Source organism: Dendrobates tinctorius, unplaced genomic scaffold, assembly GCF_039654945.1.
Source record: "Dendrobates tinctorius isolate UK_male_01 unplaced genomic scaffold, ASM3965494v1 ptg000057l, whole genome shotgun sequence".
Lineage (NCBI taxonomy): Eukaryota > Metazoa > Chordata > Amphibia > Anura > Dendrobatidae > Dendrobates > Dendrobates tinctorius.
Genome location: NW_027361725.1, coordinates 24,688,907 through 24,833,085, shown reverse-complemented (window position 1 = coordinate 24,833,085; position 144,179 = coordinate 24,688,907). Strand labels below are relative to the sequence as shown.

General features: G+C 44.3%; 2 protein-coding genes across 8 annotated transcripts; one reads left to right on the top strand and one right to left on the bottom strand.

Annotated features, from left to right (window-relative positions):
• Positions 1-48,420: 48,420 nt before the first annotated feature.
• NUBPL (NUBP iron-sulfur cluster assembly factor, mitochondrial) lies at positions 48,421-103,221 on the bottom strand. 7 transcript variants are annotated; one of them, XM_073577830.1, is made up of 11 exons: positions 102,992-103,221; positions 82,867-83,014; positions 79,438-79,472; positions 67,837-67,927; positions 66,821-66,860; positions 65,734-65,824; positions 65,542-65,635; positions 62,638-62,723; positions 61,328-61,448; positions 49,405-49,487; positions 48,421-49,057 (listed from the first exon to the last, which is right to left on the bottom strand). In XM_073577830.1, the coding sequence occupies exons 1-11, from the start codon at positions 103,097-103,099 to the stop codon at positions 49,004-49,006; spliced, it is 951 nt and encodes a 316-aa protein (XP_073433931.1). In that variant the 5' UTR covers positions 103,100-103,221; the 3' UTR covers positions 48,421-49,003. The 7 variants fall into 7 exon arrangements, with proteins under 7 accessions (XP_073433931.1, XP_073433930.1, XP_073433935.1 ...); XM_073577829.1 differs by lacking the exon at positions 79,438-79,472 and adding an exon at positions 70,257-70,309; XM_073577834.1 differs by lacking the exon at positions 79,438-79,472 and adding an exon at positions 70,257-70,309 and having other exon boundaries at positions 82,867-83,010; positions 102,992-103,112.
• Positions 103,093-139,110, top strand: DTD2 (D-aminoacyl-tRNA deacylase 2). Its single transcript, XM_073577837.1, has 4 exons — positions 103,093-103,231; positions 120,125-120,235; positions 121,766-121,835; positions 135,878-139,110. Exons 2-4 carry the CDS (start codon positions 120,125-120,127, stop codon positions 136,201-136,203), a joined length of 507 nt encoding a protein of 168 aa, XP_073433938.1. The 5' UTR covers positions 103,093-103,231; the 3' UTR covers positions 136,204-139,110.
• The last annotated feature ends 5,069 nt before the right edge of the window (positions 139,111-144,179 follow it).

Sequence of the window (144,179 nt, the reverse complement as noted above, 5' to 3'; positions counted from 1 at the left end):
AAACATTAATATAAATCACGATGAAATTGGCCTGAAAAAGATCTGGAAGAGGCTAGATGAGTGTTACGGCTCAGCAGAGGTAATAAAGAGAGCCTTGTTCAAAAGAATCGGTGACTTTCCTAAAATATATAACAAAGGTCTCCAGAAACTTAGAGAACTAGGTGACCTGCTAAAGGAAGTCTTAGTTGACAAATGTGAAGGTGACCTACAAGGACTTGCATTCCTTCACACAGCCAAAGGTGTTAATCCTATAGTCCAAAAGTTGCCCTACAATCTACAGGAGAGATGGCTCACACATGGTTCCACGTACAAATACAAACACAGTGTTCCATTCCCTCCCTTCTCCGTTTTTGTAGACTTTATACACAAACAAGCGACAAACAGAAATGATCCCAGCTTTGATTTTGCAATTTCATATGCCACACCGTCACCAGCTGCAAACCCACGTAGAACATCTGTGGCAGTGCACAAGACTTATATTTCCTCTCCAAGTTCCAATTACAGGTCTGCTGGCTGCTCCCAATCAGAGACAAAGGTACAAGAACCTGACAAGTAGTGCCCGCTCCATCAGAAGCCTCATCCTCCTGAAATGCAGAGCTTTCAGGGGAAAATCTATGCCAGATAGCAGAAGCTTCCTGAAAGAGAATGGTATCTGCTACAAGTGCTGCTCATCCACCACTCATCTTGCCAAGGATTGTAAGGTCAGTATAAAATGCACAGAGTGTGGCACCACAGATCATAACACTGCTCTACACCCTGGCCCAGCTCCATGGAGCGCACAAAACATGCCAGCTGACAGTGAGCATGGCGGGGAGGAAAGGAACACTGATGCAGCTATGCCAGAGATCACTTCACTGTACAGAAATCTGTAAAGGGACAATAGACAGTAGGTCCTGTTCAAAAATATGCCTTGTCAGAGTGTACCCAAAGGGTCATAGAGACAAAGCTGTGAGACTGTATGCTATCTTGGATGATCAAAGTAATCGATCCTTGGCTAGATCAACATTTTTTGACCTATTCAACATCAAAGGGCCAAGCACCCCCTACTCATTAAAGACATGTGCAGGTACTGTGACAACAGCAGGTAGGAAAGCTACTGACTAGCAAATTGAGTCCTTAGACGGACGATTCTGCCTACCACTACTTACAATCATCGAGTGTAATCAGATCCCAGACAACAGATCTGAAATACCTATGCCGGATGTGGCAATCCATCACACTCACTTAAAATGCATAGCACACCTTATACCGGAACTCGACCATCAGGCTCAGATAATACTGCTTTTGGGAAGAGATATCCTACAGGTTCATAAAGTGAGAAGTCATATCAATGGACTCCACAATGCTCCCTATGCCCAAAAGCTAGACCTAGGATGGGTCATAATATGTATAACGTATACTTGGGACATAACGTATGCTTGGGACATATGCACGCCCCATCTTCTGTGACAAGTATGCTAACAAATACATTGTAGAAAGGACGCCCATCTCTGTTTCAACCTTGCAATGAGTTCCATGTCAAGGAAGTACCACACAGCATCCAACTACCCAATAATTTAATAGACTTTATTCATGACAGCAGTATGGTGTCAGGAAGCTATGAGGATCAGTTGGGGTGCACAGTCTTCCAGAGAACTAAGCAATACAACCAAGTAGCAATGTTAGTAGAGGACAAGTTGTTCTTAGAGGTAATGGACAAGGGACTTGTAAAAAATAAGACCAAGAGCTGGGTCGCACCTCTTCCCTTCAGAACCCACAGACTACGTCTACCAAACAACAGAAATCAGGCATTAAAACGTTTCTCCTCTCTCCTCTCTCAAACATAATCTACAAAGGAAACCAAAGATGAGAGATCACTTTTTCTCCTTCATGTCAAAGATTTTTGAGAACTGCCAGCAGAACTAGCTCCCACTCTCAAAGACTCTGAAGAATGCTGGTTCCTACCCATGTTTGGAGTTTACCACCCTAAGAAACCAGGCCAGATCAGAGTGGTTTGACTCCAGTGCCAAGTTTGATGATGTCTCCCTGAATGATGTTCTACTGACAGGACCGGACCTCAATAACAAACTGCTGGGAGTACTTATGCGCTTCCGTAAGGATTCCATTGCTTTCATCGCTGACTTGTGAGAGAGAGAGACAGGAACTTCCTAAGATTCTTCTGGTAGAGACAGTGATCCTACTAAAGAGGTCACAGAGTATCGCATGAGACTGCACATCTTTGGCAATAGTCCTTCACCTGCAGTCACCATTTATGGACTCAAAAGGTCGGCTCAAGAAGGAGAAACAGAATATGGATCAGATGTCAGACAATTCATAGAAAAAGACTTATGTTGACGACTGTCTGAAACCCATGCCTTCAAATGAGACTGCCATCAGTCTTCTCAGGAGAGCCCAAGAGATGCTTGCTTGCTCCAACCTCAGGCTTCACACAATATCCTCAAACAGCCAAGAACTCATGGAAGCATACCCTTCACAAGACTTATGCAACAGTCTCAGAGACTTGGACCTGGGGTTAGACCCCACACCAATGCAACGCAGCCTCGGAATCTACAGTCAGACGCTTTCACCTTTCAGGTCAGCCAGGAAAAAAAGCCTTTCACACGCAGAGGTGTCCTGTCTACCATCAACAGCCTGTATGATCCCTTGGGTTTTGCAGCTCCTGTTACTATACAAGGCAAAGCCTTACTGAGAGATTTAACTAAGGAAACATCTGACTGGGATGCACCTCTACCACATAATATAATAATAAATTTCATTTCTATAGCGCCGACATATTCCGCAGCACTTTACATTTCAGAGGGGATTTGTACAGACAATAGACATTACAGCATAACAATAATCACATAGATTGTAACAAATACCAAGAGGAATGAGGACCCTGCTCGCAAGCTTACAGTCTATGAGGAAAGAGGTAGACACGAAAGGTGGGTGGTAACAGTTGCCCTGATTGTATGGACCAGCCATAATGTTAAGTGTGTAACAGTACAGACACAGAGGGCTAATGGATGCATAAAGCATGTGGGAACATGATGCGGGGAACCTGGTTATGGTAAAACTTTTGGCTGTGCCACACAGGGATAGATTAGGTTAATGTGTTGAAGCGATAGGCCAGTCTGAATAAATGCGTTTTCAGGGAACGCTTAAAATTGTGGGGATTGGGGACTAATCGTATTGACCTGGGAAGTGTATTCCAAAGAATTGGCACAGGACGTGTAAAGTCTTGGAGACAGGAGTGTGAGGTTCTGATTATTGAGGATGCTAACCTCAGGTCATCAGCAGAATGGAGGGCACGGGTAGGGTGGTATACTGAAACAAGGGAGGAGATGTAGGGTGGTGCTGAGCCATGGAGGGCTTTGTGGGTGAGGGTAATAAGTTTATACTGAATTCTGGAGTGGATGGGTAGCCAGTGTAATGACTGGCACAAGGTAGAGGCATCGGTGTAACGATTGGTGAAGAATATGATCCTGGCTGCAGCATTTAAGACAGATTGGAGAGGGGAGAGTTGGCTAAGGGGGAGACCGATTAGAAGAGAGTTACAATAGTCGAGACGAGAATGAATAAGAGAAACAGTAAGAGTTTTTGCAGAGTCAAAAGTAAGAAAAGGTCGAATTCTAGAAATGTTTTTGAGGTGCAGATGACAAGAGCGAGCCAGTGTTCGAATGTGGGGGGCAAAGGAAAGCTCGGAGTCAAGTATGACCCCAAGACAGTGGGCATGTTGCTGGGGAGTAATAGTGGAACCACACACAGAAATGGCAATGTCGGGTATAGGTACATTAGTAGAGGGAGGAAACACAAGGAGTTCAGTCTTTGATAGATTCAGTTTCAGATATAGTGAGGACATGATGTTAGACACAGCGTTTAGACAATCGCCGGTGTTTTATAGAAAGGCTAGAAACCACAAAAGAGACTCCACTGGGAAATATGAAAGAACGCTTTAGCAACCCTCTCCAACCTGAATGTGCCAAGACCATACACCCCTGTGCCGTCTACAGAAATACAAAGCCAAAGACTGTAAGTATTTGCAGATGCTTCTATCAAAGCAATTGCTGCTGTTGCCTATCTCAAAACTGTAGACTCCAAATGTCAGAGCCACATCGGATTCGTCATGTGGAAGGCCAAACTTGCTCCACAACCAAAGCACACTATACCAAGGTTAGAGCTTTGTGCTACAGTCTTAGCCGTTGAGTTAGCAGAGTTCATCGCATCCGAGATGGACATCGACCTTACCCAAGCCAAGTTCTACTTAGACAGCAAAGTAGTCCTGGAATACATCCACAATGAAACCAGACGATTCTATGTTTATGTCAACAACAGAGTGCTACGAATTAGGAGATCAGTTCATCCAAAACAGTGGCATTACATTCCCACGGACCAAAATCCTGCAGATCACTCAACTATTTATTATTATTTATTATTATTATTTATTTATAACGCGCCATTGGTTCCATGGTGCTGTACATAAGGGGTTACATACAAATTACAGATATCACTTACAGTAAACAAAGTAACAATTATAGACTGATATAGAGGGGAGAGAGGACCCTGCCCTTTCGGGCTTACATGCTACAGGATGGTGGGGAAGGAGACAGTAGGTTGGGGGGTTGCAGCTGCTCCAGTGATGGTGAGGCGGTAGCTCCAGTAGTGGTGAGGAGGCAGCGGGGATCATTGCAGGCTGTAGGCTTTCATGAAGAGGTGGGTTTTCAGGTTCCGTCTGAAGGATCCGAGTGTGGTTGAGAGCCGGACGTGTTGGAGCAGGGAATTCCAGAGGATGGAGGCTATTCGGGAGAAGTCTTGGAGGCGTTTGGGTGAGGAGCAAATAAGTGTGGAGGAGAGGAGAGTCTTGGGAGGACCGGAGATTACGTGAGGGAAGGTATCGGGAGATTAGTTCAGAGATGTATGGAGGAGACAGGTTGTAGATGGCCTTGTAGATCAGTATTAATAATTTGAATTGGATACGCTGAGGGAATGGGAGCCAGTGAAGAGATCTGCAGAGGGGAGAAGCGGAGGAGTAGTGAGGAGAGAGATGAATTAGTCGGGCGGCAGAGTTGAGGATGGACTGGAGAGGTGCAAGGGTGTTAGCAGGGAGGCCACAGAAAAGGATGTTGCAGTAGTCGAGGCGGGAGATGATGAGGGCATGCACAAGTAGTTTAGTAGATTGAGGGTTCAGGAAGGGACAGATTCTGGAAATATTTTTGAGCTGGAGGCGACAGGAGGTGGAGAGAGATTGGATGTGCGATTTGAAGGACAGGGCAGAGTCAAGGGTTACTCCGAGGCAGTGGACCTCCGGTACGGGGGAAAGCGTGATGTCGTCAATTGTTATAGAAAGGTCGGGTAAGGAAGATCTGTGAGATAGGGGAAAGATGATTAGTTCAGATTTGTCCACATTGAGCTAGAGGAGGCGAGAGGAGAAGAAGGAGGATATGGCTGATAGACATTCTGGGAGAGCAGAGAGGTGATGTCTGGGCCAGAGAGGTAGATCTGAGTATCATCGGCATAAAGGTGGTACTGGAATCCGTGGGACTTTATGAGTTGCCCCAGTCCAAGTGTGTAGATTGAGAAGAGTAGGGGTCCTAGAACAGAGCCTTGGGGGACTCCAACAGAGAGAGTGTGGGATGAGGAGGTAGTGTGGGAGTGGGAGCTGCTGAATGTGCGAGCAGTTGACGCAAGTCGAATAGGAAGCACAACATGGCTCTCATGACCAAAACTATTATACACGTTGTCCAGACACCTTTGAACTATTAGGAGAGGACTCAGATGCTGAAATCCGCCCTCAGGTGTCTAAATTTCATGCAATGTCTCCAGCTACTCTCCTCACCCAGAAAACAGGACTATCCAGTGCCCTTCCAGGAGGATTCGACACTAAGGACCTCTACAAGCGCCAATGGAGACAGGTACAAAGTCTTGCAAATACATTCTGGGACAGGTGGCGCAAACAGTCCTTGTTTACCCTGCAGCCACGGACAAAGTGGCAATCTACCAGGCCTAATCTAAGGATTGGTGACCTCGTCCATGTGAAAGACTGTCAAGTCCACCAAAACCAGTGGCCACTTGGTCTAGTGACCGCAACATTCCCGAGTAAGGATGGCAATGTCTGCAAAGTCGAACTGAGGATGGCCAAAGGGAATGAACTTAAGACATTCTCCAGACCAGTAACTGAGCTGGTCCTATTGTTTTCTTCTGAGAAAAAGGACAGTGACATCCGCTTAATGTCAGACGGGAAGTGTTCTGTCTCCAACATCTAATTCATAATCCTCAATTATCTGCTTGTTAATGTTTTCAGTGTTTTTGGCTCCATCTAGTGACCAGAGTCATAACCGCAGTGTTATTGTGTTTTACTTTCACTTTGCTTTACTTTTCCCTCCGCTGCAGTGCATTCTGGTAAGGTTGCAATGCATCCTGGTAGCCTTTTGCAAAGGATTATGATATTTCCCTCCAGTCCACCATTTCCCTTCTGCCTGCATTCAGGAAGCATCTCATTTTCTCTTCTCCCCTTGTGATAGCATCGCTGGTATGTATTTATGTTTCCTGTATCTAATTCCTGTCTCATACTAGCCTGCTTAGTTAGTTCTCTCCTGGTTAGCTATTAGTGCAGATGTTGATTCATAATGTATTATGTACAATATGTATCCCTGATGTACCCTGTATTGACTCAGTGTATATATATGTTTTACTTGAAGTTTCACCGTGTCAATATACCATCACGCTCAATAAAGCATAGATTCAAGTGCAGTCTCCTTATTGAACCCCGGTATAGCGGTTTAGCTGCCTGTATAAGCTACATGAATTCTGCTTCATTTAGTGAGGACAGAACAGACTGGTCTCATGACCTGAGCGTGACAGTTGTATAGAAATACATGAAGCAGTTATGCTCAGGTAGGGAGAGCCGCCGGCCAGTCTGTGCACTTCGTTACGATCTCGGTCTGATTTATATGGCCTATATGTTGTATAAAAAGGTGTTGGGTGCACCAAACAATCAATGGGTTCTATATATGAGGGTGCAAAAGCCTTGCATGGAGAGAACCATGAAATGTAAGAGAAAAAAGACCAAGCAAAGAATGGCCTGCACACCAATTAAATCTGATAACACATAATAACCGTAGAAAAATGCTTTATTGGAAAACTCAACACACGTGTTAAAAACAATTAAAAAGGACAAAGGAAGTCCATGTAACACCCCTGCATGTAATCAGCGTCGGACTGGAACACCTTGGGCCCACCAGAGAAAATCATTCTTGGGGCCCACTATGTAGCTGCATAGAGTTAAATACCAGACCACCAATTGTGCGGTAAAACACACTAATATCCGGGTATAATATAAGGTTGTACATGTCTTAATTATGTAGCAGGAGTTGGTGTAGCCCCCTCATAGAATATAAAGCAGCCCCCTCATAGAATATAATGTAGACCCCTCATAGAATATAATGCAGCCATCTCATAGAATATAATGCAGCCATCTCATAGAATATAATACTGCCCCCCTCATAGGGTATAATGATAGGGTATAATGCACCCCCTCATAGGGTATAATGCACCCCCTCATAGGGTATAATACTGCCCCCCTCATAGGGTATAATACTGCCCCCCTCATAGGGTATAATGATAGGGTATAATGCACCCCCTCATAGGGTATAATGCACCCCCTCATAGGGTATAATACTGCCCCCCTCATAGGGTATAATGATAGGGTATAATGCACCCCCTCATAGGGTATAATGCACCCCCTCATAGGGTATAATACTGCCCCCCTCATAGGGTATAATACTGCCCCCCTCATAGGGAATAATGCACCCCCTCATAGGGTATAATGCACCCCCTCATAGGGTATAATGCTGCCCCCCTCATAGGGTATAATACTGCCCCCCTCATAGGGTATAATGCACCCCCTCATAGGGTATAATGCACCCCCTCATAGGGTATAATACTGCCCCCCTCATAGGGTATAATACTGCCCCCCTCATAGGGTATAATAATGCACCCCCTCATAGGGTATAATGCACCCCCTCATAGGGTATAATGCACCCCCTCATAGGGTATAATACTGCCCCCCTCATAGGGTATAATACTGCCCCCCTCATAGGGTATAATGCACCCCCTCATAGGGTATAATGCACCCCCTCATAGGGTATAATACTGCCCCCCTCATAGGGTATAATACTGCCCCCCTCATAGGGTATAATACTGCCCCCCTCATAGGGAATAATGCACCCCCTCATAGGGTATAATGCACCCCCTCATAGGGAATAATGCACCCCCTCATAGGGTATAATGCACCCCCTCATAGGGTATAATGCACCCCCTCATAGGGTATAATACTGCCCCCCTCATAGGGTATAATACTGCCCCCCTCATAGGGAATAATGCACCCCCTCATAGGGAATAATGCACCCCCTCATAGGGTATAATGCTGCCCCCTCATAGGGTATAATACTGCCCCCCTCATAGGGTATAATACACCCCCCTCATAGGGAATAATGCACCCCGTCATAGGGAATAATGCTGCCCTCCTCATAGGGTATAATGCTGCCTCCTCATAGGGTATAATGCTGCCTCCTCATAGGGTATAATGCTGCCTCCTCATAGGGTATAATGCTGCCCCCTCATAGGGTATAATACTGCCCCCCTCATAGGGTATAATACTGCCTCCCTCATAGGGTATAATGCTATATAGATATATAGAGTTAGATAGATATAGATAGAAAGATAGATGTAGAAATAGATAGATATAGAGATAGATAGTAGATAATGGATAGAAAGAAGATAATGGATAGATATAGATAGAAAGATTCATAGAGATAGAGATAGATATAAAGATAGATATAGAAAGAAATATAGATAGATCGATAGGTAGATAGATATAGAGATAGATAGAAAATAGATAATGGATAGATAGATAGATAGATAGATAGCTATAGATAGAAATATATAGAGATATATAGATAGAGATAGATAATAGATAGAGATAGATAATAGACAGAGATATACAGATATAATAATAATAATATAGACATATATAGATAGATATAGAGATAACTATATATAGATAGATGGCTATAAATAAAAATAGATATAGAGATATATATAGAGATAGATAGATATAGAGATAATAGATATAGAGATAGATAGATATAGAGACAGATAGATATAGAAAGATAGATATAGAGATATATATAGAGATAATAGCTAGATATAGAGATATGTATAGAGATAGATAGATATAGAGTTAGAAAGATAGATATAGAGAGATATAGAGATAGATAGAGATAGCTAGATAGATAGATGGATAGATAGATATAGATAATAGATATAATAGATAGATATAGAGATAGATATACAGATAGATATAGAGATAGATGGATAGATCAATAGATAGATAGATAAAGAGAGAGAGAGAGAGATAGAGATAGATAGATAATGAGATATAGAGATAGATATAGAGATATGGTGTTAGATAGAAAGATAGATATAGAGATAGATATGGATATAGAGATAGATATGGATATAGAGATAACAGATAGATATAGAGATAGATAGATATAGAGATAATATATAGATAGCTATAGAGAGAGAGATATAGAGATAGATATAGAGAGAAACAGATATAGAGATAGATATAGAGATAGATAGGTAGATAGATATAGAGATAATAGATAGATATAGAGATAGATAGATATAGATATAAAGATAGATAGAGATAGAGAGAGCGGTAGATATAGAGAGAGATAGATATAGAGAGAGATAGATACAGAGATCGATAAATAGATAGAGAGATAGATATGGATATAGATAATAGATAGAGATAGATAGATAAAGATAGATAATAAATATAGAGATAACAGATAGATATAGAGATAGAGTAAGACAGAAAGATATAGAGATAGGTAGATATAGATAATAGAGATAGCTAGATAGATAGACATAATAGATAGATATAGATATAGAGATAGATAGAAAGACAGATATAGAGATAGATGTAGAGATAGAAAGACAGATATAGAGATAGAGCGATAGATAGATAGATATAGATATAGATAATAGATAGAGATAAATAGATAGATAGATAGAGAAAGATAGATATAGAGATAGAAAGATAGATAGATATACAGAGAGATAGATATAGAGATAGAGATAAATAGATAGATAGATATAGAGAGAGATATAGAGAGAAATAGATATAGAGATAATAGATATATATAGAGATAGATAGATATAGATATAGAGAGAGATAGATACAGAATAAAGATATAGAGATAAATAGATAGAGAAAGATAGATAGATATATAGATATAGAGATAGAAAGATAGAGATAGAGCGATAGATAGATATACAGAGAGATAGATATAGAGATAGATAGAGATATATAGATAGATAGCTATAGAGAGAGATATAGAGATAGATATAGAGAGAAATAGATATAGAGATAGATAAAGATAGATATATAGATATAGATATAGATATAAAGATAGATATAGAGATAGAGCGATAGATAGCGAGAGAAATAGATATAGAGATAGATAGATACAGAGAAAAGATATAGAGATAGATAACGGATAGATAAATAGATAGATAGGTATAGAGATAGATAGATAGATATAGATATTAGATAGAGATATATATAGATAAAGATAGATAGATATAGATGGTAGCTAGATAGATAATAAATATAGAGATAATAGATATAGAGATAGATAGAGTAAGATAGATAGATAGATAGATAGATAGATAGATAGATAGATATAGAGATAGATGTAGAGATAGAAAGATAGATATAAAGATAGAGCGATAGATAGAGATAAATATAGAAATAGATAGATATAGATAATAGATATAGATATAGAGATAGATAGATATAGATAATAGATAGAGATAGAAAGATAGATATAAGAGAGAGAGAGATATATATAGAGAAATAGAGATAGATAGATAGATAGATAGATAGATAGATAGATAGAGAGAGCGAGAGAGATATAAAAAACAAAACAAAACACAATACTCACCTCTCCTCCTCGCTCCCACGCTGATTCCGGGTCCAGTGTCAGGAGCTGCCCCCTCTGCCAGACACACAGCGGGTGCGCGAAGTAGTGACGTCATCGCGCACTGGCTGTGAGCCAGGAGCAGAGAAGACTGAGGGCGGCACCGGCCCTGATTTACATCTGTAGTCTGCAGAGCGGCTTACTGGGCTGGGGGCGGGGCCTCTGGGGGTGGAGACCTGAAATGATATTCACTGCTTCGCAGTGAATATTCATTTCTCTTTAGCAGCGGGGACAGGGACTCCTGCCTCCTGACACCCGCTGCTGCTCCGCTGGCAGGGGCCCCCATAGCAGCTGCATGGTGTGCGACACACCACTGGCTGGGGGCCCCTGGAGCAGCGGGGGCCCTAGGCAACTGCTGGCCCTGCATGCCAGCAGGTGCCAGGGCCCACCAGATGCCAGGGCCCACCGGAGAATCCACCGGTTCTCCGGTGGGCCAGTCCGACGCTGCATATAATAATCACATACAGCCATAATAGGTATAGAGCCCTTTTTGTATCATTAAGAGTACAGACAATGAAAAGCCATCACAATACACCATGTGTGCAGAGTTTTTTCTGAGACATATGGAGTCTCCAAATTGATTCCTATATACCAGCCCAATGTACAAACTTTCCAGGACCACAACTCAGGAGCCTGCAAATAAATAAGGCTGTTAAAATGTAAGAGAAGTTGTAGCTACATACTCACTGAACCACCTAATGAGCAAAAACCCTGAAAGCCAGCTCAATATTGCCAGATGATGTGCTGGTGGATGGCCAGGCACCCATGAAGTCTGTGGATAGCCAAGGGAATAATGCCCATAGGCATCCAAAATAAAGCTAACACAGGGCTGAAGACATGGAGCAGGGGTGTGAGGAGCAAACCCACGCGTATCACTTGCTTAAAGCAGCTTCATCAGGGGTAGTGTGCTTGCTGGCCCAAACTCAGCATTTAAATAGCATGTAGATAATACCTTAAACGTCATCTGGTGTGTGAAAACTCCCCAGCGGTCATGGCCCTGCAGATGTCTCGTGCAGCCCGGTGTTCACACCAAAATCTCGCGAGAGGACCGCTGGATTGTCCCATCTCGCTGAAATCTCGCACTTATTGGTTGGAGCGCATAAAAATACATTTTGGCTGATTTGCTCTATTTTTTTTTTTTCTCTTTAGATGTGGGAGGTACTGTGTTTTTGCATGATTTTGCTGGATTATATACATTTTTTCCTACCATGTGATGCATAGACAGTGCCAGGTTAGTGATTATACGAAGGCAAAGGATACTTTTCATTTGTGCTGAAGGCTTTGCAGCCTCTGGTTTGCATCCCTTTATACACAGCAACACTAGTCGCTGTATCAGACCGGTCTGAATAAACTGAATACACTGCGCAGGCGCAAACAAACCAATACAGCGGTATATGGATTGATCTCGCGGTCTTCCCGCGAGATTTCGGCGAGATGGGGCAATCCAGCGGTCCTCTCGCGAGATTTTGGTGTGAACACCGGGCTGCACGAGACATCTGCAGGGCCATGACCGCTGGGGAGTTTTCACACACCAGATGACGTTTAAGGTATTATCTACATGCTATTTAAATGCTGAGTTTGGGCCAGCAAGCACACTACCCCTGATGAAGCTGCTTTAAGTAAGTGATACGCGTGGGGTTGCGCCTCACACCCCTGCTCCATGTCTTCAGCCCTGTGTTAGCTTTATTTTGGATGCCTATGGGCATTATTCCCTTGGCTATCCACAAACTTCATGGGTGCCTGGCCATCCACCAGCACATCATCTGGCAATATTGAGCTGGCTTTCAGGGTCTTTGCTCATTAGGTGGTTCAGTGAGTATGTAGCTACAACTTCTCTTACATTTTAACAGCCTTATTTGTTTGCAGGCTCCTGAATTGTGGTCCTGGAAAGTTTGTACATTGGGCTGGTATATAGGAATCAATTTGGAGACTACATATGTCTCAGAAAAAACTCTGCACACATGGTGTATTGTGATGGCTTTCCATTGTCTGTACTCTTAATGATACAAAAAGGGCTCTATACCTATTATGGCTGCATGTGATTATTACATGCAGGGGTGTTACATGGACTTCCTTTGTCCTTTTTAATTGTTTTTAACACGCGTGTTGTGTTCCCAATAAAGCATTTTTCTACGGTTATTATGTGTTATCAGATTTAATTGGTGTGCAGGCCATTCTTTGCTTGGTCTTTTTTCTCTTACATTTCATGATTTATACGGCCGTCTGACTGCACCCTAAAAATTAAATTGCAAGGGCAAAAAAAAAGAAAGAATTAAAATAATTTTACATGGTTGGAGGTTTATGAGGTTCACCTTCATAAGCCAAGCGGTGTATTTACCATGGGTGTATTTTACTGCAGTGCCCAGATATGTGATAGCGAAGACATTTTTCTTAAATAAACATAATATTCTTCCCTTCTAAAATCCGCTCCAATGGAGCTCTTTTCAAGTTATTGAAAGTATATAACTATTTATGTTGTAAGAGAATTTTTAAGTTTTCATTTTTCTACCAAACTTTATCTTTCTAAGTAACACTAATGTAATGCAATGTTTCCTGTAGCTTTATGGCTGTCAGTAATATTCTACATTGCATACACTTGTATAAGTACATTTAACAAGGTAACAGAATCCGACAATCTGCAGGGCTCCACAGTCTTCCAACTCTCCAGACTGTAAGTGAAACTTTCTGGAGAATCTTTTCTTGTTGGGACTTGAAGCAAGGCGTGGACTGACGAGCAATAGAAGCTTTGGATGGAATTCCAGGAATGCTTCTCTGGGTTCTATGTGGGAGCACGGTAAGGTCAGGAACAGTTTCACTCCCTTCTTTCTTTCTCCAGTCTTTTTGTGTCAAGTTCTTGTGAAATACTCAGTATGCTCCAGATTTGTCCTCGCTTTATAGATTTCATTGTGGTTTTCATTTTTTTTATTCACCCAAAAAGTTAAGGAAGAAGGAAACACCATCAAAGAAAATGTTAAGCTATTTACATAATCTCAGATTAATGAAATCTTTTTAACATCAAACTACCCATTTCCATTCTGGGGAAACAACTTAATCTAAAAAGAAAAAGTTGTAGATGTGTTATGCAAAACAGGGCATTTTGGGAGGGTTTAATTGTACAAATACTGAACGCCCCAAAAAAATGTGTCACAAAAAGAGATATAATCTGTTACAGGGAATCCAGCAGCAAAACTTGCCTTGTCATAAAACAACCAGACCATGGATACGCCCAGGATCAAAACTAGGGGGGGGGCAAGCCATAGTCGTTCAGGTTGTCAAATTTTAGAACGAAAAAGGCGAAAATGAACAAATGACCGCCATACACAACACAATCCCCTATACCAAGATCAATAATACCACATACAGGGGAGAAATACCACCACACCATGAACAGATCACATAGTGACTGAATAATACGACATACTAGGGACAAATACCGCCACACCGTTACCAGACCACAAATTACCACCACAAAGTGATTGAATGCTACAATACTGATCATGAATACAAACCACAATACTAACAACACTGTTATTACCACCAGTGCCAATATACACAGAAACTCCGCATATAGTGTATAGGTAATACAGTGAGCACCAGTGACATTATACATGGGAGCTCTGTATAAAGTGTATAGTGTACAGGTAATGCAGGAATCACCAGTGACATTATGCACAGGAGCTCTGTTTATAATGTACAGGTTAATACAGTGATCATCGGTGACATTACATACAGGAGCTCTGTATATAGTGTCAGTGATTAGGTAATACAGTGATCACCAATGACATTATACACAGAAGCTTTGTGCATACCGTCAGTGTACAGGTAATACAGTGAACACCAATGACATTATACACAGGAACTCTGCATATAATGTAAAGAGTACAGGTAATACAGGGATCACCAGTGACATTGTACACAGGAGCTCTATATATACACTACCATTCAAAAGTTTAGGGTCACTTAGAAATTTCCTTATTTTTTAAAGAAAAGAACAGTTTTTTTAAATGATTCAGAAATACACTCTATACATTGTTAATGTGGTAAATGACTATTCTAGCTGCAAACGTCTGGTTTGTAATGCAATATCTTCATAGGTGTATAGAGGCCCATTTCCAACAACCATCACTCCAGTGTTCTTATGGTACTTTGTGTTTGCTAACTGTGTAGGAAGGCTAATAGATGGTTAGAATACCCTTGAAAACCCTTGTGCAAGTATGTTAGCACAGCTGAAAACAGTTTGGCTGATTAGACAAGCTATAAACCTGACCTTCCTTTGAGCTAGTTGAGAATCTGGAGCATTACATTTGTTGAGTCCACTAAACTCTCAAAATGGCCAGGAACAAAAAGAACTTTCATGTAAAACTCAACAGTCTATTCTTGTTCTTAGAAATTAAGGCTATTCCATGCGAGAAATTGCCAAGAAACTGAAGATTTCCTACAACGATATGTACTACTCCCTTCAGTGGAGAGCACAAACAGGCTCTAACCAGAGTAGAAAAAAAAGTGGGAGGCCTCGCTGCACAACTGAGCAACATGACAAGTACATTAGAGTCTGTAATTTGAGAAATCGACGCCTCACAGGTCCTCAATTGGCAGCTTCATTAAATAGTACACGCAAAATGCCAGTGTCAACGTCTACAGTGAAGAGGCGACTCCGGGATGCTGGCCTTCAGAGCAGAGTGGCAAAGAAAAAGCCATATCTGGGACTGGCTAATAAAAGGAAAAGATTAATATGGGGAAAAGAACACAGACATTGGACAGAGGAAGTGTTATGGACAGACAAATCCAAGTTTGAGGTGTTTGGATCACACAGAACATTTGTGAGACGCAGAATGCATGGTGTCAAGCATGGTGGAGGTAATGTGATGGTCTGGGGTTGCTTTGGTGCTGGTAAAGTGGGAGATTTGTACAAGGTAAAAGGGATTTTGAATAAGGAGGGCTATCACTCCATTTTGCAATGCCATGCCATACCCTGTGGACAGCGATTGATTGGAGCGAATTTCATCCTACAACAGGACAATGACCCAAATCACACCTCCAAATTCTGAAAGAACTATTTAGGGAAGAAGCAGGCAGCTGGTATTTTATCTGTAATGGAGTGGCCAGCGCAGTCACCAGATCTCAACCCCATTGAGCTGTTGTGGGAGCAGCTTGACCATATGGTACGCAAAAAGTGCCCATCAAGCCAAACCAACTTGTGGGAGGGTCTTCTGGAAGCATGGAGTGAAATTTCTCCAGATTACCTCAGCAAATTAACTGCTAGAATGCCAAAGGTCTGCAATGCTGCAATTGCTGCAAAGGGAGCATTCTGTGACGAAAGCAAACTTTGAAGGAGAAAATTATTATTTCAAATAAAAATCTTTTTTCGAACCTTGTCAATGTCTGGACTAGATTTTAAATTAATTTGGCAACTCATTTGATTAATAAAAGTATAAGTTTTCATGGAAAACATAAAATTGTCTGGGTGACCCAACTTTTGAACGGTAGTGTAGTGTATAGTGTGCGTGTACATGTAATACACTGAACTCACCAGTGACATCTGTAGTTGAAGTCCTTCGTCTTCGCTTTTCTTCATCCAGCACAGACCATCACTTCTTGCAGCCAGGGCTAGTCTCTGCAAAATATAGCACAGTCGTCAATAGCTGATCACTTCCATTGCACTTTCCCCATTTTTTTCCTGACTTCAGCACTATTTCAGATGGAAAAAAAAGCAACAGTACCACACTGTATAGTAACAGAACCCCCATTTTGCTCCCTCTATGGAAAACAGTTTCCTAAAAAGTAAATTATATGATAGTAGTAATAATATCCCTAATTGGATCCTAAAGAAATTATGTTCTCCACTTGTCACCATAAACTAATACAGCACGTTCTTCATTCTGGCCCCCAAAAAGTAATTAAGTCCCTCTTTATTTAATAATCTTGCCCAGCCTGGCACCCTTTATTTTACTGTATAATATGCCCCATCCTGGCCCCCCATGTCCCTTGTCTAGCCTGGCCCAATATCTGCAGCATGGACCCCAGATATCCATCCTACCCCCCCAGCTATCCATACAGGCCCCCCATATATGTCTATTGTCCTCTCCTCCCCCCATATATCCGTCCCTTGTGCTTCTCCCCCCATATATCAATCATGGAGTCATGTGCTGCTCTCCTTATATATCCATCCTTGTACTTTGTGGTGCTTCCCCCGTTTACAATCATGGGCCCATGTGCTGCTGCCCCCATATATCCATCCTCGTCCTTTGTGCTGCCATGCCCCCATATAGCTATCCTGGCCTGTTGTGATGTTACCCACATATATCCATCCTGGCCCCTTTTGCTGCTCCCCTCATATATTCATCCTGACCCCTTGTGCTGCTCCCCCCTTATATCCATTCTGGTCCCTTCTGCTGCTCCCCTCCATATATCCATCCTGGTCACTTATGCTGCCACCCTCCCATATATATCCATCTTGGTCCCTTGTGCTGCCACCCTCCCATATATATCCATCTTGGTCCCTTGTGCTGCCACCCCCATATATCCTAGTCCCATGTGCTGCTCCCCCCATTTATCCATCCTGGCCCCTTGTGCTGCTCCCCTCCATATATCATCCTGGCCCCTTATGCTGCTCCCCCTATATATCCATTCTGGCCCCTTGTGCTGCTCCCCCCATATATCATCCTGGCCCTTTGTGCTGCTCCACCCATATATTCATCCTGGCCCCTTGTGCTGCTCCCCCCATATATCCTTTCTGGTTCTTTGTGCTGCTCCCCTCCATATATCCATCCTGGTCTCTTATGCTGCCACTCTCACAAATATATCCATCTTGGTCCCTTGTGCTGCCACCCCCATATAACCATCCTGGCCTTTTGTGCTGCCACCCCCATATATCCATCCTAGTCCAATGTGCTGCTCCCCATATATCCATCCTGGTCCCTTGTGAAGCTCCCCTCCATATATCCATCCTTATCTCTTGTGCTACCACCACCCCAAATATCCATCCTGGTCCCTTGTGCTGCCACCCCCATATATCCATCCTGGCCTTTTGTGCTGTTCCACCCCATATATCCATCCTGGTGCCATGTGCTGCTCCCCCCCATAAATCCCCCAAGTGTCTCCAGCCTGGTCCCCCCCCACCAATTTTCTCCAGCCTCTTCCCCCCATGTGTCCCCAGCCTCGTCCCCCCCCATGTGTCCCCAGCCTCGTCCGCCTCCATGTGTCTCCAGCCTGGTCCCCCTATGTGTCTTCAGCCTGGTCCCCCTATGTGTCTTCAGCCTGGTCCCCCCATGCAAACATGCACGCACACACAAGCAAAAAAAAATTCCTCTTACCTTCCTGTGCTCCCAGCACTGGGCGGTGTCCTCCTCTCTGCAGGTCCAGTGAGCATAAGGTAAAATGGCCGCCGGCTTAGCAGAGGCCAGTGGTGAATGTGTGCATCGGTCGCATGATACTGACATACCCCAGGTGCACACTTGCCAAAATACATCAGGACGCATGACGCGGCAGTTCAGGTAATGAACGCTGCGTGTGCGCGCCCCTGCACATACGCGGCCTGCGCTTTTAAAGGGCCTGCGCCCCTTAAAACCGCAGACTTTTTTTTCCTTTTTCTCCTCCTGTTCTCATTCCCTCAGCCATCGGCCAGCAACCCACTGGGTGAATCCTCGGTACCTTGCCAGGCCAGACCGACCCTGGCCGCGGCCAGGAGGTGTTCTTTCATTGTGTGCTCCTGCTTCTAGCTGCCCCCCCTGCCCCTCGGTGGGTATGCCCATGAACCAGAAGACAAAAAAAAGCATGGATCTCGGGTGCCAGAACAAACAAATACTGTGGAATGTGAAATATGTGGCACTCACCTTTCATTAAAAGCTTCCCTTATTCGTAAGGTTAAAGGTTGTGTTGAAGCACAGAGGAGAGCAAAAAGGCCATCATCCTTACTGAGTTACACTCTCAGCCTGCCACCATGTTTTAACCTTTACGAATAAAGGAAGCTTTTAATGGACGGTGAGTGCCAGTTTTTTATTTTCTCACATTCCACAAAAAGAGATACATCTGCATAAGAATGTTCACACAAGGGTATACCAAATAAGAGCACCACTTTCTGTGATTCTAACTCCAATGACTCTCACCACAATCCATCTGATTAATTTTCAACTTTGTTGGATAATAGGTTCACTCGAAATTTAACAGTAAAGAGACATTTTTGGACACAGCAACAATCTTCACATGATGTGGATTCACATGATATTGTTAATGAATTCCGCAATTTAGATTTTCATGAGCAACAATCCATAGATTATTTACAGCAGCTACAAAATTAAGGTTCTTCTATTAAGACATTTGTCAATAAGGTTATCATCTTTAAAACAAAAAATCTGCACTTTTACCCAATACAATCCAGAGTGGAATGTATGAATAAATTTCCGAAAACGGTTGAAAGAGAATTGAAAACTTTACAAACAACTATTCATTCTAGTTCTGTCATGGACGTGGAACCACTGTGCCACGGACTGCAGAGAGCCTGGAGAGGCGTGACTAAGCGATCACCTGAGTGTTCACTAGAGCCTCTGATGGTGAGGTTAGACTTGGCTCCTGATGAACCAGCTTGCATCATCAGAGTGCAGCTGACCAAGTTCGTATTCGAGCGCAGCAGGCAGGATTTGCATCAGAGAGCAGCAAGCAGGATTTGCACTAGAGTGCAGCAAACAGGACTTGCACTGGTATGCGACCTTACACAACATAGACTGTAAACAGGAAGGTTGCTCAGGCACCTCCCCAGTGGGGAGGAAGCAATATACATAATGTCCCACAACCATTTGCTGGGGAGGAAATAACAAGTGCACGCACTGACCCTTTAAGAGGGCAACAGCGCATGCGCGTGTGCCCTAAGGAAATGGCTAGAGAACCGTCTGGAAGCATGCAGAGCATGGGGAAGGGAAGAACTGCCTGCAACATGGGTAAGTGAAGAGAAATGCCGGAGACCCTGCCTGTCAGATCAGGGATCCGGCGTGGTGCTAACAAGTTCTAACCATATGAATCTTCCTCTTTCACAATCCCGATCACTACAATTGACAAATATGAAGAATATCACTATAAAAATGTCGGACAAGAATGTAGTGGTTGTTATGGACACCGAAATGTATAAATTCTATATTATGGAATTGTTAAGTGACACTTTTACTTATTTTAAATTATCCCACAATCCAACCTCAACTTTTCAAAGTGAAACCAACAAACTCTTCTGTGACAGTTTCACCTTGGGGGTCCTTAGTGACAAGCAGATGGACTACCTCATGGTGGAACATCCTGTTTTACCCATTCTACATGCTTTCCCCAAAGTGCACAAAGCCACTGGCCCACCGGATCAGCCACAGAACATCTTAGTGAATGGTTGGACTTAGTTCTCCAACCATTGGCTCAGAGAACACCAGGTTTCCTGAAAGATTCCTGTGATATTTTGGAACATTTTTCTACCATCATTTGGTCTAGGGATTTACCTTGGCTTAGTTGCCACGTCGTTTATATTTCACTTGAATTTCTTATATCACACCACAGCGTTTTTTCTACTGATCTTCAGGTGAAAAAAAACAAAGTGAGCATATACCCTGTAGTAAGTAAATAAGTAATCACTCAGAAACAGTACATATAAATAACATAGGGTACTTAATTAACACTGTTTTTAGAGAAAAAGCATAAAATCCATCCCACCGCGACAAGGTGAACCCAATCGGACAATCCTATCTCTATTAAAATCTTACCTTGTGTCAGCCGACCTCAATATAGTAAAGAGCAGAACAAGACAGAGGTCAGACACCTGCCAGGTATTTAATGCTATGACTTTATCTACATTAAGGTCAGCTGACTCAAGGTGAGGCTTTAATACTAGACTGTCCCAATTGGGTACACCTCGTAATGGTCAGATGGCTATTTTTTATCAAAATTGTGTTAACTAAGTTCCCTACATTTTTTACATAAACTATTGCTTTTTATTTACTTACTTTTTACAGGGTATATGCTCATTTTGTTTATTTCTTGGGTTTTGTCTGTGAAATGGCCACAGTGTGAACGTGCGCCAACACATTGCAAGAATACCAACTTGTGCTCCAGCCTATTTCTTTGTTTTTTTCTGTATAAATACTGTGTCTAAATTATACAATGCTTATCACATGTATTCAGAGGGAGTAAAGAGTTTAACTCCCAGTAACAAGAACATGGCAGAGGTAAAAGTGTGTCATACTATTATATCAACGATTAAGAAAAACATCGGGGATAGAGGTTTTCGATACAGATTCTTTTAAATATGTTCCACTCCTCAATGAAATGTAAAAGGAAAGAAAACATCTCGTGTGAGGTTTGGAAGTTTAGTAGAGAAGAGGAACAAATATGTAAAATAGGATAGTAAGAAGAGAAAACAAAAATACAAATGGGCGACGGGTGCAGAGGATGGATCACAATATAGAATAGGTATTAGAAAGATGTCCTGAAGATGAAGATGGAAATTCATGAGAAGATGCAATGTGTACAAAGTAGGTTTCAGGGGTTGACCTTCATTATGGTCATAGTTGTAATGATCCAGGTTGGATATGACAGTTTAAATGCACAAAGTAACTTTTTTTCTTTGGCTGGTTGCCAAAGGTGGTTTTTGCCCCCGGTGGCCATTAGGGTCATTGCACTGTGGTGATTTAAGTTGTAGTTCCCCCCCGGTGGCCATTACGGTCATTGCACTCTGGTTACCTTAGTTTGTGCACGTGATTAAGTAACAGGTGTGAATGATCTATAAAAGAGTGTCAGGTGTATCACTCACTGTTGGTGATAGGTCTTCATTTGCAAGCAAGCCTGGGTGAAGGATGGAGCTAAAGGAGAGTCACAGGCAGCTCAGGGAGATTCCTGGAGTGTCAACTATGGTTTCTGCAAGGAGTGCTGGCATGGCGTGGTGGAGTCATAGCTATGGTGTCAGCAAGGAGTTCTTACATGGATTGGTGGAGTGGCAGCTATGGTGTAGAGAGCTGGACTCAAGCATGCTGGACTTTTTGGCAGAAAAGCTGGACTCATTGGTGGGACTCTGTCTCTGGACAGCTGCACTCAGGTGGTGGACTCTGTTTGCTCCAAGGCTGCACTATGGTGATGGATCCGGTTGGAGGAAAAGATGCACGCAGGTGGTGGGCTCTGTTGCTGGGAGCGTAAGCAACAGAGCAAAGCTAAGTGATGTTCCCCTGTTTTGTCATTTTCTCTTATGTGTGTTTAGTGCAGTGGTGGGATTAGTTTCCGCACCGACCAATTCCCTAGTGAGGGTTTAGGTGCAGGGCGAGCTTGGGATATCAGGTATCCTGATCGGCGCCCTGTGCGGAACCGGCCTAGGGAATGTTAGGAGTGTAGAGACAGTGACTCAGGGGAGTGCAGGAGGTCTCCACTTCCCCGTTCCCTATCACAGGGCCACCATTGTTATTGTTACCCAGGTTTTCCCTTATTGTTTAAATTCACCTTACTGGAGGCGGGGCTTCCAGATTTACGTGTTATGTGTATTACCTAAATTCGCCTGTTGGAGGCGGCGTATCCAGCTGCACGTTTTATTATTTAAATTCACCCCACTGGAGGTGGTGTATCCAGGGTCACGCGTCATCTAAATCCGCCCTGCTCGGGGCGCTGTGTCCAGCCATGCGTGACACATGACATTATCACCAACCCTACATTTTTTTCTGGTGAGCCCTGGCCATGTGGAGACCTGTGAGCAATTGCCGCTGGGCCTCACTGAGGTGAGTGAGGAGCTGCATGGTGCTGAAGCAGTTGCAGCGGCAGTTATCTGGGTCTGGGGCCTTCCCTCTGGCTCAACCGGAAAAATCAAATTGCGGCTCTGGCGATGAAGCCCCCTAGAGTCGCTGCTGGGGAGCGGGACTTGCTCATGCACGCGGAGGAACCCAGGCAAGTGGGAGGAGTTGGTGCCCCACTGAGCTGCCTGGTATTCCCCAAGGTGAAGGGGTACGTCCCTGTGGTGAGCAGACTGGTGTGATAGTCCGCAGGGTTTACGCCAAATCTTCCATTTCACCGAAGAAGCCGCCCCCTCCTGGTCGTGTGGAGGAAGGCGACCAGGGAGTGTATTTTTTCTTCATATCCCAGGCCCCTCCCTCAACGGTGTGAGCAGCAGGTGTGCTGCGGGGGAGTAGGGGCAAATCTCAACCCTCGCCATTAGCTAACCCTGGGAGGCGCAGACCTCGTGGTGCAAGGGGTTGGAGGGTGGTGTTCCCGTGGTGAATAGCGGGGGTGTGAGTGTGGTGACACAGGGGGACGCCTCTGTTGTCGATCCAAGAGTGAGTTCACCGAAATATGACAAACGAATGTGTGGCAATAAACGTTCAGGTCCGGACCTGTGTTTGAACGAGCATGTATGGGTGGCCACCAAAAAGCATCATGTGGAAGTGTGTTGCGGAGTCTTACCGGCTCATGCCGAACATACACATACATAACTCGTTCCCCAGGTCGGCGCTTTGGAGATGAGTGGTGCCTCCAGAACATACCTTGCCAATACCAGCGGTGCGTTTGTCAAAAACCTGAGGTGCAGGTAGTTGCAGGGGTGAACTCTGGATCTAGGCGTCTCTGCTGTAGGTGGTGCCCTGATGAGGAGTGGTGTTGAGGGTCCAGAGGCCCCTCATTAAGGGGAGGGTACTGTCATGATCCAGGTTGGATCTGACAGTTTAAATGCACAAAGTAACTTTTTTTCCTTTGGCTGTTGGCGGCTTTTGTCCCCGGTGGCCATTAGGGTCATTGCACTGTGGTGATTTCAGTTGTAGTTTTCCACCCGGTGGCCATTAGGGTCATTGCACTCTGGTTACCTTAGTTTGTGCACGTGATTAAGTAACAGGTGTGAATGCTCTATAAAAGAGTGTCAGGTGTATCAATCAGTGTTGGTGATAGGTCTTCATTTGCAAGCAAGCCTGGGTGAAGGATGGCGCTAAAGGAGAGTCACAGGCAGCTCAGGGAGATTCCTGGAGTGTCAGCTATGGTGTCTGCAAGGAGTGCTGGCATGGCGTGGTGGAGTCATAGCTATGGTGTCAGCAAGGAGTTCTTGCATGGATTGGTGGAGTGGCAGCTATGGTGTAGAGCTGCACTCAAAATGCTGGACATTGTTGCTGACAGCTGGACTCAAGCATGCTGGACTTTTTAGCAGAAAAGCTGGACTCATTGGTGGGACTCTGTCTCTGGACAGCTGCACTCAGGTGGTGGACTCTGTTTGCTCCAAAGCTGCACTATGGTGATGGATCCGGTTGGAGGAAAAGATGCACGCAGGTGGTGGGCTCTGTTGCTGGGAGCGTAAGCAACAGAGCAAAGCTAAGTGGTATTCCCCTGTTTTGTCATTTTCCCTTATGTGTGTTTAGTGCAGTGGTGGGATTAGTTTCCGCACCGACCAATTCCCTAGTGAGGGTTTAGGTGCAGGGAGAGCTAGGGATATCAGGTATCCTGATCGGCGCCCGGTGCGGAACCGGCCTAGGGTACGTTAGGAGTGTAGAGACACTGACTCAGGGGAGTTCAGGAGGTCTCCACTTCCCCGATCCCTATCGCAGGGCCACCATTGTTATTGTTACCCAGGTTTTCCCTTATTGTTTAAATTCGCCTTACTGGAGGCGGGGTTTCCAGATTTACGTGTATTACCTAAATTCGCCTGTTGGAGGCGGCGTATCCAGCTGCATGTTTTATTATTTAAATTCGCCCCACTGGAGGCGGTGTATCCAGGGTCACGCGTGTCATCTAAATCCACCCTGCTGGGGGCGCTGTGTCCAGCCACGCGTGACACGTGACAATAGTATAAAAAGAGTCACTTAATACACCTTATGTGAACAAGGTCTGAAAGTTAGTTGGTATTTGAGCCTTATCATTGCTGAATCAGGTTATATAGGAAGGAAACCATGTGCCTATAGGAAAAGTCTCTTGAAGAGAGAATGAGATGATGAGAGAAGCTCTGTCCATCAGAAGAGTCAAAGAGATTTCAGCTGAGTTCTTCCACCATGATAAATTCCAAGCTTTCAGGAAAACTGCAACCTGATAAGATATGGTGAAAGCAAGGAAAGTCTTAACTGCTCTTCATCTGAGAACACTGTTCCCTGACCCAACCTGAAGGTAACGTTGGATAGGAAAATATCAGTGTAAGCAGAATATGTCCCCTAGATTGCACGTTTTTCTGTTTTAGTGCATTACATACTTTAAGAGGGGTTGTATCACCAGAGAATGGTCTATTGTTTAAACCAGATTTCTATGTTAAATTAATTATTTTTGACCATTTTATTTTTTATATACACATATATCACTAGTCATATTGAATAAAATCAGAAATCTTGCAATTTTGACACTGGTTTCTAGGCCTTATGATAGACTTGCGCTTCCGGTTCTGCATAGAGGACTTGTCAGCAGTCACATTATCATGACAGTGTGCAGTGCGTGAAAACTGAAAGGTTTTTTTTTACAAATAGATAGTGATATAAAAAATAAACAAATTATCAAAAATCAAATATATATATATATACAGTGTGTGTATATATATATAATATATATATATATATACACACACACACACACACACACACACACACACAGTGTGTGTGTGTGTGTGTATATATATATATATATATATATATATATATCACAAAAATATTATTTAAACAATAGGTTATTGACCTATGACACAATCCCTTTAAGGGGGCCTTTAATAGCAATGCACATGGGTCAATTTGTATTTTGTCACAAGGTTGTATGCGGAGGACATATTTCAGAAGTGGGAGAAAGTATTTTTACTTCATTTTTACCCAGGATTAGCATAAACGTGCCAGTCAACTCGGCATATGAGTGTTCAGGCCTGACAATAGAGCTCTGTGTATAGAACACTCAACCTCCTGAAACCTCAGGACGCATTAAAGCTTGTATATTTATTCTTGGTGGAGACCGACCCCAGATACATTTAAATTATTGCTGAATAGAGCTTTGTAAAGAATACAGGTAGAAGCTTAAGCATGGCTGCCTGTAATAAGTAGGGACACCTAGCAAGAGATCCATTTTAGCCCCTTCCCAACATGGCCGGGGCGTGCTGGGCTTCCTACAGGTGTCTCCTGTTCTGAATGAATCCCAGGCTATTTAACTGGCTGTCTGCCTCTTATCTCTGCTGCCAGTTGTAGCTCTAAGTCTGTTGTGTGTTTTCTCTGTGTTTTGAGTTCTGTATTTTCATCTTTGTTGACAGACCTTGGATTTGCCTTTGACCATCCGTTTGTCTAGCCCTCTGTCTTGAAGCACTACCTTCTTGGAAGTCTGACCACGGACAGTGTCCTGTCTACTCTTTTGCTTCACCTCTTGGTTTATGTACCCTCCTGGCTTTTGACCTCAGACTCCTTGACTCTTCCCCACCTCATGGCGTGTCCATAAGTAGTGACTAATGCCACAGCCTGGTATTTCAGCTCAGCCCATCTTTTGCTAAGGGCTTGTGCAGACAAATGTATTTTTGGTCCGAATGCAATTCAACAAAACACTGGATTGCACTCAGACTAACGTTAGTGTATTGGGCCGTGCACATGTACAATTTTTTCCTCGCACCGACTCGCAGCATGCTCGAGTTGGATCCGGATTATTGGATCACACTCGGCCATGCAAGTCAATGAGTCTGTAGAAAACATCTGAGTGCAGTCCAAATAGAGAAGATGGAGACTTTTTTTTACAATTTTATCTTTTGAGAAAATCAGATCACACTCTGATAAAACTCTGATCACAGTGTGATCAGCATAATCGCGCAGATTCTCTCTGATGAGAGAATATACGCTGAAGGAACCCTAGCCTTAAGCCAATGTATCGGTAGCTCAAAGACACCAATATCTACCATACAAATACCCCAAAATCTAAGAAATAATTAGCTTACAAATGTCATATTATTAATCCACAAGTCACTGCTTAGCACCTCAGGGTGCATTGCGCCCCTTGTCAGGTTGTGCCGGGCCTTGTAACATAGGCGCATTGGGCTGTGTCCAATATTTTTGTTTTGGTGACACTTTTTAATGATATTTTAGATGATTAACATTTCATCTGCAGTTGTATCAGGTAACAGAATGCCACAGCTAGCAATGTTGTCTGCAGCACCGACTATAGGCTGAAATAGACCAGTGCAACATCTGCATAGTCAGTGACAGTATGTAACCTCTTCACAACACCTTGGAACATACATACTCTATAATATTTCCTACAATCCTTTAGAGTCAACACTCCGGGGAATTGTAATAGTAAGCAGTAATGCATAATGCCACCCTCTCTTTATGGTTAAATTATTAATAGAGTAAAAATATCTAAAACCAACAACACTGAAGAAACATGAACAAAAAATAATGTCCCCTAATCAATCAATTTTGCCTCAAGCAGTTGAAAGTCGTTTGTGAGGGCTCACTTTGGCTCAGAATCACACACTGCTTTCTTCAACACAAAGGTGTTTTACATTAGTTGTTTTTTTCCATCTACATTTAAATATCTGTCTTGCCTATAATGTAGCCCATTGGGTTTCAGTCGCAATGTCCTTTGTTTTATCAAACGAGAAAAAACAACTGCAATTGCTAAAATGCTCTGCTATTTCTTCCAGTAAAAACGGCAGAATCTGCAATGGTGCCTTCAGCACAGATATGTACGCTAAGGCTCTGTCCACACTGGCATCTTGAGTTCCATTTTTACAGGAGTCATTGATTGATGTGACCAGTTGCGATCAGTCATGATAAGTTATTAGCAGTTTGACAAATTAGTTTTTTTTTGCAGTGCTGGATCAGTCATAATACTGACACCAGCGGTGCCTAATGTGACCAAGGAACTCTCATTGTAAAAAAAAAAATGTTGACGGGCTGCATTAACGCTATAGCATGACGCGATCGAGTTATGCTATACCCGTTAGCGCAGATGATTCATCTGCGCTAGCGGTGACGGAGCCTTGGACGCTGCAGCCCGCGTCCGAGGCTCCGTCACAGAATGACGGCACACCGCTAGCGCATGCCGATTATGGCATACGTTAGCGATGCGCCCGATAATGGGGGTTAATGGCTGCGTTAACAGAGCAAATAACTTTTTATTTTTTTGGCCAACATAGCCATACGAGGGCTTGTTTTTTTGCATGAGGAGTTGAATTTTTCAATAACATCAATCATTTTACCATATACTGTACCGATACTTACAAAATAAGGAATGACTTCCAGGTGCTGTGACATGCTATAGAATATACTTTAATACTACAGCACAGTTTTGCATTGAATTTTGAAATTGATGATCACGCTGATCTGGCCTTCTAAAATGCTAGAAACGAGGACCTTCGTCAGGCTCCCAGATGCAATGGTAGCAAACTGGCACTACGTGATCACGTTGCGTGGGAAAGTTATGGCCATAAGAACTGATGGAAGCAATTTTGAAGCCTTTTAAATGCCGGTGTCATGCATGCTGTGATAAGAGCTAGCGCTGATCGGATCAGTTATTCTTGGGTTCCGGCTGTGCAACGCAGCCAGCATATGTGCCATTTGGAGCATGCTGTGCCTATAAAATAAGGAAGGGGATGTGGCAGTGCCAGTAGTCAGACCCTCACCAATCTGATATTGATAGTTAATAGTCCTGAATAATCCTTTGATTGTGACATAGTGTAAAAGTTAAATCTAGCTGATATTTTTCTGCAAGTCCCAGGTAGGACAGAAACAGGTAAATCTGATCTGGAGTAAAAACAGATGCAACTTGTTTTAGTTTAGTCCCACTTTATTACACATGGGTGACTTGATAGTGCAGGTGTTAATAAGATGAAATGGAAAATGCAATCATATTACAAGTCATCATTACTAAGATACAATGTAGATTAGAAACAAAGACTTAGCATCAATAGAATCAATAGCATCTATTTTAATTCCTTCCTGGATGAGACGTACAAAGCTGGCACAGAATACATATCTCAAATCCAAATTAATAAATCTGGCTCTGCTTCCACACCTCCAGTTACTGGCTAGACAGATAAGAGGTTTGCGATTGCAATCTGGCTATTTGGCAAAGCAAACAAGCTATAGAAACAACACAATAAAACCAGAGATGGGGAAGGATGGATTGTAAATTATTTACTCTAAATACAAACCATAAGACTGCTGGAAATATACAGCTAAGATTTACAAGACTGTATTTGTTAAACTGTTACAACCTTGTTAGGCTGGTTTCACATTAGCGCTTTTGTGCGCAGCACATCGTGCGCACCCGTGCGCATGCGCACTGCGCACCTACTGTATGTTTAACATGACGTGCGCATGGTGCTGCGCACACTTGTGTTTTCGTGCGCATGCGTTTTTTTGTCTTTTGCGCCAGGCGCAACATGTTGCATTTTTTGGTCCGCCCTGTCTCGTAAAAAAAAACGCATGCGCAAAAACAACACATTGAAGTCTATGGGAACGCATGCGTGCGCATAGTCTTGCGCACGCTTGCGTTTTTTTGCATATGCGTTTTTGAGGTAAACAAGTCTGGAATGTGGTCTAGACAATGGAAAAAATGTCACACCTAAAAACGCATGCGCATAAAAAACGCAAACGCATACAAAAACGCATGTAAAACGCAAGCAACGCTGCGTTTTTTGGACGCATCAGCGTACGCATGACGCTAAAAAACACACGTTTGTTTTGCGTTTTTCTTTGCGTTTTTATGCGCACGATGCGCTGCGCAAAAAAAACGCTAATGTGAAACTAGCCTTATATATTCAAACCATAACATCCTTTTTCACTTTTGCACAACAAGCTGTTCTCACACTGGTAGACACAGGGCCCCTGTGTAAGAACAATACAGGGCTCCTTTGCTGCCCAAGAGCTCTTAAAAATGCTAAATTGCACCTGCTTAGGAGGTAGAAATGGCCCCCTGGCTTCTTAGGCCCCTGTGCGGCCGTGCAGGTTGCACCAATGATATGTCGGCCCCTGTGTTAGCAGGTACTACAATCCTGCAACAATTACACAGGAGAATCACTGTCAATGAGCAAGGCTAAGAAAGCTTGTTTCCCGAGAATCTGGCAGTGTAAATAGGCCGATAACTCTTTGACAAACAATAGAAACACTCGTTTGTATATTGAAATGATTTTTCAGGAAGCTTAAAAATAAATATTTTCAACAGCACTTACAGTATAAGACGTGCTACCAAGAACAATGATATTGTTCGGTTCACATGAAGAGCAGCCGGCCTGTCTACACATGCTACCTTACAAGTAGCCAATAGGTGGCCATTAGTGATGAGTGAATGTGCTGGGATAAGGTGTTATATGAGTATGCTCAGGTGCTAACGGAGTGTCTTCTGCATGCTCGAATAATATGTTCGAGTCCTCATGGCTGCATGTCTCGCGGCTGTTCGACAGCAGCAACATGGGTAGGGATGGCCCAACAAACAGGCAATCATTCACTGCAAGTGTTGCGCCTATAAAACAGCCGTAGTAAAAGACTGCTGTGCAAGAAGGGGGTTTATGGACCTTTTAACAATTTATCTAGATTTTTCAAGAAATCCATAAAGCAATACAGGCCAGTAAGCTCTTCCCCACAGGAGCGTTAGTTGACAGATTTAATTATATATTGCAGTTTAAAATAAGTGAAAAGAGCAAAGTGAAGATTCCAATGGCCGTCACTTACCATAAATCATTTCAGGACATCAATAACTAATCAAGTAGTCCAGTCAAAATACGAAAAAAAAAATCCTTTACCCTGAACAAATTCCAAGAAAGCGTTTTATTGTTTTTTTTGGTAGTATTACATGTAGGGAAAAACATACTAAAAGTTTACCAAGATAGGGTTACCACAAAGGGTTCAAATGTGACGTCAAAGAATATGGCCGCCAAAGCTGTAAAATGTTAAATGTGACTCGCCTTTCAGTGTCTATCATATTGCTTTTACAATTACTACTATTATTATATTTATTATTTAACGATTTATCTTCTTTTACAAAGCTGAGAATGATGGAAAGTCAAGAAACTTGCCTCTTATGCAGCCATGAAGTAGAAGATGACAGAGAAAGAGTGGTGATTGGTGCAAAAGGAGCTGAAGGGATCAATAAAGCCAGTATAGAGAGGGGCGTTAGCACTGTGGTAGCTGCTGGAGCAGTGGTGCACAAGAGATGTCATATGAACTACATAAACAAGAAGCAAATAGACTTGCATAAGAAAGCTTCTTCCGTTCATCGTTCACCTGCCAAGAGAGGTACACGGGTGTCTACTGGATCCTATGATAGCACGACGCAGTGTTTGTTCTGTGGACATGAAGTGGTGAAGACAAGATCTAGTAGTGATTTCGATGACTATAGCTTTGTTAAAACAGATGGATTTGTAAGGTCCATCTTGTCACATTGCAAACAGCGTAATTATGACTGGGCAATCACCATTCAAGAAAGAATCGCGTACTTTGGGAAGGACTTACATGCTGCAGACTGTCTGTATCATCGTTCATGTGACATTAACTTTCGGACAAATTACGGAATTCCTATGCGTCATGGTGGTGGATCTACTACAAAGAAACCGCGGAAGGTAGGGAGGCCGATGAACATGGACCAAGAGCAAGCGTTCTTGAGAATGTGTGCATTTCTCGAGGACAACGATGAAGAGCAACTGACTGTCACAGATCTTGCAAAGAAAATGACGGAGTATCTTGTAGAAGGAGACAGTGCTGCCTATAGTAATAAATGGCTGAGGTATATACTAGAGAAGAGGTATGGCGATTTGGTATTCATAGCAGAGTGTGAAGGGTTGCCTAACATTGTAACGTTCCGTGAAAAGACCAGAATAATCCTGAGGGACTATTTCCGTAGTCAGGAAACGGATGAAGATGCCCAGAAGAGAGCCATCATAGAGACTGCGGCCAAACTAATCAAGAGCGATATCAAGTCTAAGATCCCATCTTCAACCGATGAATATCCGAAGACGACTTCGCTTGAATGTCAGTCTGCCTTAGATTATCTCCCCCTGAGTTTGCTTTGCTTGCTTGAAACCCTCTTTGTTGGAAAGGACATTCACAGGAAGGTCACAAGCATTGGACAATCAGTTGTTCAGGCTGTACGTCCCAGGGCTGTAGTAGCTCCATTGCAGCTTGGGTTAGCAGTCCAGCTCCATCATCATTTCAGGTCTCGATTTCTTGTAGACAGTCTCTCAGCCATGGGATATTGTTCATCATATTCGGAAGTTCAGCGATTCGAGGAAAACGCTGCCGCTTCTGTTGGCCAGGATGTACTCGGTGGTACCATAGACAGACTGGATACGGCACTGCTGTTCGCTGCGGACAACGTCGATCATAATATCATCACGTTAGATGGGAAGGGGACTTTCCACGGCATGGGGATGGTAGCTACTGTGACTCCAGGAAGGAAGGTCAGTTGCACTGTTCTCAGACGGAAGACTGCGGACTTGGAGATAGTTGAACAAAGCAGAGTTGATGTAAGGGAATACCGTTTTGCAAAACACACTCGCCGAAACATAAAATTCAAGCCCTTGCCATTTCTCGACACCATTGACCATCGTGTTGATGTATTGTGGGAGATGTCTTTACGCTTCAAACAGCCTGCACCGAGCTGGAATGGAATGATGCACATGCTACATAAAGACTGTGATCATCCGGGGTCATCTTCGGTAATCTTCCTGCCCATCATTGACATGTATTCCAGAGACAAGTCATGCATCTTCTCTACTCTTAAGTATCTGTGCAACCTAGCTGATAAACACCGATCCGCTGCAGTTGTTACATTCGATCAGCCACTCTACTGGAAAGCATCAGAAATCAAACAGGAGGTGCCTGAAGACAGCCCGGTTCGAGATGTTGTCCTGATGCTCGGGAGCTTCCACACATTGATGAATCTTATGGGTGCCATAGGAACATTGATGGATGGGAGTGGAATCAAAGAGATCTTGAACAATTTACGGTGACAATGCTGTGCAACACATCATGACTGGAAAGGCAGTTCAGCGTGCAGTTCGTGGCCATCTCCTCCTTGATCAGTGTCTTACTCAGCAAGTTGCAGACAAAGTACTTTGCGACCATCCCGGTTTTGCAGACCTGTTGCAAGAACTTGAGCAGTTGTATGCTCGGACACTGACAGGGGAGAGTGACTTGAATTCGGTCATCACTTCTACCTGCCTTAGTGAAATTGTCCACCTCTTGTCCACCAAAAGAAATGGATTATCCGCTCACTCTCGCACCAGTAAACTATGGCTGAATTACCAACAGATGATTGGAATTGCAAAGGAGCTTATCGAGGCCGATCGTACAGGATCCTGGCTGATGCACCTTCATACTGTAGCCGAATGTTTGCCCATTCTTGCAGCTGCTGGGCATGGGAACTATGTGAAGGCCGCCTACCTTTACCTCCAGTCTATGTCCACTCTGGAAGATGATTTGCCATCAGTCTTCCATAGATTTATGAAAGGCTTGCATGTTGTAAGGCGGACTGATCAGTACTGGGCAGGCCTGGGTTGCGTCCTAATCATCAAGCAAGCTCTGATGCACTCCCTAAAAACTGCAAGAGGACTCACCAGAGGAAGTGGAATGTCCAAACATCAGAGGGCCTTGTGGACTGTGCCAGTGTCCTCTTCCTACAGTGATGCAATGCAGGGTTTCACTAGTCGCCAGAGCTTTGTCACCAGTGAACAACACAAGGAGGCAAGAACGTCAAGGACAAGAAGAGATCATGAAGACCTGGAGAAAATTGCAGATAAACTCGAGACCTTTTCACCTTTCTCTGATGAAGTGTCTCTTCGCAACATTATCACCGGTGTCAATGCAAATAAGGATGTGAATGTCCATAACCTGTTCACCATTGGCAGAGAAATAGTGGCAACAATGGAGGGTCAATCACTGTTTTCAGTTAAGTACAAGCGGTCAATGAAAGCCAAGACCCTGGCATCCAGTGAGGCTATTGACGTTGCTAAGAACAAAACAATAGACCCCGCTTTTTTGTTCCAAAGGTTTCTTGTGTTGTCTAAAACTGCTGATCTTTCCCTTGATGAGGTGATGGCCTATGAACTTTCACCATACCCACCATCCCTCTGAGGCAAAACATCTTACGCAAACCAAACAAAGCACAACTGATGGCTGCTATAAAAGAACAGAGTTCAGATGACGCAGTACTCAAGGATGTACCAGAAGTGGAACATTATGTTCTTGATGGAGGTTCTCTTCTCCATCGACTGAAGTGGTCAGAAGGAAAGACATATTGTTCAATCGCTGAAGACTATGCATCTTTCACACTAAAGCACTATGGTAAGGCTACGATAGTATTTGATGGTTACATTGGAGGACCAAACACTAAGGACATTACCCATCAGCGACAGCTCAAAAAACGAACAAGTAACAGTGAACACTGCTGAAGGAACGAAATTTGTCGGGAAAAAAGGAGGACTTCCTTTCGAATGTGGAGAACAGTCTCTTATCAATCTCCTTTCACAGCGCATGAATGACAGAAGTTGCCACGTAACACAATCAGAGGGGGATGCAGATGTGGAGATTGTTAAGGCAGCAGTGTCAATGTCATCCAACAAAAGTACTAGTCTCATTGGCGAAGATACAGATCTTCTGGTGTTGTTACTTCATCAAGCGTCAACCAGCGATGGCAACAAGCTTTATTTCTACTCGGATAAAGGGAGTCCTGCAACAGTATACGACATTAAGGTTATGAAGAAGTTCCTGGGAAACCATGTCTGCAGCAGTCTTCTGTTTCTTCATGCATTCACAGGTTGCAATACCTCTTCCGCGGTTTTTGGAATCGGGAAAAAAACTCAGTCTGCACAAGGTTTTGAAGGGAGACTCGGTCTTAAATAGCTGTGCTAAAATCTTTTCCACACCTAACAAAAACAGAGCTGAGATTGAAGACACTGGGTGTAAAGCGATGGTGGCATTGTTCGGGGGCAAACCTGGAGACAATCTGTCTGCAATGAGGTATTCTACTCTCTGCAAAAAAGTTGGTTCAGCCAAAATCTTTGTTACACCTGAACGACTGCTACCGACCTCCTCTGCAACGAAGTATCATGCCCTTCGGAGTTACCTCCAAGTGATGTTTTGGATGGACAATGGTGAGGCCATGGACACTACTGAATGGGGATGGGAATTGCAGAACAACAGTCTAGTTCCAGTGATGATGGATACTTCACCCGCGCCAGAAACACTTCTGAAAATAATTCACTGCAATAGTTCTCGTGGTTGTAGTACACTTCGGTGCACTTGCAAAAGACACGGACTTACCTGTTCACGGGTATGCGGACCATGTCAAGAAGGGCATTGTGACAATGAGTGAGGAAGCAGTGTCTGATGATGAAAATAGTGACTATTGACCTGACACGCTTATTCAGTGATGAAGTAGGTCTTAAAATGCACTGTGTATTAATTCTATAATTTCTAGACATGTACATATATGTCATGAAGTAATTGATGACATCATGACCTCGCCTGTCCATGTAGTTAGTATAAAACTTTGTATAAAAATTGTTATATGAAAATATATAGTATACAAAATGCAAACTCTTCTGTAACCTAAAGCTACAGCTTTGAAATAGGGAAATATTCGTTATTTTTAGTGCGATGGCTGTCATCGTCTTATGACGTCATAGTTAGGACCTTTGTGGTGATCAATTTTTGGAAAACTTTTAATATGTTGTTCCCCACATATAATAGTAATAAAAAAAATCATAAAACGCTTTCTTGGAATTTGATCCGGGTCAAACCATATTTTGACTGGACTAAAGTAATTATCCTGAATCAGCAAGTGTCAGAAAAATATATCTCCATTGCAATCTATGTTAAGTGTAAAAAATAAAAACAGCAGAATAAGGTAATGTTCCAGAAATGTATTGGTAACAGTTACAATGTTATTGCGCTATCTGCCAGAAATAATTTTTCTATACCAAGAAAGTACCATCTTAAGGCTGTGTACCACGTAAGCCTTTATTTTTGCATTTTTTAAGCATTTTTCCCACTTTAAAAAGGTTTACAAGAAGCATCCCATTCCTTTTAATGAATTCTGCAATTTTTGTGCACATGATGCGTTTTTTTCCACAAAAACAACACACTGCGGGAAAAAAACGCAGCACGTTCATTAATTTCACGGAAAAAAAACGCATTTCTAACTATTCTATGAGCATGTAGATGCTGCTGTAAAAAACGCAAAAAAAAGGCGCAAAAGTCGCACCAAAAAAACGCATAAAAAAGCGCGTTTTTCCTGGGAAGGAGTCTGTTTTTTTCTGCATACGTGGGTACATAAAAAACAAATAAAAAACAAATCTGAACTGAGAAAAGTAAGTTAATGTGTATGCACAATGTAAGTGCATATTAACACATGACCATTAACCAGAGAAAACAAAAAGCAAAAAACACAAATATCCTGAACTAAAAAGTAAAAAATATACTGCAAATAATGCATAAAGGTAATAATAATAATAAGGGTATTTAGTAAACATAACTTTGATCAAAATAATGTACAAGCCATCCCGCCACGTCATGGCAACCCTTGTGGGACAGTCCCTACTTTAGTATTTAAAACCTTTTCACTTACCAAGTGACGTGAATGTGAATAAGGATCGAGCGGCTGAACCACTAGTAACAGCTTAGGCCATCCAGTCTGGCCTAAGCTGTTACTAGTGGTTCAGCCGCTCGATCCTTATTCACATTCACGTCACTTGGCAAGTGAAAAGGTTTTAAATACTAGAGTAGGGACTGTCCCACAAGGGTTGCCGTGACGTGGCAGGATGGCTTGTACATTATTTTGATCAAAATTATGCTTACTAAATACCCTTATTATTATTATTACCTTTATGCATTATTTGCAGTACATTTTTTACTTTTTAGTTCAGGATATTTGTGTTTTATGCTTTTTGTTTTCTCTGGTTAATGGTCATACGTGGGTACATAGCCTAAAAAGCTGTAGGATAAGTTTTTTTATTTTTGTTTTTTTTAAATCAGATTTCTTTTGTATTGTTATTCAAATATAAAACAGTACAAAATATAAGATAACAACCCCAATACTAAACTCCCGTACCCAGACCATAATTTACATGTCCTATGCATTTTGTGCACCACAGTACAGAAAAAGATGCTAATCCATTTAAATCAAGATCAATAAAAAGAAAGTCATTTATACAATTTGTCAACCACCCTCATCTCAATCTAAGCCATTTCTCATATGATACAAAACATTGCATTGCAAACCAGCAAAAGCCCATCTAGAACGTTGCAATGCTTGCACCTACAGCTACCCCAAGTGGTGTCTAATAAATTCTCTTGAGGCCACACCTGATTCATTAATCCTAAGTGCCCACCATTTCTCAAAATTTGGAACTGCATCTCTCTTGAAAAAAGTAATGTTTTGCTCACTAAAAAACTTGAAAAATTCTATTTGAGGAAGCGCAATCTCTACCTGCAATTGAGAGTACTCTTGATTACATCCCGAAACAGAATGTGACACAAATCAATGAATTTCCCTCTGCTCCCAATCTTCAAAGCCTTCTAAAGCGAACAGAATGGCCACCAGGGAGTTTCCAATTTTGTTGAAAATTGTGCAAATCTCAAGTTTCTGTAAATCTCTCACTTTTACCTTTTTATTTTATATTAAAGTGGGAGGCCCTGCATGAAATTTATGGGCCTCTAGTACATCATATAGCCGATATAGCCGAGGTATGCCAAGGTGCTGTTGAAATATACCGTAATACACTGCATCCTTCCCTTCAGGATCATCAACGCCACATATGTGCTGAAGCTGGAACGCCATATAATAAACCCATCGGGTTCAGACTGCCATCTGTTTCTTTTCAGGCTACGTTCTCATGTTGAGCTTTTGATGTTGAAGATTTTCTTCACCCATTTAGCAAAATAGGCTACTTGAATTTTTTTTTTCAAAAATCTGCAACATCAAAAACTCACCCAATACTCACTGTGGGAACGTAGCCTTAAGGTTTCTAGTTGAATGAGTGCAAACTGGATCAGACAAATCAGTTTCAGAAAGGGGCCATTGGTTTTAAAGAAGTATCACAGGATTATCTATGTAGGTGAATTTTTTTACATCAAATATCATTTGCGGGTCCAAACCATTTTAACCAAGTTTGTATGCCCAACTGCCAACAAAGGCTATGAAGTTCATGATTCCAGCTTGTGTTTGAGCTTTCTAAGGTTCAGTCTCTCATAGCCTTCTACCTTCATGGTTACATTTACCACCAGATATTTAAATTGGGAGAATACTAGCAGTCTTGACCAGGCATTATTATGTGGTATATTATCTCTAATTTCCACTCGGAACGAGACTAATTTAGTCCAGTTAATGACTAACCCACAGTGTTGACCAAACTTTTCAACTTTTACACAGGGTTTTCAAAGCGTTTGCTAAGAAAAACAAAGTATCATCAGCATAAATTGCTTCGACTCTCTCCTTGACTTCCCCGGCTAAACAATTCAATTCCACGGTGGTTCCTAATAATTGCCACCAGAACTGTATGGCCAATGAGAAAAGCAAAGGAACCACTGTTGTGTGCCCCTACTCAGCATGAAGATAAACAATTTAACCTTTAGGCTATGTGCACACGTAGCATTTTAAAACGCTCACTAAAAACCGGACTCCTTCCCAGAAATCGCGCGGTTTTTTCCGCACGATTTCACCGCTATTATGATCGCGATTTTGCCGCGATTTTCACGTGCGATATTCAAGCACTTTCCAAGCGATTTGAAGCATCGCTTGGAAAGTGATTGACAGGTTGGTCACACTCGTCAAACAGTGTTTGACAAGTGTGACCAGGTTTTTACTATTGAGGCCGCCTATGCGGCATCAATAGTAAAAGATAGGATGTTAAAATGCTAAAAAAAAATCGGTGTATATTTACCTTCCGGCGTCCCGCGCTGCATTCCCGGGCCTCAGCGTTCCCAGTAATGCCTTGCGAGACCTGTGATGACGTAGTCTCGCGTTGCTATAGCAATCTCGCGAGACCGCTAGAGTCACGCGAGACTACGTCATTACAGGGCCTTGCCGCAAGGCATTACTGGGAACGCTAGGCCGGGAATGCAGCGCGGGACACAGGAAGGTAAATATACCCCGATTTTTTATTCTTTTTCTTACAGGGGTATGGTACCCAGGGTCTGGAGGACAGTCTCCTCTCCTCCACACCGTGGTTACCAACCGCACATGAGACGCTTAACTTCCCGCATGGTGGGCATAGCCACATGCGGGAAGTAAGCGATTCTCATGAATTCCTATGGGTGCGGAATAGCGGCAATTCTTTGCGATTCCGCACAAAAGAATGAGCATGCTGCGATTTTTTCCGCGATGCAATTTCGCCGCGGAAAAAAGTGCAGCATTAGCACAGCATGTGCGGAATGCCATAGGAATGCATGGGGGGCGTTCTGTACACGATTTTTAAGCGTTTTCGCGCCAAAAATCGCAGCAAAAACGCTTAAAAATCGCTACGTGGGCACATAGCCTTACTCTAAGTCCTTGGTTTTCCATAGAACAGTTTTATCCAGGCGATAAATTATGAGCACAGACCAAACTTTTGCAGCATCACCCATATGAATACCCATTCAATGCTGTTCAATGCTTTAGTGGCATCCAAAGAGTATTTAACTCTGATAACAAGATTATCTGCTGGTAGCTGCATGTTGAGACACAGTCAGCAGATATTGAGACCTTAGAACCTAGCATGCATAAATCCCAATGGGTCTCTACATATCATAGGGGAGATTAGTTTATCCTAATGGCATGGACTTGGCTTGGCATGGGATGAGCTGGTCCTTCCCATTTAAAAAGGACTACCACTCTTGCTTCTTGCATGGACTTCAGAAACATTCCTCTCTTTGGTGGCTAACTGACAGGTGTGTTATAGATGGGCTAAAATGATGTCCGCAAGCTTCATATATAAACTAGCGCTATTGGGAGTCAGTCTGAACCCAGTGCCTTATTGCTAGCCGTTGAAGTTAGGTGGATGGAATCGCCTAAATATACTTTATCTAATAGATAAAAGGAAAATTAACCTCTCCTATATATGTTCAAATCTACTCCCTAGTAAGAACAATTTGGATATGTACAAGTTTTGGGAGAATTCGAAATGTGTTTAAGATTTGATCTGTCTAACTAAATCTGCCCTCACTATTTCTAATACCACCTAAGAGCCTATTTGTGCTGTTGCAATCAAAGCGAGGATTTTAATACCTCCTCATAGAATTTTTGCTGGGAAAACACCAAGGTTACTTACCGGTAGCCGATTTTTCCGGAGCCCATGTCAGCACACCTGAGAGAGGGGATCCGCCCAGTCAGGACAGGAACCCTACTGAAGATAAAAGGGCAGTACCTCCCCCTAAGTAACCTTGGTGTTTTCCTGTCTCCCATGACGGCACACCTGAGAGACTTTTGTAGAATAAGACACCTTAGGGAGGGACCACTGCTTGTAGCACCCTTCTACCAAAGATTAGGTCAGTAGAGGAAGATAGATCAAGTCGGTTGTACTTAAAAAAGGTCGAAGGTGAGGACCAAGTAGCGGCTTTACAAATCTGCTCAATCGATACCTCAGCCTTCTCTGACCAGGAGGTAGCCACGGCTCTGGTGGAGTGAGCCTTGATGCCTTCTGTAACCGGAGCGCCACTTGCAGAGTAGGATAACATAATGGCCTCCCTCATCCATCTGGTAATGGTACTCTTAGCTACCCCGTACCCTTTTCTACTACCCTGAAAGGCTACAAACAGGGACTGATCTTTCCTCCACTGACTATTGACATATATTGTAATATGGCCCTCCTTACATCCAATGTATGGAACTTTTGCTCCCACGGGTTTCTAGGATTATTACAGAATGATGGCAAGGAGATCTCCTGAGTCCTATGAAACTTTTGGACCACCTTGGGGAGGTAGGCCGGGTCTGGTCTTAGAATCACTCGGTTATCCAAGATCTGCGTATATGGAGGGCATATAGAGCTTGTAGGTCGTTCACTCTACGGGCCGATGTTAAGGCTACCAGTAATACAGTTTTAAGTGTGAGTAGCTTTGGTGACAGCTCTTGCAGTGGTTCAAAAGGATCTTTGGTTAAAGCCTCTAAGACTAGATTCAGGTCCCAGGGTGGTATCTTTGGGATAATGACTGGCCTCGACCTACCACAGGACTTTATGAACCGGGACACCCACCTATCGGATGCTAGGTTGCAGTTATATAGGGCCCCCAGAGCTAAGACTTGGACTTTGAGGGTGTTAGTGGCTAACCCGAGTTGCAGCCTCGACTGTAGGAATTCTAGGATAGGTTCCACTGGAGCTTTATCCCCTAAAGGTTCCCCCAGGAAGTCTAGGAACTTTTTCCACGTTCTACCAAAGATTTGGGAAGTTATAGGTTTCCTACTCTTCAACAGGGTGGAGACTAACCCTGGAGAGAATCCCCAGCGACTCAGTAGCGCCCTCTCAAATTCCAGGCTGCCAGATGGAAGCCCTTCACCTGAGAGTGGACCACTGGTCCCTCGGACAGCAGGTCTGGAACCTCCGGTAAGATCCATGGATCTGTCACTGACATGAGTCTCAGAAGGGAGAACCAAGGCCTCCTCGGTCAAAACGGAGCTGTAAGAATTATTCTCGCTCGATCCTCCCTGATGCGTGAGGTGGCGAACAGGTCTGTTTCCGGTTTGCCCCAAGCTTGACGTATTTGTTTGAAAACTTGGGGGTTTAGGGACCATTCCCCCTGTCTTAGGTGCCTGCGACTCAGGAAGTCTGCTTGTGTATTTTTGACACCCCTTATATGCAGTGCCGTGATGGACAACAGATGTTCTTCTGCTAACTGGAAAAGTAGATTTGATATTTCCATGAGGCCCTGAGATCTCGTCCCCCCCCGGTGGTTGATGTAAGCTACCACTGCACGATTGTCCATCATGACTCGAGTGTGGCGACCCCGAAGCAAGGGGAGAAAATGTTTCACGGCTTTCTCTACTGCCCATAGTTCTTTTACATTTGAACCGTGACCCTTTTCTAGCGAGGACCAGGTTCCCTGTATCGAGTGGGATCTCAGGTGTGCTCCCCACCCTTTGTCACTTATCAGTTGTAATGTCCTTGACTGGTTTCTGCCACGGGACACCGGCTGTTAGATGTTCTTCTACAGTCCACCAGAGTAGGGAATCTCTTACCTCCATGGAGAGACATAGTTCACCCTGTAAACGCCCTTTCAATTGTTTCTGCGCTGACAGAACTTCCCACTGCAGTTGTCTTAAGTGGTACTGTGCACACGCTACCACGGATATGCATGATGTCAACGAGCCTAAAAGGGACATTGCGTTCCTCAGTGTCATAGCTGTCCTTTGTGTTGCTGTGCGAGCTAGGCCCCTTATCTTGGTCACTTTGTTCTCTGGTAGGAGGCAGCGCTGTCGCTCGGAGTCCAGTATTAACCCTAGGAAAGACTGCACCTTTACTGGTGTTAATCTTGACTTTGGGATGTTTACTATCCATCCTAGTCCTATTAAAGTTGATATCACTTCCTTCACTTGGTGTGTGCAAGCTCCTGGAAATCGGCAGAGGGGGGAGGGTGGCGCGGCAGCCACGGAAGAGCCCCTGGACCCCTGACCGTGCTGCGCTGACGCCCACTCGGACGCTAAGCCCCCGGGGGACCAGCGGGCGATGCTTCCACCCCCAACGCCCAGCGTACAGGATCTGCCTGATCTTCCACGCTGGCACGGGGGTGGGAAGGTACTGACATCTTGACACGCCGTCTTCAGCACACGGGTCCCTGTCAGGACAGGAAACCCAACTGAAGCGAGGGAGAGGTACTGCCCTTTTATCTTCAGTAGGGTTCCTGTCCTCACTGGGTGGATCCCCTCTCAGGTGTGCCATCATGGGAGACGGGAAAACATACATTTGGTTTTGGCTACTTCTAACAACTCATAAAGGTATCCGTGTCCTGCACTTGCTTTTTCAAAACCAATAGATCTTGACCCTGATTTATCAAAGTTATTTTGCTCAAAAAGTGGTGTAAAAGCGTCGAAAAGTTGCAAAATTTCATTGCTACTCAAGGGTTTTGACATTTTAAGGCTGGGTTCACACGTAGCGGAACTCTCGCGGAGATTACCGCGAGAGTTCCGTAATTCCATTCCGCGGGAAAATCGCATTTTAAATTCCCGCGACTTTCCCGCAGAAAAACTAGCATTTTGCAAGTGTAATTAGCTTGCAGAATGCTAGCGTTTTCCAAGCGATCTGTAGCATCGCTTGGAGAACTGATTGACAGGTTGGTCACACTCGTCAAACATAGTGTTTGACAAGTGTGACCAACTTTTTACTACTGAGGCCGCCTATGCAGCATCAGCAGTAAAAGATAAAATGTAAAAAATAATAAAAAAAATAAAAAATGGTGTTATTCTTACATTCCGATGTCCCGCGCAGCCTTCCCGCCTCTCTCCATGCTCCCGTTCCCAGTAATCCTTTGCGAAAATGCCCGCGACGACGTCCGTTCTCGCGGGATCGCGACGTCTCGCGGTAAATAGCAATGACATTGCGCGAATGACCACGAGACTTCGCGATCCTGCGAGAACGGACGCCATCGCGGGCATTTTCGCAAAGGATTACTGGGAACGGGAGCATGGAGAGAGGTGGGAAGGCTGCACGGGACGTCGGAAGGTGAGAATAACAATATTTTTTATTTTAAATCCTATTTTTTACAGAGATATGGTACCCAAAGCCTGGAGGACAGTCTCCTCTCCTCTGGACCGTGGGTACCATCCGCAATTGTTATGCTTACTTTTCGCATGGTGTGCACAGCCACATGTGGAAAGTAAGCAGAACAATGCATTCCTATGGGTGCGGGATCGCCGCAATTCCGCAAAATTAAGGAGCATGCTGCGTTTTTTACCGCGAAGCGATTCCGCCGCGGTAAAAACTGCAGCATTAGCACAGCATTGCGGAATCCCATAGGAATGCATGGGATGCTTATTTTTGGTGTTTTCGCGGCAAAATCGCGTGGTTAAAACCGCCGCGGAAACGCGAAAAAACACCACGTGTGAACTCAGCCTAAGACTTTTCGTGTTGTCATGAAAGTTTTCTGTTGGCTCTTCAGAAATAGGAAGAGCTGAGGCGGGATGGCGGCGTGGAGGTGTGATGTCACAGCTCAGCAAATTCAATGACGAGCTGTGGCACTATGTACTCCAGAAATTTCACTCCGGTCTCCAGTTAACACAGGCCAACCCGGCTTTAGATACGAACTGAACAATCAGTAATAGATCACTCAGTGGTGATAAGCGGCCATAGTTCTTGGCAGCACAGGTTCTGTTTACACAAAAGATACTTCCGCCTGAAGAAACAGACGATTTGCTTGCTTGTCAGATGATCAGCAGCCCATATAGACTGAATGATAGTTGTGTGGTGTGAATTTACCTTAAACGTGTACGATCAGTAGGTAGGCATTCTGCAGATTCTATGTCTTGCTGTAGCATCAGTTCTTGATATAGAGAACTCAATGATAAATGTATCTGTTTGACCGCAGAATCAGAGTACACACATTCCTTAAAGTATTCATGCCACGGCCAAACACTGAACAATTTTCAATAACTGTTAATGTCAATGTGAATCTACATTCTTTTCAGCCCTTAATGCTACCTTTGTTAATGCTTTAATGGACTTTGGCTTAACAGTTTTGTGTCACTTTCAATATACTGTACAAAGCTTTTAACAGATTAGTCTTAGAGCCAAATTCTGTGCAAAGCTGCACAGAAGTGTATTCGAGGATATGTGCATGGAAGAAAGACATCCCATCCTCAGTAGAGTTCGGACATTTCACAATGGTAACACATTATTAAAATCACAACTAATTACAACTTGGATTTCATGACTATGCTCTTTTCTCCATTGCTGTTTGAGGGTCAGAGTAATGCAACAAACTGATATCTAATCTAGCCAAAAAAAAAAAAAAACCAGACACCTGTCATATTCCAATTCAATTGAATCTATCACGATCTTTAATAGTTTCTGTAAAAACTGGCACTACATTGATTCAACCTGATGAGTCATGTTCAAGGATACTGTGGACAATGGAACTTTAGAAAAAAGCTAAATATTTATTTTACTCGATTGTTGTATATAGCGCCATTAATTCCACCGCGCTTTACAGACTATCGTCACTGTCCCCATTGGGGCTCACAATCTAAATTCCCTATCAGTTTGTCTTTGGAGTGTGGGAGGAAACCGAAGAACTCTGAGGAAACCCATGCAAACATGGGGTGAACATACAAACTCCTTGCAGATGTTGTCGTTTGTGGGATTTGAACACAAGACATCGGACTATGTACAGTATTGTTCAAAATAACAGAAGTGCGTTCAAAAACATGGAGTTAGTCACTAAATCTTTATACTAGTTTTTATTTACAGCATTGGGAACATTGCACACTGTTTTCTAATTAAAACCATGAAGAGAAATGTATATAATGTTTATCTACCATAATTTTCGGACTATATGACACACTAGACCATAAGACGCACCTAGATTTTAGAGGAAATAAGGAAAAAAAATGTGATCGATTCTGTACTTAATATCTTCTATCCTGGTATATATGGTCCCCTCATCTCCATCCTGATACACATGGCCCCCTCATCCCTACCCTGGTATGCATGGATCCCTCATCCCTATCCTTGTATGCATCACCCCCTCATCTCTATCCTGGTATGCATGGCCCCTTCATCCCTATCCTGGTATACATGGCCCTCTCATCCCTATCCTGGTGTGTATGGCCCCCTCATCCCTATCCTTGTATGCATCACCCCCTCATCCCTATCCTGGTATGCATGGCCTTCTCATCCCTATCCTGGTGTGTATGGCCCCCTCATCCCTATCCTGGTATACATGGCCCTCTCATCCCTATCCTGGTGTGTATGGCCCCCTCATCCCTATCCTTGTATGCATCACCCCCTCATCCCTATCCTGGTATGCATGGCCTTCTCATCCCTATCCTGGTGTGTATGGCCCCCTCATCCCTATCCTGGTATGCATGGCTCCCTTATCCCTATCCTGATGTGCATAGCCCCCTCATCCTTATCCTGGTGAGCATGGCCCCCTCATCCCTATCCTGGAAGGAATGATCGCCCTCATGCCTATACTAGTATGCATGGCCCCATACCTATCCTGGTATGCAGGGCCCCCATCTCGTCCTAGTATGCATGACCCCATCCCTATCCTGGTATGCATGACCCCATTCCTATTCTGTTATGCAGGGCCCCATTCCTATTCTGGTATGGAATCAGCGGAGCATCGGGTCACAGGAGGCTGAAGCGGCTAATTCATGTGCTTGCTGCTAAAGAGAAATGAATGTTCACTGCATTCCACGCCCATGGCCATGTAAGGCAATGAATAATCATTTTTCTTTAATAGTACCTTGGTATGATTGGCCCCCATCCCGGTCCTGGTATAAATGGCCCTATCCTTATAATTGACACCCACCCCCATGCTGGTATGCATGGTCCCATCAGAAAACATAAAAAAAAATTAAAAATTTACACTTGCCTTCCCAGCGCTCCCTTGCAGCGTCCTGCTCAGTTGCCAGCAGCTGCTTTATCCTTTAAGCAGCGCATGGTAGGGACATCATGTGCTGCTCCAAGCAGAGCACAGCTGCCGGAATACTCACCACTCTGCACATCGGGACTGTGTATACAGAGTGCAGGGAGTATTCATTACTCTTCAGTAGCTTGCACAGTGTCAGCCAGAGCCTTCCTGCAGCTGCCAGCGGTCACGTTTGCCACTACTTAAGATAAATCAACATTCCCCTCTTTGGGCGTTGGGAAAGTACTGTAAGTAGAATGTTTTTTTTTTTTTCTTTAATGTTTTCTGATGGGGCCATGCATACCAGGATGAGGTTCATTAGATTAGGTAGCAAAAACCAGGTGGCGAGTGTACTTTAACACCTTGTACCTATGATGGTTATTCACTTGCTATTCTATAGTGCCTGCATTATACCCATCTATAACTTTACTTGGATTACTTAAATAATAAGATAAGATATTGACAAAAATTATGGCATATTATTAGCCACAGTGCAGATTTCCCAAAGGGAAAAAAAAAATCAACATTAGTATTATTTAGCCCCCTTCATTGGTGGTAGGGAGGCTAAAACTCCCACTAGTCCTAAAATGATGGAATAACCTAGTGATACTTTATCACTTCATAATTGCTTACGCCCTTAACAACACACTATATACAGTTACGTCATATGTCGCCTCCCTGACTTTGATACGGGCTTGTAAGCCGAGCCCAATCTTTTTTGGCAGATGATTCCAGTGATATTCAGCCATCATCTGACTCTGACACTGCAACTGTTAACCAGTTAAATGCCGCTGTCAATCTCTGACAGCGGCATTAACAATGAGCCTATGTGGCCATCAATGTGCTTGTGACATGATCGCAGGGGATGGATGGGTTGCTAGGACATCCGGGGTTCTGTTGAAGACGTCCGTGCCTGTCATACGGAGCTCCCTTGACACCCAGCCTGTGGCCGGGCTTCAAATGAGATTGTGATTTTTACCATATGCAGCAATACTGTGGTATTGCTGTGTATAGCAGAAGTGATCAGACAATCGCAGGCTCAAGTCCCTTAAAGGGACTAATAAATACAGTGAAGCATAAAATGAAAAAATGTTTTAAAAGAACTATGAAAAAAAAAAATAAAAGATTAAAAGTTCAAATAACACTCCTTCCCCCATTAAAAATAAAGATTATGAAAAAAACACATGTGGCATTGCTGTGTCCAGAAAAGTCTAATCTATCAAATACTAAAATAATTAAACCAATCGGTTAACAGAAAAAAGCAAAACCAAAATTGTAATTTTTTGGTCACTGAAATACCAACAAAATTAGTGTTCAGAATGTCATAGCCATCACAAAATGTTATCAATAAGTATGCGGTCTCACTCCGCAAAAAATAAGCAGTCACACAGCTCCATTGATCCAAAAAAATGAGAACGTTACTTTTCTCAGAAAATGGCAACACAACAAAAAAAAATATTGTTTTCTCAAAGTTCTGATTTGTTTTTCACCATTAAAATAGTAAAAAAAAAATTGGTACCGAGGAGGAGAATCATATTGCCCTATTCATTTTTGGCACACAGTGTACGCAGTAAAAACAATTCCCAAAAAGAATGTCAGAATTGAGGGTTTTTTTCTGCAATTTCACTGCACTTGGAGTTTTTTTTTCTCCAGTGCACCAATGTGTCAAAGTAACGAATGACGTCATTCAAAAGAACAACTCATCCAGAAAAAAATCAAGGGCTCTTGGAAGAAAGGGAGGAAAAAAAACAAAAATTAAAATAACGAAAATTGGCCACAGCAGGAAGGGGTTAAATATAAACACATAGGTTCTACAGAATGTAAGGAGTTTACATCTACATCAAGATCTAAGAGAAGAACGGGATATAGATTTCCTTTATAGATTTCGAGGTCTCTTCTTATCAGTAAAGATCTATACGCAAGAATAATTGTTCATTTTAATAAAATTTATTATCAGTCATATATAAAACGTCAATCTGTCTCTCTAGACCATGCCCATTTTGCCTGACAAAACCTGAAAAAAAGCAGGCATGGTGCAGAAGCAGGAAAGAATAAAAGAAAAGCAGCGTAAATATGCCAGACAATAAAGAACAGCAGAAAAAGTGCACAACATAAGCCAAAAGGTTGCACTGACATTCATAAATTATTGGCTTCCTTCTACTTTATGTCCACTGACGTCACTACATGGATGAACAGTTGGTATCTGTGGTTTTCCCTTCCCACCTTATCCAATCCTAACATATTTTCTCATTTATTACACATAATTTTCTGAAAATTGAACGTTCTTGGGATGAGTAAGTACATTAGACACTTCGATGTGCCCATTCTTGCCTAGACAAAACCTTACATAGTGTACATGGGAGTGCACTACCCATAAAAGCACAAGGTAGTACATTCAGTTTTTGTCCTGGTCTTCATCCGCTACAGCGTCTTGCCTGTTGGGATCCTGATAAACCTTTATTTTAGCCTTTAAAAAAAACCAACTTCTTTTATGTAGACACTTCACCTTCACTTGGAGACTCTGCTTATTATTTGTTGTGCAATAGCCATATATGCCTTAGCCTGCAATGAATAAAAAAATAAATAAAAAACACAGAATGTTACAAGTAAATAAAAAAAAGTTTTACAAGTAAAGATTGAGGAAAAGATATGAAATATCCTGGGTCCGGTGTGCAGCTTGGTCTTCCGTGGCAGATAATATGGGACCAGTGTTCACCTCTGCACTGGATATCCTCTTCCCATTGCCCTGGCTGTCCGTTGCGTTCACCAGGCCCTAACGCAGAGTATCGTCAGCGCAGTAGTGAACACGGCTTTGTCCGGCTGCCATGGAGAACCAATCTAGATGCCGGATCAGGGTAATTTGTGCATTTTTTCTCTTGTCTGCTTATTAGCTCTACTGCAATATTCACCTCACTGCTCTCTGGATCAGACACGACTACCGGCTTGCCCAAGTCGCAGGTCTCTCTAATGTTAATATGCAGAGGGATATCGCCTGTAGGAACACGGAAAAGTTTATCGAACTGTACATGGTCTTTGTGCACAAGGGAAAAATGGAGCATAAGCAATGGTTCAAGAAGTTTGTATAAAACTACTATGTCAGACATTTTGCAGTACTGAATTGGAAGCCTACAAAAAGAGCATCTAGAGGGTCACAGGTCGGAGAAATGAGGAACGTAGTTACTATGCATACGCTCACATATACAGCAAGGCGATGCTCAGATACATATTTGAAAATCTGAGAAAAATTGACAGATTGACCTCCTGCTCAGTGGCCTCCCCTCGAACACTCTCGCACCCCTCCAATCTATTCTAAACTCTGCTGCACGACTAATCCACCTGTCCCCCCGCTATTCCCCAGCTTCTCCCCTCTGTCAATCCCTGCACTGGCTCCCCATTGCCCAGAGACTCCAGTTCAAAACCCTAACCATGACATACAAAGCCATCCACAACCTGTCTCCTCCATACATCTGTGACCTCGTCTCCCGGTACTTTCCTGCACGCAACCTCTGATCCTCACAAGATCTCCTTCTGTACTCCCCTCTTATCTCCTCTTCCCACAATCGCATACAAGATTTCTCTCGCGCATCACCCCTACTCTGGAACACTCTACCACAACAAATCAGACTCTCACCTACCATCGAAACCTTCAAAAAGAGCCTGAAGACCTACCTCTTCCGACAAGCCTACAACCTGCAGTAACCACCGATCGACCAAACCGCTGCACGACCAGCTCTACCCTCGCCTACTGTATTATCACCCATCCCTTGTAGATTGTGAGCCTTCGCGGGCAGGGTCCTCTCTCCTCCTGTACCAGTTATGACTTGTATTGTTTAACATTATTGTACTTGTTTTTATTATGTATACCCCTCCTCACATGTAAAGCGGCATGGAATAAATGGCGCTATAACAATAAATAATAATAATAATAATAGATGCCCCTGTACAAACTGAGAAATCAGCAGTTCTTGAGCTCCACACCACTGATTTATGTGCTGAAATTAGTACCAGGACAATTAAAGCTGAATTGGTTGCACTGAATGATGCCTCAACTTTTTTCCTCCCTTTATTCCCTGTTCTATTCAAGACAACACCTAGCGGACACACTGTTGGGACACTTCATATATAACATCACCATTAGGGTATTGTACAGTTGTGGCCAAAGGTTTCGAGACACAAAGTATTTCATAAGTTTTTACATGTTTACTGACAAATACATCAAGTTTATAAAAAGATTTAATGTTTACAGTGTTAACCCTTATGTGACAAGATTTCTGCACTTCACACTGGCAGCTATAAGCTTCTGGGCCAAATACTGATTGGCAGCAACCAATTCTTGCCTAATCAGTGCTTGGAGATTTTCACAATTTTTGCTTGTCGTCCTGTTTGAGAACTGACCACATGTTCTCAATGGGGTTGAGTTCTGGGATATGTCCCATCCGTTGTCCCATATTTCATTGTTTAGTTGCTTGAGTCACTTAGGCCGGGTTTACATTAGCGTTTCAGTCCACAGCGTGGTGCTGTGGACTTCTTTCTTAAGTTCTGCCTACATTTGCATGCGTCCTGCGTACCTATATTTAACATTGTGTACACAGGGACATGTGTTGTATGCGGATGCGTCCGCACGCATCGTTTTGAAGTGCCCTCCGAACGCAACATGTTGTGTTTTCTTGCGTTCGGCGGGCACGTCAAAAAGCCGCACACGGACACATCCGCATAAAACGCATGTCCCTGCATACACAATGTTAAATATAGGTACGCAGGACGCATGCGAAAGTAGGCGGAGCTCAAGGAAAGAAGTCCGCAGCACCACGCTATGGACTGAAACGCTAATGTGAACCTAGCCTTAGTCCTCACTTTTGCTGTATGACATGATTTTCCATCACGCTGGGAAAATCATTGTTCATCACCAAACGCCTTCCGAATGGTTGGGAGAAGTTGCTCTTGAGGGATGTTTTGATCCCATTTTCTATTCATGATAGTGTTCTTAGGTAAAATTTTGAGTGATTCCACTCCCACAGAGGAATAGCCCTCACTAGACAAACCTCCAAAAGCCTTCACCTGACGGTAAGTGAAGATGCACAGACGCCTGCCTGCTGCCATTCCCGAGCAAGATCTGCACTGGTGCTGAACCATCTTTAGGAGACAGTCCTGACACTTGCTGGAATTTCTTCACAGCAATGTAACTTCTCTCTTTGAAGTTCTTAATGATCCGATAAATGGCTGATTTAGGAGCAATCTTAGGCTAAGCTCACACGTTGCATTTTTTTAATGCAAAGTTAACGTTTGTTTTACAGTATCAGCAAAGCTATGAGATTTCAGAAATCTCATTGACACACTATGAAGTTTTTTCCTGACTAAATTGGAAAACTGCTGCGTTTTTTAAAACAGCACCATGTAACCTTCAGCGTTTTTCCTCCATTAAAAGCAATAAGTGCAAAAATTTTTTAAAAAACACAGGTATTAGGTTTTTCTGCATTTTAGGGAAAATAAAGCAGGTACCGAAGTTTGTGAAACCCATTTATTTTTGTGATTTTCCCAAGTTTAAACCATAATGTCTTGGTGTTCTCACCGGAGAATGGTAGTTAGGATTAGGGCAGTTTAATTAAATTAGTAATATGTGTCAAGTAAAATTAGCCAACCAAGGTGTGAAACTAAACAATACCTGACCAACTCAATGGCCTACCAAAGTGTGAAAGTAAACCATGTCCTACAAACTCCATGGTCTGCCAATGTCTTTGGTAAACTATGCCAGACCCAATCGAAGCCCCCCAGCTATTACACTGGCAATTGCGTATTTTTTCATGAGCTTGAAAAACTTTGTTGAGAATAGTCACTATTTTTTCAGACATCTTTTTCCACTAAATAATTTGATCAAATAGACCTTTTTTCCCCAAAAATGATTTTATGGTTTCACATATGTCTTGCATTGGTGACATGTGTTCATTCTTCTGCGGTGGAAGCAAAGATAAACTTTGGAATCCAGAAAAATGCAGCAAAAACTGCAGCAAAACCTGCTTTTTGTATGCAGCTTCTTTACTGCCAAGAGAACAGTTTTTTCCTGCAGAAAAAAGCAAAGTGTGAACATAGCATTAAAAGCAGCAATCAAAAGAGCTTTTCAGGAAAGAAATGATCACTGCACATGTTAACAGAAGAGACTTTGCTTTCAAGTGCCAGCCCCCTTTTAAAGTAACCAGTCTGCATAGCAGAGTGTTACCAAGCTGCCTTGTTCTTGGTAACACTTTCAACAATGATGTCAGCAGGTCTTTTTATGGCAGGGGTGAAATTCAGTAGAAATTGTGTTTTATGATTAAGTTAATTTTCATGGTAAGGAATGATAACTCCTCATAACAATCTAAAGTTAATGCAAATTGCCACTTTAAAGCAATAAACTTTGTGACAACCAATATTTGTGTCAGTCTCAAAACCTTTGGCCACGACTGTTACTTTACTATAGTGAATGAATCCCTCGGGGATCTCACGTCATTCAGAGGTTTAGATGGAAATCCCGATGTAAGGGTTCAACGTAGAGCGCAGGATATATGTGATACAAAATGTTATGTAAAATGTCCCCCCCCCCAAAAAAAAACAAAAAAAACTTCACCCCAATCCACAGAAAAATCCACTCAATCCACAGGTTCGTCATCTGTTAATGGAAATATAAGGTGCTTTCACGTTACTACTAATACAAAGGATATGTAAAAGCGCCATGACTCCTCGCCCCCCAAAAGACATTCAAGCAAAATCTACGCTCCCAAATCCTAATGCCCCCGCCCTTCGGAGCTCCAGTGTGCCTAAAATGCAGTTAGTACCCACGTTTGGCATTTCTGCAGTGATGAGAACCCACCTACCCCAGAAGTACAAGTTGGGCACAATGTGTCGGTACTATAGCATACCGGGCACTGCAATAGCAGATTTGCAATTTTCACTCAGCAACATCCACTGCAAATTGTGAGGTTCATTTTTTCCTGTTAGCCCTTATAAAAAATAAAAATTTGGGGCTAAAACAACATTTTAGTGGTAACAATGTAATTATTTTTTTCTTCACCGTCCAATGGTATAAAATTCTGTAAGGCACATGTGATGTCAATATGATTACTGCACTCCTAGATGAATTCAATGAGAGGTGTACTTTGTAAAAAAAAAAAAAAAAAAAAAAGGTCACATATGGGGGGGGGGGGGGGGTGTTCTGCTGTTTTGGCACCTCAGGGGCTCTGCCAATGTGATATGGCGTCCTCAAATCATTCCAACCAAATCTGAACTCCAATATGGCGCTTCTTCCCTTCTGAGCTTTGCACTGTTTATCAAAGGTAGTTTTTGACCACATATGGGGTATCAGCATACTCAGGAGAAATTGTGTAACAAATTGTAACATTCGTTTTCTCATATTACCTCTTCTGAAAATTAAAAACTTGGGGGAAAAGCAACAGTTTGGTGGAAAAAAATGGGAATTTTCCATTTACTCAGTTCAAGGCTATACAATTCTGTGAATCTCCTAAGCTTTAAAAATGCTCACCACACTCCTAGATGAATTTACTGAGAGGCGTAGTTGCCAAATTGGGCCACTTGTGGGGGGTTTCTGATGTTTTGGCATGTCAGGGGCTCTTCAAATGTGGCATGGCGTCAGCAATCTTTTTTTTCTTTGTGTCATCCTGTGACAGTGCTAGGTGCAAAAGATCAAGGAGCAGAGAGCTGCGACAGCCGCACTCCCTGCTCTCTCTTTTCAAATGAACGGTTCCCTCAGTCAGAGGAAGTAGGCGCTCATTGGACTTTCCCTTTTGCTACTAGCCTTGTTACTGCTAACAACTGATTGGACAGTTTGATCAAATCATCTGTGCTGCCTCGCACTAAGCTACAGTGTGGTGCGCAGGTATGAGGAGTCTCTGCACAAACACTAGAATCGCTTCCAGCGCTTGCGCAAAAAAAATCAAGAGGCAGGTCTGGCAGAGAATGGGAGTATTGCCTGTTGTGACATTATGTCCAGTCTCTCCTAGACAGGAAAACTCTAGACAGAGTGTGAGCAGCTCTTCCTAAATCAGGAGGGAGCAGGTCACATGCTGAAGCGTGGTATCTGGGCAATGGTACAGAATGCTGACAGGGAGTATATTGCAGGCTGTCAGCATTCCACAGCCTAGGTACACACATACCATATTAAAACATGGATTTTTGTGAGTACTCACCATAAAATCCCTTTCTCCGAGACGCTCATTGGGGGACACAGATACTGTGGGTGTATGCTTCTGCCGCTAGGAGGCTGACACTAAGTGGAAAAAAGAGGTTAGCTCCTCCTTCGCAGTATAAACCCTCACCCCTATTGCAGGCGGAAATCAGTTTGGCTTCAAAGCAGTAGGAGAACAACAAATCAGCCTTAATACAGGCACAACATGTCCAAAGGAAAACACTACCATTATATCAAATAGGTAAACACATATTCATTTAAACAAAACAAGAGCCAACTGGCTAATAGGGTGGGTGCTGTGTCCCCCAATGAGCGTCTCGGAGAAAGGGATTTTACGGTGAGTACTCACAAAAATCCATGTTTCTCCTTCGTCTCATTGGGGGACACAAATGCAGTGGGATGTCCTAAAGCAGTCCCTGGGTGGGAGATTGACTCACCGCTCCAAGCTACATGCACCTCTTGTTTAAAGGTGCGCCACTGTTGCTTGGAGAATCCTTCTACCCAGGCTCGCATCCGCTGAGGCCTGAGCATGGATATTATAATGTTTGGCAAATGTGTGCAGGCTGGACCAGGTTGCTGACTTGCAAACCTGTTCCGTCGAAGTCTAGTGCCGAAGCGCCCAAAAAGGCGCCCCCTGCCCGGGTAGAGTGCCCTCCGATCCCTGCTGGAGTCGGCGTGCCTCTAATACGGTAGGACTCCTGAGCCGTCCAACGAATCCATCTGGCTATGGTCGATTTTGAAGCAGCGAGTCCCTTCCTGCGCCCTTCGGGGAGCACGAACAGCGTGTCCGTCTGACGAAAGGGTGCCATCTGCGACACGTACCTCTGGAGGGCTCTTACCAGGTCTAACGTGTGAAGAGCCTTTTCCACATGGCGCACTGGTGCTGGACAAAATGAAGGCAAAACAACATCTGCATTAATGTGAAAAGAGGACACGACTTTCGGCAGAAAAGGAGGGGCTGGTCTGAGGACCACCTTATCTTTATGGAGAGTGAGGAACGGAGCTCGACAGGATAGGGCCGCCAGCTCTGAAGCCCGCCTGATGGAAGTGATGGCCACTACGAACACCACTTTTCAGGTAAGGTACCTCAAAGAGATATTCTGAAGCGGTTCAAATGGAGCTTCCTGCAGAACACTTAGGACCATGTTAAGGTCCCAGGCATCCATAGGCACCTTATAGGGAGGTACCAAGTGGGAAACTCCCTGAATGAAAAGTCTTCACCTGCAAATCGGTAGCAATTCTGCGCTGGAACAGGACAGATAAGGCCGACATTTGTCTCCTGAGGGAACCTGGGGCAAAGCCCGAGTCTAATGCTCTACCGACTGAGCTATCCGGGCTCTCTAAGCCCGACTGGAGAAAAGCCAAGATGTCGGGGATCGAGAATCTCAGTGAGAAACACCGCGCCTCGACATCAAGCAAAGAACACCTTCCAGGTGTGGTGGTAAATTCATGCTGAAGCAGGCCTCCGGGCGCTAATCATTGTAGCGACCACCTTGCTCCCGAACCCTGCCTGGGTTAGAATCCAAGATTCAACGGCCCTGCCGTCAAACACAGGATCCCTGAGTTCGGGTGGCACATCGGCCCTCAAGACGGTAGATCTGGGCTCTCTAGCAGGCGCCCAGGAATGTCGGCAAGCAGCTGCATTAGATCTGCGTACCACGCTCAACGGGGCCAGCAGAATCGCCGGCCCCCCCTTCCGTCTTGATCCCTTTGCTGACTCTCGGGAGTAGTGGCAGTGGGGAAAATAGATATGGGAGGCGAAACTGGTTCCATGGCAGAACCAGCGCATCCACCGCGAATGCCTGCGGGTCCCTGGCCCGAGCGACATATGTGGGCACCTTGGCATTTACTCTGGAAGCCATCAGGTCCACATCCGGAGCTCCCCACAGTTGACAAATCTGCTGAAGAACTTCGGGATGTAGAGACCACTCTCCAGATGCAAGACCCTGCCGGCTGAGGAAGTCTGCCGCCCAATTTTCCACGTCAGGGATGTGGACAGCCAAAATCACCGAGTGGTTTGCTTCGGCCCACTGAAAAACGTGCCCCATCTCGGGCATGGCTGCTCTGCTGCGGGTGCCTCCCTGACAAATTATGTAAACCACCGCCGTAGCGCTGTCCGATGGAATCCGGACGGGGCGGCCGGCTAGAAAGTGAAGAAACTTCTGCAGAGCCAGCCGAGATGCTTGTATCTCCAATAAGTTGATCGGGAGGCGTGCCTCCTGTGGCGACCACCGTTCCTGGGTTGCGTGGTGGCTAAACACTGCTCCCCAACCGAGGAGACTGGCGTCGATTGTCATTATCAGCCCATGACCTGGAGGGAAAGGTTTCCCCTAGGCCAGAGAGGGAACTGGTTATCCACCATCCGAGCGACTGCCTGACTTGAGAGGACAGTTGGCACCGCCGATCGAGAGTGAAAGGATTCTTGTCCCAGGCTGACACGAGGCGTGCTGCAGGGGGTGAAGATGGAACTGGACGAAAGGTATCGCTTCCATTGCTGCCATTTTCCCTAGGATCTTCATCCCGGATCGGATGGTATGAAGGACTGGTTGGCGTAGTGTCCGGACTCCCTGCCGGAGACTAGCGCCTTTTCCTGAGGAAGAATTACCAACCATCGGCAAGTGTCTAAGATCATTCCTAGGAAGGAGATCCTCTGAGCTGGCACAAGGGATGATTTCTTTGTATTGACCAACCATCTAAGCAGCAAGAGTATCTAGCGTGATGTTGCCACCTTCCTCACATGCCCGTATTGACGGACCCTTGACCAAGAGGTCGTCCAGATAAGGCAAGACGACTATGCCTTGAGAATGCAGTGTGGCCATGACAATTGCCATAACCTTTGTGAACACTCTGGGAGCTGTGGCTAGCCCGAAGGGTAGCGCTACGAACTGAAAATGTTGAACTGATGGCGAAGCGTAGAAACCTCTGATGAGGAGGAAAATGTCCTGGTTGTCTATTGAGGCCAAGTATTCTCACTGCTCCATGGCCGATATGACTGAACGGAGAGACTCCATCCAGAAATGTCTGATCCTGATGAATTTGATCAGAAGCTTCAGGTCCAAAACAGGCCTGACAGACCCGTCCTTTTTGGGAACCGCAAAACGGTTAGAACAGAACCCCTGAGCTCTTCCGTGTTCCGGCACTGGAACAATGACTCCGTTGTGTAGGCGTGACTTGATGGCTCCCAATAGAGCCCTTACCTGGGTATCCACCCTGGGAAGCCGGGAAAGAAAAACCATCTTGGAGGGTATCTGACAAATTCTATTTTGTAACCTGAGGACATCAATTCTTTTACCCATACGTCGTGAGCGATATTGGCCCAGACGTGGCGAAAACAGAGTAGGCGGCCACCCACCTTGCTGGTGTCGTCTGGTAAAGACCTTGAGTCATTTGGCCGATGATCTTTAGGATCTGGGTCCCTTGATCTGGCCTGTTGAGCACGGTTTCTCCTCAGTGGGTTGGCTCTATATGAGACCTGACGCTCCCTATCCTGGTTGGGGCGGCCTGAGGTGGCGGAATTGGGCCCCATAGTCCACCCGGAGTCTTTTAACCCATGACTCGGGACCAGTCTCCTATTCGGGTCCGGGACCAGGCTCAGGCTGCTTAGCGGCCGCCCCCTGACGAATGCAGTCACGCTCGGCGCAGAATGGCCGGTGGCACTGCGAAAGGCCCGAAAACGTGCCTGAACCGGGTGACGAAAAGCGGTTTAACCTTCTGTTGAGGGAGAAAACTGCTCTTTTCTCCTGTGGAGTTGGAGATAACTTGATCCAACTTTTCTCCAAATAGGCAGCCGCACTGATAAAGCAGGGAAGACAAGGACTTCTTGGAAGTAGAATCGGCCCGCCATGTCCTCAACCATAGGGCTCTTCAGATAGAGATTGCATTAGCGGCAGCAATTGCTGAACAATTGGTCGCATCCAAAGACGCATTCATTACATAATTCAATTCAAAGAAAGCCCAGATGAACGGCACCAAGGCTCTAATCCACCAGCAACAAGTCGAGGATCAATCACAGGCACACAGTGTGTAAAACACTGCTGGGAATAACGGTGCTCAGCATCAGAAAAAACATGCTAAATTTGTAAAAAAAAAAGGGGGAAAAAGATGTGGCACTCACCCAGATTTGCAGTGCAGTGTTTCTTTATTCAACCATTAAAGGTCACACAATAAAGGACAGGCAGATAACATGAGGCATGCGGGGAAAAAGACGGACGTCAGCCGTTTCGCGTACACAGACGCTTCAACAGGTCCAGGTAGATCCTGCTCCTGCGTGACCTTGTTTAATGTTTCTGACTATGATAACATGGCCTTGGCTTCCCAAGTTGCTGCGAACGAGGGAGCGAGTGCAGACCCTGACGCCTCATATACTGAACGAGCTAGGCTCTCAATAAGGCAGTCCGTGGAATCTTTAATCGAGGAAACCCTAGGGACAGATAACAGGGTCTTAGTGGCCAGGCGTGAAACCGGAGGATCCACTATCAGGGATTCCATCCATTGTTTACGGAGGTCCGGAGCAAATGGATACCTCGTTTCGAGTGCCTTTTAAGCCGAGAAAACGCCGGTCTGGACGTTCTCTGTGCCGCTGCACTATGTCCTCAAACTCAGGGTGAGAGGAAAAAATTCTGTGCGGCCGCTTCACTCGTTTAAATGCCACTTTATGCCCCGTAGCCGCTGCGGGATCATCCTCAATCCCCAGGGTCTGATTGACGGCTTCTATGAGGCTGTCCACTGTTTCACCTGACCTTGGAGTGTCCAGGTCAAGGGGCTCGTCTGAGTCGCAATCTGAGGTCTGCTTTCAATACCTAGGGGTGGACAGGGCTAAGTCTGGCATAATGTCCCACGTCGCGGGAAAGGATACGTGGAGGGATACTCGCACGTGCTCGCCTGTTGATGGTTTGGGGAAATCGGATCCTTTCAATAGGATCCGTTGCCCCTGTCTCTTGTTCATAAAATAACAAACAAAAATAGATGTCTGGGGAAAAAAACCCAGATATGCCCCTCGGTGCGGGAAAGGATACGTGGAGGGATACTCGCACATGCTCGCCCGTTGATGGTTTGGGGAAATCGGATCCTTTCAATAGGATGCGTTGCCCCTGTCTTATCTTCATAAAATAACAAATAAAAATAGAAGTCTGGGGAAAAGTCCCAGATATGTCCATCGGTGCGGGAAAGTATACGCGGAGGCGATACGCAACGCGTGCTCGCCCGTTGATGGTTTGGGGAGATCGGACCCTTTCAATAGGGTCCGTCGCCCCTGTCTCATCTTCATAGTAAACTAGAAAAAAATAGTCTGGAGTGATCCAGACTGTGTGTGCCTCCATAGGACACTAAGCAAAAAACTGATTTCCGCGCGCAATAGGGGCGAGGGTGTATACTGTGGAGGAGCTAACCTCTTTTTTTCACTTAGTGTCAGCCTCCTAGCGGCAGAAGCATACACCCACAGTATCTGTGTCCCTCAATGAGACGAAGGAGAAAAAACCATGACAAAATCTTTAATGTACATGGACCTATACATAGTCTAATAAAAATTACAAAGCTACAACAATGTTTTTTTTTCTCATTTCCCCATCTATTAGCTATCAATAATGTTTGTTCAGCATATGCATTAAAATACCGTATATACTCGTGTATAAACCGAGATTTTCAGCACATTTTTTTGTGCTGAAAACGCCCCTCTCAGCTTATACACGAGTCATTGTCCAGAAAGCCGGCATGGGAGGGGAAGAAGCGTCAGGAGCCGGCGACTTCTGTTGTAACTGTGCCGCTGCTAAAGAGGTGTGGAGCGCATATTCATTACCTTAATGAGCGGTGCCACGTGATCGCTCAGCACAGGAAGCGCTGCTGGAAGCCGGAAAGAGGTGCTGCGCCTACGATGGCACCCTGAAGGAGGGTGAGTAGGATGTTTTTGCTTTTTTTTCAAGCATGCATACCAGGAATGGATACAACTATGGACCGGGGGAGCCAAGCATACAACGACGGGACCGGGGGGAGCCATGCCTACAACACAGGACCGGGGGAGCCATGCATACATCGACGGGATGAGGAGAGCCACACATAGCAGGACAGCGATGGGGAGTCATGCATACCAGGACAGGGATGAGGGGACAATGCATACCTGGCTTATACTCAAGTCAATAAGCTTACCCAGTTTTCCGTGGCAAAATTAGGTGAATCGGCTTATACTTGGGTCGGCTTATATTCAAGTATATACGGTAATCACCAGTGGCTGATTTCTACCATTTCCAGTGCTGCACCTTCCTGTGACCATAGCTCTTTCTTGCTCCTTTGTTCCTTAATGTAAGTCTATGAGATCTTCATTCTGAATCTCACAGAACTACACTGAGCAAGTGACTTCTGGTCCACACTGAAACGTTGTGTGAGCCACTCACATGGTGAAGAAGAGTGATTGGAGCAGCGCTGGAAATGGCAGAAGACGACAATTGGTAAGAATTTTAATGCATACACTGAACATACATTACTGATAACTAATGGATGGGGAAGATCATAAACACATCATTTTTCCTCTGCATGGACACATTTAATTAATGAAATTCAGGTCTATGTATATGCGTTACAGTTGCGTTACTACCCCCAAAGCAAGATGACTGGGCAGAGGTTGACAACTGGTGATCACAGGTGAAAACCATACAGCTTTGTACCTAAAATATCAAGTCCCATAGTAGCAGCAAGTTGCTGTGCCCCATCTGCTCCAAAGATATGGGTTTTATGATCACATTTTGGACAACGGAAAACACTCATGTTCTGCACTAAGCCCAGCACCTAACAAACAGAATGAAACATAAGAAGACTGTTAGTTACAGTAATATAGCTTAAACTAAAGGTAGTACACTCTACTGCAAAATTTGAATAAAGAAAAATATACATCAAAATTGATGTGTTGCGGAAATGATGAAGATTTTCTGCCCCTTTTACCCTTTGTATTGTGAGGGATGAAACTGTAGAAGAAATTAAGAAGGTCAATTTACATGTCTCATTTTATCTGAAGTGCATGGATGAACCTGCTTAAAATCTCATTTATATTATTGCTACTTTAGTGAACAATGAAATCTGCTAATAAAATAAGGACAGAAAATCCGCTTGTTATATATTCTGTGTGCACATACTTATAAAGGACTTGTCCGGGACTTCAACACTGATGACCTATTCTTAGGATAGGTCCTCAATATCTGATCGGTGTGGGGCTACACTCGGCACCTCCACCTATCAGCGGCCAGAACTGCTCAGTTGTGAATCTGCACAGCTCCGTCGACAGAATAGTGGCCATGGCTGGGTGCTGCACATCTGCCCCCTATTGATTTGTAGGCGGTGGATGTGCGACCACTATACAGTCGGCGGAGCTGTGCAGCTCCATAACTGAGCGGTTCAGGACGAAACTGGGAACAGCTGATCGGCGGGGGTGTTGGGTGTCGCACCTCCACTGATCAGACATCAATGACCTATTCTAAGAGGCCATCAATGTTAAAAATGCCCAACAACACCTTTAGTGGAAAACTTCGTCTAGACTTTAGGGTGTAGTTTCTAGTTATCGTCAACTGTAAATGCAATTTTCAATTCAGAGGGGCTTCAACTCCCTCCTGGTGGCTGGTCTGCAAGTTGTGTCTGCTTCCTTTTATCGAGGAAACATGCATTTAAGATAAAGACCGACAGTTCTATTTTCCTGTTAAGAGGAAGGATTGGAGGAGCCAAAAGGGTGAGAAAACGCTGGAGTAAGTTAAAATTCCAAGATACATTTTCACCTTTGAGGCAGAATTTCAGTTTATGCCTGAATTGTAATGAACAAAGCATTTTAATAAGGAGACAAACATACATTCATTTGTAAATTGATGGAGTCACTTTCAAGTTACTGTTGCAACATCATGGATGTAAGAAATATTAATGAATGTTATAACAGTTGGAATCAATCATTCTTGATAAGGAGCATGGTTGGCATAACAGAGCTGGAACTTACAGGAACCTTGACTTTCTGAAACATTTCGGCCCCTCTGCGAGCATCCAGCAGTGCAATGTCCTGAGGAGTTGAGACTATCACAGCCCCTGGGAAGATGAATCATTTGGTTAATCTGCTCCCACTCACTGACTGGGACAAGACTCTGCTTCCACTGCCTCCTGCCGAGAACATGTACTGACCAACACGCCAGGCCAGGGCTGGGGAAGACAGTCAACTTTTTAACTCACTATGTACAGTAATGATCCATGAAAATACATAGATGGCAGTGAAATGCCAACGATTATAATACAACATGATATCTATATATCGCATTTATATTGATTACAATATTGTTTGGCTACCTTCAGTTTTTGTTGGACCCTGGAAAAAGACAGTAAACGTGAGCTGATTGACTTGTATTAATGCACCACTCCAGCAGGTTTTTTTTTATTGCCCCGCTGGAGTGGCGCTTTAAAATTACTCTTCCCCGTCTGATACTAATATTTCGGCATTTTCATCTGTTTTCTCAGCAGCTCTCGGCTTAAAATGACTTGCTTGCAGCTCCAGTGTTTCAGAGATCACTTCTCAATACAAGTCTATGACAGCCTCGTTGACTTGCATTGAGAGCTTGTGACGTAGCGTCCGACTTCTGGCCAGAAAGAAGCTACTGTCACAAGATGGTGCCGTGGGACCGGAGCGGTGCCGAAAAACGGTGAAGACACCCGGAGGGTGAGTTTATGGCTTACATACAAAGCGCCACTAGGCGCTGAAAAAACAAAACGCTCGAGTGGTGCTTTCAGTTGATGGATGCTTGTTAACATGTCGAAATGAGACCATCTGAATGCTACTTAAGGCCCCGTCTCACTAAGCGACTTACCAGCGATCCCGACACCGATATCAAGGTGTCAGGATCGCTGGTAAGTCGCTATGTGATCGCTGGTGAGCTGTCACACAGACAGCTTCACCAGCGATCAGCACAGCGATGCCGAGCGCCCGGCATCGCTGGCCATCCTGTAAAAAATAGAATCAAAATAAAAAATATAGTTATTCTCACCTTCCGATGTCCCGCGCAGTCTTCCGGCCTCTCTCCACGCTCCGGTCCCAGTGATCCTTTGCATGAATGACCGCGAGATGTCACGGTCTCGCGGTCATTCGTGCAAAGGATCACTGGGACCGGAGCGTGGAGAGAGGCGGGATGGCTGAACGGGACATCGGAAGGTGAGAATAACTATATTTTTTATTTTTTTTATTATTTTTTACACCTGATCGCTGGTCTCCCGCCTGTCACACACAGCGATGCGCGCTGGCCAGCGGGAGACCAGCGACCAAAGAAATGTCCAGAGATTTCTTGCAGCGATCAGCGATACCGGCAGGGGGGCCGCTCGCTGATCGCTGTCACACACAGCGATCTCGCTGGTGAGATCGCTGTTACGTCACAAAAGTTGTGACTCAGCAGCGATCTCGCTACCGAGATTGCTTAGTGAGACGGGGCCTTTAGATAAAATGTAAAAAAAATGACTAAGACTGATTTCACACTTGCGTTTTTTGCTCTGGATTTTAGCGCTAAAAAACGCATGCGTTTTTTTCCTATATTTTGCATGGGATGCGCTTATGTGCGCATACACATGCGTTTGTATGCGTTTTTTCAGCGCATGCGTTTTTTTGTGGTGTGCGCTCGGGCGCACAAAATGCATCCTGTTGCATTTTTTGGGCGTCTGACTTGCCTCAAAAAAACGCATGCACGCGCAATGCGTTTTTTTACAGCAAGACACCCATTATAAGTCTATGGGTGCGCATATGTGCGCATTGCCATGCTCATGTATGCGTTTTTTTGCGCATGCGTTTTTTTGTTGACCATTAGTTAGACAATGGAATTTAGGGGTTTGGGTTATAGTTAAGGTTAGTTAAGGGGGTTTAGGGTTAGGGTTAGTATGGTTTGGTTAAGGGTTAGGGTTTAGGGTTAGGGTTTGGTTAAGGGTTAGGGTTAGTATGGTTTGGTTAAGGGTTAGGGTATGGTTTGGTTAAGGGATAGGGTTAGTAAAGTCATGGTTTGGGTTAGTGTGAGGGGCCAACTAATGTTGGAAAAAACCGCAAACGCGGTAAAACCGCACTAAAAACGCATACAAACGCATAAAAACGCTGCGTTTTTTTCATGCATGCTCATAAAAATGCTTGAAAAAAACGCAGCATTTGTATGCGTTTTTTCCATGCGTTTTTTGCGGGAAAAACGCGCTGCAAAAAAAAGCTAGTGTGAAAGTAGCCTAAGTAATGCTGTATCTCTGACCAATGTTTCGGCTGCAGTCAGACCACCTGGAAAAGCTATGGTGACCCAGAACTTAAGGAACAACTGGAATTTGCAAGAGATTTACTTTAACTGCAGTTGTAAGTAAATGGCTGCAATACTAATGTAAATAGATCTTAAATGGGTTGTCACCTTTCTCAAAAAAATTTCCTATAAAATGCTTAATAGATAAAACAAAACTATGCGATGTGACAATCGAATAAATTATAATATTAATCTTACATAGTTGTGTGAGGCCGTGCATCCCTCCACCCAACGTACGTTTCGCACTTCTTTGCCAGGAGGCACCTAGAAACTACTGATACTGTCTATATGAATTATTCACTTTGATTTATAATACCTCACTGATTGGCTTCTATGCTGTACCAGACACAAATGACGCAGCAGACAAGACTCAGTACTGGATCCAGGCAGGGTAGGTAAAGAAAAATGTTGTTTTTAGCTACTAGGCATTTTATAGGAAACACTTTTCAGAAAGGAGACAACCCTTTTAAGATCTATTCACATTACTGTAGTATTGCAGCCATGTATAGCATGGCTAATAACAGAACTGATCCACAAGTGAACCAAAACCTTATTTTTCCAGGTCAGACTGTTCATAATAGGGTGTGTTTTGCCAATACCAGAGATCGGGATGTTCTGAGAGATCGACAGCTGCACATCTCCAGTTCCAGGTGGCATGTCTATAACCAGGTAATCCAACTCCCCCCAATCGACCTGCACAAAGACAATGCAATATTACTACAAGACAGAATTTAGAGAAGATCTATTTATCCATAACAATCAATAATGATGACATATTTTCATTAACCCACCTGTCTTAGTAATCTTTCAATTGCAGACATGACCATCAGCCCTCTCCATACTATTGGAGCGGTCTCTTCCACAAGGAAACCCATGGACATGCTGGCGTAAAACACAGAAGAGTCAGCTGAACAAACAGGCATCAGGCTAGTGAGTCAGTCTATGTGTATACAGTCAGAAATCTCTGACTCCGCGTGTGTTTGCTTCTGACAAGATCATATTGAGGGCATCTGTTCCGCAAATGTGTGGCGGTGATACATTGTGTGCATATTGGATACTATGAATCATTGTATTTACTCACAACTAAACGAGTGTCATTTACTGGTTCATGAGAACAATATTAAGTGGGTCCCCCCTGCATATGGGAGGGTTATGTGAGTGGCTTTCTTTTCCAGGTTAGTTGACTTTTACTTTTATAGAAGAAGTCAGGACAAGGAAGGGATAAACATAAGGGCATTAAAGGGCTTGTCCATACAGCTGCATTTGTGATATTTGCTCAAATTGGCTTTCCAAAAAAAAAAAAAAAAAAAAAAAGCAGATAGACAACCGAACTGTGGTGCGCATGCGGGCACTCAGAAGCCACAGTCACAGGAGCCTAGTGGTGGAGCAACTGGCAATGATTACCTAACTTGTATTAATCCCTTTATCCCCTTAACATATGGTAAAGTGAATGGTGCTATTTCAAAATTACACAAAAAAACAACAAGCCTTCATACAGCTATGTAGTCACAAAAAAGTTCCAAAAAACAATTGGATGGGGAGGGAAGGGTTTGACGCATTTTTTATTTGATTTTGGAGCAGAATCCGCACCAATATCCTTGCCATGAAACTTCATATTGAACATACCCTAAGACACATGAGAGGTAATTATCTCGAGAAGAAAACTTGTTCAAATGCTTTACAGGATTTTTTGGGGTTCACTAGGAGTCTCTATGACGAGACAGTCCAAGAACTGCAGCATTGAAAAAAAGGTTTTGGTAATGTCACATAAATGGAACTTGATTACCAATTTGGGCAATATTTTATAATTTCTTTGTGGTGAGTGAAAAAGTTAAAAGTATGCTGATGACAGACTGGCTTTACCCCATTGTGCCTTACCACTGAATGCCATAGTTGACAAGAGGAATCATCAAATTCTCTGTAATAAAGAAAGAAAGAGCGGTAAATTTACCATGAGGGGAATGTTTGAGGTCAGTATTTCTCAACACTGCAGAAGGTTTGATATATTTGGTGCATCTTTAAATATAATACTTCTGTCTAAAGATATTTATTAAGGTTTTACTACCCCCTACTGAAGTCAGAATTTCAACTTAATTTCACATTTTTCATCTGCATAGCTAACTACGACCTTTGTCACATCCACATTCAAAAAGTGGCAAGATGGTAAAATTACAAAGATCTTGATTCATCATGACTGTTATTTTTTCGCGCCAGTGTTGATGAGGAGGCAAGCTGGAGTCAGACGCTCCGGATTAATTAGGAAGCGGATGCCTCTTAATTGAACGGGGGGTGGCTGACAAGTGGTTTGCCCTTCGTCACAAATCTTACTCCAGTCGATGACTGGAGTAAGATTGGAGGCATGATGAACGCTGCAGATGGTCATGAATTTGACTAGTGGGGATTGCCACGTCCTTGTTTCCCCCTTCAACCATGCACAATTTGTCAGACTTGGTTGAAAAAATATGGTTACATTTTAGTGCAGCCTTGTCTCGGGCCAACATTCTTTTATTCGTTAAAGTTTTGACGAATTGGGATCCAAAGAGTCAAAAATTATTCCACAAAAACATGACAACATTTATGAGTTTTTGATGCCAGAAAACTGTCACAAATGCTTAAATAAAATCCTCCCCATTATTGAGAGATGGTTTCTATTGTATAATAGTCCAATGTTTCTCATTGTTCCTAAGCCATCTACCCCCCTAAATACAGTAAATGGCCAGCTGAGTTGTCCACTGTGCTGCCAAATGAAATGCCAACATAAAGACAATGACAGTACCCACTATAAACCTTCTTGGTTTCCAGGTTGACATCCTTGGAACAGTCAATGTGAAAAAATCCCTGCTCTAAAATAGAGTTGTATATATAAAATAAATGGTAGAAAAGACATCACCTACTGTCTGACACCTCTGGATTTCCCTTCAGATTCATCATACGGGGGATAGATGGTCCATACACGTCGGCATCCAGTAGACCCACTGCTTTTACCTGGATTTGTAGATACAATGGTTCTCAAGATTTATACAACACTCATGTAATTAAAATATTACCCATAAATGATTCTTAAGAAAACATGTAAGGGGTTCTGCGTCTACTTCTGGGGAAATCAGCTGGTCTAGTCAGATATCTGGATAATATTAGTTTGTTCTGGGTGGGAACTGAAAACGTTTTGTGTTCCCACCTGAATGACTGTCACAACTTGTTGTGGTTCACATTGGAAAGGAATGTGCATTGCATTTACTTGCCTGATGTGGAACTTAAAAAATATATAAATAAAAAATAGATGGCATCAATAAACAAGATTACAGTGACATGTAAAAGATTGGGCATCTCTGGTCAAAATTACTGTTATTGTGAACAGTTAAGCAAGTTGAAGATGAAATGATCTCTAATAGGCCTAGAGTTACAGATGACACATTTCCTTTGAATTTTATTATTATTTATATATTATTTTAATATTATATATACCCTGTTTCCCCGTAAATAGGGTGCCCCCCGAAAGTAAGGCATGCTAGGGGGAGCACTGTGCCTGCTAATATAAGGCACCCCCCGAAAATAAGGCATACCTTGTTCTGTGCATGGGGCATGCAGTTGTGTCTTGCTCCCGCTGTCCCCGCTGTCCGGTGCCCGCCACTGCAGCCGCGCTGTTCGCAGGAGTTAATCACCGCCTCGGAGCTGTGTGCCGATCTCCACCCATGAGCCCTGCGCCAATCACAGCACAGGAACCATGGGCCAGCTGACGTCATCCATAGCCTCTGATTGTTCCTGGGCTGTTATTGGCCCAGGGCTCCTGCGCTCTGATTGGCCCAGGGCTCCTGCACCACCAAAGCACTGAAAGCAGCACCGCGGAGGAAACCGGTAAGAAAATGAAAGTGTGTGTGTGTGTCTGTGTATGGGTGTGTGTGTCTGGGTGTGTATCTGTGTAAGGGTGTGTGTACGGTACACACATGGGAGGCTGCAGTGGGATACCGGGATGATGGGAGGCTGCAATACTGTACTGTAGAATGATGGGGGCTGCAAAGGAAGGATGGGGGTGCTGTATTGGGGACTGTAAAGGGATGATGAGGGCAGCAAGGAATATTTGGGGCTGCAAAATGATGATGGGGCTGCTACGGTAAAGGAACTGCTGTGGGTGATTGTTACGGTAGCGGTACAGTGTCCAGAAAGTGTGTGGGAGCCATTTTAGAGCCCTTGTGTTTTGTGGCCCTGTGTGGGAGTCAGGCAATTACAGTACCGTACCGTAGTGTGTTACTTTGATTTGTTGTCTGCTTTTCTGCTGAACGGTCTACCGTAAAGTACCGTACTGTAAAAGAAATACCGTAAACAATGGTGATACGGGAAATTCCTATCCCACCCTACCCCCAAATATTTTCCTTTTCTATAGTTTTCCCCTTCTATCTAACTACTATCTTTATATTTAATTGAAAGTTTATACTCTGATGCGACTATTGTCTTGGACTTACGAGTTTAAGCCTTTCATAACCTAGCTATTGTCTGTTCTGTCACATAGCAAAATGCCACAAATAGCAACAAAAGAGATGCTAACAGTTGTTCGAAGCGTCCGGACGAAAATCTATGAACCCAACGATACTTGTTCGTACTTGTCGCATATATTGTTATTCTTGTCTATGTTAAAACAATAAAAAGATGTTTAAAACAATGGTGATTCGGTATATTTTTACCCCTAGACATGAGCGCTAAAAGAAAGAGCTATTCCGTCGAGTACAAAAAAGGAATCGTGGAAGAATCTTGGGGCAAAAATCTTACTGAATTCTGCAAAGAGAAAATGTTGAGTGTCCGATTGGTCCAAAAATGGCGAGCAGATTACGGTAACCTCAGTCAAGAAGTGGACAGCGGAAATGCTAAAAAGCGCAAGGTTGGATCTGGTCGGGAACCATTATATTCCGAGCTGGAAGACCTGATCTGTGAGTGGGTTGCTGACAGGAGAGCAAAGACATTGGTTGTGACTAGGGCTCAGATTCAAGAATTTGCCCTTGCAATGGCACCACAGTTTGAAATTGCCCCTGAAGAATTCAAGGCATCACAACACTGGCTGGGTAACTTCCTTCAACGAAGTGAACTGTCTTTGAGAAGATCCACGACACTCTTTAGGCTGGAAGATGCTGAAATTATTAAACGCACATTTGCATGCAAGACCTTTATTGATGACGCTGACTTCTCTAAATACAATCTTTCCAACATGATTGCCATGGATGAAACTGCAGTGTTTATGGGCCAAGCATCTCAAACAACAATTGAACAACGAGGTGCCTCCTCAGTGTACGTTCCCTCCACTGCTTATGAAAGTGCACGTTACCTGTATTTTGGCGATGCGTCTGGATGGCACTAAAGTCCCACCTTTACTCATTTCTAAGGGCAAGAAAGACAAGATTGAACATGTTTCAGGCATTTATATTCTTGAAACTGAAAAAGCCTGGGCCACACAAGCAGTTATAAGGAAGTGGGTCGATTTAACCCCTTCATGACCAAGCCTATTTTGACCTTAATGACCAGGCCATTTTTTGCAATTCTGACCAGTGTCCCTTTATGAGGTAATAACTCAGGAACGCTTCAACGGATCCTAGCGATTCTGACACTGTTTTTTCATGACATATTGGGCTTCATGTTAGTGGTAAATTTAGGTCGATAATTTTTGCGTTTATTTGTGAAAAAACTCAGAAATTTGGCAAAAATTTAGAAAATTTCGCAATTTTCAAATTTTGAATTTTTTATTCTGTTAAACCAGAGAGTTATGTGACACAAAATAGTGACTAAATAACATTTCCCACATGTCTACTTTACATCAGCACAATTTTGGAAACCAAATATTTTTTTGTTAGGAAGTTATAAGGGTTAAAAGTTGACCAGCGATTTCTCATTTTTACAACAAAATTTACAAAACCATTTTTTTTAGGGACCACCTCACATTTGAAGTAAGTTTGAGGGGTCTATATGGCAGAAAATACCCAAAAGTGACACCATTCTAAAAACTGCACCTCTCAAGCTACTCAAAACTACATTCAAGAAGATTATTAACCCTTCAGATGTTTCACAGGAACTAAAGCAACGTGGAAAGAAAAAATGGACATTTTAATTTTTCCAACAAAAATTTTGTTTTAGCATCAATTTTTTCATTTTCACATGGGCAACAGGATAAAATGGATCCTAAAATTTGTTGGGCAATTTCTCCTGAGTACACCGATACCTCATATGTGGTCATAAACCACTGTTTGGGCGCACGGCAGGGCTCAGACGGGAAGGAGCGCCATTTGACTTTTTGAATGGAAAATATGCTGGAACATTTAGAGGTTGCCATGTCGCATTTGGAGAGCCCCTGTGTGCATAAACATTGGAGCTCCTCCACAAGTGATCCCATTTTGGAAACTAGACCCCCCAAGGAACTTATCTAGATGCATAATGATCACTTTGAAACCCCAGGTGCTTCACAAATTGATCTGTAAAAAAAAAAAAAGTACGTTTTTTTCACAAAAATTTTCTTTTAGCCTCAGTTTTTTCATTCATATGGGCAACAGGATAAAATGGATCCCAAAATTTGTTGAGCAATTTCTCCTGAGTACACCGATACCTCATATGTGGTTATAAACCACTGTTTGGGCGTACGGCAGGGTCCGGAAGGGAAGGAGCACCATTTGACTTTTTGAATGGAAAATTAGCTCCAATCGTTATCGGACACCATGTCGCGTTTGGAGAGCCCCTGTGCACCTAAACATTGGAGCTCCTCCACAAGTGACCCCATTTTGGAAATTAGACCCCTTATGGAAATTATCTAGATGTGTAGTGAGCACTTTGAACCCCCAAGTGCTTCACAAAAGTTTATAACACAGAGCCGTGAAAATAAAAAATCTTTTTTTTTCCTCAAAAAATTATTTTTTAGTGCGCAATTTTTTATTTTCACAAGGGTACCAGGATAAATTGGACCCCAAAAGTTTTTGTCCAGTTTGTCCTGAGTACGCTGGTACCACATATGTGGGTGGGGACCACTGTTTGGGTACAAGTCGGGGATCGGAAGGGAAGTAGTGACATTATGAAATGCTGACTTTGATGGAATGGTCTTGCAGGCATCATGTTACATTTGCAGAGCCCCTGATGTACCTAAACTGTGGAACCCCCCCCCCCCAAGTGACCCAATTTTGGAAAATAGACCCCCACAAGGAACTTATCTAGATGTGTGGTGAGCACCTTGAACCCCCAAGTGCTTCACAGAAGTTTATAACGCAGAGCCGTGAAAATAAAAAAAAAATTTTCCTCAAAAAAATGATTTTTAGCCAGCAATTTTTTTTTCACAAGGGTACCATGATAAATTGGACCCTAAAAGTTGATGTCCAGTTTGTCATGCGTACGCTGGTACCCCATATATGGGGGGGAACCATTGTTTGGGCACACGTAAGGGCTCGGAATGGAAGTAGTGGTGTTTTGAAATGCAGACTTTGATGGAATGGTCTGCGGTCGTCGCTACGTTTGCAGAGCCCCTGATGTGCCTAAACAATAGAAACCCCCCACAAGTGACCCCATTTTGGAAACTAGACCCCCCCAAGGAACTTATCTAGATGCCTGGTCAGCACTTTGAACCCCCAAGTGCTTCACAGAAGTTTATAACGCAGAGACGTGAAAATAAAAAAGAAAACATTTTTCCACAAAAATAATTTTTTAGCCCCCAATTTTTTATTTTCCCAAGGGTACCAGGAGAAATTAGACCCCCAAAGTTGTTGTGCAATTTTTCCTGAGTACGCTCATACCCCATATGTTGGGGTAAACCACTGTTTGGGCACACGTCAGGGCTTGGAAGGGAGGGAGCTCCGTTTGACTTTTTGAACGCAAAATTGGCTGGAATCAATGGTTGCACCATGTCGCGTTTGGAGACCCGCTGATGTGCCTAAACAGTGGAAACCCCTCAATTCTAACTTGAACCCTAACCCCTAACACACCCCTAACCACAGCCCTAACCCCAACACATCCCTAATCCCAACCCTAACCATAACCCTAACCACAAGTCTAACCCTAATTCTAACTCTAATTCCAACCCTAATTCCAACCCTAACCCTAATTCCAACCCTAACCCGAATTCCAACCCTAACCCTAATTTCAACCCTAACCCTAATTCCAACCCTAACCCTAATTCCAATCCTAATCCTAACCCTCTTTCCAACCCTATCCCTCGTTCCAAACCTAACCCTAACCCTCTTTCCAACCCTAACGGAAAAATAAAAATAATTTCTTTATTTTATTAGTTGTTCCTGCCTATGGGGGTGATAAACGGGGGGGGGGGGGTTTATTTACTTTTCATCCTATTTTGATCACTGTGAGAGTTTATCACAGTGATCAAAATGAATGAAAGCAAATTGCAGCCGGCGGGCGCACTGCGCATGCGCCCGCCATTTTCCGATATGGCGGTGCCCATGGTCCGGGCCCGCGGGACACCGGGAACCATAGCGGCACTCGGTGAGTACCGGGGGGTGGGAGGGGGGGCGATCGGAAGGCGGGGGGGCAGATGATGACAGTGGCGGCACATCGCCGCTGTCATTCAGTGGCGGGGGTCGGATCGGTGTCACCAGCCATATCCGATGCTACAGCAGCGTTGGACATAATAATAATAATAATAATCTTTATTTTTATATAGCGCTAACATATTCCGCAGCGCTTTACAGTTTGCACACATTACCATCACTGTCCCCGATGGGGACATGGCTGGATTGTAATATTTCATCAATTTTCATTGATAAAATATTACTATCGCTCTGATTGGCTGTTTCACTTTTAACAGCCAATCAGAGCGATCGTAGCCACGTGGGGGCGATGCCACGCCCCCCCGTGGTGAAGTACAAAGCACCCTGTATCTGCGGGTCGGGTGACTTTTCAGTGACCTAGGTCACCCGACCCGGATGGGGGGCTTTAAAGTCATGACGCCACATAGGCATCACTGGTCAGATTGGTACCAGTTTTTATGACGCCTATGTGGCGTCATTGGTCGTGAAGGGGTTAATGCTGCCGCTTGTTATGCGAGGGAGCCAAAGAGGAATGCTGATCTGGGATGCAGCCAGCACACACCGCGCCAAAGACATGAAGAACTTCCTTCATGAGAGAAAAATAGATCAAATAATGATTCTTGCAGGAATGATGGCTTATCTCCAGTCTCTTGATATCGCCACTAACAAGCCATTTAAGGACAATTTACATGTGGAAATCAATGACTGCATTGAAAAAAAGAATGGAGAGAAATCAACGTGGAAACTTTGTGAAACCTAAACTGCCAGAGATTGTGACTTGGGTGTAGAATTCATGGGAGAAAATCACTGACACTTGCATTGCAAATGCACTACGAGCAGGCTACCTTGACAAGAAGTGCTCATTTAAGGACAGTGCTATTGCTAGACGTGAGAGATATGGGCCAATGATTCTGAAAGAAATGGAGTCACAAGAAATTCCACAGGAACTTCAGAGTTTGGATTGTTATGATGATGTTCCAGAAGATGACATGGTTGTCATTGAATAAATCTTGTTTTGTGTTATTAAATATTGAGATCAGTAAATGAACCATTGTTCGTTGTTTTACATGTTGTACATGGAAATACCGTAATTATACGGTAGTAACAAGAAATTCTTGATACGATTCACAGTTTATTTGAGTCTACGTTTTGTGAGGACTACTGTTCAGCATACACTGGTATGTTAATAAATGTTAATTTTTTTGTTCAAAAAAAGTTTGTCAATTCTTTTTCTTGAGAAAATAAGACACCCCCCCCCCCCCCCCGAAAATAAGACATGGTGCAACTTTCGGAGCAAAAATTAATATAAGACGGTGTCTTATTTTCGGGGAAACAGGGTAGTAATTTTTTTATTTTAAAAATTGCCAAAAGGAAAATGGGCCAATGCAAAAGTTTATGTACACTTGGAGATTTGTGTGGTGAGATAAGTTTGACCAAGTTTTCAGACCTTAATTATCCTGTTAGTGTTATGGCTTGCTCACGATCATCATTAGGAAGGGCCGGGTGATGCACACATCCCAGCTTTATAAAAACCCAGCCTCCCCTTACCTTGTGCCAAAAAAACCGCAGCCATGGGTTCTTCTAAACACCTGCCTAGCACAGAAAATGGTGGAGGCCCACAAAGCAGGAGGAGAAGGATATAAGAAGATGGCAAAGTGCTTTCATGTTGTCCTATCCTCATTTCAAAATATAATTAAGAAATGGCAGTTATCAGGAACAGTGGATTTCAACATGAGGTCTGGAAGACCAAGCAAAATTTCAGTGAGAGCTGCTCGTAGAATTGCTAGAGAGGCAAATCAGAACTACTGCTTGACTACAAAAGACCTTCAGAAACATTTAGCAAACTCTGAAGTTGTGGTACATTGTTCTACTGTTCAGAGACATCTGCACAAATATGGCCTTCATGGAAGAGTCAACAAAAGAAAACCTCTCCTGCGTCCTTCCCATAAAATTCAGTGTCAGAAGTATGCAAAAGTTCTGTGGACCAATGAGGTTAAAATAGAACTCTTTTGCCACAATGATCAAAGGTATGCGTGGAGAAAAAAAAGGGCACAGAATTTCATGAAAAGAACATCTCGCCAATCATTAAAGCAAACCAGTCACCAGGTTAGGCCGATATAAGATGCGGCCGCTGCCTTTCAGGGCTTATCTACAGTATTCTATAATGCTGTAGATAAGCCCCCGATCCGACCTTAAAGATAAGAAAAATACATTTTATTATACTCACCTGCGGGGCGGTCCTGTCGGATGGGTGTTGCGGGTCCAGGTCTGGCGACTACCATCTTCTTGCGATGCCACCCTCCTGCTTGGTTCATGGTTTCCCGGCATTGCGCTTCTGTGCAAGCGTACTTCTCTGCAGCGCGCAGGTGCCAGGACAGGTCAGAGAGGCCCAGCGCTTGCGCACTGCAGTACTTTGCTCTGCCCTCAACATGGCAGATAAGTACGCCTGCACAAGAGCCCGATGCCGGGGAGCCTGTGAAGCAAGCAGGAGGGCGGCATCGCAAGAAGATGGGAGGTGCCGGACCAGGACCCGCGACACCCATCGCACCGGACCGCCGCCCCCCACCCCCGGGTGAGTATAATAAGACTTATTTTTCTTATCTTTCAGGTCGGATCGGGGGCTTATCTACAGCATTATAGAATGCTGTAGAAAAGCCCTGAAAGGCAGTGGCCGTATCTTATATGGGCCAAAAGTGCTGACAGGTTCCCTTTAAGCATGGGGGTGGATCAATCATGCTTTGGGGTTGTGTTGCGGCCAACGGCTTGGGGAAAATTTCATAGGTAGAAGGAAGAATGGATTCAATGAAATTTCAACAAATTCTTGATGCAAACATAACACCATCTGTAAAAAAGCTGAAGTTGAAAAGAGGATGGCTTCTACACATGCATAATGCTCCTAAACACATAACAAAATTCACAATAGACTACCTCAAATGGTGTAAAATTAATGTTTTACAGTGGCCCTAACAGTTCCCTGATCTCAACATCTGTGAACATTGAAAATCTGTGGCTAGACCTCAAAATAGCAGCGCATGCAAGACGACCCAGGAATCTCACAGAACTGGAAGAATGGTTGAAAATCCCTCAAACAAGAATTGAAAGACTCCTGTCTGGCTACAAAAAGCGTTTACAAGCTGTGAGGCTACTTTCACACTTGCTTTTTTTTGCAGCGCGTTTTTCCCGCAAAAAAACGCATTGAAAAAACGCATACAAATGCTGCGTTTTTTTCAAGCATTTTTATGAGCATGCATGAAAAAAACGCAGCGTTTTTATGCGTTTGTATGCGTTTTTAGTGCGTTTTTACCGGTAATGCGTTTTTTTCCAACATTAGGTGGCCCCTCACACTAACCCAAACCATGACTTTACTAACCCTAACCCTGACCCTAACCCTTAACCAAACCATACCCTGATCCTAACCCTAACTCTGACCCTAACCCTTAACCAAACCATACAAACCCTAACCCTACCCCTTAACCAAACCCTACTAACCCTAACCCAAACCCTAACCCTAAACCCTAGCTAACCCTAACCCTAGCCCTAAACCCCCTTAACTAACCCTAACTCTAACCCAAACCCCTAAATTCCATTGTCCAACTAATGGTTAAAATAAAAATGCATGCGCAAAAAACCGCATACATAAGCATGCCAATGCGCACATATGCGCACCCATAGACTTATAATGGGTGTCTTGCTGTAAAAAAACGCATTGCGCGCGCATGCGTTTTTTTGGAGGCAAGTCGGACGCCCAAAAAATGCAACAGGATGCATTTTGTGCGCCCGAGCGCATACCGCAAAAAAACGCATGCGCGGAAAAACGCATACAAACGCATGTGTATGCGCACATAAGCGCATCCCATGCAAAATATAGGGGAAAAAAACGCATGCGTTTTTTCTAGCGCTTAAATCCAGCGCAAAAAAACGCAAGTGTGAAACCAGCCTGATACTTTCAAAAAGGGGGTGCTGCTAGGTAGTATCCCATGCAGGGTACCAAACTTTTGCATTTGCCAATTTTTCTTTTTGTAATTTTTAAAATGTAAAATATGAATACATACACTCACTGGCCACTTTATTAGGTACACCTGTCCAACTGTGTGTTAAGACTTAATTTCTAATCAGCCAATCACATGGCGGCAACTCAGTGCATTTAGGCATGTAGACATGGTCAAGACAATCTCCTGCAGTTCAAACCGAGCATCAGTATGGGGAAGAAAGGTGATTTGAGTGCCTTTGAACGTGGCATGATTGTTGGTGCCAGAAGGGCTGGTCTGAGAATTTCAGAAACTGCTGATCTACTGGGATTTTCACGCACAACCATCTCTAGGGTTTACAGAGAATGGTCCGAAAACGAAAAAAAATCCAGTGAGCGGCAGTTCTGTGGCCGGAAATGCCATGTTGATGCCAGAGGTCAGAGGAGAATGGGCAGACTGGTTCGAGCTGATAGAAAGGCAACAGTGACTCAAATTGCCACCCGTTACAACCAAGGTAGGCAGAAGAGCATCTCTGAACGCACAGTGCGCCGAACTTTGAGGCAGATGGGCTACAGCAGCAGAAGACCACACTGGGTACCACTCCTCTCAGCTAAGAACAGGAAACTGAGGCTACAATTTGCACAAGCTCATCGAAATTGGACAGTAGAAGATTGGAAAAACGTTGCCTGGTCTGATGAGTCTCGATTTCTGCTGCGACATTCGGATGGTAGGGTCAGAATTTGGCGTAAACAACATGAAAGCATGGATCCATCCTGCCTTGTATCAACGGTTCAGGCTGGTGGTGGTGGTGTCATGGTGTGGGGAATTTTTTCTGGGCACTCTTTGGGCCCCTTGGTACCAATTGAGCATCGTTGCAACGCCACAGCCTACCTGAGTATTGTTGCTGACCATGTCCATCCCTTTATGACCACAATGTACCCAACATCTGATGGCTACTTTCAGCAGGATAATGCGCCATGTCATAAAGCTCGAATCATCTCAGATTGGTTTCTTGAACATGACAATGAGTTTACTGTACTCAAATGGCCTCCTCAGTCACCAGATCTCAATCCAATAGAGCATCTTTGGGATGTGGTGGAACGGGAGATTCGCATCAGGGATGTGCAGCCGACAAATCTGCGCCAACTGTGTGATGCCATCATGTCAATATGGTCCAAAATCTCTGAGGAATGCTTCCAGCACCTTGTTGAATCTCTGCCACGAAGAATTGAGGCAGTTCTGAAGGCAAAAGGGGGTCCAACCCCTTACTAGCATGGTGTACCTAATAAAGTGGCCAGTGAGTGTATATATGATTAAAATGCAAAGGACAATGTGTCATCTTTAACTTTAGGCCTTTTAGAGATCATTTCATCTTCAACTTGCTTAACTGTTCACAATAACAGTAATTTTGACCAGGGGTGACCAAACATTTACATGCCACTGTATATTCAAAACCTACAGATCGTAAGAACTTGTTGAGCTGTGAGACAAGCAGACTCGGGGACTCTAACATATTATTCGAGCACGCTGAAGACACTCAGTTACCACCCAAGCATGCTCAGATAGCACCTTATCCGAGCACATTCGTTCACTCATCCCGAGTAAAAAATTAAAATAAATAGAAGAAATCATGCTTGTGAAAGTGAGAATACAAATGCCAGGAGTGGACGTAATCACACAGGGACGTAATACACATATAGATGATGAGTATATAATAGATCATGTGTAACCAACAATGGTCAGCATTAACATATCGGTTTAAGTAAAGAAGATTGCCATATTATTTATTGGGCAATTGCCAAGTAGGAAGAAATGTGAATGTCATTACATAAATCACTCCCATTAGTTGTAACAGATATTAAATGGGTTATACTAGTCCAAAAAAAAAAAAAATCATCATGGTCTGCTGACTAATCCTCACTACAAGCCTCAAAATTTCCTCAGCTGCTTTGCAGCATTTTTGGACCCCATCACAGCTGTCAATGACTTTGCAGACCCTCTATACTTTACGTTGGATATTACTTACATGATCACTTGCTGCCATTCCCAGCGCCAAGTTGACTGTTGGAGGGAAAATGGCAGCAGAAAAAGACATATTAGATACGTTACAGGAACACACACAGAGATCTATACCTACATTTTAAAAAGGCAAAAAGTTGTCATATGAAGTGAATTAAGCGGCGTTTGGCTGACAGGTACGTCCAGTGCGTGTGTGGTCAACTGAAAAAGTTCTGCGCGGTGGAAGGTCAAATGAAGAAGGCTTCTTGCCACCCCTTTGGCTGAACGCACACTCAGAGCTCGAAGTTCCTACTTTCCTTAGCTTAGGCTGGTTTCACATTTGCGTTTTTTTGCGCTGGAAAAAAACGCATACGTGCGCATGCGTTTTTTCCCCTATATTTAACATGGGTGCGCATACCTGCGCGCTGGTAAGCGCACGTATGCGATTTTCATGCGCTGCGTTTTTTTGGGGTGTGCGTTTGTATTTTCCAGACGCAGCATGTTGCATTTTTTGGCCCTGCAAAAAAGCGCATGCGCACGTATGCGCAAAAAATGGCCATTATAGCCTATGGATGCGCATACATGCGCACTGGCATGCTCATGTATGCGTTTTTTTGCACATGCGTTTTTTTTTGTTAACCATGGAATTTAGGGGTTTGGGTTAGAGTTAGGGTTAGTTAAGGGGGTTTAGGGTTAGGGTTAGGGTCAGGGTTAGGGTTGGGGTTAGGGTTAAGTATGGTTTGGTTAAGGGTTAGGGTCAGGGTTAGGGTTAAGTATGGTTTGGTTAAGGGTTAGGGTCAGGGTTAGGGTTAAGGTTAGTTAGGGTTTGGGTTAAGTATGGTTTGGTTAAGGGTTAGGGTTAAGTATGGTTTGGTTTAGGGTCAGGGTTAGGGTTAAGGTTAGTTAGGGTTTGGGTTAGGGTTAAGTATGGTTTGGTTAAGGGTTAGGGTTAGGGTTAAGTATGGTTTGGTTAAGGGTTAGGGTCAGGGTTAGGGTTAAGGTTAGTTAGGGTTTGGGTTATGGTTAAGTATGGTTTGGTTAAGGGTTAGGGTCAGGGTTAGGGTTAGGGTCAGGGTTAAGGTCAGGGTTAGGGTTAGTTAGGGTTTAGGGTTAAGTATGGTTTGGTTAAGGGTTAGGGTCAGGGTTAGGGTCAGGGTTAAGGTCAGGGTTAGGGTTAGTTAGGGTTTAGGGTTTGGGTTAGGGTTAAGTATGGTTTGGTTAAGGGTTAGGGTCAGGGTTAGGGTTAGGGTCAGGGTTAAGGTCAGGGTTAGGGTTAGTTAGGGTTTAGGGTTTGGGTTAGGGTTAAGTATGGTTTGGTTAAGGGTTAGGGTCAGGGTTAGGGTTAGTAAAGTCATGGTTTGGGTTAGTGTGAGGGGCCACCTAATGTTGGAAAAAACGCAAACGCGGTAAAAACGCACTAAAAACGCATACAAACGCATACAAACGCATAAAAACGCTGCGTTTTTTTCATGCATGCTCATAAAAATGCTTGAAAAAAACGCAGCAGTTGTATGCTTTTGTATGCGTTTTTTCAATGCGTTTTTTTGCGGGAAAAACGCGCTGCAAAAAAAAGCAAGTGTGAAACTAGCCTTAGTTGCAAAAAAGTTGGATAACTTTTATGCCAAATAAGACAATACTCTGGGAGTTATTCTTTTACTAGCTAACCGGAAAAATAATATTTGCAAGCCAGCACAGTACAATATCATTTTTTTACTATATATCAAAAGAATGGGATAGAACCCCAGTTTAGGCGAGAGGGGACACAGTCTTACTTTTGGCAATTAAAAATTCGAGGGTTTGTAAAAAAAATGTGATACTGATGACCAAACCTTAGGATTTATCATCAATATCTCACAAGTGGGGTTCAGTCACTATTCACTAGGAGGCTCTGCCAGAACCTGCCCTTCAATGTACTGCAGTGACACCTTGTAGTACTACATTTTCCCAGAAACAGTCTCTGCAAGTGAAATGTACAGCCAACCGATGTTCTCCTCAAACTGCTTTTCACTGCATGGATACACGGTAAGGCCGGTTTCACATTTGCACTTTATAGCGCAGCGACGGCCTGCCAGGGCGGCAGCTAAGCCCCGCCCCCTCCCGGCTCCCTGCCCGCCCCATCCGATCATCGCCGCCTACTAGCGCACATGGACGCTTGCGATCTGCGCACCCTATCTTTAGCATAGGGTGTGCAGATCGTGCGCTGGCCGTGCGCTAGCAGGATTTGGCCGTGCGCTGCGCACTTTTGAAGGTGCGCCCGTGTGCGCCGAATGCAGCATGTTGCATTTCGGCGGGCACGGCGCACCTTCAAAAGTGCGCAGCGCACGGCAAAATCCTGCTAGCAATGCTAAAGATAGGGTGCGCAGATCGCAAGCGTCCATGTGCGCTAGTAGGCGGCGATGACCGGATGGGGCGGGCAGGGAGCCAGGAGGGGGCGGGGCTTAGCGGCGGCCGTGCGCAGGCCGTCGCTGCGCTATAAAGCGCAAATGTGAAACCGGCCTAAGGCTGTGTTCACACGTAGCGGTTTTTTTGCGTTTTCAAACACGCGATTTTGCCGCGAAAACGCAAAAAAAAAAGCATCCCATGCAATCCTATGGGATTCCGCAATGCTGTGCTAATGCTGCCGATTTTTCTGCGGCGGAATCGCATCGCGGAAAAATATACAGCATGCTCATTAATTTAGAGGAATCGCGGCAATTCCGCACACATAGGAATGCATTGCTCTGTTTACTTTCCGCATGTGGCTGTGCCCACCATGCGAAAAGTAAGCAGAACATTTGCGGATGGTACCCACGGTGTGGAGGAGAGGAGACTGTCTTCCAGGCTCTGGGTACCATAATCCTGTAAAAAATAGAATTAAAATAAAAAATCATCATATTCTCACCTTCTGATGTCCCTCGCAGGGTCACCAGGCCTCCGCGATGCTCCCGGAAGGTCCCGTTCCCAGTGATGCATTGCGGCAATGACCTTTGATGACGTCGCGGTCTCGCGAGACGCGACGTCATCAAAGGTCATTGCCGCAATGCATCACTGGGAATGGGATCTGCCGGGAGCATCGCGATGATCAGGAACGCTGCGTGGGACGTCGGAAGGTGAGAAAAAACACAATTTTTTTTTTTTTTTTTATTATTTTAAACTTTATATCTTTTTACTACTGATGCTCAATAGAAGGCCTCAATAGTAAAAAGTTGGTCACACTAGTCAAACACTATGTTTGATAAGTGTGACCAACCTGTCAATCAGTTTTCCAAGCGATGCTACAGATCGCTTGGAAAACGCTAGCATTCTACAAGCTAATTACGCTTGCAAATCGCTAGTTTTTCCACGGGAAATTGGCAGGAATTAAAATGCAGTTTTCTCACATATTTCCAGCGGAATGGAATTACGGAATTCCCGTGGAAATTTCCGCGGCAATTCCGTAACGTGTGCACATTGCCTAATAGGGATGTGTCTGTCATACCTGCAGTGGTTGATTTGCCCACACCTCCTTTGCCAGAAGCTACCACCAAGACATGCTTTACACCAGGAATCGGCTTCAGCTTTGGCAAACCATGTGCCATCATCTCAGCTTGTCTACTCTTCAACTTTTCTTCACGAGATCCAGCTGCCTTAAAGAGAAAATTTACATATAACTCATAAATCTGTAAAGGATTAACTTGTGGCTCATAAAGGATAATACCCTATTTGATTATAAAGTAGAAAACTGTAAGATCGTTGAAGGGGTTTTCGGTTTTCAAGAAATTCCAGTTTGCAGGTGCAGTTTGTTTAAAAAAGTAACCACTTAACACCCTACCCGGGTTCGGAGTTGAGCTCTGCCACTGCTCCCAGTACCCTTTCCAGTCTGCAGTGCTGACGTCACTGCTCCTGGTACCCGTTATGGTCTGCAGTGCTGACGTCACTGTTCCCGGTACTCATAATGGTCTGCAGTGCTGATGTCACTGTTCCCGGTTATCCACAACGGTCTGCGGTGCTGAAGTCACTGCCCCAGTACCTGTTCCAGTCTGCAGTGCTGACGTCACTGCTCCCGGTATCCACAACGGTCTGCAGTGATGACGTCACTTTTCCCGGTATCCACAACGGTCTGCACTGCTCCCAGAACCCGTTCCGGTCTGCAGTGCTTATGTCACTGCTCCCGGTACCCGTTACGGTCTGCACTGCTGACATCACTGCTCCCGGTACCCGTTACGGTCTGCACTGCTGACGTCACTGCTCCTGGTACCCAAAATGGTCTGCAGTGCTGATGTCACTGCTCCCGGTATCCACAACGGTCTCCAGTGCTGACATCACTGCTCCCAGTATCTGCTATGTTCTGAAGTGAAGATGTATTCTGCTATTGGGGGCAACACTGCCAATATTGCCTGACAGCCTGGGGAGCTGCCCAGGATGATGTATCATCATCAGACCTGGTTATATGATTCTTCAGGTCAGTATGATTACAGCGACACCAGGATATTGTTTTTCAATTTACATGTTGAAAAAATAATAACTGTCACTCTTTTGTGAGACCTGGAGCTGTACAAGGGCTTGTTTTTTGGATGTCAAGCTGACCTTTTTATTGGGACCACTTTGAAGTAGATATGACATTTTAAAGATTTTTATTACATTTTTACATTTTTTTTTTAAAGAAAAGGTGTTGCAACAGGATAAATAAATAATTTAATATGTTCATACAACCCCTGGCAAAAATTATGGAATCACCGGCCTTGGAGGATGTTCATTCAGTTGTGTAATTTTGTAGAAAAAAAAGCAGATCACAGACATGGCCCAAACCTAAAGTCATTTCAAATGGCAACTTTCTGGCTTTAAGAAACACTAAAAGAAATCAAGAACTAAAAATGTGGTAGTCAGTAATGGTTACTTTTTTAACCAAGCATAGGGGAAAAATTATGGAATCACTCAATTCTGAGGGAAAAAATATGGAATCACCCTGTAAATTTTCATTCCCAAAACTAACACCTGCATCAAATTAGATTTGCTCGTTAGTCTGCATCTAAAAAGGAGAGAGCGCACCTTGGAGAGCTGTTGCACCAAGTGGACTGACATGAATCATGGCTCCAACACGAGAGATGTCAATTGAAACAAAGGAGAGGATTATCAAACTCTTAAAAGAGGGTAAATCATGACACAATGTTGCAAAAGATGTTGGTTGTTCAGTGTCAGCTGTGTCTAAAATCTGGACAAAATACAAACAACATGGGAAGGTTGTTAAATGCAAACATACTGGTAGACCAAGGAAGACATCAAAGCTTCAAGACCGGAAACTTAAAGCAATATGTCTCCAAAACAGGAAATGCACAACAAAACAAATGAGGAACGAATGGGAGGAAACTGGAGTCAACGTCGGTGACTACACTGTAAGAAACCACCTAAAGGAAATGGGATTTACATACAGAAGAGCTAAACGAAAGCCATCATTAACACCTAAACAGAAAAAAACAAAGGTTACAATGGGCTAAGGAAAAGCAAGCGTGGACTGTGGATGACTGGATGAAAGTCATATTCAGTGATGAATCGCGAATCTGCATTGGGCAAGGTGATGATGCTGGAAATTTTGTTTGGTCATTTGATTGGCCATTCCAATGAGATTTATAAAGATGACTCCCTGAAGAGAACATGCAAATTTCCACAGTCATTGATGATATGGGGCTGCATGTCAGGTAAAGGCACTGGGGAGATGGCTGTCATTACATCTTCAATATATGCCTGTAGACTGTGAGCCCTAGAGGGCAGGGTCCTCTCTCCTGTACTTGTGTGTCCCTTGTCTTGCACCCGTTTATTGTACTTGTCTATATTTCCCCTTTTCACATGTAAAGCACCATGGAATAAATGGCGCTATATAAATGTCTAATAATAATAATAATAATAATAATAATAATAATAATAATAATAATAATAATAAATGCACAAGTTTATGTTGGTATTTTGGACACTTTTCTTATCCCATCTATTGAAAGGATGTTTGGGGATGATGAAATCATTTTTCAAGATGATAATGCATTCTGCCATAGAGTAAAAACTGTGAAAACATTTCTTGAAAAAGACACATAAGGTCAATGTAATGGGCTGCAAATAGTCCGGATCTCAATCCAATTCAAAATCTTTGGTGGAAGTTGGAGAAAATGGTCCATGACAAGGCTCCAACCTGCAAAGCTGAACTGGCAACAGCAATCAGAGAAAGTTGGAGCTAGATTGATGAAGAGTACTGTTTGACACTCATTAAGTCCATGCCTCAGAGACTGCAAGCTGTTATAAAAGCCAGAGGTGGTGCAAGAAAATACTAGTGATGTGTTGGAGTGCTTTTTTGGTTGGTTGTTTTTCATGATTCCATAATTTTTTTCCTCAGAATTGAGTGATTCCATAATTTTTCCCCTCTACTTGGTTTAAAAAAGTATCATATATACTCGTGTATAAGCAAAGCATTTCAGCCCATTTTTTTGGGCTGAAAGTTCCTCTCTCGGCTTATACACGAGTCATATACCAGGGGGGTCAGCCGGGGAGGGGGAGCGGGGGTGCCAGAGATCATACTCCCCCCTCGGCAGCCCCCCTGCTTGCTCCATGTTCTCGGGGCTGCTGTGCTCTTCCTGCTTCAGCGGTCACGTGATACCGCTCATTAAACTCATGAATATGTGCATATTTATGACTTTAATGAGCGGTACCACGTGAACGCTGAGGCAGGAAGAGCACAGCAGCGCTGAGAACATGGAACAAGAGGGGCTGCGCTGCTGAGACTTGCGCCAGAGCTGGCAACGCTGATGAGCAGCAGGAGGTGAGTATACAGTTTTTTTTTGTAACGGAGGCAGCAGCAAGATGATGGGGCCACACACTGTTCAGCATTATCTGGGGCCACTCACTGTGCAGCATTATCTGGGGCCACTCACTGTGCAGCATTATCTGGGGCCACTCACTGTGCAGCATTATCTGGGGGCACTGTTATGAATGGGAAACCGAGGAGGAAAAAAAGACAACAAGCTAAGTCTCAGAAAACCAGAGAAGTTGGTAACTATGCAGATTGCAGATCCCTGATCTTACCCGCACAACTAGCAGCAGTCGTGGAGCGTTCCTACGTTGGTCCTAGATCTTCGTCACAACCGGAGAACTACATAAGCCTAAAGCAGGAAAAGAGGAAAACTAACTGCCCCAGAGCAGACCCCAAAGGAAAGACAGCCCCCCACATGTATTGACGGTAAAACAAGATGAAAATACAAACTAAGGCAGAAAAATAGGCTGAACAAACAATGGGGCCCGGCTAACTAAAAAGGACAGAAAAGGAAAGACACTGTCTGCAATCTGACCAAAAAAACTGCAAAAATATTGTCCAACACTTCTGATAGCAAAATTAACCCTGAAGTCACTAGACTTCTAAACCTATATCAGCACTCTGAAATATTCTGAGACAGAGCAAAAAAGAGGCCAATCTAATAAGGGACAAAAAGCAGATTGGCAAATACTGATTAACAGGAGTGGAATTTCAGCATAGCCCCAGCAGGGGCAGGCTGAATACACAAAAAACTGAATTGACCAACAAGAGCAAGTGTGAACATTAGCAAAAAACAAACTTAACTTGAGAAGACTGGAAGAGAGCTGAAGTCCAGGACCTGAGAAGCAGACTGAATCACCAGCACCCGGATAGGGCGTCGGCTGTCTTATATCCAGTCTAATACTCCAAAGATCCAATCGTTATCTTCCTCATCAGGTGGCAGATCACTACCACTTAAACCAACCGCACTACCTCCTGTCACCACTAGAAGGAGAACGGAAGGGGAACTCTCAACTGGTGGAGCAGAAAATGAGTTCATGACAGTACCCACCCTTGAGGAGGGGTCACTGAACCCTCATCCATGCCACCAGGCCAATCAGGATGGGCCTGGTGAAAAGCACGAACCAATTTATTGGCATGACTATCAGAGGCAGAGACCCAAGAATTATCCTCCTGGCCATAACCCTTCCATTTGACCAAATACTGGAGTCTCCGTCTAACCAAACGAGAATCCAATATTTTCTCTACCTCATATTCCACATTGCCTTTAACCAATACAGGATCAGGAGGTGCCGCCAGAGTAACTACTAGCTCAACAAACCTCTTCAACAGTGACTTGTGAAATACGTTATGGATTTTGAACGTAACTGGAAGAGGCAATCGAAAAGAAACAGGATTAAGAATCTCCACAATCTTATAAGGTCCAATAAATCCTGGCTTAAATTTTGGAGATGCAACCTTCATAGGAATATTCTTAGACGACAGCCAAACCATATCACCCACTTTAAACCGGGGACCAATGGTCCTACGCCGGTTGGAAAAACGCTGGGCCTTTTCCTGAGAGAGTGACAACTTATCCACCACTTGGGTCCCATATTTGCTGCACTCACAACCACAGTGTCCACACCTGGGCAGGACGAAGATTCCACTTGCCCTGAAGAGAATCGAGGATGAAACCCAAAATTATAGAAACGGTGACATCAGAGTGGCAGAACTAGCTCTATTGTTCAGCGCAAATTCGGCCAAAGGCAAAAATGAGACCCAATCATCTTGATCAGCAGATATAAAACATCTTAAATAAGACTCCAGGGTCTGGTTTGTTCTCTCAGTCTGCCCATTGGTCTGGGGATGAAACGCAGAGGTACCAAAAATACCCGGATGACCAGCCAATGCGGAGCAATGGACTTCAGACATCACTCTCTTTCTCCACTGGTCAGGAACATACAATCTTCCCATAGGGCAACGCTCAGGTTTATCCTCCTGAAATTCCTCCAGGGCGCGTCTCAAATCGGGCGAAATGGCAGAAAGAACTACCCCCTCACCTAGGATAATAGTAGGCTCGGTCACATTAAGAGAATCAGCAAAGAAACTCCTAGAAAGGGCGTCTGCCTTAACTTTCTTAGTGCCCGGAAGAAAAGAGACCACAAAATTAAAATGCGTGAAAAACAAGGCCCATGTAGCCTGTCTAGGATTCAAGCGTTTGGCCGACTCCAGATAAATCAGATTCTTGTGATCAGTGAGGACCACAAATTGATGTCTAGCTCCCTCCAACCAATGTCTCCACTCCTCAAATGCCCACTTCATGGCCAACAATTCCCGATTCTACACGTCATAGTTGCGTTCAGATGGGGAGAACTTTCGAGAAAAGAAGGCACAGGGATTCATCTTAGAAGTCACAGGGTCTTTTTGGGACAACACAGCTCCTGCACCAATCTCAGAAGCGTCCACCTCCACTTGAAACGGAAGTGAGACATCAGGTTGACGTAAAACTGGAGCTGAAGTAAATCTCCGCTTAAGCTCCTGAAATGCTGAGACAGCCTCATGAGACCAATTCAGCACATCAGCTCCCTTCTTGGTCAGATAAGTCAGTGGTTTGACAATACTAGAAAAATTACCTATAAATTTACGATAGAAATTAGAAAAACCCAAAAACTTCTGGAGAGCCTTCAAAGAAGTAGGCTAAACCCAATCATAAATGGCCAGTACCTTGGCCGGGTCCATTTCAATAGTCGATGGAGACAAGATAAATCCCAAAAATGAAATCCTCTGTACACCAAAGAGGCACTTCGACCCCTTAACAAACAGGGAATTCTCTCTCAAAATTCGGACATGTTCCACATGGGAATCCCAATCACTAGAAAAGATCAAAATATCATCCAGATAGGTGATCAAAAACTTATCCACAAAGTCTCAGAAAATATCATTCATAAAGGATTGGAAGACAGAAGGGGCATTAGAGAGCCCAAAAGGCATCACCAGGTACTCAAAATGTCCCTCCGGAGTATTAAACGCCATCTTCCATTCATCCCCAGTGCTTGATGCGAATAAGATTATACGCCCCCCTGAGGTCAAGCTTAGTTAACCAGCAGACACTCTTAACTCTGGAGAATAAATCAGACATCAGAGGTAACGGGTACTGATATTTAACCGTCATCTTGTTAAGGGAACGATAATCAATACACGTTTTTAATGAACCATCTTTCTTGGCCACAAAAAAAAACCCAGCGCCTAACGGTGACGAGGATGGTCCAATATGACCCTTCTCCAACGACTCCTTAATATAGGATCGCATAGCATCATGTTCGGGTACAGATAAGTTGAAAAGACGACCCTTGGGAAATTTACACCCAGGCATCAACTCAATTGCACAGTCATAACTCCTATCAGGAGGTGTGATACTTATGTGATATGAATGATGTATGATTGATATTAGAAAAGGTATCCAGATGGTAGGTAGGTGATCACGGGTCTTATTATTCCTTTTCAAAAGTATTCAGTACAACATTACCAGAGACTGGGGATTTGACCGCTGAATGACCTCTTTGAGTACATGATGAGAACATGCAGAAGGAGTGAAAAACAACCATACAGCAGAGCAGAGCAGAGCACGAGTTGGAATGTTCACTGCGCAGCTGTACAGCTTGTGTAAACATTACTTGTAGAAGTTGTAGTGCACAGGACTAGATTCATATCTAGGAACAGTTTGTATATAACCGAGGGAATCTCCACTGGCGAGTAGGGACGTTCCAGGAGACTTATGGACGCATATCTTCTGTGATGGAGTTTTACGGGATATTTCCTCCTCGCCAATCGAGTCTCCCGATAGAGGAGTGATGCTACAATATTCGACAATATATTGATGCTTACTTTCTCTATGAATAGATGATGTATTGATCATGTAATGTTAGACTAGTGCTGCTAAAATTCATGTGCAAATTTATGTTAATTCATTAATATCTCTGATTTTAATAGAATAAAATACTATTGTTTTACTGAGTACAGACTTCTTGTCTCTTGCCTATTTAGTATATTAGTGAGCACTACGTATGTAAGGACCATAAGTCCATCATATTGAGTCAGTAAGACATAAATTGGCATAGTCGGCAGGATTTTTCTTTAAACACAGTTTTGTTATCACAAATATATAGTTGGTACTTTTTTTTTTGCCAATAATAGTGACAATGTTTAGGAAACGAAAAGAAAAACAAGATGATGTTGCAGAGGTGCCTGGCTGGACCACGGCACCCTATGATATACTGGCACATGAATTGAGTAGCTCTGGGCTAGCAGAACAATGGTCGAGTAAGCTCAAAGGTAGTGAACCCACTGATGTTGTTGACGTACTCAGGGGGGTCCCCGCAAAGGCGGGTGATGTAGTGTCACTTGGGCGACAAACCTGGATCCTGCTCAGTGCATAACGCGCGATGCATGAGAGGAATCAACAGATGCAGAGAAAATTTTCTCAGTTGGAACAAAAAGTGATCGAGTTAGGTGGGCAGAAAGTGGTGCTGGATTGTAATACCCGTCTGCTTAAAGATAAGTTGGAACACTATCAGAATGTAGCAGAAAAAGCTGCTATAAAGGTTGCTCAAAATAAATATCGTAAGCGGAAAGGAAAAATCAACAAAGAAAAAGTTTATAAAAGCATAGCCACTGCATCTGTAAATTGGGACCCGGATAAATGGGATGGGGATGTGTGGGATACCTCTTCTTCAGATGACTGGGAGAACCCACCAGCCCCTGTTATTGATCCCCCAAAGGGTTCATCAAAAGTAAAAGCTAATCCAATTCAAAGGCGTATGGAACGCACGGAAAATGAAATAATCCGGGAACAAGCCCGTGATGCAGCTGGCCAGCTTCAATTTGAGGCTGACGGACAACCCCTTATGGTAGACCGAAGTGTTCCCCATACCCGAACCAGAGTCTCCACCGAAGATTATACTCAAAATGAGTTAGACAGCATTCTAACTCAGTTTAAACACAGGCCAGAAGAGTCAGAAATTGCTTGGTTAGTTAGGATGCATGATTTTGGAGGAACAGGGATAAAACTAGATTTTCAGGACATCACTAAATTTGTTACTCTTTCCCGGGATCCTGTGATCCAGAGATATTTCAAAAACTATTTCAAGGAGAATCAAGAACAAAAGCAAAATATTGTAATTATTGTAGCCAGAGCTATAATGGATAAATATCATACGGAGGCTGACATACCAGTCAATGATAAACCATGGTATACTCTCCGTGATGGTATTGAAAGATTGAAAGAAGAAGCTATGCAGAGTGCAGTTTCAGTGTTAGCTGTAGAAGAAGAATATACAGAGTATCCAATGACTGCAAGCATGAGGAGTTGGTTGGTAAAGACTGCTCCTCCTGCATATAAAGCTGTGATATTGACCATAACAGTGGCAATGACAGGAGAACCAGTGAGTAGAGTGATTACTCGAATGAGGGAGTTGCAGGATATGGGTGACTGGAAAGCTGCAGCCCAGGCATCCTATCCTCAAAATCCCTCCCAAACACACCCAGATAATAGTAAACCCTATAATTCAGAATGGAAGAAAGAAGGGAACCCCTCTAATCCGGATCGGGTATCCCGGAGGGAAATGTTCCAGGCATTATTGAAAGCTGGAAGGAGTAAAGAATCTATAGATGGAAAACAGACAGGTGAATTGTGGAGATTATATAAGCAGAAAGTGTAGTCTGCTAAAAAGGTGGATGCTAAAAAAGAAGTTGGTCAAGAGAAGGAGAAAGCTGTTAAAATTCCAACAGCACCTGAGAAAGTGTCATGGGAAGACTTTAAAACAGTCTATCCTTGGGAGGAACTGGCTGCAGCAGTAGCTACTCGGGTAAGTGATGGCTGGGGCAGGAATGCCTATGAGGCAGCCATGGGAAAAAATTCTGATGAAGAGATATCATAGGTAGCCAGCCAAGCCCCCGTATGGATAAAAAGTGATCAACGTCCATACGTAAATTTAAGTATCCATTGGAAAGGGGGCAATGTACAAAGGGTTCCCGCATTAATTGATACTGGGGCGGAGGCTACCTTAATTTATGGAAATCTAAACAAATTCAAAGGTCCGAAAATTAAAATTGCAGGATTAGGAGGACAAGTTATCACTGGGGTCCAAACACAAGTTGCCCTGAAAATACGTAATTTACCAATAAGGAATTATCGAGTTTTAGTAGTACTTATATCAGAATATATTTTGGGAATAGATGTTTTGAAAGGGATGACGCTAAATTAATGCCACCTATACATGTTCCCCCGGCTACAAAAATGGTAGCTATGAAACAATACCGAATTCCGGGAGGACATAAGGAAATTACTGAAACAATCAAAAATTTGGTTGACGCTGGAGTAATGCGTACAACCACCACTGCTTGGAACAATCCTGTCTGGCCAGTGAAAAAGAGTGATGGCTCCTGGCGTACGACTGTGGATTATTGAGAATTGAACAAATATACTCCCCAACTAACAGCTGCAGTACCGGTCACTATTACTATAGTAGAAAATGTGCAAAGTCATAGCGGTACCTGGTATGCAGTGATTGATTTGGCTAATGCGTTCTTTACAATTCCCATAGAGGAAAAAGCTCAAGATCAATTCGCATTTACCTGGTTGGGAAGACAATACACTTTTAACAGGTTGCCACAAGGATGGCTACACAGTCCTACTATTTGTCACCGGACGGTGGCAGAACACCTGGATGAGTTTCCTTTGCCCTCTGAAATGCAATTTTCACATTATATCGATGATATAATGATACAGGGTAATGATGAACAGTCAGTGAAGGAACAGTTGTATAAATTGATATCTCACATGCGAAACAAGGGATGGGAGATTAATGATGCCAAGGTCCAAGGACCGTATCAAGTTGTAAAATTTTTAGGAATTCAGTGGAACAAAGGACATAGGGAAATTTTGCCAAAAGCTAAACAGAAAATCATCAATTTCCCTACTCCTAAATCTAAGCAGGAAACTCAATCATATATTGGATTGTTTGGATTTTGGAGACAACATATACCTCATTTGGGACAGATGCTAGCTCCATTGTATAAAGTGACTAGAAAGAAATATGAATTTCATTGGGGAGAGGAACAACAAACTGCATTTGAAATGGTAAAAGAAGCCATACAACAGGCTGTAGATTTGTGGCCAATGATGACGGGGAGTGTAGAATTACATGTATCAGTGCAGAATTTGTATGCCAATTGGTCACTTTGGCAGAAACAAGGGGGAAAAAAGAGTCCCCTTAGGGTTTTGGAATCGAAAACTCCCCGATGCTGGAGAAAAATATACTCCATTTGAACAACAATTGTTGGCCTGCTATTGGTCATTAGTGGAAACTGAACAATTGACTTTAGGACATGAGGTTCTTTTAAGACCAGCAATACCCATCATGCAATGGGTATTATCTAACCCTAAAACAAATAGGGTAGGACACGCACAAGAACAAAGTATCATAAAATGGAAATGGCACATTTCTGAAAGAGCAAAGAAAGGAAGGCGGGATCGCCTCCCTTCATGATTAAATAGCTGAGAAAGGGGAGGGAGTGAAGTCCCCTTTACAATCTACTATGTTATAGGAATCTCCTGTCAAATGGGGAAAATTGTATGAAGATCTAACTGAGCAGCAACATGCTTGGTTTACAGACGGATCAGCCCGATATGTCAATGGAAAACGACATTGGAAAAGTCTGGCTTATAATCCCAGATTGGAAAAACATCTGGTCATGGAAGGTCATGGTAAAAGTAGTCAATATGCAGAATTGTAAGCTATCTTTTTGGCATTAAGTTTTGAGCAAGGAAGGGAATGCCATCTCTTCACAGACTCATGGTCTGTAGCTAATGGACTTGCAACTTGGATGATGGGATGGAAAAAGTATAATTGGCTCATCCATGGTAAGGAAGTGTGGGGGAAGGAGGTGTGGGAGTTTATAGAAGAAATGGTACAAACCACACCTACTACTGTTTTTCATGTTGATGCACATATGCCTGCTGACTCACTTGACCGTTTGTTTAATTCTGAAGCAGATAAAGCCGCCGCCATTAGGCAAACTTCGGAAGTTGATCAAGATAAAGAAAAATGGCTGCACGGTACAGCTGTTTGGGCGCACAACAAAAGTGGACACCTGGGAGAAAAGGCCACTTAAAGGTGGGCCCAAGAAAGAGGTGTCCCCTTAACCATGGACATAACTAAGCAAGTCATTATACAATGTCCAATATGCCAACATTCACAGAAACGAGAAATACCACACACAGTTATGGGACACATAGCAAGGGGTCAATTACCTGCACAGATTTGGCAGATGGATTTTATTGGTCCACTCAGTGAAAGCAGGGGATGCAAATACATTTGTACAGCTGTAGATACATATTCAGGACTACTGGTTGGTTCCCCTGAAAGCAGCTACACAATGGAGTACACTTAGGACTTTAGAGATTATTACCCAATATTATGGTGTTCCATTACAAATACAAACTGACAATGGGTCACACTTCACTGGCCAACAAGTAAAAGACTATGCTAATGAGCATAATATTCAATGGGTATATCACATGCCATACTATCCACAAGCTGCAGGGTTAGTGGAGAGAATGAATGGGATCTTGAAATTCACATTAAAGAAAGTGCACGGTGTAAAAGGAGAATATGGCCAGTGGAGAGACAATTTAGGTGAGGCATTACAAATCATTAACAACAGGCCTATTACTGATTCCATGACGCCACTAATGAGGATGCTGACACCAAACCTTACAGTACATGAGGCACATGTGGTACATACAATTACCTGGTGGAAGATAACTCAAGACGCCAAAATCCCTGAGAGGGCAACTCCTTTGTCTGCGGGATTGGATCTCAGTGCAATAGAAGCGATTGTTGTACCTCCAGGTAAGACTGTTCCAATCTCAACGGGATTAGGGTGTCAGATACCCAAGGGACATTATGGTCAGTTGGCCACTCGCTCTAGTTTTGCTCTAAAAGGGGCAGTAGTGGTAGGAGGAGTCATTGATGCTGACTATCAAGGTGAAATTAAAGTCCTCATAATAAATTTGGGAATAGAGCCATTGGTTATTGCTAAAGGACAGAAAATGGCTCAAATGTTGGTGATTCCAATTGATCTTGCTCAATCAATTGAAGGACAAGCTCCTCTAGAACTGTCTATGAGGGGGGATAAAGGATTTGGGTCATCTGATGTGACCAATGTTGGAGCAAAAACTTGGGTACAAAATAGGCAAGGACCGCCATCTGCGGCGGACGTTATTGCCATTGGGAAAGACCATACCCTATTGATCATGAGACCAGGGCAGGAAAAGTGATAATACATCCCACAAGAAAAATGTTACTTGTGAGAATAAATCTCTTTATTTAAATTTTAGATGCTTGTACAGTAGTGCCTTGGAATCCTTGGAGGGCTGTGTTGGGTCGTTGATACATGGACCCCCGGAGTTAAGTTGACTACAGAACAGGTGCCTCCCTTGCCAAGGCCTGGAGATTGGAATGTTTATAATGCATCAAATAATGGAACATTGGTATTCAACGTGAACTTGACGCTAATAAACACAACAGCATCGTGGATGTATGGGCCGCTACATGAAGAACCCCCACCCTATGACTATCCAGGACGACGACCATGGCCTTTTACAGTGCTAACGAATGGCACTGGAACTGTACAAGTTGCAGCAGAAGAAAATATTGCTTGCTGGGAGGAAGACATAGACAAACTGTTAATGAAATCTCCAAATGTTGGAATAAATTGGACAGTATTTGCTAATTATTCTGATAAAGGACTAAATGCTACGAATTTTAGTTTTCAGCTAAATAGAACTAAACTAATAGTATGTGCCAATATGACAAATAGGGTAATAGCTATTAACCCTAAGCCAAATAGGACGGATGGTGGTGTATGGGGAGGAGTACCTAGCTTAAGACGGTACTTAAGGATAATTCAAACAAATGCTTCAAAGATTGATCCGGGACATATGAAAAGAATCCCAACATCCTGTATAAAAACTGGTACCCAATCTCGGAAAACCGTTGTTTCAGGTGTAGTTACCTTTCCTCCCACACACCCATGCCCCATTCGAAAGAAGCGAGCATGGTATGATACATTAATGGGAGCATATGGTACAGTAACTGGAACTTTAAATGGTTTTGATATAGAGGCTCTGGCCAATCGAATGGGTAATTCAGGGAAGGATATACAGAATGCTTTGACTTTACAAGGAAAATGGATGCCTACTATATGGCAGCCATGGACTCAAGCCACCGGAGTAGATCAGTTTTTATTAGCTATGCAGAATGCTTCAAATAATTTTAACTTTGAAGCAGGGTCTAATATAAGTAAAGCTTTGAATTGGACCACTTGTACATTGCAGACCATATATCAAATGCAGCACAAAACTACAATGCAAACTCAATTAATGACAGGGAATGAAAAAGTTTGGAGGACCGTATTTAATAATACAATTTCAAAAACTTCATGGTTAAAAATTGAAGTTCCTAAAATGATTTGCAGTGATACAAGTTGTCAAGGTATATTATATATATACAATGTAACAAATCCACAAATAATGTGTAGGTATGTTGTATTACCATTATTATTGGGGCCCCCAGGGTCACAATGGTTTTGGATGCCTACCATGTATGGTATGTATATTGATGTTAACAATAGAACACATGATTTAAGTTTATGTGAGGATACTTTGGACGGAAATATTTGCAGATTACATTCTACAGTATATGAACCTTGTCTATTGCAAAATACCGTTAATATCTGTGAATTTACTGTTTTACCTATAACATTCAAATTGTTAGTAGAAATAGCTTCACAAGAAGTTTGTGTAGCAACAGATACCCCTTATAATACCAGATATGCAAACTCCCTTTGTGGGATGTTTGAAGGATGTATCCACAATACGATGGGAAAATCAGACATTCTTACTAACTCCTGATCAAGTTATACAAGAAACGGTTCAGTGGAACCCTAAACTTTTAGAAGTAAACAATTGGGAATTAAATATGACTAAATTAAGAGATGTTATTACGCATTCAGATGAGGGTATGAAGATGCTTTCTGTTTTAAATAAAACAATACAACAGCATATAATTAGAACTACCATAGTTGTAGGGAAAATTGTAAAAATAGGGTCTATAATAGCTGATGCTACTTCTCATCATTGGTATGATATATTCATGGGTCATTCTCCCTCAGCTCAAAAGATGCTAAATTGGATCATTCACCCTGTGTTGGTACTTGCCATAATAGTAATGCTCCTTTCAATGTGGAATTGCTATATGGCATACAAAATATTCTGTAGGAAACCAAAAGTACTGCTGGTGACCTATGGAAGTGGAAAATAATTCCCGTGCTCAAGGACCGATTGTGATACTTATGTGATATGAATGATGTATGATTGATATTAGAAAAGGTATCCAGATGGTAGGTAAGTGATCACGGGTCTTATTATTCCTTTCCAAAAGTATTCAGTACAACATTACCAGAGACTGGGGATTTGACCGCTGAATGACCTCTTTGAGTACATGATGAGAACATGCATAAGGAATGTGAAAAACAACCATACAGCGCTTGCGTAACACGAGCAGAGCACGAATTGGAATGTTCACCGCGCAGCTGTACAGCTTGTGTAAACATTACTTGTAGAAGTTGTAGTGCGCAGGACTAGATTCATATCTAGGAACAGTTTGTATATAACCGAGGGAATTTCCACTGGCGAGTAGGGACGTTCCAGGAGACTTATGGACACATATCTTCTGTGATGGAGTTTTACGGGATATTTCCTCCTCGCCAATCGAGTCCCCCGATAGAGGAGTGATGCTACAATATCCGGTAATATATTGATGCTTACTTTCTCTATGAATAGATGATGTATTGATCATGTAATGTTAGACTAGTGCTGCTAAAATTCATGTGCAAATTTATATGTTAATTCATTAATATCTCTGATTTTAGTAGATAAAATACTATTGTTTTACTGAGCACAGACTTCTTGTCTCTTGCCTAATTAGTATATTAGTGAGCGCTACGTATGTAAGGACCATATGTCCATCATATTGACTCGGTAAGACACAAAACGTTTTAGACTTTTTCAGGTAAGTTTTGGCAAACTCCAGCCTGGCTTTTTTATGTCTCGGGGTAAGAAGTGGGGTCTTCCTGGGTCTCCTACCATACAGTCCCTTTTCATTCAGATGCCGACGGATAGTACGGGTTGACACTGTTGTACCCTCGGACTGCAGGGCAACTTGAACTTGTTTGGATGTTAGTCGAGGTTCTTTATCCAACATCCGCACAATCTTGCGTTGAAATCTCTTGCCAATTTTTCTTTTCCGTCCACATCTAGGGAGGTTAGCCACAGTGCCATGGGCTTTAAACTTCTTGATGACACTGCGCACGGTAGACACAGAAACATTCAGGTCTTTGGAGATGGACTTGTAGCCTTGAGATTGCTCATGCTTCCTCACAATTTGGTTTCTCAAGTCCTCAGACAGTTCTTTGGTCTTCTTTCTTTTCACCATGCTCAATGTGGTACACACAAGGACACAGGACAGAGGTTGAGTCAACTTTAATCCATGTCAACTGGCTGCAAGTGTGATTTAGTTATTGCCAACACCTGTTAGGTGCCACAGGTAAGTTACAGGTGCTGTTAATTACACAAATTAGAGAAGCATCACATGATTTTTCGAACAGTGCCAATACTTTTGTCCACCCTCTTTATGCTTGGTGTGGAATTATATCCAATTTGGCTTTAGGACAATTATTTTTGTGTTTTTTCATTTAAGACAAATTAAATGAAGATAATAATACCAAAGAATTTGTGTTTGCAATCATTTTCAGGAAGAAACTGAGTATTATCTGACAGAATTGCAGGGGTGTCAATACTTTTGGCCACAACTGTATGCTATGCCCTATTCAGGGTGATTCCCCTGCTCATGGCCTATTTATTTCTCTCATTTTTGTCAAATATATGTACTATTTAGGTCTAGGTTGGATCCCCTTAATTATCCTTTCGGTGGTGCCCCCATTTCTTTGTTTCTCATGGAGTGTCGGGCGACACGTACATACAGTCATGGCCGACACGTACATGTCATCACGGGCGAAGCGTACATACAGTAATGGCGAACGCATACATGGAATGACGGGCACCGCATACATACTGTAATGGCCAATGCGCACATACAGTAATGGCTGATGCGTACATGGCAACACGGGCGAAGCATACATTCTGTAATGGCCGATGCGTACATGGCACCACGGGCGAAGCGTACATACAGTAATGGCTGATGCGTACATGGTGTGATGGGCGACAAATACATACAGTAATGGCCAACGCGTACATGAAATGACGGCCAACGCGTTCATACAGTAATGGCCAACGCGTACATGGCGTGACGGGCGACGCGTACATACAGTAATGGCCGATGCGTACATGGCATCACGGGCAAAGCATACATACAGTAATGGGCGACGCGTACATGGAGTGACGGGCGACGCGTGCATACAGTAATGGCCGACGCGTACATGGAATGACGGGCAACGCATACATACTGTAATGGCCGATACGTACATGGCATCACGGGCGAAGTGTACATACAGTAATGGCCAATGCATATATGGCATCACGGGCGAAGCGTACATACAGTAATGGCCGACGCGTACATGGAATGACGGGTAACGCATACATACTGTAATGGCCGATGCGTACATACAGTAATTGCCGACGCGTACATGGCATCACGGGCGAGGCGTACATTCTGTAATGGCCGATGCGTACATGGTGTGACGGGCGATGAATACATACAGTAATGGCCGATGCGTTCATGGAATGACGGGCGACGTGTACATACAGTAATGGCCGACACGTACATGGCATCACGTGCGAAGCGTACATACAGTAATGACTGATGCGTACATGGCGTGACGGGCGACGCGTACATACAATAATGGCCGACGCGTACATGGCATCACGGGCGACGCGTACATACAATAATGACTGATGCGTACATGGCATCACGGGCGACGCGTACATACAATGACTGACGCGTACATGGCATCACGGGCGACGCGTACATACAGTAATGACTGACGCGTACATGGCATCACGGGCGAAGCGTACATACAATAATGACTGACGCGTACATACAGTAATTGCCGACGCGTACATGGCATCACGGGCGAAGCGTACATTCTGTAATGGCCGATGCGTACATGGTGTGACGGGCGATGAATACATACAGTAATGGACGATGCGTTCATGGAATGACGGGCGACGTGTACATACAGTAATGGCCGACGCGTACATGGCGTGACGGGCGACGCGTACATACAATAATGGCCGACGCGTACATGGCATCACGGGCGACGCGTACATACAATAATGGCCGACGCGTACATGGCATCACGGGCGACGCGTACATACAATAATGACTGATGCGTACATGGCATCACGGGCGACGCGTACATACAATAATGACTGACGCGTACATGGCATCACGGGCGACGCATACATACAGTAATGACTGACGCGTACATGGCATCACGGGCGACGCGTACATACAGTAATGACTGACGCGTACATGGCATCACGGGCGACGCGTACATACAATAATGACTGACGCGTACATGGCATCACGGGCGACGCGTACATACAGTAATGACTGACGCGTACATGGCATCACGGGCGACGCGTACATACAGTAATGACTGACGCGTACATGGCATCACGGGCGACGCGTACATACAATAATGACTGACGCGTACATGGCATCACGGGCGACGCGTACATACAATAATGACTGACGCGTACATGGCATCACGGGCGACGCGTACATACAATAATGACTGACGCGTACATGGCATCACGGGCGACGCGTACATACAATAATGACTGACGCGTACATGGCATCACGGGCGACGCGTACATACAATAATGACTGACGCGTACATGGCATCACGGGCGACGCGTACATACAATAATGACTGACGCGTACATGGCATCACGGGCGACGCGTACATACAATAATGACTGACGCGTACATGGCATCACGGGCGACGCGTACATACAATAATGACTGACGCGTACATGGCATCACGGGCGACGCGTACATACAATAATGACTGACGCGTACATGGCATCACGGGCGACGCGTACATACAATAATGTCTGACGCGTACATGGCATCACGGGCGACGCGTACATACAATAATGACTGACGCGTACATGGCATCACGGGCGACGCGTACATACAATAATGACTGACGCGTACATGGCATCACGGGCGACGCGTACATACAATAATGACTGACGCGTACATGGCATCACGGGCGACGCGTACATACAATAATGACTGACGCGTACATGGCATCACGGGCGACGCGTACATACAATAATGACTGACGCGTACATGGCGTGACGGGCGACGCGTACATACAATAATGACTGACGCGTACATGGCGTGACGGGCGACGCGTACATACAATAATTGCCGACGCGTACATGGCATCACGGGCGACGCGTACATACAATAATTGCCGACGCGTACATGGCATCACGGGCGACGCGTACATACAATAATTGCCGACGCGTACATGGCATCACGGGCGACGCGTACATACAATAATTGCCGACGCGTACATGGCATCACGGGCGACGCGTACATACAATAATTGCCGACGCGTACATGGCGTGACGGGCGACGCGTACATACAATAATTGCCGACGCGTACATGGCGTGACGGGCGATGCGTACATACAATAATTGCCGACGCGTACATGGCGTGACGGGCGACGCGTACATACAATAATTGCCGACGCGTACATGGCGTGACGGGCGACGCGTACATACAATAATTGCCGACGCGTACATGGCGTGACGGGCGACACGTACATACAATAATTGCCGACGCGTACATGGCGTGACGGGCGACACGTACATACAATAATGACTGATGCGTACATGGCGTGACGGGCGACGCGTACATACAATAATTGCCGACGCGTACATGGCGTGACGGGCGACGCGTACATACAATAATTGCCGACGCGTACATGGCGTGACGGGCGACGCGTACATACAATAATTGCCGACGCGTACATGGCGTGACGGGCGACGCGTACATACAATAATTGCCGACGCGTACATGGCGTGACGGGCGACGCGTACATACAATAATTGCCGACGCGTACATGGCGTGACGGGCGACGCGTACATACAATAATTGCCGACGTGTACATGGCGTGACGGGCGACGCGTACATACAATAATTGCCGACGCGTACATGGCATCACGGGCGACGCGTACATGGCGTGACGGGCGACGCGTACATACAATAATTGCCGACGTGTACATGGCGTGACGGGCGACGCGTACATACAATAATTGCCGACGCGTACATGGCGTGACGGGCGACGCGTACATGGCATCACGGGCGACGCGTACATACAATAATTGCCGACACGTACATGGCGTGACGGGCGACGCGTACATACAATAATGACTGATGCGTACATGGAATGACGGCCAAAACATAGAAAAGCATTTCTGGCAACAGGACGCGGCCCACAGCGAGAAAACTGCCACTTATACAAAATAAAGCGTGTCTTTTACTGCCCGTCTCACGGAGGGTCCCATACACGAGCCCACCGTCCTCACACCATGTACAATCACAGGAGTGCACCCATTATATTGGGGGCACACAGCACTTTGGACCTTATTTGTAATGGCGCACATGTTGTACACAGGAGACACACGTGAGTCCTCCCAGGAACATGGTGGTCCCCGCTACAAGGTCACATCCCGAAACTCACCGAGCAGAAGGAGACCGCAGACACAGCATGTCGCCGGCCCTGCAGCAAACGCGTCCTGATCCGCACAGCATTCAGCCCGGACATCACTAGGCCCCTGGCGGCCGCCATCACAGTCACCTAGCAACAGACGATAGCGGAAGTGTGCGTTCCACGCCTCTCTCCTGTCCGGCACTGAGCTGGCACAGCCGCCCGTAGCAGGAAGTGTCACGTGACTGCAGGCTGCTGCTGGAGCAGTGACAGGTACACATGATGGCTATTATCATCAGTACTAGATATTATGTACGATCACTGATTTGCAAGCTTTGGCGGATTGCTGAGAGTTGTAGTGCCACAGGGAGCGCTATGCCAGGAGTGAGATTCTGGCCATTATTTCAGGATCATTGCGCTTGATGGTTATGGTGCCAGCCAGGTAACCTTGCAGCGCAGCTGCCTGAATGCAGATCTTCACTGGCGCTCACATTAAAGGGAATCTGTCACCCATATTTAGTGATACCATGTAATGATATCACTAAATTGTGCGTCCCATAAGCAGGGGCTGGCTGGCACTTTTCAGCCTGGGGGGCAATCACAAGGCAGTGGCCCTCCAGTTGCGGTACTTTTGCCCTGTTTGTCTCTGGCCGCTGCATTAAAGAAGCGGAGATAGTAGGCTTTAAAAACAGGGCGGTACATAGATATGGGAACAGAACGGAGCTAGCTGCATATATATGGGAGCAGAACCAAGCTGGCTGCCTACATAGATACTGTAACAGAAGCAAGCTGACTACATAGACACAAGACCGGAACCAAGATTGTAAAGTAGATAAGGAAACGGACTGGCGCTTGCTACAGAGATATGGGAAAAGAGCGGAGCTTACTACAGAGATATGGGAGCAGAACGGAGCTTACTACAGAGATATGGGAGCAGAACCAAGCTTATTACAGAGATATGGGAGCAGAACAGAGCTTACTACAGAGATAAGGGAGCAGAAACGAGCTTACTACAGCGATATGGGAGCAGAAACAAGCTTACTACAGAGATATGGGAGCAGAATGGAGCTTACTACCGAGATATGGGAGCAGAACAGAGCTTACTACAGAGATATGGGTGCAGAACCGAGCTTACTAGAGAGAAATGGGAGCAGAAAAGAGCTATCTACAGAGATATGGGAAAAGAATGGAGCTTACTACAGCGATATGGGAGCAGAAACAACCTTACTATAGAGATATGGGAAAAGAGCGGAGCTTACTACAGAGATATGGGAGCAGAACAGAGCTTACTACAGAGATAAGGGAGCAGAAACGAGCTTACTACAGCGATATGGGAGCAGAAACAAGCTTACTACAGAGATATGGGAGCAGAATGGAGCTTACTACCGAGATATGGGAGCAGAACAGAGCTTACTACAGAGATATGGGTGCAGAACCGAGCTTACTACAGAGATATGGGAGCAGAACCAAGCTTATTACAGAGATATGGGAACAGAAAGCTTACTCCAGAGATATGGGAGCAGAACCGAGCTTACTCCAGAGATATGGGAGCAGAACAGAGCTTACTACAGAGATAAGGGAGCAGAAACGAGCTTACTACAGCGATATGGGAGCAGAAACAAGCTTACTACAGAGATATGGGAAAAGAATGGAGCTTACTACAGAGATATGGGTGCAGACCCGAGCTTACTACAGAGATATGGGAGCAAAACCAGGCTTACTACAGAGATATGGGTGCAGAACCGAGCTTACTAGAGAGAAATGGGAGCAGAAAAGAGCTATCTACAGAGATATGGGAACAGAAAGGAGCTTATTACAGAGATATGGGAAAAGAATGGAGCTTACTACAGAGATATGGGAGCAAAACCAAGCTTACTACAGAGATATGGGAGCAGAAAAGAGCTATCTACAGAGATATGGGAACAGAAAGGAGCTTACTCCAGAGATATGGGAGCAGAACCGAGCTTACTCCAGAGATATGGGAGCAGAACCGAGCTTACTACAGAGATATGTGAGCACAACAGAGCTTACTACAGAGATATGGGAGCAAAACCGAGCTTACTGCAGAGCTATGGGTGCAGAACCGAGCTTACTAGAGAGAAATGGGAGCAGAAAAGAGCAATCTACAGAGATATGGGAACAGAAAGGAGCTTACTCCAGAGATATGGGAGCAGAACCGAGCTTACTACAGAGATATGGGAGCACAACAGAGCTTACTACAGAGATATGGGAAAAGAATGGAGCTTACTACAGAGATATGGGAGCAGAACCGAGCTTACCAGAGAGATAAGGGATCAGAACGGAGCTTACTACAGAGATTTGGGAGTAGAGCGGAGCTTACTACAGAAATATAGGAGCAAAACGGAGCTTACTACAGAGATATGGGAGCAGAACCGAGCTTACTACAGAGATATGGGAAAAGAATGGAGCTTACTATAGAGATATGGGAACAGAAAGGAGCTTACTACAGAGATATGGGAGCAGAACCGAGCTTACTACAGAGATATGGGAGCAGAACCAAGCTTATTACAGAGATATGGGAACAGAAAGGAGCTTACTCCAGAGATATGGGAGCAGAACCGAGCTTACTCCAGAGATATGGGAGCAGAACCGAGCTTACTACAGAGATATGGGAGCACAACAGAGCTTACTACAGAGATATGGGAAAAGAATGGAGCTTACTACAGAGATATGGGAGCAGAACCGAGCTTACCAGAGAGATAAGGGAGCAGAACGGAGCTTACTACAGAGATTTGGGAGTAGAGCGGAGCTTACTACAGAAATATAGGAGCAAAACGGAGCTTACTACAGAAATATGGGAGCAGAACTAAGCTTACTACAGAGATATGGGAAAAGAATGGAGCTTACTATAGAGATATGGGAACAGAAAGGAGCTTACTACAGAGATATGGGAGCAGAACCGAGCTTACTACAGAGATATGGGAGCAGAACCAAGCTTATTACAGAGATATGGGAACAGAAAGGAGCTTACTCCAGAGATATGGGAGCAGAACCGAGCTTACTCCAGAGATATGGGAGCAGAACCGAGCTTACTACAGAGATATGGGAGCACAACAGAGCTTACTACAGAGATATGGGAAAAGAATGGAGCTTACTACAGAGATATGGGAGCAGAACCGAGCTTACCAGAGAGATATGGGAGCAGAACGGAGCTTACTACAGAGATTTGGGAGTAGAGCGGAGCTTACTACAGAAATATAGGAGCAAAACGGAGCTTACTACAGAGATATGGGAGCAGAACCGAGCTTACTACAGAGATATGGGAGCAAAACGGAGCTTACTACAGAAATATGGGAGCAAAACGGAGCTTACTACAGAAATATGGGAGCAGAACCGAGCTTATTACAGAGCTATGGGAGCAGAACGGAGCTTACTACCGAGATATGGGAGCAGAACCGAGCTTACTACAGAGATATGGGAGCAGAGTGGAGCTTACTATAGAGATATGGGAACAGAAAGGAGCTTACTACAGAGATATTGGAGCAGAACCGAGCTTACTACAGAGATATGGGAGTAGAGCGGAGCTTACTACAGAAATATAGGAGCAAAACGGAGCTTACTACAGAAATATGGGAGCAGAACCGAGCTTACTACAGAGATATGGGAGCAGAACCGAGCTTACTACAGAGATATGGGAGCAGAGCGGAGCTTACTATAGAGATATGGGAACAGAAAGGAGCTTACTACAGAGATATGGGAGCAGAACCGAGCTTACTACAGAGGTATGGGAGTAGAGCGGAGCTTACTACAGAAATATAGGAGCAAAACGGAGCTTGCTACAGAGATATAGGAACAGAAAGGAGCTTACTACAGAGATATGGGAGCAGAACCGAGCTTACTACAGAGATATGGGAAAAGAATGGAGCTTACTATAGAGATATGGGAACAGAAAGGAGCTTACTACAGAGATATGGGAGCAGAGCGGATCTTACTATAGAGATATGGGAACAGAACCGAGCTTACTACAGAGATATGGGAGCAGAACCGAGCTTACTACAGAGATATGGGAGCAGAACCGAGCTTACTACAGAGATATGGGAGCAGAACCGAGCTTACTACAGAGATATGGGAGCAGTACCGAGCTTACTACAGAGATATGGGAGCAGAACCGAGCTTACTACAGAGATATGGGAGCAGAACCGAGCTTGCTACAAAGACATGGCAGCAGAACCGAGCTTACTACAGAGACATGTGAGCAGAACCGAGCTTACTACAAAGATATGGGAGCAGAACCAAGCTTAGTGCGGAGATATAGATCAGAATGGAGAATGCTACAAAGATATGGGAGCAGAAAGGAGCATAATACAGATATATGGGCGCAAAACCGAGCTTACTACAGAGATATAAGAGCAGAACCGAGATTACTACAGCGGTATGGGAGCAGAACCAAGCTTACTACAAAGATAAGGGAGCAGAACCGAGCTATCTACAGAGGTTTGGAGCAGAATCAAGCTTACTACAGAGATATGGGAGCAGAACCAAGCTTACTACAGAGATATAGGAGCAGAACCAAGCTTACTACAGAGATATGGGAGCAGAACCAAGCTTACTACAGAGATATGGGAGCAGAACCAAGCTTACTATAGAGATATGGGAGCAGAAAAGAGCTTACTACAAAGATATGACAGCAGAACCGAGCTCACTACAGAGATATGGGATCAGAACCAAGCTTACTACAGAGATATGGGAACAGATCCGAGCCAACTACAGAGATATGGGAGCAGAACTGAGCTTACTACAGAAATATAGGAGCAAAACGGAGCTTACTACAGAGATATGGGAGCAGAACGGAGCTTACTACAGAGATATGGGAGCAGAACCAAGCTTACTACAGAGATATGGGAGCAGAACCGAGCCCTAAGAAAAAATAATGGAACCTGAATGCCCCTATCACTAACTACGGTAATAATGTCCCCATTTCTAAGAAATAATGTCCTCTCAGTACCCACAAAGCTCTGAATATACAGAATGATGGTCCTACATACCACAAAACACAATACGATGGTCCCCAAAGCCCTTTATTATACATTGAGGACCCCAGATCGCCCTATATATGGTAAAATGGCTACATAGCCCCTATATAAAATAAGTTGTTCTCATTGCCCCTATATATTATGATGGTCCCTACTGCCCCTATATACAGCATGAAGGTCCCCCTGCCCCTATATATAGTATGAAGGTCCCCACGGCTCCCTGTATATAGTATGAAAGTCCCCACTGCCCCCTTTGTATATACAGTTGAAACCAGACGTTTACATCCACTATATACTGTACTAGCTGAAGAGCCCGGCGCTGCCCGGGCATAGTAACTAACTGTGGTTAGTTATAACAAATTATAATTATCCTCCATCCCATAGTCCCATGCCCATATACCCATCATACATATCCACGATCCCATAGGCCCATGCCCATATACCAATCATACATATCCTCCATCCCATAGTCGAGTGCCCATATACCCATCATACATCCTTCATCTCATAGTCCCATGCCCATATACCCATCATACATATCCTCCATCCCATAGTCCCGTGCCTATATACCCATTATACATATCCTCCATCCCATAGTCCCGTGCCCATATACCCATCATACATATTCTCCATCCCATAGTCCCGTGCCCATATACCTGTCATGCATATCCTCCATCCCATAGTCGAGTGTCCATATATCCATCATACATCCTTCATCTCATAGTCCCATGCCCATATACCCATCTTACATATCCTCCATCCCATAGTCCCGTGCCTATATACCCAGCATACATATCCTCCATCCCATAGTCCCGTGCCCATATACCCATTATACATATTCGCCATCCCATAGTCGAATGCCCATATACCCATCACACATCCTTCATCTCATATTCCCGTGCCCATATACCCATCATACATATCCTCCATCCCATAGTTCAATGCCCATATACCCATCACACATCCTCGATCCCATAGTCCCGTGCCCATATACATATCCGCCATCCCATAGTCCGGTGCCCATATACCCGTCAAACATATCCTCCATCCCATAGTCAACCATTATGACATCATAATGAGCGGCAGCGGGGCTTGAGACCTATGATGACATCAGCGTCGCCATGGCAACCGTTGTGACATCATAATGAGGGGCGGGGCTTGATACGCACACACTGCTTCCCCAGTATGCAAATAGGGGCATTGTGACATCACAATGAGGGGCGGGGCTTGACGTGCACACACTTTTCCCCCCAGTATGTAGATAGGGGCAAAATTGTTTGGTGAATTGGAACGCGCAGGGTTAAAATTTCGCCTCACAACATAGCTTAGGACGCTCTCGGGGTCCAGACGTGTGACTGTGCCAAATTTTGTGGCTGTAGCTGTGACGGTGCGGATGCCAATCCCGGACATACACACACATACATACATACATACATACACACTTTGAGCTTTATATATTAGATAAAAACACAAATCTGCATGTTTTTCTCTATCTGACATGAAATCAGAATAAACCTTTCCCGTTTTAGGTCATATGTGTCTTTTTATATAGTGTATGGGAACTTCTGGTTTCAACTGTATAGTATGATGGCCCCACTGCCCTGTATATATAGTATAATGGTCCCCACTGCACCAAATAAATAGTTTGGTGGCCCCAGTTTCCCCATGTATATAGGATGGTCCCAGTTCCCCCATATATATATAAAGTATGATGACCCCAGTTCCCTCATATATAAAGTATGATGATCCCACAGCTCCATATATATAGTGTGAAGGCACCAGTTCTCCCCATATATATAGTAAGATATCCCCAGCTCACCCCATTTATATGATGACCCCAGTTCCCTATATATATATATATATATATATATATATATATATATATAGTAGAATGGCTCCAGTTCCCCCATTTATATAGTAAGATGGCCCCAGTTCTCCCATATATATAGTATGATGACCCCGGTTCCCTCATAGCCATAGTATGATGGCCCCAGTTCCCCCCTTGTATATAGTGAGATGGCCCCAGTTCCCCCACATATATAGTAGGATGGCCCCAGTTCCCCAGCATATATAGTAGGATGGCCCCAGTTCCCCCACATATATAGTAGGATGGCCCCATTTCCCCACGTATATAGTATGATAGCCCCAGACCCCCTGTATATAGTATGATAGCCCCAGACCCTCCCCTGTATATAGTATGATGGCCCCAGTTCCCCCATATATATAGTAGGATGGCCCCATTTCCCTCATATATATATAGTAGGATGACCCCAGTTTCCTTATATATAAAGGATGATAGCCCGTTCACTCATATACATAGTAGGATGGCCCCAGTCCCCATATATACAGTAGGATGGCCGCAGTTTCCCCCCCCATATATACAGTAGGATGGCCGCAGTTTCCCCCCCATATATATAGTAGGATGGCCCCACAGCCCGTTCATATAAAAATAATAAAGTTTATACTCACCTCATCTTGATTCCTGGCACCGCGGTCTCCGTCAGTGTCCTCTTCTGGCCTGCAGAGAACTGGAGCGGCGCGAGACGAGGACATCATCGCGCCGCCTGCGTGCACATCACAGTCTGTCTCATAAGCCGCAGACCGCGGCCAGCAGGAGCTTGTGGCTGACATCAGTGTACCACTCAGAGTATGCTGATGTCTCAGCCGCAACTTGAGAGACAGACTGTGATGTGCACGGCCGACCATGTCACTATCTGCTGCTGGCCGGCGGCCGCATCACATCACAGCACTGCTGAGCAGACACGGCCACACGCAGTTTACTGTGCAGGGCCATCAGGCAGCCGGCCCTGCACAGCTGCTGGGGGAGTGGCCCGGGGGGCATTTGCCTCCCTGCCACCCAGCCCAGCCAGCCCCTGCCTATAAGGATTCTGTTTGGGCTTTTGATCCCCCCGACCCCGCACTTTTGAGGCATAAATACCTTTTTTAGCTTTTTGGTGATGCATGCAAATCGCCACGGTCCGATGGGCGTGGCTTAGTGGTCTCCCCCACCTCCTCAGCTTGCTTCACGTAATCTTCGTCTGTGAATACCACAGACGCCGTTGGTTTCCGCGCTTGCGCAATGTAAAGGCCTCCGGCGCCTGCGCAGTATGCTTTGCCCAACTGTGGGCGAAGCATAAAATCGCTACTGCGCAAGCGTCGGTATTTTCCAGCGCAGTCTATGCCCCGGAAGTCTTCACATGCAGGACACACTTCCGGGGCATAGACCGCGCTGGAAAATACCGGCGCTTACGCAGTAGCGATTTTATGCTTCGCCCACATTTGGGCAAACGGAAAGCATACTGCGCCGGCGCCGGGGGCTTTTACATTGCGCAAGCGCGGAAACCAAAGGCGTCTGTGGTATTCACGGACGAAGATTACGTGAAGCAAGCCGAGGAGGTGGGGGGGAGAAGACCGCTAAGCCACGTCCATCGGACCGTGGTGATTTGCATGCATCACCAAGCTAAAAAAGGTATTTATGCCTCAAAGGTGCGGGGTCGGGGGGAGTCAAAAGCCCTAATAGAATCCTTATGGGACGCACAATTTAGTAATATCGTTACATGATATCACTAGATATGGGTGACAGATTCCCTTTAAGGCCTCCATTTTGCACATACGTGGACTATATGTGATTGTGAGCCCTAATGGGGTCAGAGATGATAGTGTCTATGAAGCGCCGGAGAATTAGTGGCGCTAAATAATAAAACACAAACCCATTATATCCTATGTTGCTGTTCACATGACTGTAAAAAAAAATCAGTCGTATGTTTTTTGATTCGAGTCAGGGATCGAAGCCCCCCATCCAAGTCTATGGGATGGATATTGTTCTGTTTATCACATAAAAAAAATACTGACATCTGAACAAGGCCTAATTAGTAGGACATGTGCAAGAGTCGTGCTGACGCTCATGGTTAAAGGGAATCTGTCAGCAGGTGCTAGCTATATAATCTAACAGCAGCATGATGTAACGGCAGAGACCCTGATTCCAGTGATGGGTCAGTATACTGGGTGCAGCATGTTCGGGGAACACCTTATCCAAGCACAGTCGCTCATCACCACTGGTAATCAGTTATATTGTGCAGGTACACAGAGCAGTTGACTAGAAGGCACGAGACATCTAGTCCTCTAGTGATTATCTCCTGCTGATGAAACACTGATTTTATTAAAACAGCAAGCAGCCCAGTAAGTGATACAGCTGGAATCGGGGTCTCTGTCCCTACATTGTGCTGCTCTTACATTACATACAGTCATATGTAAAAGTTTGGGCACCCCTATTAATGTTAACCTTTTTTCTTTATAACAATTTTGGTTTTTGCAACAGGTATTTCAGTTTCATATATCTAATAACTGATGGACTCAGTTATATTTCTGGATTCAAATGAGGTTTATTGTACTAACAGAAAATGTGCAATCTGCATTTAAACAAAATTTGACCGGTGCAAAAGTATGGGCACCCTTATCATTTTCTTGATTTGAACACTCCTAACTACTTTTTACTGACTTCCTGAAGCACTAAATTGGTATTGTAACCTCATTGAGCTTTGATCTTCATAGCCAGGTGTATCAAATCATGAGAAAAGGTATTTAAGGTGGCCACTTGCAAGTAGTTCTCCTATTTGATTCTCCTATGAAGAGTGGCATCATGGGCTCCTCAAAACAACTCTCAAATGATCTGAAAACCAAGATTTTTCAACATAGCTTTTCAGGGGAAGGATACAAAAAGTTGTCTCAGAGATTTAACCAGTCAGTTTCCACTGTGAGGAACATAGTAAGGAAATGGAAGAACACAGGTACAGTTCTTGTTAAGCCCAGAAGTGGCAGGCCAAGAAAAATATCAGAAAGGCAGAGAAGAAGAATGGTGAGAACAGTCAAGGACAATCCACAGACCACCTCCAAAGACCTGCAGCATCATCTTGCTGCGGATGGTGTCACTGTGCATCGGTCAACAATACAGCGCACTTTGCACAAGGAGAAGCTGTATGGGAGAGTTATGCGAAAGAAGCCGTTTCTGCAAGCACGCCACAAACAGAGTCACCTGAGGTATGCAAAAGCAGATTTGGACAAGCCAGTTACATTTTGGAAGAAGGTCCTGTGGACTGATGAAACAAAGATTGAGTTGTTTGGTCATACAAAAAGGCGTTATGCATGCGCTGTATTGTTGACTGATGCACAGTGACACCATCTGCAGCAAGATGATGCTGCAGGTCTTTGGAGGTGGTCTGTGGATTGTCCTTGACTGTTCTCACCATTCTTCTTCTCTGCCTTTCTGATATTTTTCTTGGCCTGCCACTTCTGGGCTTAACAAGAACTGTACCTGTGTTCTTCCATTTCCTTACTTTGTTCCTCACAGTGGAAACTGACAGGTTAAATCTCTGAGACAACTTTTTGTATCCTTCCCCTGAAAAGCTATGTTGAATAATCTTTGTTTTCAGATCATTTGAGAGTTGTTTTGAGGAGCCCATGATGCCACTCTTCATAGGAGAATCAAATAGGAGAACTACTTGCAAGTGGCCACTTTAAATACCTTTTCTCATGATTTGATACACCTGGCTATGAAGTTCAAAGCTCAATGAGGTTATAAAACCAATTTAGTGCTTCAGGAAGTCAGTAAAAAGTAGTTAGGAGTGTTCAAATCAAGAAAATGATAAGGGTGCCCATACTTTTGCACCGGTCAAATTTTGTTTAAATGCAGATTGCACATTTTCTGTTAGTACAATAAACCTCATTTGAATCCAGAAATATAACTGAGTCCATCAGTTATTAGATATATGAAACTGAAATAGCTGTTGCAAAAACCAAAATTGTTAGAAAGAAAAAAGGTTAACATTAATAGGGGTGCCCAAACTTTTACATATGACTGTATAAAAAGACAACCTGCTGTTAGATTCCCTTTTAGTGGCTGCAGCACTTATTGCTTTATTCCTGATGTCTCCTTGGCCGAGTTAACTAGCTCCAAATTTGTAAATCTGCTCAGAAGATACGACAGCGCATGTGAATGGGAGTCTTCTGAAGCTGTTACTTTTCCCTATTTGCTACCGATTTTACCTGCAAATTTAGCTATTTTCACCCCTCTCATTGGAACGGTGAAAATCCACATACAATATGACACCTCAGCCTGTCTGTCCTGTTCCTCTGCTTTGTAATCTCGGGGGTCTCATTTATAAAGTATAATAATTAGCTCCTCGGGTACGTGAGGTTCTTTAGGTGACTGAATGGATGGTCGGGGATATTTTATAATTTAGCAGGGAGCCTAACAATGTGTAATGTTCTCACTGTTAGGATTCCGCTATGCCTACAAATCCGGCACTTGACATGTCCGTCCTTTCATGCTATTTTCATACTTGAGATTGTGTGCCGACATCTTTTTCTTCTGTTTCTCTCAGTGGTATTACAGCAGTTGTCCACTACTAGGACAACCCCATCTTAAATGAAATGTTTGGCCCTGATCAAGTAATAAAATTTATACTCCCCTTACGCGCCGGAGCCGCTCCAGCTGTGCTAGCACTCACGCTCCCCGGGCTCTCTTGCGGTTGTTGTGACACATGACCCTGGCACCCAATCAGCGTTGGCGTCACGGTCTCTGCCTTCGGACAAACAACATGAAGAGGAAGTCCGGGCTGCTGCTGATCCCTGACTTCCTCTTCATGTTCAGTTTGTCCAAATGCGGAGACAGTGACGCCAGCGCTGATTGGGTGCCAGGGTCACGTGTCACAACAACCGCAAGAGAGCCCGGGGAGCGTGAGTGCCGATACCACTGGAACCGCTCCGGCGCGGAAGGTGAGTATAAGCTTTATTATTTTATCGGGACTGAACACTTAGTTTAATAAAGTATTGTCCTAGTAGTGAACAGCCCCTTTAATGATAAAGTGGGAGGCGCATATAAGTGGAATCCTAACCGTGAGTCAATTACACACTCTTAGGCTACTTTCACACATCAGGTTTTCGGCGTCAGGCGCGATCCGGCGTCGTGCCGGAATGCCGGATCCGGCAAATGTTTTGTAAAACCGGATGTGACGGATCCGGTTTTCTGCCGGATCCGTCTTGTTCTTGACAGACAAAACCGGATCCATCTCATCCGGTTCATCCGTTTTTCTATCCGTTTTTCGACGGATTACGCCGGATCCGGTTTTTAAAATTGACCCTTGTGGCCTTCCGAACGGGATTGGCTACTGAAAAACTATATATAGCATGTTCCTACAGCCCTTCTTTGACAGGTTGTAGAGGAGAAAGTGCAGGTTGGAGAGAAGAGCAAGTTACTGGCGAAGATGGATGTTGTGATTGGAAATATTTTGAAGAATTTGGCGGATTTTATAGCGGAGGCGAATCGTTTGAGGGTGATTGTTCTGGAGAAGGAGAGAGCGAGACAGCAGCACATCAGGCATCGTAGACGACGTTTGTGGATCCACCCCATCACAGCCAAGAGAATGACGCGTGGGGTCTATTCTACACTATGCATGGACCTTCGACGAAACCCAGATACATTTTTTGGATATGTTCGGATGAAAATGGAGAATTTTGATTACTTGGTGGAGCGCATTGCACACCTCATAAGAAAAGCGGACACCTATTGCCGCTTCTCTGTTTCACCCGCAGAGCGTCTGATGGTGACTTTAAGGTAAGCCACATTTATTGGATGTGATCGCATCAGAGCACACTTTCACTGCAATCTTGTTGGTGGTAGTTTGTATCTCCAAGTGTTATAGCTGAGTTTTGGTATGTAATGCTGTGATTTTAAACTAATTGATTGTTTTTTAATTCCCCACAGATTTCTTGCAACTGGAGAATCCCTTTCGTCACTGCATTTCCAGTACAGACTCGGGATTTCCACCATATCTGGAATTGTGAAGTACACATGCCGTGCACTGTGGGACTCCTTAGCTGAAGAGTTTTTACCAGAGCCCACAACAGAGAGGTGGATTGAAATTTCAGAAAAGTTTCAACAGATATGTCAGTTTCCCAACTGCTTGGGCGCTGTGGACGGGAAACATATCCGCATTGTAAAGCCAGCCGGATCGGGATCGGAATATTTCAATTACAAGAAATAATTTTCAATTGTCCTCATGGCCATTGCTGACGCGGAATACAAATTTATTGCTGTTGATATTGGGGCCTATGGCCGCTCCAATGACTCTCAAGTTTTCAAACTGTCTGCCATGGGGCGTAAACTGTATGGAAACACCTTCCAGTTCCCACCACCTAGACCGCTGCCGCAAACATCTGGTCCACCTATGCCATTTGTCTGTGTAGGGGATGAAGCCTTCCAGCTGTCAGAACACCTTTTGAAACCGTACTCTAGCAGAGGATTGACAAGACAAAAACGCATTTTTAATTACCGCCTCACAAGAGCAAGAAGAATGGTTGAATGTACCTTTGGTATTCTGACAGCCAAATGGCGGGTCCTATTGACTGCGATCAACCTCAAGACAGAAACTGTGGACGAGGTGATCAAAGCGTGCGTGGTGCTCCACAATTTTGTTATCTGCAAGGAACCCATTTCCATTGAGGACACCTCTGAAGAAACCACCTTGCAAGATTACCATGACATTACCACTAGAAGTTCTGTGACGGTTTCAGTAATGAGGGACAATTTTGCAATATACTTTATGTCACCTCAAGGCAGAGTACACTGGCAGGATGACAGAGTGTGAAAGATTTGTGCCCTAACCAAACTTGTGTACCTTCTGGACCAACAGTATATACCTTTGCCAACCAAAGTTGGCTATCTTGTCATGGTCTTACTATTTTTAGCTTTAGGCCACAGGTGTGTACCTGGTTGTGTTTTATGCAAAGTATTTCACCTTTTAACAAAAGTTGTGTACATTGTTAGGAAATCACCAACAATAAACACAACTTTTCAGGTGAAATACTTTGCTTCAAACACAACCAGGAACACAACTGTGGCAAAAAGCTAAAATTTACCCACAGTTATATACCTGGTTTTGAATACCTTTTTACCTTTTAAATACCCTGTATTTAACCTTTTTTTAAAACATATTTCGCCGCAGAAAGAAATGACAGACAACCAGTGTAAACAATAATTTAACTTTTATTTAAAATATTTTTTTTTTGTAAACTGTTTTTAAAGTTAAAAAAACTTTTTTAAAAAAGGTTTGAAACCAACTGGGCATTTTTATTACAAAACACATCATAAATCTGTGTAGTGTGGGGTGGAAATACTGCTGGAGGGGCTGCGCGACACTTCGACAATGGGAGTGTGGAGAGAGGATTGGGATCGTGGTGGGGAAGGAACAGGTAGAGGTGATGGTGTGGAAAAAGCTACAGAATGGGTGGACATGTGGGAGGCAGAAGAGGTGGTGGGCGTTGGAGTGGAGGGTTGGGCAGGGACTGTAGGAGCAGATGATGTTGATGGCAAGTTGTATGGGGAAGGAGTTTGGTATGGGGCAGGTTGCTGGAAGTGGGGAGATGTCTGGTACTGGGGAGGTTGCTGGTACTGGGGAGGTTGCTGGTACTGGGGAGGTTGCTGGTACTGGGGAGGTGGATGGTATGTAATAGGAGGGGGAGGATGGAAAGTGGCTGGAGGGGGTGCAGATGTAATAGGAGGGGGAGGATGGAAAGTGGCTGGAGGGGGTGCAGGTGGAGGAACTACTGTGGTGGGAGGAGGAGGTTGGGAGGTAACTTGCTGGAGAGCACCGTGGCATGAATGCATTACATGCATCTGCTGGGTAGGAGATAGCGTTTCCATGCGCTCCACAACAGACCTGAAAAAGGTGTGGTTTGGCGAAGATCTTGCTTCTGAATGCATGGTTTGCAGAAGTGTCTTCACCTCCAGAATGCTGGAGTTGATCTGCTGAAAGCCTGCGGAGATTTGCTCTGACAAGACTTTTAGACAGTTCTGGAAAGATGCATTCAGATGCAAGAACTCTGGCGCATAAGTCTTTTCCTGACCCCTCTGCCGCTGCCGCCCAGTACCCGCAGGTGTACTAGAGGTGGCAGGGGCAGAAGGGTGGGGTAAAGGGAAAGCGATCTCCTCACCAGCAGCTTCATGTAATGTAGGCGGCCACGATGCTCCTGTGCTGGTGGATGGGACAGATGGGTCGAATGTGTGGGAAGGCTGGGAAGGTGCAGATGTACCGGGGCGGTCGAAGTGTCCCTCGGTGCCGGTCTCCTCAGGGATTGCCTCAGAAGGGTCCAATCGTGCAGGCTCCCGAGTGCTGCTCACCGTGCTGTGGAATAAAGAGAAAAAAAAACAATTAAAATAGTGACATGGTATGGCCCTGGCTGAAAAAAAAAAGTTACATCTAACATTTTTTTTCACATGTGGTGTGTAATATTTACCTTCTAGTGACCATTGTTTCCCGGAGGAACGACAGGGATTGTGCGTACTTGTACTTGCTCCTGCGTCCTCCAGATCCACTCGGGGCCCGCATCTCTTTATTGAACTCCTTCTTGAAACGATCCCTCACAGACCGCCACCGATTCACAATTCTGTTCCCTGAAACGAGAAAGGAGTGGTTAGTATACAACATCAGTGTTTCCCAAACTCCAGTCCTCATGGTCCCCAGAGGTCATGTTTTCAGGATTTCCATAGTAAATAGAAATCCTGAACACATGATCCGTGGGGACCACGAGGACTGGAGTTCGGGAAACACTGGTTTACATCAAGCAACCGGTACTGTATATACTTACGCTCTTTAATCTGGGCCCGAGCATCGAGGTCCTCCCAGCGGCCCACAAGGAGCGAACAGATTTCCTCCCAGAGTCGTCGGGTAACGATCAGGTCAGCGTGGCGGCGGTCAGCCATATTCCAGAGCGGCTCCCTTTCTCTGACGAGATCGATGAGGTTGTCCACATCAATTCCTCCATCCTCACCGTCAGAGTCGGGAGCACGCTGTGAAGGCTGTTAAAGAAAAAGACAAAAATAACATAATTAGCCTCCACAAAAGAAATGAAATAAAAAGTGCAAAAAAACAAAGCAAAAATATTTATACTTACACGCTGGTGACCGCCGCGTTGCTGTCGCCGACGACCCTGGAAGGCACTGCGAGGACCACTTGGCCGAGCACCAGATTGGGAAGACTAGAGAAGAAAACAAAAAATGTTATGTCTTTGGATGTAGGCATTTGTTTGCTGTGTGTGGTCTGCAGAACATTGTTTTCTATGTGTTGTGTGTAGTGTGATGTTGTGTTTCTGCGTTTGATGCCAAAATCTTACCAATTGTGAGCCCACTCCAAGTGTCTGTCCACCCCTTCCTTCTTCTTCTGGGAGCTCCTCTTCATCTTGTGATTCCTGTTTTGAAATAAAAGGCAATGAATAGACATATATTACAGAGATGATGGATTTTGGAAATAAAAACTTACCGTCAAACGCTGACGATGCGAGGGAGGGCTCCCAGAAGAAGATGTGCTGTCTTCCTGCTGGCCAGACTCCATGGCTGTGGGTGGTGTTCCTGCTGCTGCCATTGCTGCTGCTGCTGCTGCATCTATTGGGCGGCTGTTGAATAAAGAGAAACAAAGGGCCAATGAATATCTTGATATTCCATAGCCCTAGTTTGGAGGAATGGGGGATTTGATAATTACCGTCTCTCATCTGCTGCTGGACTCCCCTCCCGTTGTTCAGCATGCTGCTCCAATTGGGGTGGTGCTGATGGTGCTGCTGCAGATGTCTCCTGCCTGCTCCTGCGCCTGGTTGCTGTCTTGGGTGGCATGTTGGGTGTGGCTGAGGGTCCCACTGTCTTGCTTTTATATATGTCTTGTGGGCAGAGCTACTGAGCATGCTCAGACCAAAAAAAACGGATCCGGCCACCGGATCCGGCTGTCGCCGGATCAGGCGCATTGCGGCGCTCATAGGCTTTCATTGTGTGAAAAAGCCGGAGACAAAAAACGTTACAGTAGCCGTTTTTTCCAGACGCCGGATCGCGACGCATTGCCGGATCCGGCGAAAACCGGATGAAACGCATGGCCATCCGGCTCTAATGCAAGTCAATGGGGGGGAAACCGGATCCGGCATTGCATTTCGCCGGATCCGGTTTTTGTCAAAAGCGCCGGATCGCGCCTGACGGCGAAAACCTGATGTGTGAAAGAGGCCTTAGGATTCCACTTGTTAGATTCCTCCCTGTTAATTGATAAAAATATCCCAGGACAATCCCTTAAGTCTGCTCCCCTGATGATAAGGTTGATATATCAATGTCTTTTTTCTGCTTTCCATATTGTTACAGATGGCGACTTTAGACAGGGAGGTGGCTGCCCGTGTTGTGCTTCAGCAATGTTTAAATGCCAAGTTGCAAGTTAAACCTCAGGATGAAGACTCTGATGCTGAATGGGTGGAGGTACGTGGTGGGTGCACAACCATTGATGGCGTGGACAAATTTACCATTGAGTGGTAAGGATTCTATCCTGGCCACCCACCTGGAATTTGGAACAGATTCATGACTTGATATTCTATATTATTTTTTGATGTTGATAAAGAAAATGTATAGCCTAAAATTAACCCCTTAACCCTTATGATGGATATATCCGTCATGGATAGGGTCGGGGTGTATGGAGCCAGCTCAGGAGCTGAGCCCACTAAATTAGGTTGCAGGCATCTGTGCGTGCACAAAGACTCATTCAGATGTCCGTGGCATTGGTCTGAGCATTGACAGCTAATGCAAGGACTCTCCTGACCTGAGCGTGACAGCCTCATGGAAAGCTGCCATGTTCCATTTGGGAGAGCTGCGGCTAGTCCATGGATTGCTGTCTGATCTCAGACTGAATTACATGTATGTTTGGATGAGCCCTAACAGTGGTTACTGGAGCTGAGGTCCGCCTGACTGAATGGTGCCATCTGTAAAGTTTGATGGTATGGTGTTGGTATTCAGTGGTCAATCTAAGACCTTCGGATCCATTGAAGAGAAATACTAATGCTTCAACATAACAAAACATCTTGGACAATTGTATACATCCAACTTTGTGGGAACCATTTGAGGAAACACCTTTTCTATTCCAGCCTGACTGTCCCCAGTGCATAAGCAAGGTCCAGAAAGGCATGGTTGGTGGAGTTTGGTGTAGAAGAACAGGACTGGCCGCACAGAGCTCTGACCTCAACTCCATCAAACAACTTTTGGGATAAACTAAAACGGAGATTGTGAGCCTGGCCTTATGGTCCTACATAAGTGTCTGAACTCACAAGTGCTCTTATGACATAATCCTAAATCTTGAAGAAAGCCTTCCCAGAAGAATGGAAATTTTAAAAGTTACAAAGAGGGTAAACTCTATATTAAAGAGGTTTTCCAACAATAAGCCCGTTCTAGTCACGTGTTAGTACGGGCTGCAGACTGGAGACATACAGGCTCTCGAGACCTGTGTCTCAACTGACGAGCTGTATCACACATAGACTGTTGATGGCCAGGAGCACGGCTGTGATATGTGAGGAAATATGTTTTAACCCATGTTGTGCTCTAGAAGGAGATTTCCAACTGGAGATAACCCCGTTTGCTCAGTGAGGAAGACATATTTCTTCACATATGACAGCCATGCTCCCGGTTGCTGACTGAGGTAAGTGTGATACAGCTCTTGTCAGTTGAGACACAGGTCTCGGGAGCTGTATGTCTTCAATCTGCAGCCCTTCGCTTTACGTGACTAGGATGGGCTGCAGTTTGAATTATATCAGGGCCGCCATTTTATCTCATTTTCGAAAAACCCTATTAATGTGTATGGATTTAGTACTAGATGTCGTAAAAGCTCTCGTAGTTGTAATGTGTAATTGTCTCTATACTTTTGTCCATACAATGTACTAGAAATATTGAATTCTGCCATTGTTCTTGTGACATACACATATCTAATTCTCATATTAACCATATATTCTTATTTCCTCGCAGATACAAAGGGGTATGGTCATCTATATCTGCTTTTTTAAAGGATCATCAAAAGAGTTAATTTCTAAAATAGGTAAGTTACAATGTATATTTGTGGCTTTTTTTTCTGTGTAAGACACTAGCTGAGCTCAAAAAGGAAATAAAAAGCATATTTAGTGGAAATATCCATAAAGTACGGTATGTGTGAGTAAGTGCAATATATGCAATAAAACCTACTAAATCATCCAAAGCAGCTAACACATAATTACAGCTCTTATTTTTCTTGGCAGCAGTAATAATGAGAATTAATAATAATAATATTTCCATAGCGCCAACATATTCTGTAGCGCTTGACAATTCAGAGGGGATATGCGCAAGCAAAGTAAAACATTACAAAGTAACTTATAATTTAACAATAATTGTACCCTACACTTCCTACCTAAGAGCACTTTTTTGTCTGATACTATCAACAGAATTAAGGTCCAAAAATATCATTCTGAGAATAGTTCTCAGATTGATAATCCGATCTGATTTAGATTAGGTGAAACCTTTCCCCACCAGCAATTTCATAAATAATTAAATAATAAGAAAAAAATCATATATTCCCCCCACCCAGGCGCAGATTAAGAATAGCCAGGGCCCTGGGCAGTTTAGAAGACATGGGCCCCCTATAGGCACCCAATATGTTACATGACCCCTTTTTGATAGCTCATATGATAAGTCACGTGATTCACACATAGGTGCTCTCATGCTTATCTGTAGATGCAAAATAACAGATTTTTTCCCTTATGAACAGCGCTATCTATATATATAAAATTGAATGTATGTGTCTTGTGAGGCAGTGACAGGTGTCATATGTGAGGGTCGCTATGTGTCCCCTAGAATCTGCTCTGAAATGTATTAGATCCGCTGTGACACGCAGAGCAGAATAAAAGTAAGTTCAAACCTGGTTAAGCTATTTGGACGAAGGAGTTTGTTTAGGAAAACCGGGTGTGGGCTTTTATTTTTGAAACGGACTGCAGGGACCGTTTCCTCCAGCCCAGGTCTTATGAGTGGCCTATGGCCACAAGTTGGAAAAGGAAAAAAAAAACCTTACAGGGAGGAGTGAGTTAGTCAGTGTTGCTCTGGTGAGGAAACAGAGCAAATGATCTGCAGAGCACGCCCTGTGTGAGTTAACACAGAGCCAGCGGAGCAAAAGGTACTGGCAACCCTCCCTGCATACCCGGCAGGACGTCGCTCACGGCAACTGCCCTGGTGGCTGTGACGGGAAGACGTGGGATATTAGTGGTAGGTGTCCGGTGGCTCTGGCTGACGGGATGATGTGGGATATTAGTGGTAGTAGTCCGATGGCTCTGGCTGAAGGGATGATGTGGGATATTAGGGGTAGTAGTCCGATGGCTCTGGCTGAGGGGATGATGTGGGATATTAGGGGTAGTAGTCCGATGGCTCTGGCTGAGGGGATGATGTGGGATATTAGGGGTAGTAGTCCCGTGGCTCTGGCTGACGGGACGGTATGGGATATTAGGGGTAGTAGTCCAGTAGCTCTGGCTGAGGGGATAAGGTGGGATATTATAGTGAATGTGGGCGGGGCTCTACACTCAGCTTTATATACATAGATATAATCATTATAATTTGTTATAACTAACCGTAGTTAATTACTATGCCCGGGCAGCGCTGGGTTCTTCAGCTAGTACATAATAGAGCAGGGTTGGGCAATTCATCTTCCCGACGAGCTACATTCGATACCGTGACTGTCGTGGAAAGATGAACCGAAAGGCTGAAATTAATTTTGCTCAATATTAGTGTTAATTAATATTTGAATCACTTAATATTGAGCAGAATTAAGCATGTGGTCATCCCCATACAGTATATACAGCATGAGCCCCCACAAATCCCCTATATACAGCATGAGCACCCACATAGCTCTTTAGAAACAGTATGAGCCCCCACAATGCTCCCTAGATATAGTATGAGCCCCCATATAGCCTTCTATATACAGTATAAGCCCTCACACCGCTCCTTATATAGTATGAGCCCATACACAACCTCCTCTCTATATAGTTTGAGCCCTCACATAACCTCCTATATATAGTACTAGCTGAAGAGCCCGGCGTTGCCTGGGCATAGTAGCCAACTGTGGTTAGTTATAACAAATTATAATGATTATATTGCACATAAAAACATTTCACATCATATATTCAACACTACAGATGTGCAACACAAATTAACTAAACGATTACCCAAGTATTGATAGTGTTTTATGTTCAACTCATTCAAGATTTTTGTTTTTTTCCTTTCGGTGCAAAGATGAACAGATTTTTGGCAGTTCCAACTCTTGAACAGACCACGTAAAGTTGACCATGAGAAAAGCATGGAGATTGCAAATTGATCCCTACTACTTTCAAGGACTGTCCCTGAGCATTGTTAATGGACATTGCAAATAGCAGTTGAACTGGAAACTGGAGGCGTTTAAAATCAAAAAACAAATCAGATGGAATGAGTGGAATTCTTGGAATGAAAATATCCTCTCCTTTGGCACATCCTGTTTCTGAGCTGTGTATCTAACCCTATCCTGTGTGATAATGTCTGCTGAGCTGTGTACCTAATCCTCTGCTGTGTGATACTTTCTGCTGAGCTGTGTATCAAATCCTATCGTGTGTTACTGACTGCTCAGCTGTGTATCTAATCCTATCCTGTGTGATACTGACTGCTGAGCAGTGTATCTAATCCTATCCTGTGTGATACAGTCAGCTGAGCCGTGTATCTAACCCTATCCTGTGTGATACTGACTGCTGAGCTGTGTATCTAATCCTATCCTGTGTGATACTGACTGCTGAGCCATGTATCTAATCCTATCCTGGGTGATACTGACTGCAGAGCCGTGTATCTAATACTATTCTGTGTGTTACTGTGTGCAGAGCCGTGTATCTAACCCTATCCTGTGTGATACTGGCTGCTGAGCCGTGTACCTAATCGTATCATTTGTGTTACTGACTGCTCAGCCGTGTATCTAACCCTATCCTGTGTGATACTGACTGCTGAGCTGTGTATCTAATCCTATCCTGTGTGATACTGACTGCTGAGCCGTGTATCTAATCCTATCCTGTGTGATACTGACTGCTGAGCAGTGTATCTAATCCTCTCCTGTGTGATACTGACTGCTCAGCCATGTATCTAATCCTATCCTGTGTGATACTGTCTGCTGAGCAGTGTATCTATTCCTATCCTGTGTGATACTGACTGCTGAGCTGTGTATCTAATTCTATCCTGTGTGATAATGACTGCTGAGCTGTGTATCTAATCCTATCCTGTGTGATACTGACTGCTGAGCTGTGTATCTAATTCTATCCTGTGTGATAATGACTGCTGAGCTGTGTATCTAATCCTATCCTGTGTGATACTGACTGCTGAGCCATGTGTCTAATCCTCTCCTGTGTGTGTCATGTTGGACACTGTTCACACCAGGGTGTCCGGCAGACAGCGGTAATACCCTATTCCACTACAGTATTGTCATGTCGGACACTGTTCACAGCAGGGTGTCCGGCAGACAGCGGTAATACCCTATTCCACTACAGTATGCTCAGGAACTTTGTTGGGTATTCTGTTCCAGTCGGGATAGGGTTAACCAGGTTGTCATGCTGGCTGAGGGCTGGGCCACGCCCTTGGTCTAGTCCGTCCTGACTATGGGCGTTGCCGACTATAGCTTTTGCCTAGTGCTAGCAATACCGGTCAGCAGTGGTGGTTTTGGAGCGTCTGATATCTGGTGCAGTATATCTCTCAGTTGTTCTTTCTCCTATCTGTTATATATATATATATTTGGTTGCCCTTGCACATTATTGTATTCCCTTGTGTATTAACGGTGTGGTGTTTCTTTTACCCCTGTCCATACGTATTTGTGGGGTCTGGTGTCTGGTCCCTTCACTGGGTGGAGGGTGGTGGGTTCAGCTTAGGGCTGGACAGGAGACAGGGACAGGGTGGAGGCCCAGGCAGGCACACCTTCAGGCTGTGTGCACACGCTGCGGATTATGTGCGGATTCATCCGCGCGGATTTTGTAAAATCCGCAGGTGAAACCGCAGGTCAAAAGACCTGCGGTTTTACCTGCGGATTGCTCTGCGGTTTTACCTGCGGATTGCTCTGCGGTTTTGCCCTGCGGTTTTTCATCTCCTCAATGGAGGAGATGGCAAACCGCAGGAGAATCCGCAGAAAGAATTGACATGTTAATTCTTTCTGCGGATTGAAAACCGCAGATAATCCGCGCGGAAAATTCCGCACCGTCTGCACTGCGGTTTTTGATTCCCATAGGGAATCATGGTACTGTACACCGCAGCAAAAACTGCTGCGGGTCCGCAGCGGCCAAAACCGCTGCGGAACCGCAGCAAAATCCGCAGCGTGTGCACACAGCCTTAGTGTAAACCCTGGGTTGAGGGACAGACAGGGTTTTCCCTAGTCTGAGGGACACCGCAGGGGTCCCGGGGTTTTAGCCTAAAGTAACCTAGGCATACCATGACAGTGTGATACTGACTGCTGAGCTGTGTATCTAATCCTATCCTGTGTGATACTGTCTGCTGAGCTGTGTATCTAATCCTATCCTGTGTGATACTGTCTGCTGAGCCATGTATCTAATCCTATCCTGTGTGATACTGACTGCTGAGCCATGTACAGTATCTAATCCTCTCCTGTGTGATACTGTCTGCTCAGCCATGTACAGTATCTAATCCTCTCCTGTGTGATACTGACTGCTGAGCCATGTATCTAATCCTCTCCTGTGATACTGTCTGCTGAGCCGTGTATCTAACCCTATCCTGTGTGATACTGACTACTGAGCTGCGTATCTATTCCTATCCTGTGTGATACTGACTGCTGAGCCGTGTATCTATTCCTATCCTGTGTGATACTGACTGCTGAGCCGTGTATCTATTCCTATCCTGTGTGATAGTGACTGCTGAGCTGTATATCTAATCCTATTCTGTGTGATACTGGGCTCCCCTGCAGTCTGTGTCAGAGGGTGGTCTGTGTTGGCACGGTAATAAATTGTGTTATTTCCAGCTTTACAGAAGGACGATAACACCATAGAAATGATAAGAATAATAGGCCAAATTGTTTGGTGAATTGGAACGCGCGGGGTTAAAATTTCACCTCACAACATAGCCTATGACGCTCTCGGGGCCCAGACGTGTGACTGTGCAAAATTTTGTGGCTGTAGCTGCGACGGGTGCAGATGCCAATCTCGGACATACACACATAATTGAGAATGACATAAGGAAGGGATTGCCCACACCTGTCCATGAAATAGCCTTGGAGTCAATTGTCCAATTACTTTTGGTCCCTTTAAAAACAGGGTGGCACATGTTAAGGAGCTGAAACTCCTAAACCCTTCATCCAATTTTAATGTGGATACCCTCAAATGAAAGCTGAAAATCTGAACTTCAACTGCATCTGAATTGTTTTGTTTAAAATTCATTGTGGTAATGTCTAGAACCAAAATTAGAAAAATGTTGTCTCTGTCCAAATATAGATGGACCTAACTGTACATACATACAAATGACAGAAAAAACTGACGGCACATCTAGAACTGGTCTGAATAGGTGCATACCAAAAAGCAGCTTACATATCAAATAAGGAAATGGTTGCACTCAATTACATTAAGGCATATCAAATATGAAATATGTGAAATACGAATAGCATAATGGCTTTTGTAATCTAGAGAAACATATGAGATACTTAGCACATTTTGTGCTAAGTATCTCATATGTTTTTCTAGATTAGAAAAGCCATTATGCTATTCACATTTCACATATTTCATATTGGATATGCCTTAATGCAATTGAGTGCAACCATTTCCTTATTTGATATGTACATAAATACAAATATACACACATTCAGCTTTATATATTAGATGAGCCCCCACATAGCCTCATATATACAGAATAAGTACCCCACACAGCCTCCTATATACAGGATGAACCATTATATAGCCTCTTATATACAGGATGAGCCCTTACATAGCCTCCTATATACAGTATGGGCACTCACATAGCATTGTACATACAGTATAAGCCCCACATAGCCTCCCATATACAGGATGATCCCCCTGTATAGCCTCCTATGTACAGGATGAGCCCTCACGTAGCCTGCTATATACAGCATGAGCCCTCACATAGCTTCCTATACATGGGAGGAGCCCTTACATAGTATCCTATATACAGGAGGAGTCCTCACATAGCCACCTATATACAGGCAAACATTCCATACAGAATGAGCTCTCACATAGCCTCCTATATATACAGGATGAACCCCTGTATAGCCTCCTATATATACAGGATGATCCCCTGTATAGCTTCCTATATACAGGAGTAGTCCTCACATAGCCTCCTATCTACAGGCAAACATCCCATACAGGATGAGCCCCCACATAACCCCCTATATACAGGAGGAACCCTCACATAGCCTCCTATATACAGGATGAGCATTCACATATCCTCCTATATACAGGCAAACATCCCATACAGGATGAGCCCTCACATAGCCTCCTATATACAGGATGAGCCCTCACAGACTCCTATATACAGGATGAGCCCTCACATAGCCTCCTATATATGGGATGAGCCCTCACATAGCCTCCTATATATGGGATGAGCCCTCACATAGCCTCCTATATACGGGATGAGCCCTCACATAGCCTCCTATATACGGGATGAGCCCTCACATAGCCTCCTATATATGAGATGAGCCCTCACATAGCCTCCTATATACGGGATGAGCCCTCACATAGCCTCCTATATACGGGATGAGCCCTCACATAGCCTCCTATATATACAGGATGATCCCCTGTATAGCTTCCTATATACAGGAGTAGTCCTCACATAGCCTCCTATCTACAGGCAAACATCCCATACAGGATGAGCCCACACATAACCCTCTATATACAGGAGGAACCCTCACATAGCCATACAGGCAAACATCCCATACAGGATGAGCCCTCACATAGCCTCCTATATACGGGATGAGCCCTCACATAGCCTCCTATATACGGGATGAGCCCTCACATAGCCTCCTATATACGGGATGAGCCCTCACATAGCCTCCTATATACGGGATGAGCCCTCACATAGCCTCCTATATACGGGATGAGCCCTCACATAGCCTCCTATATACGGGATGAGCCCTCACATAGCCTCCTATATACGGGATGAGCCCTCACATAGCCTCCTATATACGGGATGAGCCCTCACGTAGCCTCCTATATACGGGATGAGCCCTCACGTAGCCTCCTATATACGGGATGAGCCCTCACATAGCCTCCTATATATACGGGATGAACCCCTGTATAGCCTCCTATATATACAGGATGATCCCCTGTATAGCTTCCTACATACAGGAGTAGTCCTCACATAGCCTCCTATCTACAGGCAAACATCCCATACAGGATGAGCCCCCACATAACCCTCTATATACAGGAGGAACCCTCACATAGCCTCCTATATACAGGATGAGCATTCACATATCCTCCTATATACAGGCAAACATCCCATACAGGATGATACCTCACATAGCCTCCTATATGCAGGATGAGCCCTCACATAGCCTCCTATATGCGGGATGAGCCCTCACAGACTCCTATATACAGGATGATACCTCACATAGCCTCCTATATGCAGGATGAGCCCTCACATAGCCTCCTATATATGGGATGACCCCTCACATAGCCTCCTATATACGGGATGAGCCCTCACATAGCCTCCTATATACGGGATGAGCCCTCACATAGCCTCCTATATACAGGATGAGCCCTCACATAGCCTCCTATATACGGGATGAGCCCTCACATAGCCTCCTATATATACAAGATGAACCCCTGTATAGCCTCCTATATATACAGGATGATCCCCTGTATAGCTTCCTATATACAGGAGTAGTCCTCACATAGCCTCCTATCTACAGGCAAACATCCCATACAGGATGAGCCCCCACATAACCCTCTATATACAGGAGGAACCCTCACATAGCCATACAGGCAAACATCCCATACAGGATGAGCCCTCACATAGCCTCCTATATACGGGATGAGCCCTCACATAGCCTCCTATATACGGGATGAGCCCTCACATAGCCTCCTATATACGGGATGAGCCCTCACATAGCCTCCTATATACGGGATGAGCCCTCACATAGCCTCCTATATACGGGATGAGCCCTCACATAGCCTCCTATATACGGGATGAGCCCTCACATAGCCTCCTATATACGGGATGAGCCCTCACATAGCCTCCTATATACGGGATGAGCCCTCACATAGCCTCCTATATACGGGATGAGCCCTCACATAGCCTCCTATATATACAGGATGAACCCCTGTATAGCCTCCTATATATACAGGATGAGCCCTCACAGACTCCTATATACAGGATGATACCTCACATAGCCTCCTATATGCGGGATGAGCCCTCACATAGCCTCCTATATGCGGGATGAGCCCTAACATAGCCTCCTATATATACAGGATGAACCCCTGTATAGCCTCCTATATATACAGGATGAGCCCTCACAGACTCCTATATACAGGATGATACCTCACATAGCCTCCTATATGCGGGATGAGCCCTCACATAGCCTCCTATATGCGGGATGAGCCCTCACATAGCCTCCTATATGCGGGATGAGCCCTCACATAGCCTCCTATATATACAGGATGAACCCCTGTATAGCCTCCTATATATACAGGATGATCCCCTGTATAGCTTCCTACATACAGGAGTAGTCCTCACATAGCCTCCTATCTACAGGCAAACATCCCATACAGGATGAGCCCCCACATAACCCTCTATATACAGGAGGAACCCTCACATAGCCTCCTATATACAGGATGAGCATTCACATATCCTCCTATATACAGGCAAACATCCCATACAGGATGATACCTCACATAGCCTCCTATATGCAGGATGAGCCCTCACATAGACTCCTATATACGGGATGAGCCCTCACATAGCCTCCTATATACGGGATGAGCCCTCACATAGCCTCCTATATACGGGATGAGCCCTCACATAGCCTCCTATATACGGGATGAGCCCTCAAATAGCCTCCTATATGCGGGATGAGCCCTCACATAGCCTCCTATATGCGGGATGAGCCCTCACATAGCCTCCTATATACGGGATGAGCCCTCACATAGCCTCCTATATATGGGATGAGCCCTCACATAGCCTCCTATATATACAGGATGAACCCCTGTATAGCCTCCTATATATGCAGGATGAGCCCTCACAGACTCCTATATACAGGATGATACCTCACATAGCCTCCTATATGCGGGATGAGCCCTCACATAGCCTCCTATATGCGGGATGAGCCCTCACATAGCCTCCTATATGCGGGATGAGCCCTCACATAGCCTCCTATATATACAGGATGAACCCCTGTATAGCCTCCTATATATACAGGATGATCCCCTGTATAGCTTCCTATATACAGGAGTAGTCCTCACATAGCCTCCTATCTACAGGCAAACATCCCATACAGGATGAGCCCCCACATAACCCTCTATATACAGGAGGAACCCTCACATAGCCTCCTATATACAGGATGGGCCCTCACATAGCCTCCTATATACAGGCAAACATCCCATACAGGATGAGCCCTCACATAGCCTCCTATATACGGGATGAGCCCTCACATAGCCTCCTATATACGGGATGAGCCCTCACATAGCCTCCTATATACGGGATGATCCCTCACATAGCCTCCTATATACAGGATGAGCATTCACATATATAGAGGCAAACATCCCATACAGGATGAGCCCTCACATAGCCTCCTATATACAGGATGAGCCCTCACATAGCTTCCTACATACAGGATGAGCCCTCACATAGCCTCCTATATACAGGATGAGCCCTCACATAGCCTCCTATATACAGGATGAGCCCTCACATAGCCTCCTATATACAGGATGAGCCCTCACAGACTCCTATATACGGGATGATACCTCACATAGCCTCCTATATACGGATGAGCCCTCACATAGCCTCCTATATACGGGATGAGCCCTCACATAGCCTCCTATATACAGGATGAGCCCTCACATAGCCTCCTATATACGGAATGAGCCCTCACATAGCCTCCTATATGCAGGTTGAGCCCTCACATAGCCTCCTATATACAGGATGATACCTCACATAGCCTCCTATATGCAGGATGAGCCCTCACATAGCCTCCTATATGCAGGATGAGCCCTCACATAGCCTCCTATATACGGGATGATCCCTCACATAGCCTCCTATATTTACAGGATGAACCCCTGTATAGCCTCCTATATATACAGGATGAGCCCTCACAGACTCTATATACAGGATGATACCTCACATAGCCTCCTATATGCAGGATGAGCCCTCACATAGCCTCCTATATACGGGATGAGCCCTCACATAGCCTCCTATATACGGGATGAGCCCTCACATAGCCTCCTATATACGGGATGAGCCCTCACATAGCCTCCTATATGCGGGATGAGCCCTCACATAGCCTCCTATATGCAGGATGAGCCCTCACATAGCCTCCTATATACAGGATGAGCCCTCACATAGCCTCCTATATACGGGATGAGCCCTCACATAGCCTCCTATATATACAGGATGAACCCCTGTATAGCCTCCTATATATACAGGATGATCCCCTGTATAGCTTCCTATATACAGGAGTAGTCCTCACATAGCCTCCTATCTACATGCAAACATCCCATACAGGATGAGCCCCCACATAACCCTCTATATACAGGAGGAACCCTCACATAGCCTCCTATATACAGGATGAGCCCTCACATAGCCTCCTATATACAGGCAAACATCCCATACAGGATGAGCCCTCACATAGCCTCATATATACGGGATGAGCCCTCACATAGCCTCCTATATACGGGATGAGCCCTCACATAGCCTCCTATATACGGGATGAGCCCTCACATAGCCTCCTATATACGGGATGAGCCCTCACATAGCCTCCTATATACGGGATGAGCCCTCACATAGCCTCCTATATACGGGATGAGCCCTCACATAGCCTCCTATATATGGGATGAGCCCTCACATAGCCTCCTATATATACAGGATGATCCCCTGTATAGCTTCCTATATACAGGAGTAGTCCTCACATAGCCTCCTATCTACAGGCAAACATCCCATACAGGATGAGCCCCCACATAATATACAGGAGGAACCCTCACATAGCCTCCTATATACAGGATGAGCATTCACATATATAGAGGCAAACATCCCATACAGGATGAGCCCTCACATAGCCTCCTATATACAGGATGAGCCCTCAAATAGCCTCCTATATACAGGATGAGCCCTCAAATAGCCTCCTATATACAGGATGATACCTCACATAGCCTCCTATATACGGATGAACCCTCACATAGCCTCCTATATACGGGATGAGCCCTCACATAGCCTCCTATATACAGGATGAGCCCTCACATAGCCTCCTATATACGGGATGAGCCCTCACATAGCCTCCTATATGCAGGATGAGCCCTCACATAGCCTCCTATATGCAGGATGAGCCCTCACATAGCCTCCTATATGCAGGATGAGCCCTCACATAGCCTCCTATATACGGGATGAGCCCTCACATAGCCTCCTATATACGGGATGAGCCCTCACATAGCCTCCTATATACGGGATGAGCCCTCACATAGCCTCCTATATACGGGATGAGCCCTCACATAGCCTCCTATATACGGGATGAGCCCTCACATAGCCTCCTATATATACAGGATGAGCCCTCAAATAGCCTCCTATATACAGGATGAGCCCTCAAATAGCCTCCTATATACAGGATGATACCTCACATAGCCTCCTATATACGGATGAACCCTCACATAGCCTCCTATATACGGGATGAGCCCTCACATAGCCTCCTATATACAGGATGAGCCCTCACATAGCCTCCTATATACGGGATGAGCCCTCACATAGCCTCCTATATGCAGGATGAGCCCTCACATAGCCTCCTATATGCAGGATGAGCCCTCACATAGCCTCCTATATGCAGGATGAGCCCTCACATAGCCTCCTATATACGGGATGAGCCCTCACATAGCCTCCTATATACGGGATGAGCCCTCACATAGCCTCCTATATACGGGATGAGCCCTCACATAGCCTCCTATATACGGGATGAGCCCTCACATAGCCTCCTATATACGGGATGAGCCCTCACATAGCCTCCTATATACGGGATGAGCCCTCACATAGCCTCCTATATACGGGATGAACCCCTGTATAGCCTCCTATATATACAGGATGATCCCCTGTATAGCTTCCTATTTACAGGAGTAGTTCTTACATAGCCTCCTATCTACAGGCAAACATCCCATACTAGGATGAGCCCCCACATAACCCTCTATATACAGGAGGAACCCTCACATATCCTCCTATATACAGGCAAACATCCCATACAGGATGAGCCCTCACATAGCCTCCTATATACAGGATGAGCCCTCACATAGCCTCCTATATACAGGATGAGCCCTCAAATAGCCTCCTATATACAGGATGAGCCCTCACAGACTCCTATATACAGGATGATACCTCACATAGCCTCTTATATGCAGGATGAGCCCTCACAGACTCCTATATATAGGATGAGCCCTCACATAGCTTTTTATATACGGGATGAGCCCTCACATAGCTGCCTATATACAGGCAAACATCCCATACACATATTTAAAAAAAAAAAACAATACTAACCTTTGTTCCCGTTCCCCTGGGGCTCCAGTCCGGTCCCCGGGACTCTGCTTATTGTGGCCAGAGCGTACATGCATCGCGCCGATGCAGGCTGACAATGTCATTGTGTCGGCATGTCACAGAAGAGGCGATGGAAGATGCCCTGAAGCTGAGCTGTCATTTAGTATTGCCGGCAGCAGATCTCCAGATAAGCTTCCTGCCCAAAGATGTGCGCCACCGATGGTGACTCAGAAAACATTTATAATGGGGGAAATATGGCCCTGGGCACTACCACGGGACCCAGGCGATAAGCCGAGATTGCCCTCATTATAATCCACCTACACCCCCACCCCCTCCCATCACCTATATGTTCTGAAAGCATGTACCTGATACGCATGTAAGACTACCACCCAGCATTTATTATGGGTTTCCTTTATGCAGTGTTGTGGTACATTGTAATGTTATGGAAAGAAAAGATGTCGTTTCACGAAAGTAATCCATCCAGTATAAAATTTTTAATACTTTATTACTCCAGTCACATAGAGAAAAAAAATAAAAGAATCACACCTTAGTTTCGGCATTTCAAGCTAGATATCTCTCTTAAGGGTATTCTCTTGTTACATAAAGACTTATCCATGTAATTAATTCATTTTCGTTATTAATTAAGATAAATTGTCAGATTACAGTAGTAGTGGTCCGACACCAGGTACCCCCACCAATCAGCAGTAACTAACTGTCGTGGCTGCTAGCTGAACTACAAAAGTTAGGGTCCGTCCCAGTTGGGTACACCTTGTCGCAGTGGGATGGCTTTTTACCCCTTTTTATCAAAATAGTGTCAACTACTGTAAGTATGCTATTTACTTACACTATTGCTATTTATTTGCTTACTGCAGAATATTTACTCTTTTTTTTTTATCTTAGGTCTTCAATGTTGATCGGAGCATCATTGCACAGCTTCTCGCGGTATGTAGCGGCCGCTGCTGGGTACTTGAGAACAGGAGCTGATCTACAGCAGCCGCTGTATACTGACTGGAGCTGTGCAGCTCAGCTATGTACACTGTCAACAATTGGAAGCTGCCACAGCTTTTAACCTCTGATCGGTGGCAGAGCAGAGTGTAGAACCCCCCACCAATCTGATATTAGGATGTGACTATAGGACCCCTTTAATCATAACATGCCTTTCAATGCCCATACTCATAAATATTCGGATTAGGGGATCACAGTCGGTTACATAAATCTTCTCTATAACAGTATATATTTGTACTTCTCTGCCGTACTAGTATGCTCATCATACTTTGTCCCCGTGCGCCTTCTGATCCTCAGACTGTACAATCTGGGCCCATTTGTCAATTATGTGATACAAATGTAAAAGTTGTTCAGCCAAGTCCACTTATTCCTGTTTTGCAGTGGGCTCTCTACTGAATGTGAAATTAAGTGAATCAGACTCTGGAAAACACGTGGCCATCACTGAACTCCCGGGAGATATTCTTATTGTTCCTCAGGCCACGCTTGGAGGAAAGTCAAAGGGCCGCTGCATGCAGTACCATTCAAATGCAGGCAAGGAGCAGGGCATGGAGTTGTATGAACTTTTCATCGCCCAGTGCCAGAAGGAACTAGAGGCTCATGCTCAGTGGTTGGAGTCCAGGGCTGTGCTACGCTATGGGACCTATGGAAACAGACAGGTGTTGACGCTTGACACTAATGGACCTTATACACACTTGCTGGAATTCTGAACGCAATACAAAATTTTCAGCCTTTTTCTATTTAGGACACTTTTGTAACTAGAGGATTTATGGTTATGAATCAAATACATAATGAAATAAATCTAACTTATTTTCCAGGGATCTAACATACCTAAAGTCTGCTGTGAATTATAATGATCCTATATATGGGATTCCTACCAGTGATAGAATGAGCTGCATCACCAGGCTCAGCCACGCTGGTAATATGTAGCGCTCAGCCATGCTGGTACATGTGGCTCTCAGCCACGCTGGTACATGTAGCGCTCAGCCATGCTGGTACATGTGGCTCTCAGCCACGCTGGTACATGTAGTGGACAGCCACACTGGTACATACAGCGCTCATCACACTGGTACATGTAGCGCTCAGCCACGCTGGTACATGCAGCACTCAGCCACACTGGTACATATTTATTCATTTATTATGCATTGCTTATATAGCGTTATCATATTCCACAGCACTTTACATACACTGCTCAAAAAAATAAAGGGAACACTTAAACAACAGAATATAACTCCAAGTAAATCCTGGATGAGCTGCACTACCTGAGCCACTTGTGTGGGTTGTAGAGTCCGGCTCATGCTACCATGAGTGTGAAAAAACATCAGCCAGAAAGCATTGGTACTGAGATGTGGTCTGTGGTCCCCACCTGCAGAAGCACTCCTTTACTGAGTGTGTCTTTATAATTGCCAATAATTTCCATCTGTTGTCTATTCCATTTGCACAACAGCATGTGAAATTGATTGTCAATCCGTGTTGCTTCCTAAGTGGACAGTTTGATTTCACAGAAGTTTGATTTACTTGGAGTTATATTCTGTTGTTTAAGTGTTCCCTTATTTTTTGAGCAGTGTTCATTATAACTCCTGTCCTCAATGGAGCTCACAATCTAGATTCTCTATCAATTTGTCTATGGAGTGTGGGAGGAAACCCACGCAAACACGGGAGGACATACAAACTCCTTGCAGATCTTGTCCTTAGTTGGTTGAATTCCTTTTGTTCATTCCTAAAATGGAACTTCCAAACATTAATGTGAGGTTAGCGTTAAGACCCTCATGCAGGTTAGACCACAGGTGGGTAAATAATAATTTTCCTGAGGGGCCACAAGAGAAACTGTGACTGTTGCGGATGGCCGAACTAATAGGCTGAAATTAATTTGGCTCAATATTAATATTAACATATTAATTATAACTATTTTATATTAGTTGTATGACTTAATATTGAGCAGAATTAAGTATGCTGACATCCCTCTATGTACCATTTGAGCCCTCACACAGCCCCTTCTATATACTGTAAGAGCCACGACACAACCCCCCATATACAGAATAAGCCCCACAAAGCCTCTCTACATACAACATGAGCCCCACATAACCTCCCCATGTACATGACAAGATCCCTATAGCCTCTCCATATCCAGCAGGTGACCCCCCCCCATAGTCGCCTCATGTCCAGTAGGAGACACCCTTAGCCTCCCCATGTCCAGTAGTAGACCCTTATAGCCTCCCTATGTCCAGCAGTAGACCCCCATAGCTGCCTCATGTCCAGTAGGAGACTGCCATAGCCAGCCTCCCATGTCCAGTAGGAGTCCCCCATAGCCTCCACATGTCCAAGCAAACATCCCATACACGTAAAAAAAACACCACATACTCACCTCGCTCCAGTTCCTCCCACGCCCTGCTCCTGTCTCCGATGCACTGACTCTCCGCAGTGCACAGCTGACACGGTGAAATTATGTCATCACATCAGCTGTTTTACATGCTGGTGGAAGAAGGAGTCGGTGTCCCCTCCTCCACCAATTCATTCACCGTAGATGCAGACAACCGAGATAACAAGCAGTCGGGCGGGGGAGTGCACGGTGCAGCCTATGAGCTACTATTTTCAGCACCTCGATTGTCTCGGGCCACATCCGTCCCTCTGAGTGTTCAAGTCCGGCACACGGGCCTCATTTTTCCCAGTTCTGTATTAGCCTATCAACAGCCGAACCCGACAATATTGACAGGCTGAGCCAACAATCTAATGTTTATGGGAGCTTCTCGACTCTTCCCACACAGATGATAACAGGGATGGAAGGATCTGACATGATTGTAGACTGAACATGGTGAGATAAGAGTTGGAGAGCACCGGAGTGCTCCACAGAGAGAGTCGCAAGAGAGTTGCTGGACGAAAGAACAGATAGACCGTCGTTCTGCCAATATCAATCTATTGTTTACGGGGCCTATTGGCTGTGAGGGAGAAAATGTTTATTATGGGCTAAATTACATTGAGAAATTATACAAGTACAACTGAACGTCAGTCGCCCAAAAAAGTCGGATAAGGAGAGCAGAATGGTAACGTCCTGTCCTCCTTTCTTCTACAGTTGGTCTCTAGTTACATTTTATGTTTGCATAAGGTTTTTATACCTAGGTTGTAAACCTCTAGTGCTGACATTTTCCTTTCTTATCTAATTTTGCCCTTTATTGACCTGTAGTACAGTTAAATGTCACATGAGTTCTGCCTATTATTTCTTATCTGCTACAGCTTACATCTCCGCATTGCAGCGTTGGAGGCATCTGGAGTTGGAAAAAAGTGAGATACAATTAATTTAAGAAAAATTTAAAATGTTAACATTCTAAAACTTAAATTCCTATACCCACAACATTCTTCTGATTGAAGGTGATGTACTCTCATCATTTTTTGAAGACACCGTACTCACTAGACTGAAGAGGAAAGCTAGGGGAAATTAGAATAGTTGTCAGCAAAACCAAACAATGTTTACAGGAAACAACCTTTAATAAAGTAATTACGTAAAAAAAAATAAAAGTGATTAGTATAACAATTACATTAATGTGTGTGTGGACATAGGGAGGCTATAAGGGTCTACTACTGTGTGTGTAAAAAAATAAAAGTGATTAGTATAACAATTACATTAATGTGTGTGTTTCTTTTGATCTACCCTAATTTTATACAGAGGAGTGATGAATTCCAAATTTAATTTTATTAAATGTTTGCATACATCTTAGGCTATGTGCACACGCTGCGGTTTTTGCTGCGGATCCGCTGCGGTTTTGGCCGCTGCGAATCTGCAGCAGTTCTGCAGACAGTGTACAGTACCTTGTAAGTCTATGGGATTTACAATCTGCTGTGCACATGCTGCGGATTTTTAACTGCGGAAAAGCTGCGGTTTTGAATCCGCAGAAAGCAATGACATGTCACTTCTTTTCTGCGGATTCTGCTGCAGTTTACCATCTCCTCCATTGTAGAGGTGATAAACCGCAGGCCAATCCGCAGGTAAAACCGCAGGTCATTTGACCTGCGGTTCCGCAGATACAAATCCGCAGACCAATCCGCAGTGTGTGCACATAGCCTTTGTGCTTACAGAGACGGCTACATTTTTTATTTGTAGATATATTCAAATGAATATTAAATATCTAAAAATATAAATGTGTATGTATACAAGTATGGTCTAATGATATAAATATGTGTGTGTATATATATATATGTGTATGTGTGCATATATATATGTACTATGCAAAAGTTTTAGGCCAGTGTGGATGATTTGCTGCAAAGTAAGAATGATTTAAAAAAAAAATGGAAGTTCTAATAGTTTATTTTTAACAATTAACAAAATGAAATGTGAAGGAACAGAAGAGAAATCTAAATCGAATCAATATTTTGTTTGACCGCCTTTTGTCTTCAAAACAGCATCAGTTCTTCTAGGTACTTGTTCTTGGACACAGTAATTGAAGGAGCTCGGCAGCAGGTTGCTCCAAACATATTGGAGAACTAACCTCAGATCTTCTGTGGATATGCCTTTCCAAGTGATCCCACACAGCCTGGATGATGTTGGGATCAGGGCTCTATGAGGGTTGAATCATCTCTTCCAGCACTCATTGTTAATAGCATTGGGTGGATGTTTGGGATTGTTGTTCTGTTGCAGAATTAATTTGGAGCCGATCAGACGCCTCCATGATGGTATATCATGATGGATAAGTATCTGCCTGTATTTCTCAGCCTGGATATGTGTTTTCGGTCATTGTCCTGTTGTAACACAAATAATTGTCCCACTAAACATAAACCAGATGGGATGGCATGAGGTTGTGCAATACTGTGGTGGCCATGCTGGGTAAATGTGCTTTTATTTTGCAATAAATCACCAGCAAAAGTCCCCTACATCATGTTGCAGAATGATCTAGCTTAACTAGTGTGCAATAAAACGAACATTTTTGTGCATTCTAGCCAAATGTGTGTTGGAGTACCTCTTTCTCCGTTGCATCTCCAACAAAGGGGAGAAATGGAACTGTTCATTCTATTTAGGGTGTCCGGAGTTCTGTACCATCTTGAAATGATTTTATAGTTTAGTTCTGTTCTGGTTAAATATCTAAAGTTCATAAAGAAAAAAGTCCTTAACATAGATATACTACCGTTCAAAAGTTTAGGTCACCCAGACAATTTTGTGTTTTCCGTGAAAACTCATACTTTTATTAATCAATTGAGTTGACAAATGAATTTAAAATCGAGTCCAGACATTGATAAGGTTCGAAAAAAAGATTTTTTATTTGAAATAATAATTTTCTCCTTCAAACTTTGCTTTCGTCAAAGAATGCTCCCTTTTGCAGCTATTACAGAATTGCAGACCTTTGGCATTCTAGCAGTTAATTTGCTGAGGTAATCTGGAGAAATTTCACCCCATGCTTCCAGAAGTCCCTCCCACAAGTTGGTTTGGCTTGATGGGCACCTTCTGCGTACCATACGGTCAAGCTGCTCCCACAACAGCTCAATGGGGTTGAGATCTGGTGACTGCGCTGGCCACTCCATTATAGATAGAATACCAGCTGCCTGCTTCTTCCCTACATAGTTCTTGCATAATTTGGAGGTGTGCTTTCGGTCATTGTCCTGTTGTAGAATGAAATTGGCTCCAATCAAGCGCTGTCCACAGGGTATGACATGGCGTTGCAAAATGGAGTGATAGCCTTCCTTATTCAAAATTCCTTTTACCTTGTACAAATCTCCCACTTTACCAGCACCAAAGCAAATCCAGACCATCACATTACCTCCACCATGCTTGACAGATGGCATCAGGCACTCTTCCAGCATCTTTTCAGTTGTTCTGCATCTAACAAATGTTCTGTGTGATCCAAACACCTCAAACTTGGATTCGTCTGTCCGTAACACTTTTTACCAATCTTCCTCTGTCCAATGTCTGTGTTCTTTTACCCATATTAATCTTTTCCTTTTATTAGCCAGTCTCAGATAAGACTAATTCTTTGCCACTCTGTCCTGAAGGCCAGCATCCCGGAGTCGCCTCTTCACTGTAGATGATGACACTGGCGTTTTACGTGTACTATTTAATGAAGCTGCCAGTTGAGGACCTGTGAGGCGTCGAATTCTCAAACTACAGACTCTAATGTACTTGTCTTGTTGCTCAATTGTGCAGCGGGGCCTCCCACTTCTCTTTCTACTCTGACTAGAGCCTGGTTGTGCGCTCCTCTGAAGGGAGCAGTACACACTGTTGTAGGAAATCTTCAGTCTCTTGGCAATTTCTCGCATTGAATAGCCTTCATTTCTAAGAACAAGAATAGACTGTCGAGTTTCACATGAAAGTTCTTTTTCCAGGTCACCACCTGACAGCACCCTGGAGGACGTCCTTCTCATCCGTAGTGGGACAGGAAACTCGAGAGTTTAAAAGGATCCTTCCCCTACCATCCCTCAGTGTTTTTCCTGTCCCACTGCGGATAGGAACGACGAGAGTATCCGACATTTCCTTGCAGATGGTCAGGATCGGGGGGACAGCCTTTTCCCTTCCTACCTAGAGATATCTGCAGCTGACACCCGACAGAGGGTCCCTCAGCTACTCTGGTGTAGCGCTTCTCCCAGATGCTGGGTCGCTTCCCCCTGACGGGGGCTCTCGACCCTGGACGCCACCACTGCAGCCACCTCTGGGGAGTCTTCCAACCCACAAGCGGTCCACCGGCAGCTACAGGGCCTTCCCCGCCTGTCCCGGAGAGTTCATGCCGGAGGAGAGGGGGACTGGAGGTAACAGGCGCATCACGGACCAGGGGAAGCCACCCCACCGGAGGAGGGCGCGCGTCGCAGGGCGTGTGGCCCAGGCCGGGGAGCACGTCGCCGGCGGGAGCGCGTCACTTCCGGTCGCGTCATCGCCCGGGACGCCTCACTTCCGGTCGCGTCATCGGCCACGACGCATCACTTCCGGTCACGGAGCCACTAAGGCCTCTGACAGCGACCGGTCATACCACACACAGCAGCGGTATTGGCCCACCAGGGAGGTGGGCAGGCGTCCGGAGGAGTAGATCGGCAGCAGCACAGTGGTACGCAGGCTCTACTCCAGAGGGGCCAGGCGCAGAGAGCCAGGAGGCCCGTCATAGCTTATGGATATGTATTTTCACAGTGGCAGCAGTGGCGGTTTCCATCACTACAAGAAGATGGAGGACTAGGCTAGGACGGAAGTGGGAGCAGAGAGCTAGGGTCACGTGAGTAACCTCTGAAAGAGGTCACTGCAGAGCCCGTAAGGATAGACCCCCACAGAACCCCGTATTTTGTATGTTCTAGGGGGGAGCCTCAACGTCTGAGAGAAAGGAACCTAAACGGAAAGATAAAAAGTGTCCAGTTTGCGCTAAGAAGCTGAAGGAGACGTGGCAAAAGACCCTCTGTGACGCCTGTGCAAGGCGTGTAGTGGGGGAGGAACAGGCTACCTTCATGTCTAACATGAGAACGATAATCAGGGAGGAAGTACAGGCCTCAGTATCCGGCCCAGCCACTCCCCAGACCCCACAGCCGAATCCCCAGTTATCCAGGAAAAGACAGAGGGAGTCAGATACGTCATCCGAAGACATTATATCCGAGTCTGACACGGAGGAAGAAGAGATCAGAGAGCACCCAGAAAGGGTAAGGAAATACCTGTTTTCATCGGGGGGGGGGATACAGACGAACTATTGGGGGCGGTGCGGCAGACTATGCAGATTGAGGAACCCTCTCCTTCCCTTTCGATACAGGACGAGATGTTCGGAGGGTTACGCTCCCAAACTTCGATGGTCTTCCCAGTAAATGCCCACATACGGGCGATGATACTGGAGGAATGGGAGGAGGCGGAGAAAAGGTTAACTATCCCTAGAGACTTCAGATTGCGTCTGCCGTTTGACCCTGAGGAGGTCAAAGTCTGGGAGGAGGTCCCTAAGATAGACATCCCCGTAGCAAAAGTATCAAAAAAGACGGCAATTCCGTTCGAGGATTCCTCAAGTTTGAAGGAACCCCTAGATCGGAAAGCAGATGGGCTCTTAAAGAAGGCATGGGAAAGCTCAGCTGCGGTCATAAAAACGAATATAGCCGTGACATCAGTAGCACGCTCCATGCATCTATGGATAGATGACCTGGAGGAGCACCTGTCAGATAGAACCCTGAGGGAAACCATCCTAAAGTCCCTTCCTTTACTTAAGTTAGCTACGGGGTTTTTGGCTGACGCCTCAGCAGAATCAGATTCACGGCCAGAAGCCAGGCCTTATCCAACACAGCCAGAATAGCTATCTGGCTTAAGAGTTGGACGGGCGACATGCAGTCAAAAAATAAACTGTGCTCAATTCCCTTCTCGGGAGGCAGGGTCTTCAGGCCCGTACTCGGCGACATCTTAGAGAAGGCGTCAGACGAAAAAAAGGGGTTCCCAGAAGAGAAACGTAAAAGATACCAGCCCTTTCATAGACCCTGTTACAACCAAAGAACGGATTATAGGGGGGAAGGGGAAATCAGGTCAATGGAGCTACCCCAAAGGAGGCGAGGGTAGAAATAGGAACAGAGATAACATCTTTTCCGGCCCAGGGTCCAGCTCCCAGAAGAAATTACGCCACCAGAGTAGGGGGGCGATTGCTCAAATTCTCGGGAGAATGGCAGAAAGTCACCTCCAGCCCCTGGGTATTACAGGTCATCTCGAAGGGGTACAAAATAGAGTTCAACTCCCTGCCCCCGAACAGATTTTTAGTAACCA

Excerpts from the sequence above, each read along its gene's own strand:
- DTD2 (XM_073577837.1), top strand. The coding sequence starts at position 120,125 with ATGGCGACTTTAGACAGGGAGGTGGCTGCCCGTGTTGTGCTTCAGCAA. Across the intron at positions 120,236-121,765 it reads CTGATGCTGAATGGGTGGAG|ATACAAAGGGGTATGGTCAT; the intron begins GTACGTGGTGGG and ends ATTTCCTCGCAG. Across the intron at positions 121,836-135,877 it reads AGAGTTAATTTCTAAAATAG|TGGGCTCTCTACTGAATGTG; the intron begins GTAAGTTACAAT and ends CCTGTTTTGCAG.
- NUBPL (XM_073577829.1), bottom strand. The coding sequence starts at position 103,099 with ATGGCGGCCGCCAGGGGCCTAGTGATGTCCGGGCTGAATGCTGTGCGG. Across the intron at positions 66,861-67,836 it reads AAATCCAGAGGTGTCAGACA|AGAATTTGATGATTCCTCTT; the intron begins GTAGGTGATGTC and ends TCTTTATTACAG. Across the intron at positions 62,724-65,541 it reads TCAGAACATCCCGATCTCTG|GGGCTGTGATAGTCTCAACT; the intron begins GTATTGGCAAAA and ends TCATCTTCCCAG.